The sequence below is a fragment of the Stigmatopora argus genome, chromosome 8 (genome assembly GCF_051989625.1).
Source record: "Stigmatopora argus isolate UIUO_Sarg chromosome 8, RoL_Sarg_1.0, whole genome shotgun sequence".
Taxonomy (NCBI): domain Eukaryota; kingdom Metazoa; phylum Chordata; class Actinopteri; order Syngnathiformes; family Syngnathidae; genus Stigmatopora; species Stigmatopora argus.
In genome coordinates this window covers 17656861-17779790 of record NC_135394.1, presented here as the reverse complement: position 1 = coordinate 17779790, position 122930 = coordinate 17656861, and the positions used below count along the sequence as shown (strand labels likewise).

The 122930-nt window shown below is 40.0% G+C and overlaps 2 protein-coding genes and 1 long non-coding RNA gene across 7 annotated transcripts; 2 read left to right on the top strand and 1 right to left on the bottom strand.

The window, feature by feature from the left end:
* Window positions 1–2453: 2453 nt before the first annotated feature.
* LOC144079033 (retinoschisin-like) lies at window positions 2454–6690 on the bottom strand. Its single transcript, XM_077607566.1, has 5 exons — window positions 6564–6690; window positions 5139–5164; window positions 4697–5067; window positions 3627–3822; window positions 2454–3559 (listed from the first exon to the last, which is right to left on the bottom strand). Exons 1-5 carry the CDS (start codon window positions 6604–6606, stop codon window positions 3407–3409), a joined length of 789 nt encoding a protein of 262 aa, XP_077463692.1. The 5' UTR covers window positions 6607–6690; the 3' UTR covers window positions 2454–3406.
* A 605-nt stretch (window positions 6691–7295) lies between these two features.
* LOC144079140 (AP-1 complex subunit sigma-2-like) lies at window positions 7296–20290 on the top strand. 5 transcript variants are annotated; one of them, XR_013301435.1, is made up of 10 exons: window positions 7296–7418; window positions 8044–8222; window positions 9974–10082; window positions 10171–10308; window positions 15210–15327; window positions 15787–15826; window positions 16347–16386; window positions 17815–17997; window positions 18116–18230; window positions 20231–20290. XR_013301435.1 is itself a non-coding variant. In XM_077607706.1 (7 exons), exons 2-6 carry the CDS (start codon window positions 8044–8046, stop codon window positions 12342–12344), a joined length of 519 nt encoding a protein of 172 aa, XP_077463832.1. In that variant the 5' UTR covers window positions 7296–7418; the 3' UTR covers window position 12345; window positions 13068–14101. The 5 variants fall into 5 exon arrangements, 4 of the variants coding, with proteins under 4 accessions (XP_077463832.1, XP_077463833.1, XP_077463834.1 ...); XM_077607706.1 differs by lacking the exons at window positions 15210–15327; window positions 15787–15826; window positions 16347–16386; ... (1 more) ...; window positions 18116–18230; window positions 20231–20290 and adding exons at window positions 11125–11155; window positions 12283–12345; window positions 13068–14101; XM_077607707.1 differs by lacking the exons at window positions 15210–15327; window positions 15787–15826; window positions 16347–16386; ... (1 more) ...; window positions 18116–18230; window positions 20231–20290 and adding exons at window positions 12283–12345; window positions 13068–14101.
* Window positions 20291–21128: 838 nt separating this feature from the next.
* LOC144079142 (uncharacterized) lies at window positions 21129–111600 on the top strand. Its single transcript, XR_013301436.1, has 8 exons — window positions 21129–21185; window positions 28596–28679; window positions 33263–33324; window positions 35224–35306; window positions 53975–54074; window positions 54321–54403; window positions 94362–94495; window positions 111497–111600. It is a non-coding gene; the product is annotated as an uncharacterized LOC144079142 (long non-coding RNA).
* Window positions 111601–122930: the final 11330 nt, after the last annotated feature.

Here is a 122930-nt window from a genome sequence, read left to right as displayed (position 1 = left end):
GACCCTACTTTGCGATTTTTCGATTATCGCGGCCATGTCTGGTCGACATTAACCGCAATATTTGAGGGATGACTACCATGTTTTATGAAAAATATACATGGGAATATTATATCTATTTTACGATTGTGCCGCGTTCCGGAATGGATTAGGACCCAGGCGCGGGAAGCAGGAGGGGAATCGAGGCAGTTAGCTTCAAACAACATCTTTAATAAATCAACTGGGATCTACAAATCAACAATGGCTTGGAAACTGTTAGGTTCATCCAATTGTATGTTTATCCTTAGGTATTTCCAATTCAGCTTTCAATAAAAAAGGCATCTGTAGTCACATCACCATTTAATTCTTGCAAGAAGAGAATACATCCTCCCGCTCTTCCGGTCAAGATTATTCTACCAACTCGAAGTCCGTTTCGCTAATTTATTCATAAGGTTTTAACGCCATGCCCCACAGAAGTCTAAACATTCGTAGAGTCTCACAACAATTTTGCACAGTTATCAAAACAATTGTAGGTCCTGTCGAATCTTCCCGAAACAGTCGTTGGTTCCCAAGAGCGCTTGTTGTGAGACCATCTTCCGAAGCCGTAAACAGTCCTCAGTTCCCCAAGAGCACCTGTCGTGAGTCCTCCGAAGCCGAAAACAGTTCGCAGTTCCCAAGAGCAATTGTTGTGAGACCTCTCCATGCCCATGGCCATTCCCTGTCCTCTTGATGTGAACCAGTCCTTACTTTAGCAAGGCATGCATTAAAATGGCTTTTATTAATGCCAATAACTCTAACATAAAAGCACAGCGTTCAACACATATATATATATATATGGTTTAATATTGTTACACATTCAGGATGAGCATTACTATTCCTAATAAGCAAATATAATATTCCTTTGAATAATCTTGCATGTTTTTTTCAACAATTTGTTAAATGGCATGATTTTCTCTCGATTCCTGCCAAACTTGCGGACGATTGGACGAGAACCAAACAATCAGCAGATTGACCGCAGCTGCTCTCTGACGGCACATCAGGAGGGACAAACAGGCCGCTCCTGACAATATAGCTATATATAGATGAGATGATATATATATATATACAGTGGTACCTCTACATACGAGCTTAATTGGTTCCGGGACTGAGCTCGTATTTCGATCTTCTCGTAACTCGAGCGAACGTTTCCCATTGAAATGAACTAAAAACTAATTAATTCATTCCAACCCTCTGAAAAAACACCTAAGACAAGATATTGGATTGGAAAAAATGTTGTATTTCTTCTAATTCGCCATCTATTTACAAAGTAACACATAACTAGTGGTTTAATAGTAATAAAATGTGTTTAATAGAACTAAAATTAGACAGATTTCGCGGAGGGACATAGGGGGGGGGGGTTTCCACGGCAACGCACTCGTAACAGAACAAACAAATTTAAATGAACTTGGATTAATATATACAGACACTCAAACATACGTTTAATGTAACTTCACACAAAAATGAATTCTAATTTTGTTATTTTTTTATCGTGATAACAATTTTAGTATTGGTCCATATATAAAGCGCACTGGATTATAAGGCGCCCTGTCTATTTTGGAGAAAATTGAAGACTTAAGTGCGCCTTATAGTCGTGAAAATACGGTAATCAAATTGTGGCAGCCCTAAAAACCGTGTACACACACTCCTACAATACCCACACGTCATATACTGTAATTGTACTCCTTTAAGACCCCTCCACTGTACACCGGGGGTCTCAAAGCCGTGGCCTGGGGTCCAATTTCACAAAACACACCATAGCAAACAGCATAAAGGGTTAAAAATGAGCATTAAAGGGTTAATCGGGCAAAAAAACACCGCTTACAAAATGGAGGTCAAAAGTCAATGTTTTTTTTCCCAATGCTTGATAGATTTTGTATAATGACTTTTATTTGTATCATAAAAGATATATATATATATATATATATATAATGCAAATGGTTCTATAAATGGTAGATGCAATGTATTTTTAGTTGGAATGGAGTAGAATTAGTGGTCATTGGTTACCGCGGTAACGCCACGTCACGTCGTCATAACACACTTTAGCGAGTTGATAATCTTACCAAATGATTGAGCCTCGTTAATTATCTTAATGTATGATTTTGGCCTCGTTAATTGTACAGTTACTGCGCCCTTGATTACTATTGGTCAAAAACATGGGCTTCAAGTGGTCGTGAATTCTGCCCGGCGACAAGAATGTGTGTATTATATTAATACTACTAACGGGGGGGAGCCTTTGTCGCTTGCTATTTTCACACTTGTGCGCTTTATTTATTTTAATTTTTTTAAGGAAACGAGGCAAATAAAGGTGTTACATTTTTTTTATTGTTTTACTTTCACACTGGTAGCGTAGTTTATCTGAATTTTTCCCGCAAAAAACACATTTAATGTTTACATGTGGAACACTCGAGCTCAAATAAAGAGGAAACTTATGAAAAAAATGTGCTGATGTCATATTTTTTTATTTTAGGAATGTCAAATAATAATGATTTTTATCATCAATCCCGTTGTAGGAATTTCAAATTAAATTGAGGTTATCAGGTCAAAGGTCACGGAGGTCAGAAAACAAATTTTTTGATAACTCATTAGGTTCAAAGGTCAAAAATATGGCCGAGCTTTGAATTTGACTGCTTAGGTAAGTTTATTAATGTTTTTATTGACATTTTATCCACTTGTTATATTTTATTTAGGCCTAAAATATTAAAAAGGAATAATAAAAAGCAAGTAGAATTAATGTACTAATTGATTTTAATTGACTGGGTTAATTTAAACTAAAAAGAAAAGATTAAAACTTTGGGCGAGTGGTTAGCATGTCGGCCTCGCAGTTCTGGGATCGAAGGTTCGATCCCAGGTCGGTCCACCTGTTGGTATGTTCTCCCCGAGATTGCGTGGGTTTTCTCCCAGGTACTTCCTCCCACATTTCAAAAACATGCATGCTAGGCTAATTTAATGCTAACCATCTTCCTAGCTATGAGTGATTTCTTGTTTATCTTCTCGTGCGCTGTGATTGGCTGTCCCCCAATTCAGGTCCCCGCCTCTGGCCCCGAGTCAACTGGCCGGGACCCGCTCGAGCACCCCCAGTGGTCCTTTTGAAATTAAGCAGTTCAAAAATATGAATAAACATTTTCTTGTACTTTTTTTTTTAAACATAAAACAGTATTGAAGCACCATGACCTCATATTTCTATGTAAATAAAACTCATTTCCAATGACACTAAACCAATTTTAAACGCTAATCCACTTTTAAAATGACCCCAAAAAACACAAATAGACATTTCTTATTGCGTGCTGCCCGTTTTCTCCAAAATACAGTCGGAAAAACTAAAATAATACACAATTTTGATTGCGTTTTTCTGGCTACAAAAGTGCGTCATTATTTTCCGTCGATGATGCGTTCAGGCGCACTTGTTCATGCACATCAGCAACTCCATGCGCACGGCAATGCGGGTGTGCCAGCCTAGGGGCAGAAGTCGAACGTAGCGCGCCACGATGGGCGGTCGGAGGAGGTTCTGCACCGTGGATGAGCGGTCCGAATTCCCGTAGAACACCTGAAGGGGCGGGGACAAAGTTACGACAACGCCCACTTTGACCCTTGACCTCAGTCCGTCGACGTACTCTGTTATTTCCCGTTTGGTCTTTGTAGTAGACCCAGTTGAGCGTTTCCACGCTTCGGTACTGGACGCTGTACTTGGTGATCCACTCGTCCGAGTCGCAGCGCCCTTGCGTCAGGATGCCCGAGACCACGCCCACTTCCCGCAGGTCGATCTGGAGCCACTGGCGGAGATCGTTGTACTTGGACAGCCATGCGCACCTGGTCGGGAGAAGGGATTGTTGCATTTTAAATGGGGGACACGGGGCCAAAAAGGTGCTCATGCGCCCCCCCAAAATGGGTTGTGTCCTAGGCAATCGCCCATATTGCCCAAAGCAAAAACTGTGGAGACATGGTGTTGCTTACAAGGTAGTCATTGCTTTCTTTAATTATTGTTTTGAAAATTATAACAATTTTGGCGCCCCGGTGGATGAGCGTTTAGCGCGTTAGCTTCACCGTTCTGGGGTCTTGGGTTGGATCCCAGGTTGTGGGAGTTCTGGATGTTCTCTCCGGGCTTGGGTGGGTTTTCTCCGAGTACTCCAGTTTCCTCCCACATCCCCAAAATATGTGTGCTAGGCTAACTGTATGCCACATGTGTCAAAGTGGCGGCCCGGGGGCCAAATCTGGCCCGCCGCATTATTTTGTGTGGCCCGGGAAGTCAATCATGAGTTCTGACTCTCTATTTTAGGATCAAATTCAAATGAAGAGTATAGATGAATATTAAATGTCCTGAATTTCCCCCTTTTAAATCAATCATTGTCATTTTTTTAATCATTTTTTTCAGTTTTTTGTTCAGAAATCATTTTGTAAAATCTAAAAATATATTTAAAAAAAGCTAAAATAAACATTGCTTTAGATCTATAAAAAACAGAATATTCAGGGCCTTTAATCCAGTTAATTTAATCCATTTATTCAAAAAATCTAAATATTCTATCTAAAATGGTCCCGCCCACATGAAATCAATTTGACGTTAAAGCGGCCCGCGAACCAACCCGAGTCTGACACCTTTGGGATAAGCAGTTCACAAAATGAACAGATCCATAAATTATGTGACAATAGTTGACGGTCATTAAATGCAGGATTCGAGGCGACTCACCCAAATCCCTGGTTATTAAGCCGGGCCTTATGCGGGACCCAAGACGTGTACCAGCTACTGTACTGGTCCTGGTGGGAGCAAGTGATCTGCTCCGACGTCACCGAGCCGGACTCGAACCCCAGGGCTCGGTGGTACGGGCACTCCGGCATGCAGGGGGCCGGGCGGTACCGAGGCGGCTCCGGCCTGGGCGGGACCGTGGCGGGGGCATCGGTGTAGCGGGTGGGCGCCGGGGCGTCGGTAAAGCGGGTGGGCGTCACGCCGGTCTCGCAGTCACACGTGCAGGCCTGCACGCTAGCGGGAGTCCAGGAGTCCAGGATCTGTTGATCCTCTTCCTGTAGCTCCTCCTCCTCCACCTGCAGTAACTCCTCCTCCTAAAGGGAGACCAAGGGGATGTTTGACACCCGCGGGTACGCGCCACGTCGGCGTCCGGGGGGGGTTTTACCTCCTGTGACCGGACCGCGGTCAAGGCTGCGCGGAGTCCAAGCGTGCATGCAATGGAAAAAGACGTCTCTAAAGGGGTTTTGGAATGCGGTTAAACGCGGCGGATTGCTAAAGGTAGCGAGCCATGGGGGGGCATCCCATTGGGAAAGGGGCGGAGTCAAAAGGGATTGGATCTTATTGTTGTTTTTGGTATTGTTGGCTTTGAAATCCTGCCACATGACCTTCTAATTTCTAGTGAAATTTCCCAAATGTGGGATGAATAAAGTTATCTTATTTTATCTAATCTAATCTCATTTAATGTCTGTCTTTTAAATAGGAAGTAGACACATTTGACACTTATTTATGTTGACCAATACTCCTTATTTATGATGTTGACTATTACTCCTCTATTATCTTGACTACTTATTTATTCATGACTTATTAATTGATTATGTATTTTTTAATATTATTTATTGTTTATTAATCTGTTTGTTTGTTTATTGTTTTTTTGTGTGCACTTCCCTACTTATTTGTGTTGTTGACTACTTATGTTGTATTATGTTGACTACTTATTTATTCATGATGTATTCATTATGTATTTTTTATTATTATTTAGTTTATTTATCTGTTCGTTTGTTTATTGTTTTTATTTGTGCACTTCCCTACTTATTTATGTTGTTGACTACTTTTGTTGTATTATGTTGACTACTTATTTATTCATGACTTATTCATTATGTATTTTTTATTATTATTTAGTTTATTTGTGTTTGTTTGTTTATTGTTTTTATTTGTGCACTTCCCTACATATTTCTGTTATTGACTACTTTTGTTGCATTATGCTGACTACTTATTTATTCATGATTTATTCATTGATTATGTATTATTTATTTATCTGTTTGTTTGTTGATTTTATTTGTTGATGTTATTTTATTCCCTACTTATTTATGTTGTTGCCTACTTATGCTGTATTATATTGACTACCTATTCCTTCATCACATATTTGTGGATTATTTGTTTTTATTTTTTATTTTTATTATTATTTATTGATAATTCATCTGTCATTAGTTTGTTTGTTGCTGTTTCCTTACCTATTTATGTCATTGACTACTTATGTTTTATTATGTTGACTACTTATTTAAGTTACTTATGGGTTATTTGTTTTATTATTTTTTAATGATTATTTATTGATTATCTGTTCATTTGTTTCTTTGTTATTATTTGCACTTCCCTAGTCATTATTATTATTTTTTGATTATTTATTTGTTGTTGTTTATGCATTTTAAACCTCATTATACTTGTATAATGACAATAAAAGCATTCAATTTAATTCAATATACACTTGTTTCTGTCCCATAAAAAAACAAGAAGAACTTTAGTTGTTACTTTTCACGAGTTTGCTCATTTTTAACACATTTTCTGGCATTCAAAATGAAGCTTATCGACTTACCGTGAGTGAAAACGAGAAGGAAGAGTACGACGCTGGCCTCCATGTCGCTGCTTGGCCGGACTAGGAATGGAATGCGAGTGGAATGTCGGATTGGGATTGAGATTACGCTAATCCGCTAGCGTGAGGGCTTCGTGTAATTCGCTTTATTGGCTCTCTGACTGGCTAAATAAGCAACACATCCTGCTTTCTTTGTGTACAGGCAGCACAGAAGCCAAATTTCAAGATCAAATGGCCTTTTTTGGGTGTAATGATGGATTATATGGTCAATTATGTCATGGGATTTTATGTCAGGGTTGTTTTTTAAATGCCATTTCTGTAAAATGAATGCAATTGTGTTTGGAAGAAAGAACATCATTTTAGAACCATAAATGAAATTGCAATTTGATAAAAGTAGTACTTTTTTTCATTGGGAAGTGACAATACTAGATAATAAAATGTTTTTAAAACCAATGCTATTTTATTTGTGCACTACGTGGTGAAAATATGACAAAAATGAATAATGACTATAAAAGAATTTAATTAACGTATATACTGGCATTTTTTGTTATTTTGTTAAATGGACTCTTTCGATAATAAATGAAAATGTTTACTTTTTTTCTAGTACCGTACTGCGCGATCCAATCAGCTTCTCAGGAGTTTGATCGACATTAATATTAACCATACAACGTTGGTTAGCAACCCATATCACATGATATAAACGGAAGAATGTATAAACCAATGAGAATCGAGCACCGAGTCTCTCAGCCAATCACAAGCTTCCTAGCCACCGGTTGTTGATGAGTAAGGGTCTCCCAAGCTGCGGATGCCCGTCTGATTTCTTCGTCCCCTTCGAAGAAAACTGCGTCCTAATTCGAGGTAACAAACAAACAAAATGTGTTTCGGAGGCCTTTAAAGTTAACGTTTTATTTCTTTAGGTATGTTTGTGTTGTTTCTGCCGAGCGTGGTCGTCGAATAACGGCGTTTACGAGGCACTACTCGAGCCACAACACTTCCCCGTTAGCTTGTCTCGTCCCAAAGCTACTTTTAAATTTGTTTAAAAATAGTCGTCGTAGCCTATTAACGTGTTAATGTTCCGACTCCATACCGTTGTATACTAACTTTAATTCAAATATCATATTTTGGAAAGAAAAAAGGCTTAAACAGTGTTAATACTCCGAGTCCATACCGTCATTGCATGGACATTTTAATTAAAATGTCACATTTTTGATACAAAAAGGCTTTAAACAGAGTCACCTGTTAACGTGTTAACGATACGAGTCGATACCATTGTATGAAACTTTCATTAAAATATAATATTTCGGAAACAAAAAGGCTTAAACCGAGTCACATGTTAACGTGCTAATGATTTCAGACCGTACCATTGTGTGTCAACTTGAATTAAAATATCCCATTTAAAAAAAAATAAAAAGACATAAACGGAATTCTGTTCATTTATCATCTTTATTTTGATGATAATAAACATTTTTGGTTTTTATTTCAGATGCGGTTCATGCTTCTTTTCAGCAGGCAGGGCAAACTACGCCTGCAAAAGTGGTACGTTCCAATTTCGGACAAGGAGAAGAAGAAGATCACGCGGGAACTGGTTCAAACCATATTGGCCCGGAAGGCCAAAATGTGCAGTTTCTTGGAGTGGAGAGACATCAAAATAGTCTACAAAAGGTCAGCGGGTGCCACCAAAGCGCTATATCGTGAAAAATATTCTAGAAATGATTGAGCGGTGACCAGTCGTGGGTGTAACGTACGTCATTTCCAGGTTTTAATGGCAGACTTTATTAGCGTTGTCTATTTCTTTTGTGAGGCACGGTGTAATATCCGTTAAGGCTTCCTGTTTTTATTAGCTACTCGTCACATGCTTTGCGAGCGCGTGAGGGATTATCCCGGATTACGGAGTCCCCTGCCGGGTGGCATGAGGAGAGAGGCTTAACCTGAGAGCGCACTGGCCAAATCGTCACCTGCTCACAAGGCAAAGGAAAATATTTATATAAAACAAACAAAACGCTGTGTCAGAACTACGAGTCGCACCCGTTGTGTTGACTTTTTTAAGTGTAAAGATATCCAATACATTTGGATCAGGGATGTCCCAATATTTTTGCATTTGACCAATTTGGAGAATCTGATGATGTATTAAGTAGGGAAAAATAAGTATAAATGTATTTTGTCCATGCAACATTTTAATCATATATAAGGGTGATTTTAATCAGGCAGAAAAAAAATCCCTTTTTCAAAAAAAGTTTGCAAACAAATTTTATTTTGTGTAAATAAAGATACAGTGAATAAACTTGGTGCGATAAATTTAGCTTCTTTCTTTTTTAGCTTTTATTTGTTATATGTTTACTTTTTTTAAAAGGGTGATTTTAACCAGGCAGAAAAATATATAAATCCCTTTTTTTCAAAATAAATTTGCAAACAAATTGTATTTTATGTAGATAAACCGATACAGTGAATAAATGCGATACACAATGCGATAATTTTAGCTATGTTTTAGCTGTTATATGTTGTACGTTTACTTTTTTTAAATGGATGATTTTAACCAGGCAGAAAAAAAAATCTAAATCCCTTTTTTTTTCAAAATAAATTTGCAAACAAATTTTATTTTGGGTAAATAAACCGATGGTGAATAAATTTCATCACCCAATGTGATAAATTTAGCGTTTCTTTTTTTGCTGTTATTTGTTGTACTTTTTTGTTGTGATTTTAACCAGGCAGAAAAAAATATATATAAATCCCTTTTTTTTCAAAATAATTTTGCTAACAAATTTTATTTTGGGTACATAAACCGATACAGTGAATAAATTTGGTCACCCAATGCGATAAATGTAGCTTTTTTTTAGCTGTTATTTGTTGTAGGTTTACTTTTTTTCAATAGTGTCAATATAGTATAGAAGTATTATAAAATATGTTGTCTCTAATTTTGGATCATTTTGTTACTTGTTATCTTAGCTAACTTTTTTTTATAAACACTGCAAAATATGTGCTGGTAATATGCCACCTAGTTTTTGAAAATAATTTAATTTATTAATGATGTAGTTACTATTACATATGATTTCAACCTGGCAACATTTTTTTTGTAAGTGCCTCACTACTAAAATGTTTTTAAACCCTTCAAAATCTTCAAAACTATTAACAAAGTGTTTTATTTTCATTTTATTTGTTAAACCCCACAAAATTTTGAATAACTGCTAAAAAAATCGTTTTTCTCCGATTGTTTTTCATGGAAACAACCGAATTACAAAATTCAGTTAGCTGTATTTTTTGGGCAATATAATAGTGAACTTTTCAAACACGGTGACGCTAATTAAAAAAAAAGAAAAAATACCCAAATTGATTGACAGATAGCGTTAGACGTCCAAATGCCATTCCAACAATTTTTTCCCCCCAAAAAGTAACAATTCTCTTTTCATAACCCGCAGATACGCCAGCTTGTACTTCTGCTGCGCCATCGAGGAGCAAGACAATGAACTGATCACGCTGGAGATCATCCACAGATACGTGGAGCTGCTGGACAAATACTTTGGAAGCGTGAGTGCGGCGCCCCCAAGAGGGAAATATCTGTGGTCCCCTTGACCCTCCGCTGATCTTGACCCTCGGCTCTCGTTGTCCCCCAAAGGTGTGCGAGCTGGACATCATCTTCAATTTTGAGAAAGCCTACTTCATCTTGGACGAGTTCCTGTTGGGCGGCGAAGCCCAGGAGACGTCCAAAAAGAACGTCCTCAAGGCCATCGAGCAGGCTGACCTGCTCCAGGAGGTGGGTGATCTTTAGTGGCCATTTTACGTTGCCACACTTAAGCGTCCAAGAAAAAATTTGATTTAAAAACAGTGCTATTCCACTCCGGCACTGTAGAGGGAGCCCTTTCGCTCATACTAGTGAATCATACTCTAGCTTCTTCCTGTTACTTTTATCTATTTCTATATTAACCACAGACAGTGGAACCTTGACTTAAAAATATCACCTTTTTGCCGTCAATTTCCTTTAAATTTGAGTTTAATTTAAAATGTAGTTTAATTGAAACACAGATTTTATACGACAAAAAAAGAGGACATTTGTGGATTTCTGCATTTTTTTTCCTCAATTTCTTTTATTACACATTGAACCAAGAAATACAAAACAAAACAAAAAACTAATTAATATGAAAAAAATAAACATGCCATGGGGTACAAATTCACTAAAATATATTTTAAAAAGATTCAAAGCTAATTTCTGATGAGTTTATACTCACTTGCTATTCTAATGGATTTTTTTGGTAGTAACTCATTGGTTCCTTTTTAAGTCAAAGTATCGATTCGTGCATGTCAATAACTGAAATTATGGGATATATCACCAAATTGAAATATTCCTCCACAAATTGTCTCAATGATTTAATTAAAATATCTACGCATATTTCCAAAACATTCACATTTTACAAATTGAATTGGATGCTTCTTCGCCAAATTAAAACTCAAGTCAAGGTATTACTGTATTAGAATCTCTTTTTATCTGCATCTCCTTCTTTCCTTTTGCAATTGCCAGCAACATTTTAATAATGTTTCCTTTTATATTCTTTTGACCTTTTTTAATGTGCAGAACATAGACTCTCAGACGCGCTTGTTTGCAGGTACACTTTGCTTAGTCCTAGTACTTACTAGTTAGCGTTAGATAACTAGCCAGTAACAAGTAGTAGTCATGTGACAGTATATGTGCAAATGTGGTAAATTCCTAGAAAATATTTTCATATTACCGGGTTTCACTTCCAAAAAATAACACGCTTAGTGGCCCGCCGGGCTTATAAAATACTATTAGTATTTAATACAGTGGATATAGACAGTATTACATTGGTGTATATATATATATATATATTTTAATGAAAATAAACAAGGTAATATTTCCTAATAAATAACCTGATTAGTCAAATGGATAAGTTATCAAAATAAAAAATCCAAATAATTAAGAGTTAATAATGAAAATATTTCAATGGGCTATTTATGTAAATGTGTGTGTATATGAGAGTGAAGTAACACAACCTTTTGGGAAAAAAATACATCTGCAGTCAAAAGTTTTGAGACACTTTTTCATGATACTGAATGGGAAAGTGTCTCAAAACTTTTGCAACAGAAAAAAATAAAAATATTGCAGAAAATGGGTGAAATATAAAACAAACAAAATCAAACATTATTTGTTCTGCTATGACATGTTAGAAACTAATAGGTTTGCATTAATCCATTTAATTAACACACCATTGTTAAGAATGTACTTTCTATAGCCACTGTCCAATGTATATTAATATATAATATAATAAAATGCAAAAATATTTGATGGGGACAGCTCCAAGCCAAAATTTAGTCGTTTTAAAATAAGCCGCTATCAAGTTGAAGAGTGATCAAAGATGGCCGCCTGGAAAACACGAGTTTCAACCAGTGCCCCGTTCGCTTTACGCCAGCTCTTTGATTGGCCGGCCTGTCTAATCCGTAGAGCCAGAGCCAAGACTGGGGCGGCTCGCCTGACGACGAGCTCCTGTAACGCGGGTAAATAGACGCACGGCATGCCGGACGCTAGCTAACCATGCCGCTCGCATCTTTTGCCGTTTTTGACTTAACGCCTCGAAAGGGAAAAACGCTCGCCGGTCGTTAACTCGCCGCATTTTAGTCTGGAAAAACGCTTTCTCGCGTCGAGCTAGCGGGGTAAAACTCGGAGGCTACCTCACCCCCCCGCCCAGTTTCGCTTCTGAAACTTTTTGACTCCCAGGTATGGCCGTGGCCAACGTCGCCTCGGAGACTTCCGGATTGTTCCAGAACTTGACGCGTTGAGGTGAACGCCGACTGCGAGTGCTAGTTTTAGCCGCAAGTCCTGTAGTGCGTCTCGTCCATCCCCCTTGTACCCGAAAACCGTGACTAGGTTTCTATGTGTGTGTGTGTGTAGTCAGTTTTCAGTCAAGTCCAAAGTACCCCATTAGATAACAGCTATTCTTGAAGTCAAGGCTAATACCAGACTCAGACCCCATAAAGATCACCACTTTCGACAGTCAAGTCTACATAAGACCGAGACTGGACTATTGGGAGTCGGGACTAAAATCGAGAGTAAACTAAGAAACCAGTCCAATGCCGTCCAGACCAAAACAGAGACCGATTCCTTTTGGAATTCCGTCTCCTAGCAGAGCAAGACTTGGAACCAAGACCGGTTTCCAGTGTACAACACTAACTCCTAGTCTGGTTCACATTTAGTTCTTAGTTCCTTGCTTCTCCTATGCTTCCCGTCTGGTTTCCTATCTAGTTCTACCTTCTCCTTGGTTCTTCTTTGCTGATCCAGCTATCTGATTTTTCAGATCCAGCGCCCCGTTTCTTAGCGCTATCGCCCCTATGCTCCTCATCTAGTTTCTGGACCAGTTTTTCCCCATTCTTGCAGACTTCTGCATCCTTTAGTATCCGATCTTTCCACCCGGATTCGAACCATTTTTGCTCACAGAAGTAGTATCCCCCCAAAAACATGTTCTCGTTTAAAATGGACAAAAACTGTCTTTCTGTCTCCCTCAGCCCCGAAACGAGTACTTTAACGTACCCGTGTACTGACCGGCTGGTTTGCCGTTGGCGCCGCTGCCCGCGCCACGCATGCTGCATGTCGCCCGAAAACCCGAATGCCCGCCCGCCACCTTCCCCCTCCGCACCCTACCCCCGCTCTTGGCACTTGTTTGTGGGCGTAGCGCCTCCCGCTGGCCACCACAGGCATGACATGTCCATTTATACAGCTCGTTAGTACTCGCGAGTTGAAAGTCAACATCGTCTACTTTATTTTTGGGGGCTAGTTATTTGTTTTGAGTGATTTATTTTTTTTACACCCCTAGCGACTGTTTGTAGTTTTTATTTTGGGATGTATAGTCGTATCTCTACTTACAAAATGAATTGCTCCCAGAACTTTTTTCGTAACTTGAATTTTTGGTAAGTAGAACAGTACTTTATATGTAAAGTCCGTGATTCATTCCATTAACATTTCGGCGGGAAATTTGCGTCAGCGCTAAAAACCGTGTGTTGAGATAAAAATATAATCTAAACCAATAACTATAAATAACGATATCTATTTAATATTTATCACAAATATAATCCATCATCTGCAGTTTGTTTACTTTAATGACAAATGACTGGAATGGTAATAGTTTCCTCTTTTAAATTTAAATTTTGTTTTAATTTTTTGATTTTCTTGGCCAAAAAAATGTCATCACCCCAAAAAAAATGATAACGCAATAATTATTTCCGTCCAGTGTTACATTTATTTTCTTCTTTTCAAATAAGATTATGACCTTTTGTTCTATTTTTTGTGGCTTTATTTTGGCAAGTTCTCCTATCATATGCGCTTATATTTCTATATTATATTGCAAATCTTACAAAAATATCGGCGCGATATATCGATTGACCTTGAATCAAATTAGTCAATTAATTGTGGCATAATATGAATCCACACGCAATCACGACATTTTAATCGAGTTTCGTCCCCTTAATATTTTTCATTCCATTTTGTTTATGAAATGATTTTGCGATTTTTTCACCGATGAATATGAAAAGATGTGATTCAAATTTTCGTCTGACGTAGAGTAGAATTGATGGCATATTAAAGCCAAAGCTTTTTAATAAGCACTTGATTAGATACGGGGGCTGCTATAGTATATTTAATGAATTGTAGTTTTATGAAAAATAAATGTTTTTTGGTACTTATTGTGGTTTTTTTTTCTTGAATGTGCTAGCAACGTCGCTATGCTAATCAAATGTTGTTTTCTTGACTTTTTTCTGTTCATGCTGCGGTTAGGATGCCAAAGTAAGTGCCGGAGTTCTCTTAAAATGGCTGCCATCAATGACAATTATTATTATTATTATTGTTATTATTATTATTATTATTATTTTTAATAATTTTTTAAATTATTATTATTAGCTTCAAACATGCGTTACAACCAAAAAGGCATGAAGTTAATTAAAATGAGTGTTTATTTATTTAGATTTTATTTCCCCAAAATTATTATTATTGTTATCATTATTTTATTTTATTTCTTTTATAATTTTTTAATTATTATTATTAGCTTGAAATATGAATTACATCCAAAAAAGCATGAAGTTAATTAAAATGAGTGTTTATTTATTTAGATTTTAATTCCAAAAATACATTTCAATAATTTTAGATACATCTACTTAAATTTATCATGGCTTTTTTTTTTTTTACCTCTGTTTATATGCTTTCTGTATTGTGTAAAAAAAACCTCTGTTCATTTTATTTATATATAATATTTTTTTTTATTGAACTTTAGTTTTTAATATTTTTTATTCTGTCTTTTAATGCTACATTTAACAATAAGTGAATCTGTAATGCGAACTATGTTAACATAAAGAAATGAAATTATTTTATATATCTATGAACCTATTCCCCAAAAAATTCAATGAAAAAAAAACTATATTAACATGCCCGAAAATTATTGCGAAATATATTTAATATATATTTTTAATTTTAAAAAAAAATGACAGTGTTCACATTTTCTTATAAGTGCATGATTTCTGAATTCATCTTTGCCGTGTTTAAAAACTGTCAAAATTCCGTGTTGCATGTGCCTGCAAAAACTGCACCGTACGTCTGTCCCGCAATGATGACATCATCAAACCCCAATCGCCGCTTTTCTTTATTTTTTCTTGTGTCAGGACGGCGAGCCGCCACGCAGCGTCTTGGAGGAAATTGGACTCACATAAAAGAAAAAGATCTCAAGGCACAAGCCCCGCCCCCTCCCACCTAACTTGACACGCCCCCTCCAAATATTAGGTATCTTTTGTTTTTGTTTTTTTCCTTTCCAAAACGTTGTAGCACTTTTTTATATGCAATTACGCGTCGTCTCGAGCAGGGAATTGTCACGCAAAACCAAAGCTGGCTACTGTATTATTATTATTATTAATAATATTAATAAGATGTGGAAAGGGAAATCAAAGGTGTTACAAGAACATAGCCAAAGAATTCATTTCTTATGTTTTCATATCGACTTTTGTTTACACTGGAAAGCACTGCTGTACAATGTCGCCACACTGTGGCCATTAAAATATGACATTGGACATGTTCATTAAAAAAAGGTGACATTTTGTATTTTTTATTTTATTTCTCTAATGTTGCTTCACCATTTGTGTTAGTGGCAGAGTAAGGTTAGGGCATTTCCGGGTCATTTCCTGTTGAGTATGTCATTCCAAGGTTCCTTCCTGTACATTTTTCATCATATTCTGATAATTTTAGGGCAATTCCGGGTCACTTCCTGCTCCTCAATGACTTCCTGGTGAGTTTAAGGCATTTCTGGTTTACTTCCTGGTGAATGTGGGTTGTTCTGGTGTCACTGGCTATACATTTCTATCATTTCCTGGTGGTTTTATGATTTTTCTTTGTTACTTCCTGTTCCGGGATCACTTCCTGTACATTTTTTGACTGTTTCCTGGTGATTTTAGGGCATTTCCGGGTCACTTCCTGATGAATGTGGGGCAATCCAAGGTTCCTTACTGTACATTTTTATCATATTTTGATAATTTTAGGGGAATTCCGGGTCACTTCCTGTTCCTCAATGACTTCCTGGTGAGTTTACGGCATTTCTGGGTCACTTCCTGGTGAATGCGGGTTGTTCTGGTGCCTCTTGCTATACATTTTTATCGTTTCCTGGTGGATTTATAATTTTTCTTGGTCACTTCCTGTACAATTTTTACTCTTCTGGTGATTTTAGGTCATTTCCGGGTCACTTTCTGATGAATGTGTGGCAATCTAAGGTTCCTTATTCTACATTTTTGATCATATTTGGATAATTTTAGGTCAATTCCGGGTCACCTCCTGTTCCTCGATGACTTCCTGGTGAGTTTTTGGCATTATTTGTATATTTTCTCAAACTTAAAGGCATTTCCTGGTCACTTTCTTTCACTTTATGGTATTCTTGGGTCGCCTTATCATTTTTGGGTATCTTCCTCCTGACTTTGGGGCTATTTGGGTCACTTCCTGTTGAATTTGGGCTACTCTGACATCACTTCCTTTTGCTTTTGTTCAATTCCTGGCATTATTGAGTCGTTTCCTTTTGAGTTTGAGGCATTTTTGGCTCACTCCCGGTTTATTTTGAGGTAGTTAAACAAGTTTTTTGCTCGGAAAAAGAATTAGGAAAAATAAAACGAAAATAATAATGTCGAAAAACCGTTTCTGGAGTTTCAAATGTCGTCGTAGTGAGAAGATAAAATAAAATAAGAGTGCCGTGGAGCAGCCCTTAGGCCACGACGTGTGTGTTTCCACGCGTCGGAACTCTCCGTGACACAATTAAGATAATTTGCCGGCGACGGCTGCTGGCGAGAAAAGCAATTTGCTGCTCCGTAATTTGGAACGTGACACGCGCCTGTCAGATGAAGATAAAAGCCGCCATTCTCGCCATTTTGTGTCGCCGATGTCGCTCCATTGTCTCGGCTCGCCTCGGCTGAGCATTAAGAGAAAATCTGGGGGGTCCTCGGGCTTCCTTTTTCTTTTTTTTTAGCCCCCCTTAAAGAACAAGCTGCACTTGACTTTTGAGTCCACGTAAACTTTTTTAAAATATACTTTTAATTGGGATTTAGACGAGGAAAATTGGGACAAAAATGCAAGAATTGAAAAATTGGGATAACGAATTTAATTTTAATAGACAGAAAATAAACAAATGTGAAAAAAACAAAATATTATGACAATAATAATTGTGATACCCGAAAAATAGAAAGTAATTGGTTGAAAAAATGTAATGTTTGCATGTTTTCCTTCAAAGAATACACACAAAAACTTGACAAAACTATACTCGATACCACAATAGAAATGTATTGGACAAATATAATATCCCAGCATTATTTATTTAAAAAAACTATCAAAACAATACGCAGAAATTTAGTTTATCAAAAATTATACAAAATACTGACAAATACAAATCAAAGGGCAGACACTTTTTTTCCCTTTTTAATTTTAGGACAAAAATAAATATTCATCACTTAAAACTTTTCAAAAATATAAAATTATGTTATATGTAAAGACAATATTTTCCCAATAAAAAGCGCATATATAAAATGTTACATTTCTTAAAAAACGTTTGTGTATAATTTTACACTAAATATAACTGCATATATTTCATTTAAATAACATATTAATGAAGATTTCACCAAATAATTTTAAAAGGCATTACAAAATATACACACAAAGAAACATACCTAAAACATCTAAAAATAATTTATTCAAAAAGTGAATAGTATAACAAAGGTCAATTTCCCTTTTTTCCACCAGATGGCAGTGACACACCAAGAATCCCAGTCTCCTCCCACGAACCCCCGAATTTCAAGCCTTTTTAAATCCGAGTCAATAATCATCTTGACCTCATCTTCTCTCATTCCGGGAGCCTCAAATAGTTCGCCATGGACGCCCCTAGACGTCCAAATCCCTTTTGACCTTCAGGCTGGAATGTCAAAGGTCAGTCAAAAGGTGCTGGATATCAATTGTATACATATATATATGTATGTATCGTAGAGCGGCATTATGTTGGATTTGCCCACTTGTCGACACGTCGCCCTCTGCTGTTGCCCAGCAGGAAATCCGGCGTCTCGGCGGTTCTTTGGCCATGCCGGACTGAGGCCAAATCTCCGGCTTGGACGGCGATAACCAGTCTTATCTGCTGTCGGGGAAAGGACGACAATGTCACTCAGGTGAGAGTTAGTGTAACGTTTTATGTGTTGCTCTTTGGCACCCTCTCGTGGTCGACGGTGTAATATCACTGTTAGCCCTTTCAAAATTGCGCAATTCATGAAGTGGCCGAACGTGTAGATTCATTTTTAATTTAAAAAAATAATGATGCTGATGCCAGGTGAAAAAATGCAGCATTTAAAGTCGATATTGTAAGACATTATTATGAAATTTAATTGAAAGGCTCACTGTCTAAAGATATGTTCGAAATTAGATATATAAGTGAATTGAATTTATTTGAATGCTTTTGTAGTCATTATACAAGTATAACGAGTTTTAAAACTTCACAACAAAATGCACAAATAAAAAAAACGGACAAATAAATAACAATGAATTAATAAGTAATCAATAAATAAGTAGTTAACAACATAATTAACAAAGGAAGTGCACAAATAACAAAAAAAAAATGAACAGATAAATAATCAATAAATAATTATAATAATTAATCAATAAATTATTATAATAAGTCAATAAATACTTTTAAATAAACTATCAATAAATTATTATAATAAATAATCACTAAATAATTATAATAAATCAATAAAAATATAATAAATGATCAAAAATAAATTTAATAAATAATCATAAAAATAAAATAAATATATTAAATATAATAAATATAATTATATTAAGCATTATATTAATATATTATAATAAATAATCAATACATAATTATAATAAGTAATCAATAAATAATTATAATAAATAATCGATAAATTATTATAATAAATAATCGACAAATACTTATAATAAATCATCGATAAATACCCATAATAAATAACCAATAAATACTTATAATAAATAATCAATAAATAATTATAATAATCAACAAATAAAAATCAATAATCAATACATAATTATAATAAACAATCAATAAATGATTATAATAAATAATCAATACATAATTATAATAAATAATCAATAAATAATTATAATAAATAATCAATAAATAAGTAATACATCAATAAATGAGTCCGTCCTGGGATCGAACCCTCGACCCCAAACCGCCATGCCGGCGTGCAAACCACTCACGTACCGGATGACGTAAACATGTAAAATAAATAAATAAATAAAAATAAACGGCCAACGCCCCGCTCGCGACGGCCATCTTTGAAATTGTCGCCCTTGACGGCGTCCTCCCCGCGAGTCACGCGTCAAACTTTGGGAAGGAACTTTTTTCACCAGCGCGCGGGAGGGGAGAGGGGGGGGGGGGGGACATTGTCGCGGACAAAAGACTGCGGCAACCAATACGAGGAGGCGCTTTGACGCACTTTGTCGCCAAGGTCCCTCAAGTCGGCGTGAATGGGGGGGATTGTTCCGCGTCCATTGTGGCGTTATTCCCCGGCCAGGTGGCCTCGACAACGCCGCTTTTCTTCCCGCCGTTCCTCATCCGCAACGCTGGCAAACGTTCCTCAATTCCCGCCGCGGACGTCCATTCGTTCACGCCGCGCTCGCTCACTCGGCTATTTGATTTATTTCATTGTTTTGTTTTCTTTTTAGGAGACGAATTGCGCTCACAAAGGGGAGTCAATAGAAAAAGTTCAGTCGGGATTCACGTTTTTGATTGGTCGCCGTTATTTGTCGGCGTTTAAACTCGCCGGATGTTTACGTTGGGGCGGAGAATTTGGGTCAGGGAAGCGCAAGGCATTATTCGGAAGTTGCCGTCTTACGTTTCAGCAATTGTGAAAAGATGGCGCCGCCCGGTGGTAAAGTGGTTATTGTGCCTGGCAACCTGGGTTCGATTCCCGCGCGGCGGCGAGCGGGAGCGCTTGTACGTTTCATTGGTAACCAATTTCGGGGTGTCTGTGGTTGGCTGGGGGAGGCTCCGGCACCCCCGGCGACCCTCGTGAGGATAAGCGCTGCGGGAAAACAGTGAAATAAAAAATGCAAAAGAAAAATAGGACAGTGACAATGTCCCTTTTTGTTGGGATTTAGTTTGTAAACAATTGTTGTTTTTCCCAAGCTGGCCGCCGATGAAAAAACACCACGGAAGAAGAAAACTGAAGATAATTAAGAACACATAAAGGTAAAAAAACATCTGAAAGTTGTTTCATATTCTTATGTAAGTTTATTGAGCTTGCTAACTTTTGGTTTCCCTTCCCAAGATGGCCGCCGAAGAAAAAAAAAAATACCACCGAAGAAGAAAACAAAGACAAAAGTGAAAAGGACACCAACAATGAGCGCATTACAGGTAAAAAAACCTATATTTTTTTAATAGTTAAAAGTCATGTCTTTTGTGAGATGGCTGTTTTCCTTCCCAAGATGGCCGCCAATTAAAAAGTAAGAAGTAAATGAAAAGTTCATAAAAGTAGAAAAAAATAGCTGAAAATTGTTTAATATGTAAAATGGTAACTTAATTAAGCTTGCAAATTGTGGTTGTCCTTGCCAAGATGGCCGCCGATAAAAAACAAACAAAAAACCACAGAAGAAAATGAAAAGCTCAAAGGGAGAAAAATAGCTGAAAATTGTTTAATATTTTTATATAAGATGGTAAATTAATTAAGCTTGCAAATTTTTGTTGTCCTTTCCAAGATGGCTGCCGATAAAAACAAAACAAAAACACCACAGAAGAAAATGAAAATCTCATAAAGGGAGAAAAATAGCTGAAAATGGTTTAATATTCTTATGTAAGACGGTAAGTTATTTAAACTTGCAAATTTTTGTTGTCCTTTCCAAGATGGCCGCCGATAAAAAACAAAACAAAAACAAACCACAGAAGAAGAAAATGAAAAGCTCATAAATGTAGAAAAAATTGCTGAAAATTATTTAATATTCTTATATAAGATGGTAAATTAACTAAGCTTGCAAATTTTTTGTCCTTTCCAAGATGGCCGCCGATACAAAACAAAACCAAAACAAAGCACAGAAGAAGAAAACAGACGAAACTGAAGAGGAAACCAAAGAAGTACCCATTACAGGTAAATTCTTATTTTTTAACTAACAGAAAAACAACAAAAATATTAATCATTTGCAAACAGTCAATCAAAAAAACTATTTCAGTGCATTTTATGTCACTAAATTCAACAACGCTAAATCGTCAACAATAATATTTATAAGCAAACGAGCGATAACCTTCCCATTGAATCCAAACCGGACGATCGCTGCCGACCCCCCCATTCCGAACGGATTGGACAGTGAGTTTAATTAACCTTATCCACCCATTTTATTTTTTTATTTGTTTGTTTGGACGTCGGACGGGATTAAGAAGTGTCCTTTCTTGCTTTTGTGCGCCTTTTTCTCCCCAGTTATCGCCCGTCGGAAATATAATTTTTATCGCTTGACAGTTTGGCGAAAGTGGCGGCGGCGCGGCGGCGGCGGCGGGGATATTCATTACTTTTTTTTTAGCCGACCCGCCGTCAAGTCATCTCCCGTCATATCTCATCTCTCTCTCAGAAAAAGCATTTTTCTTTCTTTTTTTTTTCTTCTTTTGCTTTATTTATTTCTTTTCCCCGGCAATCCGCCGCCCGTTTTTACTTTGCTATGACCTTCCGGCGCAAATTGCTCGACCGGCGTTATTCGCCGTTCAAGATTTAGCGGGCCCGGGAATATTGCGGCCGAGGATTTCCCGCCCTCTTAGCCGCCCAATCGCTTGTGACGGGAATTCCACCGGACGCTTGTTTGTATTTCCGAGGCTTAGGACGGTGCGGGGAATAAAAAAAAGGCTTTTTGTGGCGTACGCGCTGCTTTTTGGGTGGAAATGTGGTCGGATAAATAGCTTTAGCGTTAGCGGTGCTAAGAAAAATGATTGCGCTAATGGGGTTGGACGTGTAGGAAAGGAATTTGGCGATGAAATCTATATGTTTTTGGCTGTTTAATTCCACCTGAAAGAAGATCGGGGAATATTTGGTCATTTTTAAATCTGGTTGTGGTGTCAGAACTAGAATTTTCTAGTTAGCTAGCTAGCCCGCTAGATAACGAGCTAGGGCAGGGGTGTCAAACTCGGGTTGGTTTGCGAGCCATATTAATGTCAATGCCATTTCATGTGGGTTGGACCATTTTAGATATAATATTTAGATTTTTTTTAAATTGGATTAAAAGAACTGTATTAAAAGCCCTGAATATTCCGTTTTTTATAGATCTAAAACAATGTTTATTTTAGCTTTTTTAAAATAAATTTTTAGATTTTACAAAATGATTTTTGAGCTAAAAACACAGAAAAATGGATTAAAAAATGACAATTATTTATTTAAAAGGGGGAAAATCAGGAAATTGAATATACATTGGACCATTTTAGATATAATATTTAATTGTTTTTAAATAAATGGATTAAAAGAATTAGATTAAAAGCCCTGAATATTCCATTTTTTATAGATCTAAAACAATGTTTATTTTAGCTTTTTTAAATATATTTTTAGATTTTACTAAATGATTTTTGAACTAAAAACACAGAAAAAAATGGATTAAAAATGACAATGATTGATTTAAAAGGGGGAAAATCCAGAAATTTAATATACATCTATACTCTTCATTTTAATTTGATTTTAAAACAGAAAGTCGGCACTCATGATTGACTTTCCCGGGCCGCACAAAATGATGTGGCGGGCCAGATTTGGCCCCCGGGCCGCCACTTTGACACCTGTGAGCTAGGGCATGTTGACCGAATGGCAAAATAGATTAGTGCGCCTAGCAGAAATAATGATGTGACATCTAGGAGATATTGTCTTTCATAGCGTCTTTCGAAATGAATATGTAAAGTTCAACTTTGTCATGTATAATAATAATAGTAGTAGTCATACATTGGTTGACCTTGAGATTTGTCCCCATTTGACTGGTGCTGACTTTGACAGCCACATTGAGTCTTGCTCACTCACTCACTCACTCAGGTGGTTCACTCTCTCACATCCACTACTACGACGACAACGCATTCACTCACTCTTGCGCTTTTTTTCTTCTAACACTTGACTTGTGAACGTTCACTCTCCGTCCCATTGATTCTTAGCGTCCGTCTGTCACTCACGACTGCCTGCTTGTACACTCACAAAGGCAAACAAACAACCACCCACACATCCACCCACACATCATTCATCCATCCAGTGGCTCTTGAACCGCATTTTCACCCCAACACTTCCAATCTCTCACGCTCACGTCACCTTCGCTATTGCTCACTTTAGCTTTATCCTCTCACATTCACTCTCTCTTGCACTTTGACCTACTTGCATTCAAGATGACGCGTCAATTCACTCTTGAACTCTTGCCACACCTGCACCCTCTCACCCATTCCCCGTCTCTCACCCCATTTGCAAACTCTTACATACACGCTCTCTCACCTGTAACAAACTTGCTGACACTCTTGACACACATTTCTCACATTGACTTTCATGCCATTCCTCTCTCACACACTCCCTCACACTCCCTCACACTCCCACACTCTCACACACACTCTCACCCACACTCTCACCCACACTCTCACCCACACTCTCACCCACACTCTCACCCACACTCTCACCCACACTCTCACCCACACTCTCACACACACTCTCACACACACTCTCACACACACTCTCACACACACTCTCACACACACTCTCACACACACTCTCACACACTCTTTCTCACACACACTCTCACACACACTCTCACACACTCTTTCTCACACACACTCTCACACACTCTTTCTCTCACACACTCTCACACACTCTCACACACACTCTCACACACACTCTCACACACACTCTCACACACTCTCACACACTCTCACACATACACACTCTCACACATACACACTCTCACACATACACACTCTCACACACACACTCTCACACACACACTCTCACACACACACTCTCTCTCACACACACTCTCTCTCACACACACTCTCTCTCACACACACTCTCTCTCACACACACTCTCTCTCACACACACTCTCTCTCACACACACTCTCTCACACACACACTCTCTCACATACACACCCTCACACACACACTCACACATACACACTCACACATACACTCTCACACATACACACTCACACACACGCTCTCTCTCACACACACACACGCTCTCTCTCTCACACACACTCTTTCTCACACACACTCTTTCTCACACACACACACACACACACACTCTCACACTCACTCTCTCACACAAACTCTCACACACTCTCTCACACACTCACACTCTCGCACACTCACTCTCTCACACTCACACAAACTCTCTCACACACTCTCACACACTCATTCTCACAGCCGGCTAGCTGGCTTGCGGAGGTCTATCGCGTCTCCCCGCGGATGCATAAAGGTCGCGACCCCCCGCTTTCCCACCCGCCGAGACGTGACGCAAAGGCTAAAAGCCTCTTTTGCCGCCACTTAAAATGGCCTTGTCTCGTCAAATGGCGTGCGAGAGGCTCTCACCCCCGCGCGCACCTGCCTTAATGGCGCTAATAATAATTGGCGGCGAGGTGCCGCTTGTCCATTTGCGCTGCCCAGCTTTCATCATTCTTCATTACTTCCCAATTGGGGCTTAATGCGCTCATAATGCCTGGCGGTGGCGGTGGCGAGTCTTTGACTCCCTCGCCACCGCCGCTTTTATCTCGGCGGCACCCAGACGATCGGCTCGATCTATGCAGAGGTCGGACGAGAGTCCCCCCTTTTGCGTGTCATCCCCACCGAAGCTCGTCCCCGACGCCACCGCGTAAACCACATGTGTCAAAGTGGCGGCCTGGGGGCCAAATCTGGCCCGCCGCATCATTTTGTGTGGCCCGGGAAAGTAAATGATGAGTGCCGACTTTCTGTTCTAGGATAAAATTCAAGTGAAGAGAATAGATATATATTACATTTCCTGATTTTCCCCCTTTTAAATCAATCATTGTCATTTTTCAATCCATTTTTTCTGTGTTTTTAATTCAAAAATAATTTTGTAAAATCTAAAAATATATCTAAAAAAAAGCTCAAATAAACATTGTTTTAGATCTATAAAAAACGGAATATTCAGGGCTTTTAATACAGTTCTTTTAATCTACTTATTAAAAAAAATCTAAATATTATATCTAAAATGGTCTGGGCCACGTGAAATCAAGTTGACGTTAAAGCAGCCCGCGAACCAACCCGAGTCTGACACCCTTAGCGTAAACCAACCCGTAGTCTTTCCCTCTTCCGATCTCGACGCTAATGAAAAGCCGCGGCGGCGGTGTTGACGACGACAAGGCGGAACCCTTGCGTATTAACCACCGCCGAAAGAAAGGAAAAGGAACGCCGAGACACCTTCCCCGGGTTCCTAATCTTTCCCCGGCGACGGCGCCTTAAGCCGGGCGTCTCGGCGTGACAGGTCCCCCACCTGGACAAGCTCGGACATTGTCTGGGGGCCGCGCGTGTCTTCGGGCGGGCTTAATCGGGCGGGCCGAGCAAAAGGCGCCCGCCGGCCCTATCTGGCGGGGAAAATCCGCCCAAAGAAGCTCCGGCTCGCTTTCATGCTTGTCTTTCATTCACGGCCGCTCGGCGCTTATCGAAGACGAGGCGCGACGGGGGCGCCATCTTTCCCCTCCTACTAGCGTTTTTCCCCCCCTTTTTTTTTTTTTTTCTTTTTTTTTTTTTTTTGCGGGTGCTCGACATAAGTACAGCCCATCCCGCTAAATGGGAATCTCTCTCCTGGCTGTCACCGCTGCCACACCGTGCCCCTGAGGGAACATTCTCTTCATAATATCATAAGCTGCTTAGCGGTGTGCTTCTATTTAAGGCATACATATTAATAGCTATAAGCAAATCATATTGGAAGTCTTCTCTCGCCGCCGTAAGAAGGTGCTAATAACCGCCGGGCCCCTCGCACGCCGGACCATCTAATCCTGATAAGCGTTTGGGGGGGGGGGGGGGGGGCTTGTTGCATCACCAGACCCCCCCCCCAAAAAAAGAAATAAAGAAAGAAAGAAAGAGAGCCAGATCAGACTCCTCCCCCTTTTAACGGGCTTTTGGAGAATTGATGTAATCCCCGGCGGCAGGATTGAGCGCCAACTACTACTCCTCGCCGAGTTTGCGGGAAATCCGTAACGTCGGGAACGCGTGCCTTTCGCTTTTTTGGTTATTGTTCTCGATCGTCTCGATTGGTTGTTTGGCGCGATTGTTTATGATTTGATTTGTTTACTGTATATTAAGTGAATATGTACATGGCAATGTGTAAGGCAAGGGTGGCAGACTCGGGTTGGTTCGCAGGACGCGTTAATGTTAACTCGATTTCATGTGGGCCGGACTATTTTAGATATTATATTTAGATTTTTTTTTAAATAAATGTATTAAAAGAAGTGGATTAAAGGGCCTGAATATTCCATTTTTTATCTAAAACAATGTTTATTTTAGCTTTTTTAAAATATGTTTTTAGATTTTTCAACTCGATTTCATGTGGGCCGGACCATTTTAGATATCATTAGATTTTTTTTTTAATAAATGGATTAAAAGCGCTGAATATTCAATTTTTTTTTTCGATCTAAAACAATGTTTATTTTAGCTTTTAAAAAAATATATATTTAGATTTTTCAACTCGATTTCATGTGGGCCAGACCATTTTAGATATCATATTTAGATTTCTTTTAATAAATGGATTAAAAGCCCTGAATATTCCGTTTTTATAGATATAAAACAATGTTTATTTGAGCTTTTTATCTTAATATATTTTAAGATTTTACAAAATGATTTTTGAACTAAAAACACAGAAAAAATGGATTAAAAAATGACAATTATTGATTTAAAAGGGGGAAAATCAGGAAATGTAATATACATCTCTATTCTTCATTTGAATTTGATCCTAAAACAGAAAGTCGGCACTCATCATTGACTTTCCCGGGCCACACAAAATGAGGCGGTGGCCCAGATTTAGCCCCCGGGCCGCCACTTTGACACATGTGGTGTACGATTCGCGCTATAGGCTAATTGATGTTAAAAACAAAACAATGGAATCAATAGTTAGAAAGAAAAAAAAGAAAAAATAAATAGTTCAGACATATAGCTCGCGAGCCATATGTGGCTCTTTTGATGGGTAAATATGGCTCAGGAGCCGCATGTGGTTCTTTTGATGGCTGCATATGGCTCTCCGCTAACCTGCGAGCTAATATATGGTAATATATGAGAACGGAGTAGCGTTACGTTAGCTTTAGCACCTTTTTAACCATAATTTTGTCAATTACATTTTTCTGTATGCATACATTGATTGTCAAAAGAATTCAGAGGCTTTTTGGTGGTAAAATGACAAAAAAGGCACATATTTTCATGTATTTTGACTTTGAAATTCCAAACGTGGCCCTTAAGGAATAACAATTGAAAATATGTATTGTTTACGGCACCCTCCGTCAATAAGGTTCCCTACCCCTGTCACCCCTTATGAAAAAAAAAAATGCAAAATACATTTATCTACTCTGAGCGTGGATCGTTTCAGAGGGCATTCTGGGAAAAGTCCGAGTGCGGCAGAAGCGATCCCGGCGACGCCAGGCAGGGGGTGCTGCTGCCTCGCCGGCCCCCCTCCGGAGCGTCGGCGCCGTGAGTGCTTCAATTGCGGGGATATTTCGCCCCTCTAAGCCTGGCGCTTGACAGCAACACAGTGCACTTATTTAAAGCAATTTCAAACATGTCTTGTCTGACAAGTTTTAAATCCCGCTTAACAGCCCGTAACAGCCAGCAGTTTACTGTCACAATTAAACAAGAGCCGGCGTGCTCAAAAGACAAGGATGGTGGTTTGAGGGGGGGATGGGGGGCGGGGCTTGGTGGGGGGGACGCGGGGATCACTCGCACTCCTTCTTAAACACGCCACGCGTTTCATTGTTCCATTTATTTCTTTTGTTTTGGTGTACGACTCATTTTGGAGGATCGGGTTTGGTCGAGGGTGCTGCCGACTAGAGGATGGGAGGGGAAGTGCGGACACCTATTTTTTATTTTACATGGCATGCATTTAATTGTTCTAATTGTTTCCCTTGTTTTGGTGTATGACTCATTTTGGAGGATCAGGTTTGGTCGCGGGTGCTGCCGACTAGTGGATGGGAGGGAAAATACGGGCACCTATTTTTATTTTATTTTACATGGCACACATTTAATTGTTATAATTATTTTCCTTGTTTTGGTGGAAGACTCATTTTGGAAGATCGGGTTGAGTGGCAGGTGCTGCCGACTAGTGGACGGGAGGGGAAGTCCGGGCACCTATTTTTATTTTACACGGCATGCGTTTAATTGTTCTAATTATTTCCCTTGTTTTGGGGTACGACTCATTTTGGAGGATCGGGTTTGGTGGTGGGTACTGCAGACTAGTGGATGGTAGGGGAAGTGCGGGCACCTATTTTTTATTTTACAGTTGAAGATTGAAAAGGAATGCGTTTATTGACAAACAGAATGATTTATATTTACTTTTTTTACAGGTCAAAAATTGGATCGGAATCGGAAAAACGTATCGGATTGGATCGGATGTCGGAAATCGGAATCGGGACATCCCATTCTGAATCGTGAGTCATTTTCATTGTTATTGTCCCAATGATTGTGCTAAAAAAGCGGCCATTTGGCTCATCAAAACAATTATCGTCATCGTGTTTGTTATATCCATATCCATATTTTATATTACCGGCATGAAAAAGGGTTAAAAAAAATAGTCCGTTTTTTGTTTCCAAAATATAAGTGAAGCCCCTCCCCTCCCAAATACGTCACGCTTGAGCGCCTCGTTTATTTTTCTTTCTTTTATTTCCTGTTTTTCTTGTCTTTTTTGTCGTGGCAAAAGCATATCAGATGTTTCCCGTGTTTGTTTTTCTTTTTAAAACGCGGGTTGGGCTCGGCCCGTCCCGGCTTCTGGCCGACCCGCACCGACTCTTGGCTCCGCCCCCCCAGCCGCCTTATCGCGGCCCCCGAAGAAGAAGAAAACAAGAAACTGGCAAATGTAACAACCTGAGCCGCGTCCTCCCCGGGCGGCGATAAGCGCCGCGCTACGTGTCGTCTACGGCGCGAAAGACGCCCTTTATCGCCCCGCGCTCGGTCCGGGCCGATGCGGCGGCCATCTTGATAGGGAGGCGGGTTCCCGTCTCGGCTTTCTGCGGGGACAAACGTGTCAACGGGGAGCGCCGTCAAAAAAAGACGGCACGATGCATTCCAATGCTGGGCCAAAAAGTGGGCGTGGCCTTTTTGTCCTCAGCAGAAACCAAGAATAAAATTAGCGTATTTTCTGGACTATAAGTCACACTTTTTTTCATGGTTTGACATTTTTGACGTGTTTTTAGGCTATAGTTATCTGAAAAACTATTTTTAATCGATACTTTAACATATATTGTACTTATACTTTACTATATATTCTTAGTTTCTGATAAAAAAAAGGGAATGGAAGAAGAGAGAGAAAAAGTCCAAATAAATATTTGCCGAAACTTTAAAAACATTTTTTTTCAAATAAATATATTTTTTAATCTAAATTGTAGAAAAATAAATAAAATATAGTCAACGAATAAGAATAGATTGAAGCCTCCTTACTCTTTTTTTTCAATGTAGATATATAAAAAATGTTTCCTTTTTAATTAAAAAAGGAAATTTAAAGCAAAATGTCAACCCCTTTTATATAAAAAAAAATGAACATAAAAAATTAAAATTATGAAGAGAATATTTGCTGAAAAGTGGACAAACTAGAATGCTTATAAATGCTGTCACTTCATTAGCGACATAGCTCGCCTGAAAAATAGCATCCCCAAGTCCCTTCCCCTTTCTGGAGTTGACACGGGCGACCAATCATTGTTCAGCCCACGTGAAAAGTGGCCGCTCCTTTTCTAAACGGGCGAAGCCATCTTCCAAACAAACTTGTCTTTTGTGCTGCTTCTGTTGCCGTGCCGGAATGCCACGTGTCGCTCCTCCAGATAAAGGAAGAAGAAGAAGAACCCCCCCACCGTGGCCCCCCGCCGCCCCCGGCCGATTTCCCCCCGCGATAGGGCCCCCATGTGGGGCCTCGTGCCCGATAAACAGCCTTTTTGTTTCTCTCTCCGGCCCGATACGCATCGGCCGGCCGTCATTACGCCGCGTGAAGCGTCCCTCATTTAGCCGCTAGCCCACGATAGCATCTCCTCGACTTTATCCCGCGCGGGAATACCCGCAGGGGCGGCCAGACCTCACCCCGGGAAAAAAATGTGGCAAAAGTTTTGTCTCGTTTGTGTCATTTGATGATTGACTGACTCAAAGACACAAACACAAAAGAGAAACAAAAGGTAAAGAAAAGGTAAACAGTAACGTAAAAAACAATAACGTAAAAAACAATAACGTAAAAAACAATGACGTAAAAAACAATGACGTAAAAAACAATAACGTAAAAAACAATAACGTAAAAAACAATAACGTAAAAAACAATAACGTAAAAATAACGTAAAAATAACGTAAACTATAACGTAAACTATAACGTAAACTATAACGTAAACTGTAACGTAAAAAACAATGACGTAAAAAACAATGACGTAAAAAACAATAACGTAAAAAACAATAACGTAAAAAACAATAACGTAAAAAACAATAACGTAAAAATAACGTAAAAATAACGTAAAAATAACGTAAAAATAACGTAAACTATAACGTAAACTGTAACGTAAAAAACAATAACGTAAAAAACAATAACGTAAACAATAACGTAAAAAACAATAACGTAAAAAACATTAACGTTAACCATAACGTTAACCATAACGTTAACCATAACGTTAACCATAACGTTAACCATAACGTTAACCATAACGTTAGCAATAACGTTAGCAATAACGTTAGCAATAACGTAAGCAATAACGTAAAAAACAATAATGTAAACGATAATGTAAACGATAACGTAAACAATAACGTAAACAATAACGTAAACAATAACGTAAACAATAACAAACAATAATGTAAACAACATGTAAACAATAATGTAAACAAAACGTCAAAACAACGTCAAAACAACGTTAAAGACAACGTTAAAGACAACGTTAAAAACAACGTAAAAACCGTAAAACAATGTAAACTAAACGTAAACAAAACTACTGTAGCAGTGTGATTTTGCCCGCACCTAGCCGCATGCTAACACGCGTGTACTCAAGTCAAACAAGTTTTATATTCATTTTCAAAAACTGCTTCTCACAAGGGTCGCGGGGATGCTGGAGCTTATCCCAGCCGACTACAGGCACCAATCTAGGGAGAATTTAGCGCCCAATTAGCACAAGGAGACAAACAACCAATTATTCATAGCGAGGGACAATTTAGAGTGATCAATTATCCTAGCATTCATGTTTTGAGGATGGGGAGGAAACTGAAATACCAGGAGAAAACCCACGCAAGCCTCAGCAGAACCTTGAATTGCTTGCCAGCAGCCAATCGCAGCACACAACCAATCCCTCATGGCTAGGGACAATTTATCACGCTATTAGCTTAACTTGCATGTTTCTGGGATGTGGGAGGAAAGTGGAGTACCTGCAGAAAACCCACGCAAGCCCGTGGAGAACATGCAAAGTCCACACAGGAAGGTCCAAACTTGTTATTGAACCCTCGATCCCAAAACTGCGAGGCCGCTGCTCAAACCACTCGTCCACTGAATCATTAAATCAATACAAAAAACAATTATAAAGATGAAAAGAAAGAGCATTTAATTTTTTTTGTTTAAATTAAAAACCTCAAATGTGAAATTTAATTGTTTATCCTTCTCTTGAAATCATGTTTTCTTTTTCTTGTTGTTTTAATTCAATACAGAAAGTAGAATAAATAAATAAACTTGTTTACAATTTTTCCCAATTTTACTCTGAAAACAAAAATGAAATGAATGGAATTTTTGGCGTCCACTTTTGTTTGCGTGTTTTATCCCGCCGTTGGTGACAAAGCTTTTTGATGAAATCCCACGCAGACAAAACAAGAATTTGCATCGGGGGTGTTTTTAGTGGAGCGGGCAGGTCGGCAGGGCGGCATTCGCGGCATTTGCGGCGGTTGCGGCAGCTGCGCTCTTAAAAAGGCGCGGCCACAAAAGAAGCGGATGATTGGACGTAGCCACAATACAGATGCCATCTGGGCCTCTTCATCTCCCCTCCTCATCTTCGCCCCAGCCACGGTAGCCCAAAGAGGCGGAGCCTACGACCGGCCGTCCTTCTCCCCGCCTCGACAAATTGGACTCGTATCAGCGTCAATGACGAGTCGAGCACTGTGCAAATTAAAAGACAACTTTAGAGGTTGATTGGAGCAAATCACAAAAGCGGATTTTGACTTAATTTTGGCAATTGTGTTTTTTTTCTCGTCAATATATTATAAGTACAAAGATAAATATTGAAATAAAGGCTAAAATGTGTAAAACTTCTTGAAAAATTGCTTTATTGTCCTATGCAATACTTCCTATTCATATTGGGTCACTTCCTGTTCAACTTACGTCACTTTTCATTTTGGGTCACTTCCTGTTCATTTTGGTCACTTACTGTTAGTTTTGGGTCACTTCCTGTTCAACTTGCGTCAGTTCCTGTTCAACTTGCGTCAGTTCCTGTTCAATTTGGGTCGCTTCCTGTTCATTTTGGTCACTTTCTGTTCATTTTGGTCACTTCCTGTTACAATTTGGTCGCTTCCTTTTAGTTTTGGGTCACCTCCTGTTCAATTTGGTTTGCTTCCTGTTCATTTTGGGTCGCTTCCTGTTCAATTTGGTTTGCTTCCTGTTAATTTTGGGTCACTTCCTATTAGTTTTGGGTCACTTCCTGTTCAATTTGGTTTGCTTCCTGTTCATTTTGGGTCACTTCCTGTTCGTTTTGGGTCTCTTGCTGTTCATTTTGGTCACTTCCTGTACATTTTGGTCACTTCCTTTTAGTTTTGGGTCACTTCCTGTTCAATTTGGTTTGCTTCCTGTTCATTTTGGGTCTCTTGTTGTTCAATTTTGGTCACTTACTGTTAGTCTTAGGTCACTTCCTGTTAATTTTAGGTCACTACCCATTCATTTTAGGTCACTTCCTTCAAACAAATCCTAAAATATTTCATTTAATGTTGGATCACTTCCTGTCAATTTGGGTCACTTCCTGATATTGAAACGAATCCTAAACTAAGACATTTAATGAGGTTTCTCCTTGATTTTATTCAGGCAAATGACGACCGGCCAATCGGGAAGTCTCCCGGTGAACATCAACGGACGTCTGTGGCTAAGTAGGTAAAAGTTTTTCTTCCTCTTTTCGGAATGATTTTCAAAGCAGCGGCTAATCCCCCCCGCCACAATGACGATAATAATGGTTATTACCGCCGACGACGGAGACTTTGACGCATAATCCGCCGGGCTAGAAAGGTTAAAGACGGATCGCAATATTATGATCTCTCTCTCTCTCGGAAAAGCGATAGCGCCGCACTTCCCACTTTGGCGACAGCGTGGGTTTTCAATGGGTTTTTTCGGGTAAAATATTGAATATTTCTTTGCCATTCTAAAGGAAAAACAGTCCATTTTGCATTTTATATTTATATTTTGCATTTTCAGTTTTATTTAGTCTCATTTTTTTAATTCTCATTTAATTAATGTTGGGGTTATTCTGGGATATTATTATATATGTGCGCATTAATCATTATATGTATGTGTGAAAATATTTTTCCACCCATTTTATTTTTGAAAAATGCTTACTATTCGTATTTTTTTAATATATATATATTTTTAATTTCAATTTTATACCAAAAAAGGAAACCTAATATATAAATGTGCACATAAGTGACCATTCGGTATTAATCTTCAATTTTTTACATATGCAAAATAAAAAAAACAAAACGATAATAATCAGTTTTTAATATTTAAATGTGTAATTTTCAGCTTCTTCTATAATAGGGAAACCTTCCCTTATTATATCTTAATTATAATATTTTTTTCATTGAAAATTAAATTTAAAAAAATTAAGACCTATATCTTATCCCGGTAAATATTTAATTGTATTTATTTATATTTAAAAACCTCCATGAAATTAAAATAATAATAAAAAAAACATTCAAATATTTATCCCCCCCTCCCATACTTTAATCCACAGGATTTAAATCTAATATAAAAACCTAGGACAAGGTCCCCTTTGAATTTTTAAAACAAAACCCACGTTTTAACCACAAACACCCTCAAATCACAGCAAAATTTTCGGAAAAAAATGCCACCTGCCCCCATAAAAAAGAGCCAACGGGCAAATGGCCGCTTCCCGTCGCACTTTTTTAAAAGAAATTTCCCGCACACGACCCGGCGTTAACGGCAATCTAAATATTGCGGCATTAGCAGCGGATGATAATGTAAACGCAAGTTAATATTGGTAGAATGCGCGGGTGACAGCTCGCCGTAATGCGCTCGGGCCGGATTAGTCCTTCATTAAACACGTTTGCCATGCAAAGCCACTGTCAGATTTTTGTCAGGCGCCAAAACAAGAAGAGCTCTCTTCATCTTCCTCTTCCTCTTCTTCTTCTTTTTCTTCTTCTTACAATTAAAATGTGCCGGGCTGATTACGTCTGGCAAAGGCGCTTTGGTCCCGAGACGAGAAGGCGGGACACAAAAGGCGCCGTCAAAATGGGATCCGCCTCTTAACTGGCCGCAAAGTAGGACACGCTACGTACGCTACATCCAATCGTACCTCTACTTACGAATTTCTCTCTGTGGGAACGTTTCAGGTTACAAAATCTCGACATATTGAATTGAATTGAATGATTTATGGTCATTATACAAAAGGAGGTTTAAAGCGTCGCCGCAAAGTAGACAAATAACAACAACAAACAAATAGACATAAAATAATCAATAAATAACAATAAACAATCAATAAGTAATGAATAATAATTAAGTACAGTCATCCCTCAATGATCGCGTCTTTTTTACGCTATTAATAATTAACTTTTTTTTTTTTAAGTTCATAAAAATGTAGTCCAAAACAAAAGGAGGGAAGTCCACAAATAACAAAAACAAACCAATAGCTGCCAGCTAGTGGATGGGAGGGAAAGTGCGGGCACCTATTTTTGATTTTACAGTTGAAGATCAAAAAGGAATGCGTTTATTGACTTTAAGACAAACAGAGGGATTTATATTTGCTTTTTTTACAGGTCAAAATTGGATCGGAATCGGAAAAACGTATCGGATTGGATTGGATGTCGGAAATCGGAATCAGGACATCCCTGACTGGATCGTGAGTCATTTTCATTGTTATTGTCCTTATGATCGTGCTAAAAATGCGGCCATTTTGGCTCATCAAAACAAATGTCGTTATCGTGTTTGTTATATCCATATCCATATTTTATATTACCGGCATGATGGTTGAAAAAGGGTTCAAAGAAATAGTCCGTTTTTTGTTTCCAAAATGGAAGTGAAGCCCCTCCCCTCCAAAAATGTCCAAATTTGTCACGCTTGAGCACCCCTTTATTTTTTTTTCTTTTATTTCCTGTTTTTCTTTGTCTCTTTTTCGTCGTGGCAAAAGCTTAACAGATGTTTAATAAATAATAAATATATAAATAAATAATACATATATAAATAATAAATTAATGAATAAATAACAAATAAATAATAAATAGATAATAAATAACAAATAAATAAATAACAAATAAATAAATAATAAATAGATAAATAATACATATTAAAAAAAAAAACATAAAAAAAAAAAATAATAAATAGATAAATAATAAATAAAGAAATAAATGTATAGATAGTAAATATGTAACTCTCAAATATATAAATAAATAATAAAAGTAGGGAAGTGCACAAATAACAACAAAAAATAAACAAAACAAACATATCCCAACATACAAAAACAAAAAATTCTCCACTTTAACTATTCCCTTTCGTGACATGCTAACGCTTACGTTTCCCAAGGAAAACCCGGCAAGTATAGCTGTTTAAAAAAAAAATCGATTCCTCAATATATTGCGATATTAAATTGGACGATTCTCCCTTTTTGCCAGCAATAAACAACAGGCGGCTGCACTTCCCCTCCCGCACACTAGTCAGCAGCAGTCAATCGCCGCACCCCGACATCTACTCATCGTAAAAGTCCCGTTTGTATTCGTTCCTTTTCCCAACTGCTTCGCACGCCGTTCGCCGACAAACAGCCGGCTCTAAAAAACACGAAAAAAAGCGAGAAAAGCCAAAGCAGCAAGTTTGTCATATTCCTGAGGCAGCAAGTGTCAAAATGCAAAGCGCACGACGACGGGGGGAAAAACGCCAATGAATGCTTTCTTAGCCCCGGAAATCCTTTCACCCTCTCGCACGGAGCAGATCAGATTAAGAGGGCGCTTTAAGAAGATTCCCGCACGCACGCGCAAGGAAAAAAAAAAGGAAAAAAACTCTTGGGAGGCGAAAAACTAGCGGGTCGTGCCAGGCGAAGGCGTCGGAGTTCACTTTGTCATTCGTCAGCCAGCCCGTCTTTTTTTATTTTTTAAAAGACCCCCTTTTTGCCCCGTCTGCGATTTAGGATGCCGCCGCGGAAAATATTCGGGTGCGGGAAGTTGCGCGGACAAAAGAAAGCGGATAATTTTTTTTTTTTTTTTTCAAAAAATGCTCAAAATATGACGTTCCTCACTAGTTTGATTATTAGTGTATTAATTAGCCCGTATTTTTGATGAGCAAAAAATAACAACGATAAATTCAAATGATTGGTTAAGAACGGGCGTCTCACAATTATGAGGTCGAGGGTTCGATCCCCGGTGGGTTCCGACTATCCATCCCCAAAACATGCATGCTAGGCTAATGCTAGGCTAGTGTCTCTAGCTATGAGCGATTGGTTGTCTGTCTCCATGTGCCCTGCGATTTGCTGGGGACCATTTCAGGGTGTCCCCAGTCGTTGGCTGGGATATGCTCCGGCACCCCCGCAACCCTTGTGAGGATAAGCGCTAAAGAAAATGAATGAATTCATGAAGGTTCCATTTTGGCGAAGTTTAATCTGTTATTTAAATAGTATTCAGTCATTTTCTGAACTGATCATCCTCACAAGGGTTGCGGGGGGTGCTGGAGCCCATCTCCGTTAACTACGGGCACCAGACGGGGGAGGGACACCCTTAATCGGTGGCCAGCCAATCACAGGGCACAAGGAGATAAACAACAGATAAACAAAAAAAGCATAACTGAACTGACCTGGCATCGAACCCATGACCCCAGGACTGCGAGTCCCACGCACTCAAACCACTACACCACTGGCTTTGTTATTCATACATTCATTTTCTGAACAGTTTAAGGGTCGCGGGAGGTGCTGGAGCCTATCCCAGCTAACTATGGGCACCAGGCAGGGGCCACCCTGGCCAGCCAATCACAGGTCACAAGGAGACAAACAACCAATCGCTCATAGCTAGGAACAAGTTAGCATCCAATTAGCCTAGCATGCATGTTTATCCGGCAATGTGGGAGGAAACCAAAGTACCCGGAGAAAACCCACACAAGCCCGGGGAGAACATGCAAACTCCACACAGTCAGGAGCCACCTGGCATCGAACCCACGACCCCAAAACAGCGAGGCCGACACGCGCAAACCACTTATCCACCGAACTGCCCCCCGCACTTGACTTACGGGCATTTGTAAATAAATGTGTATTCACAAGTGTCAATTTGCTCCTAATAACGACAAGAAAAGGGCAAAGTTTGTTTAACGACGGCGCACCTCGTAAAAGGCTCACGACGCCCCGGGGAAAAGAAGCGATTGGTCTCCGGAGAGGCGTCGTAAAGACGAGGCCGTGCCCCCACGGCCTTTAATCTGCGGCCTTGTCACTCGCCACGCGAACGGACGCCGCCGGTTGTTAAAATGAAAGGAAAAAAAAAACGGAAGAGCAAATTGTTGTTATTATTTTGGCGCAAAAAAGGGGGAGGTGACCTTTGTCACTGATGCATGATGGGAAGGTTGAGTCATGGTTGTTTTTTTCAATTCGTATTTTTGCTGAAACTTTGCAATTATGATAGACAATTTAGTATAGCATATTGATGAAATTATTGCTTTTTGGAGTTTTACTACAGTCAAAATAAAGTTTAATAAAATGCTTATAAAATGTAAATAAACAAAAAAAGTATACTGAATAATTAATAATGTATGGTCAAACAATTTGAAGATATAAATAATAAACTAAATTAGAGTCTATATATATATATATACACATACATATATATATATATGTATATGTATATATATATATATATATATATGTATGTATATATATATATACATATATATATATATATACATATATATATACATATACATATATACATATATATATATATGACTTCAAAAATGTATTTTTTAATGAATTGTAAATTTTTAATAAATAAAAAATGAATGAATAATAAATAGTATTTGCTAAAATGATTTAATATATGCAATAAATAATAAACTAAATTAGAGTCAATATACATATATATATATTTAACTTCAAAAATATATTTTAAAATGTATTGTAAATTTTTAATGAATTCGAGTGAATAATAAATAGTATTTGCTAAAATGATTTAAATATATGCAATAAATAATAAACTAAATTTGTCAATATATATATTTTAAAATGTATTGTAAAATTTTAATAAAAAAGAAAATGAGTGAATAATAAATAGTATTTGCTAAAATAATTTAAATATATGCAATAAATAATAAACCAAATTGAAAAATAAAGATGGGCCAATAATTAAAACTTATTAAAAGTTAATTAGAAACAAAATGTCAGTCATTTTTTATATAACTTCAAAAATGCATTTTATAAGAATAATAGGATATCTTAAAAATTATTTGAAAATATGCAATAAATAATAAACCAAATAGAAAAATAAAGATGGCCAAATAATTAAAACATGATAAAAGAATTATATACAGTCAATATATATAACTTAACAAATACATTTTAAAATGTATTGTGAAATTTAAATAAAAAGAGTGATTAATAAATAGTATATGCTAAAATGAATGCAATAAATAATAAACTAAATTGAAAAAAATAAAGATAGCCAAATAATAAGATGGAAATTTTATTTTGAAAAGGCGCTTATTTGATTGTGATCAACATTGCTAGGCTAACGTCAATCCCGTCCACCCCGACAAAAGCCACCAAAAAAGAGCAACGGTGTCAACCTGGAGTTCCTTTGCCTTTGACCGCCGCTTTTTGTTATTCACGACGACGCAGCGTTTGGGTATCAATCAGCGGGGTCGCGAGCCACACTGTCAACCGCCAAATAGCTTTAATATGGACTGCCCCTGCGGGACCCCCGCGCTCATTAACTCCACGGCCGGCGCCCCTTCATCGATCGGCCAAAAGGACGGCGGGAATCCGGAGACGGCGCCCGAGGACACGGGCCCGTCGGCGGCGAGGGGGCGGGGCCGCAAATGTGACATGTTTAAACAGCGCCATCGATTTGGCATTTTCGCCGTGGCTAAATGCGGCTATTATAGCATCGGCGCGTCGATATTTTTCGGAGCCTCCCGATCGATGGACCGGCGTCTCTATGAAGGGATATTAAGGAAAAAATGAAGGCGCAAAAGATGGCGGGCAAACCTCGGCCAATCGGAAGGCGGACGCCATCAACTTGTACTTTTTCACCAAAGGGGTCGAATAAGGGTCGTTGTGGGGGGGGGCGTTCGGTGGAAAACTGTCCCTAGAAAACTTCATTCATTCATTTTGGGAACGGCTTATCAACACAAGGGTCGCGGGGGGTGCTGGAGCCTATCCAAGTTAACTATGGGCACCAGGCAGGGGAAATTGGTGGTCAGCCAATTGCAGGGCACGAAGAGAGAAAAAAAACCAATCACTCATAGCGAAGGATAATTTAGCATACAATTAGCCTAGCTTGCATGTTGTGGGGATGTGGAGGAAATTGGAGTACCCGGAAAAAACCCACACAAGCCAAGGGAATGAAAATCATTCAAATAATTTATTGGTAAAAAACAAAGAAAAAAATAATTCACAAAATAACCCCAGGAAATAAATTAATTTGAAAAATGGAGTTTCCAAAATAAGTCAACAAACTACCCAATAATTTAAAAAAAAATAGAGAGAAAAAAAATAATTCAAAAAAGAACCCGAGGAAAAAAAATTACAAATAAAGGAAAACATTTAAAACAGAATCCCAGAAAATAAATTGATTTGAAAACTAGTTTTTTAAAATACATACTTTATAAAAACAACTCCAAAATTAAATTAATTTGAAAAACTAAGAAAAAAAATCCAAAAACAACCCGAGGAAAAAAAATTACAAATAAAGGAAAAAAGGTTTAAAAAAATAATGAATTCAAAAAACAACCCCAAAGATAAATGAATTTGTAAAACGAACCCTAAAAAATTATTCAAAAAACAACCCGAGAAAAAAAATTCTAAACAAAGAAAAAAAACGCCTAGAAAATAAATTCATTTGAAAAACAAGTTTTCATAAATAATTAATTAAAAAAACAACCCCAAAAATAAATGAAGTTGTAAAATGAACCCCAAAAATTAATTCAAAAAACAACTCGAGGAAAGAAAAATTAAAAACTAAGAAAAAAATCATAAAACAACCCCAACCCCAGTAAAGAAACTAATTTAAAAAACAGTTTAAAAAAATAACGAATTAAAAAAACAACCCAAAAAAAAAATGAATTTGTAAAACGAACCAAAAAAAAAACTACAAAAAACAACAACAAAAATCATAAAACAACCCCATAAAACAAATTAATCCGAAAAACAGTTTCCAAAAATCAATAAATCCGCAAAACAACCCCAACAACAAACAAACAAAAAACATGGCCATTCTTTTTTTAAAAAAAAGACCTTCAAGTCGAATGCAAAGCGCATCCATACGTAAATAAACCAGACATTGCGTCCAAGAGGCGAATGAATATGATTGGCGGGCGTTCGGGCGGGCGGCCTCAGCTGTTGTCTATTAATTAGATGTCCTTGAGAGATTGGTCGCCTCCGGCAGCAACAATAGGCCTTTTCAGGGTTTTTCTCCTGCCGCTCCATTCAGACGCTGCGCTGCGCTGCGTTCAAGGCGAGCCACTGCCGCCGACTCTCCTACTTCTTCTTCTTCTTTTTTTTTTTGCTATCGTTTAGAGTCAATGTTATCTGGGCTATGGATATTTCAATTACATGCCTTCTTTGGCACAATGCGCTCCATTCAATCAGCGCTTTGGATCACTAATGGCCCCCCCAAACCCGTCCCCCGTCCCCCCCGCGTGCGTGCGCTCTTTACAATATTATGGGCTGTGTGGGCGCACGCTTCAAAAAAAAAGTGTGATAGAAATATTCAAAAAATGTCCACAAACGATTGAATTGAATGGAAGCCTTTTCAAGGCGAAAAATGGAACAAAAAGGGATTTTTTTTTTTAAAAGAAAAAGGCGAAGAAACGGAAAAGCAAAGAATATAGATTTAAGGTGGCTACAATGGGTTCGCATATGAATATATATTCATTTTCTTAAACGCTAATTTGTCGTAGGGGGGTGCTGGAGCCTGTCCCAGCTCAACCAATCACAGGGCACAAGGAGACAAATGACTAATAGCTCATAGCTAAAGATAATTTAGCATCCAATTAGGTTAGCATGCATGTTTTGGGGATGTGGGAGGAAAGTAGAGTACCCAGAGAAAACCCACGCGAGCCTTTGTTGGTGTATTTCAATTTTCCCTCATTCAAAAAAAGGCAAAATATTTCTTTAAAATCATTTGAACTGTCGGAAAAACCCTTAAAATTTTCTAAATGCGCCTGAATTATATTTTTTCATCAATATCGATCATTCAAAAAATTATTCATTCATTTTCTTAACTGTGGGCAGCCAATCACAGGGCACAAGGAGACAAACAATCCACCTAGGAACTATTTAGCATCCAATTAGCCTAGCATTCATGTTTTTTTTGGGGACGTGGGAGGAAACCGGAGTACCCGGAGAAATCCCACGCTAGCCCGGGGAGAACACGCAAACTCCACACAGTGAGAACCCAGTTGAAATCAAACCCGCGAGCCCAGAACTGCGAGGCCGACGAGCTAACCACTTCCCCATGTAAATATATATACAGTAATCCCTCGAATATTACGGCTTCACAACATGGCAGATTTTTTTTCTGCGGTAATTTCAAAAAATAAATAAATTAATATACATAAATTAATTTAATAAATAACAATAAACAATCAATAAATAAGTAATAAATAACTAAGTACAGTAATCCCTCGAATATCGCGGCTTCACTACATGGCGTTTTTTTCTGGGGTAATTAAAAAATAATTTATATAAATTAATTTAATAAATAACAATAAACAATCAACAATATTAAATAACTAAGTACAGTAATCCCTCAAATATCGGGGCTTCACTACATGGCAGATTTTTTTCTGGGGTAATTAAAAAAAATAATTAATTAATTTCATAATAAATAAGTATTAAATAACTAAGTACAGCAATCCCTTGAATATCGCAGATTATTAAATTCTCTCTTTTAGTTCAGAAATCGTTTTGTAAAATCTAAAAATATATTTAAAAAAAGCACAAATAAACATTGTTTTCGATCTATAAAAAACGGAATATTCAGAGCTTTTAATCCAGTTCTTTTAATCCATTTATTAAAAAAAAAATCTAAATATTATATCTAAAATGGTCCGGCCCGCATGAAATCAAGTTGACGTTAAAGCGGCCCGCGAAACAACCCGAGTCTGACACCCTTGTCTTAACATGAACCACGATAATGGAGGGATGACTGCATCCATATTCCTTTCTTTATTGTTTCTATCACCGCTTCATGTCTCTTTTGACATGAAGTGGTTGACACGACGCAATAGAGAAAAATATTGGTTTGGGGGCGGGCCCTCACGGCCCTCACGGCCCTCCTTCACGTCCCCCACGGCTGCCCCCCAACGTGCCTGTTGAGAAAAGGCGGCAAGTTGAAGCCGTTTGTAATCAGGCAAAAAGCACGCGCGCTAAGACAGCTGGGCCCGCCGCTGATAAATGCCTATCGCTCATTTGCATACGCTGCAAGCTCGCCTTTAATCACCGCCTCTAATCCCTGACGGTATTAATGATTCCCCCCCTTCTTCTCCTCCTCCTCCTCTTTTTCTTTTTCTTCTTCTTCTTCTTCTTACTTGGTATCATGTTTGCTAATTCCAAAGTGATCAGCTTTCTTGTGTGCGCGCGCCGTTTCTCGCTCCTTTTTTTGTGCGGCGGAATAATGGCCGAGTGGAGAACTTGTGTTATCCGACTCCGCCACATAATTAAGACCACAAAAGGACGACAAATGGCGCTGAATGGGACTCACAAAGAAGAGATTCCTTCTTCTTCTACGCTTTTTTTTTGGCGGAGGCCCGGAAAAATACATCCAAAATGCCATTTGTGGACAAAGATTGGGGTCCATGCGTATCCATTTTGGGTCAAACTTCTCCGCAATGTGATTGGTTCAATCCATTTTGACTGGGAGGGACCAATGAAAGTTTGTTTGTTTTCGAAAAAAGGAACAAGATAATGTGACTAAGACTAGCAATGAGCTAATTGTGGATTTTTAGGTCACTTCCTGTGTGTTTTTGGGAAACTGCTGAGTCACTTGCGTGTTGATTTTGAGTCGCTTTTAGACAGAGAATTTTGGGTAATCATTTTAGGGGGGATATGGGCAACTTAATGTTGATTTTGGGTTAACTAGGGTAGATTTTTTTTTGACTTTGTGGAGTGACTTTTTGTAATACTTGTTTGAGAGCATTTCTGGGTGATTTCTTGTGCGTTTTGAGGCAAATTTGGGTCACTTCCTGTTTATTTTAGGTGACTTTTTGTTTGTTTTGGAGACTCTTACGAGTTAATATCTGATTTTCTATCTTGTCTGGTACGTTTCTGAACATTCTGACTTTTTGTACATTATGGATCATTTTCTACTGGTTTTAGAGCATTTTTGGGTCACTTCCTGTTCATTTTGAGGCAAATCTGGGTCATTTCCTGTTTATTTCAGGTGACTGTTTGTTTGTTTGTTTGTTTTGGAGACTCTTACGGAGACCTTAAGTTACGGTTCACTTTTCGCAACATCCTGCACGGGCTATACTTGCCTAGGCTCCTCCCCCTAAAGTAAGGAGACCCTTAGCGTCATCTCCGCAACTTTAGCTCCGCCCCCATTGCATTGTAGACCTTAAGTTACGATGCCCTTTTCGGAACACCCTGTACAGGCAATACTTGTCCAGGCTCCTCCCCCTAAAGTAAGGAGACCCTTTTTCACATCTTCATATCCGCAACTTTAGCTCCGCCCTCCTGCATTGTAAACCTTAAGTTACAGTGCCCTTTTTGGAACACCCTGCACGGGCAATACTTGTCCGGGCTCCTCCCCCTAAAGTAAGGAGACCCTTAGCATCTTCATCGCCGCAACTTTAGCTCCGCCCCCCTGCATTCTTAAAGTACGGTGCCTCTCCAACGAATCTGCACGGGTGATATTTGTCCAGGCTCCTCCCCTAAAGTAAAGAGACCCTTCGCATCTTCATATCCGCATCTTTAGCTCCGCCTCCTTGCACTCTTAAGTTACGGTGCCCTTTTCAGAACACCTCGCCAACCGAAATGCATGGGCAATACTTGTCCAGGCTCCTCCCCCTAAAGTAAGGACACCCTTAGCATCTTCACGACTTTAGCTCCGCCCCCTATCTTTTCTTTTTCCCTGAGCAAATCCACCAAACGGCCACAGTCGAGGCTAATTGATGAGCCTCTTAAAAAGCCATCATAAACGGCGTCCGGTTAAATGGGGGGGGGCATTCGTTGGGGACGGTTACGCCGCCGCTTCCTTACGAGGCGGGGGGCTCAATTTTTTTTCTTCCAAAGCTAAGACCCCACCCGTTTGGGCGTCATTAGCGGCGGCCGGCGTGGTCGTCGTGAATCACCCGTAGAAAGCGCGCCGCCCTGGCGGGGGTGGGCGGAGCCGGCCCGGGCGTCCCCGTCCGTGATGGATGGGCTCATTTGGCGAGCGTCGGCGGCGAGTCCGGGCGGCGGCGGTGGCGGCGGCGGCGTGTCATTTGTAATGTCAGCCAAGAAAATGTAATCAAAGGTTCCAGCGCTTTAATCACGGCGGTCTGCGGCGCCCGTGATTGTCGTGTCAATATAGCGGCGTTTCATGATCTGTTTGTGTTTTATATTGACACTGTCAGATAAACAGTGTGGAAAATTAAGATTAAAAATATGGTAATTTCATTTCAATCAAGGCGCCCCGGCCCCATTATGCCTTTTGATGACTTTGGAATGAAATTTGGGTGTGAATGTAAAGTTTAATCTTCTTTCTTCGCCGCCATTCAGCTCCCCAAAGGCCTCTTAGCCACTAAGTACCCATTGCATTTGATCTTTAATGAAAAGTAATGGCCCAAATGAATTGGATAAATCAGCTGTCACCGTCGCACCTCCTTGACATTCTGCTCAAAGACCCCCCCCCCCAATCCCCCCTTCTCTTTGCGGCAGACCCCCGCCTCTCGTTTTTATTTTATTTAAATCCCACGCTTACACGAGCGCTATCAAGACCCCTGAACGTGGCTATTTGTTTAGATTTTTTTTTTTTTTAAGGTGGCATGGTGGATGAGTGGTTAGCACGTCGGCCTCGCAGCTCTGGGGTCCTGCGTTCAAATCCAGGTCGGTCCACCTCTGTGGAGTTTGAAGTTGGAAGTTTGCATGTTCTCCCCGAGATAGTGTGGGTTTTTTTCTGGGTAGTCCGGTTTCTTCCCTTGCATCTTCTCCCCTGAGATTGCGTGGTTTTTCTCCGGGTAATCCGGTTTCCTCCCTTGCACGTTCTCCTCAAGATTGTGTGGGTTTTCCCCAGATACTCCGGTTTTCTTTGGGTACTCTGGTTTCCTCCCTCGCACAATCTCCCTGAGATTGTGTGGGTTTTCTCCGGGTACTCCGGTTCCCTCCTTTGCATCTTCTCCCTGAGATTGCGTGTTTTTTCTCTGGGTACTCCGGTTTTCTTTGGGTAGTCCGGTTTCCTCCCTCGCACAATCTCCCTGAGATTGTGAGGGTTTTCTCCGGGTACTCCGGTTCCCTCCCTTGCATCTTTTCCCCGAGATTGTGTTTTTTCTCTGGGTACTCCGGTTTTCTTTGGGTAGTCCGGTTTGCTCCCTCGCACGATCTCAGAGATTGTGAAGGTTTTCTCCCGGTACTCCAGTTTCCTCCCTTGCACCTTCTCCCTGAGATTAGGTGGGTTTTCTCCAGGTACTCCGGTTTCCTCCCTTGCATCGTCTCCCCAAGATTGTGGTTTTTCTCCGGGTACTCCGGTTTTCTCCGGGTACTCCAGTTCCCTCCCTTGCACCTTCTCCCTGAGATTGTGTGGTTTTTCTCCGGGTACTCCGTTTTCCTCCCACATCCCCAAAAGATGCACGCTGGGCTAATTGTATGCTAACTTGTTCCTAGCTATGAGCTTTTGGTCGTTTGTGTCTTTGTGCCCTGCAATTGGCTGACAACCGATTCAGGGTGTGTCCTACCTGCTGCTTGTAGTTGGCTTGGATAGAATCCAGAACCCCCGTGACCCTTGTGAGGATAAGTGGTTCAGAAAATGAATGATTTTAAACCCTCAAAAAACGTTTTACAATTATGGATTATTTTGTTCACTATTATTATGTATACCATCTTGTTACTTGATTTTGACTAATATTATTATTATTATGTATACTATCCTGTTCTTAACTTTAATAATACTTTTTCTCACTGGTGTAAATATAAATATTATTTACAGTATTGTATACGTACTAATTCAAAAAAATATTAATTAAAAAAAACACTCAATGTAGAACATTAAATTAAAAAATAAATCCTGGAACAATAACATAAATAAACAGAAAACATGATATGAAAATGTATATAATAGAAATGAATTGTAATGGAATTCCTGGAGTAGCGAATAACCTTGCTTTGCGAAGCCGCTTCACCAAAACCAAGATAAAAAATGTTATCGAATCATAACCTGCCTGCAATCCATAGTTTAACCCGCAAATTCCCACTCGCCACTTTCAGTGCCAACATCCTTTTATTATTATTCTTTTTTTTTTTTTTTTATCTGGTCAATATAGCGGAAAAATACAAAAAAGCATCAAAGGCGACGCCTTTCAAACAATTCCAACAAACGGCAGCGTGGAAAGAAAAGATTGGCGGTGGCGTTTGTTGCCTCACAAACTTATCGGCGCCCCCCGAAGGTCACGCCGATAACACCCCGGGATTTCCGCTTCGGAATTGCGTGGTGCGCCGACCTTGAGACCCCCCGAAGTCGATCAAAGCCGCCGTTGCCGCACGTGCGGACGGACGGGGGGGATCGACGGGGATCGGACCGTCGGCCCGCTTTGCGCTCCTTCGGCGATGGACTTCCGATTTGTCTGGGAAAAATTTCAAGTCATTTTAAAGCAAGGGTGTCGGACCATTTTAGATATAATATTCAGATTTTTTTTAAATAAATGGATTAAAAGAACTGGATTAAAAGCCCTGAATATTCCGTTTTCTATAGATCTAAAACAATGTTTATTTTAGCTTTTTTTTATATATTTTTAGATTTTACAAAATGATTTTTGAACTAAAAACACAAAAAATGGATTAAAAAATGACAATGATTGATTTAAAAGGGGTAAAATCCGGAAATGCAATATACATCTATACTCTTCATTATAATTTGATCCTAAAACAGAAAGTGGGCACTCATCATTGACTTTCTCGGGCCGCACACAATGATGCGGCGGGCCAGATTTGGCCCCTGGCCCGCCACTTTGACACCAGTGGGTTATGGCGTCAGCCTCACAGTTTTGGGGTCGAGGGTTCTATCTTGGCTTGGTCCTCACTGTGTGGAGTTTGCATGTTCTCCCCGGGCTTGCGTGGGTTTTCTCCGGGTACTCCGGTTTCCTAACACACCCCAAAACATGTAGGCTAGGCTAATTGGATGCTAAAGGGATTGGTTGTTTGTCTCCTTGAGCCCTGCGATCAGAATTCATTTTTTCCAATTAATTTTTTGAACTTTGCATGTTCTCCCCGGGCTTGTGTGGGTTTTCTCCAGGTACCCTGGTTTCCTCCCACATCCCCAAAACATGCAAGCTAGGCTAATTCTATGCCAAATTGTCCCTAACTATGAGTGACTGATTGTTTGTTTCCTTGATCCCTCCGATTGGCCGGCCACTCATGTGCCCCGCCTGGTGCCTGTAGTTGGCTGGGAAAGCCTCCAGCACCCCCTGCGACTCTTTTTCAGAAAATGAATGAATTCCTTTACATTCGGAACCCTTTCTCGTTGATTTTAGTGCATTTCTTTCCTTCTTTTTCCCCCCTAACAAAACAAAACGAACGTTCATCCCGCGCCACCCCGTCAAAACCGATTGGACGCCCAGAGACGTCAACGGCGTCCGATTAATTCAACGAGCGCCCCGTTAAAATGTGGGTCTTTACATATGCAAATATGATTTCCCAAACGTGAAAACAACAGTTTTCGCTTCCCCGTTTTTTTTTACCAAAATCCACCAAAGTAAGCAATGGCAATCAGAGGAGTACATCTGGCCCTGGCGGAGGTAACAAAGCCCCGCCCCCTCAAAATGGGGGCGAGCTAGCAAGCGAGCTAGCGCAGGTCACAGCCAAACAGTTTTGTCATTTCCTAAATGAAGTTGGGGCGCATTCAGAACCGCTTGGCACGATGCGGGAGCAATATGGCGTGGCGAGGGCACAGAGGTGGGCGGCGGCGGCGGCGGCGACGGGGGCGACGGGGGCGCCGGGTCGAGGATGAACAAACAAACCTTGACGAGGGGGGCCCCCCCTTCCCCTTGTCGGAAAGAGGCGGCGGCGGCGTGCCAAGCGGCGACCCTGAACTGCGTCGCCGCCGCCGCCCGGCCGCATCGAGGGGGGGGGGGGGCGGCCGTCCCGTTAAACGCGCCCCCCCTCCCTCGTCCTCCCTCCCGGGCCCCCGGCGCCCTCGCCTTTATGAAGAGCCTCCCTGACGCCTCCGATAGCGCAATCAGGGCCGGCGCAGAACCCGGGCAATTTCTCCTCGGCTGGCCGATAAAGCGGCGCGGCGCGGCGGAAGCCAACGGCGGCGACGGCTCAATCGGAAGGGCGCCGGCGCCTTTTTTTTCTTTTTTTCAAGAGGCGGGAGAAAGGTTACGCCTCCAGGCGGGAGACCACTCGTCGCCGTTCAAAGGGCTCTTTGTCGGCCGACAGGTGGCACCGCTCCAAAAGCCCACGTCTTTTTTACGCCGGGATAAAACGCCACCACGGAGTGTATTTCGCGGACTACCAGTCGCACTTTTTGGGAGAAAGGGCGGGAAAATTTGGGGCTTGGTTTTGAGTGATGGGAATCAGATCTGTCCCAAAACAGTTACCTGCAAATGTCCCAAAACCAACAGGAAATGACCTGGAAATGGCCCAAAAACAACAGGAAGTCACCTGCAAATGCCTCAAAAACAACAGGAAGTCACCTGCAAATGCCCCCAAATCAACAGGAAGTCACCTGCAAATTTCCCAAAATCAACAGGAAGTCACCTGCAAATGTCCCAAAATCAACAGGAAGTCGCCTACAAATGTCCCAAAACCAACACGAAGTCACCTGGAAATTTCTAAAAACCAGCAAAAAAACAAACAACGGACAAAAACCAACAAGAAGTCACATGTAAATGTCCCAAAATCAACAGGAAGTCGCCTACAAATGTCCCAAAACCAACAGGAAGTCACCTGGAAATTTCTAAAAACCAGCAAAAAAAACAAACAACGGACAAAAACCAACAAGAAGTCACATGTAAATGTCCCAAAATCAACAGGAAGTCACCTGCAAGTGTCCCAAAATCAACAGGAAGTCACCTGCAAGTGTCCCAAAACCAACAGGAAGTCACCTGGAAATGCCTAAAAACCAGCAAAAAAACAAAAAAACGGACAAAAAGCATCCCGGAAAGTCCCTTGAAATCAACCGGAAGTGACCCAAATTTTACAGAAAGTGACCCAAATTTCACAACAAGTGACCCAAATTTCACCAGAAGTGACCCAAATTTTACCGGAAGTGACCCAAATTTCATCAAAAGTGACCCAAATTTCACCGGAAGTGACCCAAATTTCACCAGAAGTGACATGGAAGTCCCCCAAAACACCCAAAAAGTGACCCAAAATATCTCTGTGCCATTGACGGCGCTGGACTTCCTATCATTTTGACTGGCCTAACAAAACATCAATACTAAAAATATTATCAGTCATTTCATACGTTTTAATTATTCTCACCGGATTAAAAAAAATCTGTAATTTTTAAAACCAAAAACCCGCTTCTGTCATCTTTAAAACCTGCAATCCGCATGGTGACATCCCTGACTCGAACCCATAAGAGCATCTTTTTCGTCGACGAGACAAAACAAACGCCATTGACGGACGCCACCATCAATGGCGTTTTTCGCCCCTGCGCTCCATTTTAATCAAGTTGAAACGACTGGTTTGATTTTTTTGGGCAGCGCTCATCATCATGCGCCGCCGCGTAAATAGTTGTTGTAAGCACATATTTAGATGTTAATATAAGCCGCCATCTGGGAGGGGAACGGGGGGGCCGGGGGGGGGGGGGGGGGGGGGGCTGGGGGGGTCCGCCATTATGTGACACCCGCTCGTAAATCTGAACTCTTCATCTCCAATTGCAAGCTCAAGTTTATTACCCTCAATAAAAGCCTTGATTTGTTGCGCTCTCAAGTGTTTGCTTGATAAGGTCGGAACGCCGCCGTCGCTAAAGACCTCCCCCGACGCCCCCCCCTCCCCACCCCCGTGCGGCGAAGCGGCACGTCAAATGAAATTAAAGCTGTCAGCGGTGCCGAACGGGCCCCGGCGCCCCCCCTTTTTTTCGCGGCCGTTTAGCGTGGCCCATCTGTCGAGGGTACCCGTTCCTGATTGGGGCTGATTTGGGTCAATTCCCCCGGGCTTCCGGCAAATACGGGCCACTTCCTGTTCAATTTGGGCTTTCGGGGACTTGAGACGCCGCGGTTACGTCCACCTGAATTCCGAGAATCTTGTTTTGGTTTTTAAAAAGGGAGTTTAAGCTAACAGTTGTGGGAATTTTACCGGATGGGTTTATTGGGAGAGTTTTATAAGCCTGGTGGGGTGCCAGATAAAGTGGTGCTAAAATGTTTAAAATGAGCTAAAGTAGTACTACAACGTTTACAAAAATAGCTAACGTGGTGCTGCAATGTTTAAAACTAGCTCAATTGATGCTACAATGTTTAAAATGAGCTAAAGTAGTACTATAATGTTTACAAAAATAGCTAAAGTGGTGCTTTAATGTTTACAACTAGCTAAAGTAGTACTATAACGTTTAAAAACTAGCTAGACTTAAGCAAATTTGAAACATTGTAGAAGCTACAATGTTTAAAATGACCTAAAGTGGTGCTACAATATGTAAAGTTAGCTCAATTGATGCTACAATGTTTAAAACGAGCTAAGGTAGTACTATAATGTTTACAAAAATAGCATAAATGGTGCTACAATGATTAAAACTAGCTCATTAGATGCTACAATGTTTAAAACTAGCTAAAGTAGAACTGTAATGTTTAAAACAATAGCTAAAGTGGTTCTACAATGTTTAAAACTAGCTCAGTTGATGCTAAAATGTTTAAAATGAGCTAAAGTAGTACTATAATGTTTACAAAAATAGCTAGACTTTAGCAAATTTTAAACATTGTAGAACATACAATGTTTAAAATTAGCTAAAGTGGTGCTACAATGTTTAAAATTAGCTTAACTGATGCTACAATGTTTAAAATGAGCTAAACTAATGATATACCATTTACAAATAGTAGCTAAAGTGGTTCTACAATGTTTAAAACTAGCTCAATTGATGCTACAATGTTTAAACCAAGCTAAAGTAGTACTATAACGTTTACAAAATAGCCAATAACATTGGTACTACAATGTTTTCAATTAGCTAAAGTAGTAATATGTTTCAAAAAATAGCTAATGTGGTGCTACAATGTTTAATATTGGCGAAAGTCTTGCTACAATATTTAAAATGAGCTAAACTGGTGTTACAGTGTTTGAAACTTAGCTTAAGTGTGCTAAAATATTTAATGTTGGCTTAAAGTGGTGCTACAATGTTTCATATTAGCTCAAAAGCTACACTGTTTAAAATGAACTAACAGGGTGCTACAATGTTTAACATTAGCTAAAGTATTGCTTAAATTATTTTTAAAAAAGATATATAAACCTCTACAAAAGGCAAATGTTCATTTTTCCCCCCGTGAATAAATTGGACATCTTTCTCCATCCATAACAGACAACAATCCATTTTTGCTCCAAATAAAACATGACAACCAATCCGACGAGAGCGTTGACATCCCGACTCCCCCCCCTGCTCACCGACTGACGCGTGGGGGGCCTCTCTTTTTTTTGGGGGGGGGGTCTCCGCTTTGTCCCCGGGGCCCCCACGGAGGTTAATGATCTCTCCGCCTCTGCTTGAATAAATAAATCATTTCCACGCATAAATCTCTCTTTAGCATCAAGCACCAGTTGCTAATGGGGGTTTTGTTAACACCCCCCACCCCCAAAACACACAGAGGGAGGGGGGGTGTATTGACTGAGTGTGTGTGAGTGTGTGTGTATGTTATAGATGAGTTTACACACTCAGGCAAACACTGACTGTGTTTTGTCAGGGGACATTAAAGGGGGCGGGGCTGTTGGTAGTCATTGTCCGCCATTGATGCTCTTAGACGTCGAATTTGTTCCGATTGGATGTGAAGCAATTTTTTAAGGTTAAACTATGAGGCAAAAATGGAAGCCTAAGGGTAGTTGTGTGTTTTTTTAAGAGATGTAATATTTTGGGAAAATACGCATTGGGAGGTTATGTTTTGGAATGAAATTGGTAGAATAAGGGGGAAATTAAACGGAATTATGCTCCAAATGTACGATTTTAATAGATTTTTTTGACTTGTTCATTCATTTGTCACTTTTAATTTTTTTTACCATATTCAGTTTTATCTTTCTCCCATAATCACTTCACTTCTAATTATTTTTCGATATTCACTTTTTCTCATATTCACTTTAAATTTTTTCCCATATTCACTTCTATTTTTTTCCCATATTCATTTTTAATTTTTTTCCCCATATTCCCTTCAATTTTTTTTCTCATATTCACTTTTAATTTATTTCCCATATTCACATCATTTTTTTTCCCATATTCACTTAATTTTTTCCCATATTCACTTAAAATTTATTTCCCATATTCACTTTTTTTTTTTTTCCATATTCACTTCTATTTTTTCCCCATATTCACTTCTAATTTGTTTTCCCATATTCACTTTAAATTTTTTTCCCATATTCACTTAAATTCTTTTCCCATATTCACTTTTAATTTTTTCCCCATATTCACTTAAATTTTTTTCCCATATTCACTTGAAATTTCTTTCCCATATTCACTTTTAATTTTTTTCCCATATTCACTTATATTTTTTCCCATATTCACTTTAATTTTTTTTCCCATATTCACTTAAAATTTCTTTCCCATATTCACTTTTATTTTTTTCCCATATTCACTTCTAATTTTTTCCCATATTCACTTTACATTTTTTCCCATATTCACTTCTAACTGTTTTCCCACATTCACTTTTATTTTTTCCCACATTCATTTCTATTTATTTTCATATTCACTTTGACGTTAGACTTTCAAGATTTAAAAGCGAACAAAAAGATACGTCGTTATCAATGGCTGCCAAAGAGTTTGTTTTGGGTCACTCGTTGAATTTGGCATGATTATGGCTGACATTTTGAAACAATACTGGGTGGAATTGAGTAAAAAGTGACTTTTTATATTTAGGATCTTCCCATTTTTAGTTGCATTTTCTGCATTCTTCTTAATATTATTATGCACTCATTTTAGCCACTGTTATAAACCAATCAATAACATTCATGCAGATGAATTTGAATCCTCATTTCTAATCATAATTCCATTTTTTTTCCAGCTCCGTATCATTGCTGACATCTTTCCCAAGGCCACTTGGAGGAAACCAAACAAGTCAATGGACCAATCAATGGCGCCAATTAGCCTCCATTAGTCAAATGGTAACGATGCTAACTAACCAAGTTCAAAATATTCCAGATTTTTACTCACACGCGTATTTTTTTTAAACAGGATTTTTTTCAAATAACACAAAACAGCTGAATTCAAATCTTAAATCTTCAAATATAAAAATGCCATTTTGTTTTTGACATTTTATTTATAGCAACAATGCACATTTCTAGACGTCATTACAAAATTATAATCCACAAAAATAATGTCATTTCTTTGCTTTTTTTACCCACTTTTAGTTTGTAAGGTTTCATGAAAGCCTCCGTTTTTTTGGCCTACTTCCTGTTTCCTGCTCTTCTGGTTCCCAAATTGCATCGGATGGGTGAGTACCTTTTATTATTTTATCTAAAATATATTTTTTAAAATTATTTAGTATGTAAAATACATTTTTTTTTAAATATTTTGCTTCTGCACAACTCAAAAAGGGAATTTAGGAGTTTTTTAAAAAATATTTCTGTTCGTTAAAATCACCCTTTTATATGACAAGCGTATTATCCGGAGTATAGACCGCAATTTTTTCCCCATAATTTGAGTCATACTCAACTACGACTTGTGTTTTTTTCCCTTTCTAACCACTACTAGCTCATTATGTCCTTTTTTAAACATAATGTTCTTCAAAACTTCGAAGCTAACAAACCCCATTGTTTCCCATTTCATTATCCCCACTTGAACGCACGTTAACGCCCCCTCAAAAATCCCACTTCTCAATGATTTTCCCTTTTTCCCACTCAGCCAAAAATCCGGCATATCATGTCGCGATACTTCTATGGCATGGACAAAAGACATTTAATACTTTTTTTTGTCAGGCGACTCGGGAGTCACGCAATAAATAAATAAAGTCATTACCAGCGCTTATAGAACACCGCCGCCGATTTACTCTTTTATCCCGCCGCCGCGGCAACAACAACAACAAAAAAATAAAAAGAGGAAGACAGTGGAGGAGGAGGAAGAATAAAAATAAAGCAGGGAAAAAAAGAAAGAATATTGCAGCAAAGCAAGCATAAGCCCCCCCCCCCCTTTTCTTTTTCTTTTTTTTTTTCTTTTTCAAGATGGCGCATTAGGTCTTTTTTCCTCGCAGTCACTTTTCATAGTTCAAAGCTGGCAGTTCAATAAATAGCTGCAACCGGCACATCTCTGTTCTCGCGCAAAGAAATCAATGTTAATCCTATTACCGGCAGTTATCACCTCGCCCAGAAACGTGAGGGGGGGAGAAGGAAAGGGGGGAGGAGGGGGGAGACGAGGTGTCAAAGCGGGCGAGAGAGAGAGAGAGACGGAGAGGGAGAAAAGGGGGGGGAGGAGGAGTCACCCTTCATTCACTTTCAAACACACTTTTGATAATTTACTTGTGTGGCAGAAGAAGCCTAGCGTGTGGCACGTGTGTGGCGTGTGTGAAGCGCGTGTGAAGCGTGTGTGTGAGGCGTGTGTGAGGCGACTGATGTGTTTGGCCCGTAATGCCCGGATCAGACCTTGCTGCTGTAAGCAAGATGTTTGAGCTACCAAAAGCGGCCAGGAAGGGAAATTCTATTCACACATTAAGAGATGTTGTGCGCGTGTGGCAGTCAGTGGTGGTCGCTGGTGTGTTAGCTTGTTTCGCGCGCTGGTTGCGGATAAATGTTGGGGGGAGGGGGGTGTATATGGTGGAATTTTGGTGATTTGCGATTTATTGTGTTGTTGATGTGGGGACACGGTGGTGGAGTGGTTGGTGGGGAGGCTTGACGGGTAGGGGTCGGGGGTTTGATCCCGGGTTAGGGTGTTTACTGTATGGGGTTGGCATGTACTGGGTGGGTTCGATATTGAAAATAGTCTGGTGGGGGAGAGTGGAATTTTGGTGATTTGCGATCTATTGTGTTTGTTGATGTGGGGACGCGGTGGTTGAGTGGGTTGTGGGGAGGCTTGACGGGTAGGGCTCCAGGGTTCGATCCCGGGTTAGGGTGTTGCTGTGTGGAGATGGCATGTTCTGGGTGTTTTTTTTTTGAGGGAGGGTTCGATATTGAAAATAGTCCGGGGGTGGGGTGGGGTGGTTGGCGGGGAGGCTTGACGGTTCAGGGTCGGGGGTTCAATCCCGGGTTAGGGTGTTACTGTATGGGGTTGGCATGTACTGGGTGGGTTCGATATTGAAAATAGTCCGGTGGAGGAGAGTGTAATTTTGGTGATTTGCGATCTATTGTGTTTGTTGATGTGAGGACGCGGTGATGGCGTGGTTGGCGAGGAGGCTTGACGGGTAGGGGTCGGGGGTTCAATATCGGGTTTGGGTGTTGCTCTGTGGGGTTGGCATGTACTGGGTGAGTTCGATATTGAAAATAGTCCGGTGGAGGAGAGCGGAATTTAGATTTGCAATCTATTATGTTGTTGGTGAGGGGACGCGGTGGAGGAGTGGTTGGCGGAGTGGTTGGCGGGAAGGCTTGACGGTTTGAGGTCGAGGGTTCAATCCCGGGTTACGGTGTTACTCTGTGGAGTTGGCATGTTCTGGGTGGGTTCGATATTGAAAATAGTCCGGTAGAGGAGTGGTTGGCGTGTCGGCTTCACGGTTCGGGGTCGAGGGTTCAATCCCGGGTTATGGCATTACTGTTTAGAGTTTGCATATTCTGGATAGTTTTTTTTTTTTTCTCGAGGGTTCGATATTGAAAGTAGTCCGGTGTCGCAGTGGTTGGCGGGGAGGCTTGACGGCTCGGGGTCGAGGGTTCAATCCCGGGTTATGGTTTTACTTTGTGGAGGTTGCATATTCGGGGTGGGTTCAATTTTGAAAATAGTTCGGTGGAGAAGTGGTTGCCGTTGCTTAAATTGGGCCATTCCAACGTGCTATTTTTTCCCCTTTTCGGTACATTTTTTTTCTGGGCAACTCGGACCTCGAAGCCCCCCCAAAATGGCCATTGGAACATTCCGTCGCCAAAGTTTCCCGCCCAAAAGCAGCCGACCCTCCGGCGTCGACGACAACCGTCGGATTTCCCGCGTAAAAAGCGTGCGTCGGCGCACAAAGCGTCAGCTTAGACGTCAACGTGGCTGTCGCCCGAAAGCCGTGGGATTAAGTCTCCTCCCGTTGTTGTCGTCGTCCGCATTGTTCACCCGCACAAATAATTACGCGGGAACGTTGTGGCAGCCAATTTTTTTTCCGCCTTTTTGTTTTGTCTCCTTTTTGTTTTCTCTTGTGATTTTTCTTTTTTACCTCCGCCGAGCGCGCGCGCGAGCGAGCGTGTTTTGTTTGGACGCTTCTTTGTCACGGCTCGGGATTACACGACAACGACACGGGAAATACACGGGAAACAAATTGGGGGGAAAGATGGAGATGTTTCTTTTTTATTTTTTAATCCTTTGGAGTGGCTTTTCTTTCAAACGCTTTTGATTGGTCGGACGAGCGAGACGTTCCATTCGTTCTTTTCTCCATTTTTGTGTGCTTTTAATTATTAAGTAAATTTTAAAAAAATCATAAAAATATGAAAATCCACTCTTAATTAAGTCTAAATTAACCGCAATATTCGAGGGATTACTGTAAATATAATTTATACATCTAAAAATGTACTTTAATTATCAAATATCAATGATCAATCCAAAAAAGTGGTTTTAGTCCAAGTCCTTTGATTACCATATTATTTTTTTGTTGCTTTTTTAAAAGCGTGAATATTTTTATATACGTTTGTTCATTGGCCCCTCCCATTGAAAATGCTTTGGACGTCAATGGCACGGAATGAGCGTCCACAGCCAGTTGCAGTGAAATGGACATCTATTGTTGTCACTGGCAGGCAGTGACTCCATTTTGTGTCAGTCCCTTGTCATTTCAAGGTACTTGTAGGTCATTTCCTGTTGATTTTCTGGCATTTCTAGGTCACTTCCTGTTGGTTTTCTGGCATTTCAAGGTTCCTTTTGAACTCATTGGCTGTCGAACCAATGGAAATTGAGCAAAGCGCAGTAGTGCGGGTTTTAAGGCGCCCCGGTGTCCAAAAATAATCAATTTTAGGGTACTTCCGGGTCACTTCCTGTGAATTTTGGATCATTTCCAATTGGGTTTGAGGGACTTATACTGAGTGGGCATTTTTAGGTCACTTCCTGTTGTTTTTTGGGCATCTCCAGGTTCCCTTTGAACTCATTGGCTGTTGTTTTGATGGCAATGAACCAATTGAAATTGAGCAAAGCGCAGTAGTGCGAGCACTCGGCCAGAAAATTTGAGTTTTACGGCACTCCGGTGTCAAAAAATAATCAATTTTAGGGTACTTCCGGGTCACTTCCTGTGAATTTTGGGATCATTTCCAATTGGGTTTGAGGGACTTATGCTGAGTGGGCATTTTTAGGTCACTTCCTGTTGTTTTTTGGGCATCTCCAGGAGATTTCCTGTTGGTTTTATGGTATTTTAAGCTTCCCTATTATCTGATTGGGTGCCATTTTGACGTAGGGGGTGAATGCACCAATCTGAATGCGGATAGGAAATTGATCAAAATGCAGTTGATCAGAAAAATGTGTTTTTGTCCCAAAAAATTAAGGTATTTAATGGTGTTAGCATGAGTTCTGGGCCGGATCGGAGCTCCCAGGGGGCCCACTTCCGGCCCGCGGGCCACACCTTTGAAACCCCCGCTCCGTCAACGTTGGCGCCGCCGCGTTCAGCCGGCGAGAAATTGTCTTTTTTTTTTTTTTTTTACGACTCCCACCGGCACCCGTTTGTTTTGATTAAACTGGATCATTTGAGCCGTAATGGCGGCCGCTGCCTCCTCTTTGGGATTCTTTCTCTTTTCTTAGAGGGTCGGGGGGGGTGACGGATGGCGGCGATAAAGACGCGAGCGACTCGGGACGCTAACGCAATGACTTTGTCGAGTGCGGCGGCGGCGGGCGACGGCGGGCAACCTTGAAGGCCCGCCGGCGAAGCCGCCGCCGACTTTACGGTCGTCGGGCAGATTTAGCAGGCGAGTTTGTTTGTGGGGAAAATTGCTTGTAAAGCTGCTTTACAACCACCCGCCATGTTGTTTTTGTTCGGGGGGGGGGTGCCGAGGGGCGAGCGTCCTTCAGGCGACTGACGGGGCGCTTTACGAGCCATCATCTTTTTGCGCGCTGATTGATGAGCGGCGTCTGGGTTTTTTATTTTATTTTTTTTTATTTTGACCCCTCCCCCTCCTTCCTTTCTTGAACAACTACTTCCTCTTTGAGGAGCAACACAAAAGGTGCTTTGGGATTTGTTAGCATAAGGAATTTTACCCTCGTTTTTTCCGGTTTTGACTCGTTTGACCTCTCAATTAAGGGTGACGCTGTTTAAATATCTTGAGAAATGTTACGTTTTATTGTGAAAGGGTTGACTCTTGTTAAAAAGTGGTGACAAATGATCTCAATTGTCGTATTTTACGGACTATGAATCGACTTTTTTTTTTTCATAGTTTGACCAATAGTCCTATTTTTTTAAGGCTAAAATTATTTTAATAGATGCCCATTTTAATATTATCACTAACGTATTATGTTTTTTCTAATATAAAAAAACTGCCCCCCAAAAAGGTAAGTTTTATTGCAGTATTTTTTTCTCCATTTAGTTTCAATTTAAAATACAAATTCTGTAAATATTCTCATTTTAAATGTACATGTTTTTTAATTAATCTATTTAGAAACCAAATAAGCCTTGAATTGACATTCTTATTTAACAAAAGGGAAAGACATTGAACATTTTTAAGAATTTAAATTTTATTATTCATTTAAACATGTATAAAAATATTGATTTATGATTTTTTTAATTCAATTTTTTTTTTTAATTTAACATTTTTTATTCATTTAAATGTCTATAAAAATATTGATTTATGATTTTTTTTAATTAATCTATTTAGATACCAAATAAGACTTGACATTCTTATTTGACAAAAGGGAAAGACATTGAACATATTTAAGAATATAAATGTTATTATTCATTTAAACGTGTATAAAAAAAGATTGATGTATGATTTTTTTTAAATTCTATTTTTTTTTAAATTTAACATTTTTTATTCATTTAAATGTCTATAAAAAATATTGATTTATGATTTTTTTTAAATTCTATTTTTTAAAATCTTTTTTTAATATAAAACACAGAGCAAACATCCTTTTAAATTCATTTTTCAATGATAAAAAAATTAAAATACCCTAAACATTATATTTAATTTTTAATCTTTTGTATGTTTTAAAAGGAACAAATATGAAAGAAAAAATATGTTTTTTAAATATTGAAAAAAAAAAAAATACTTATAATCATTTCACTAATTAACCTTTTAAAACAGGTGTAATTTATTCGTTCATTCATTGGTAAAAGCTGGTTAATTAAAGAAAGGAGGCGGGGTTAAAAGTCCAATGGCAGTGTCCATTGACTTGTTAATAGCAGTTTGTTTATAGTATGTATTTATGAATTGATATGAAATTCAGATGTGAAATGAAAATATTTTTTTTATTCAAAATTTTTGACCTTTATTGAAATATGTCATTTGTCGCTTTTACGCTTTAAACAGGTTAAAAATCTGCGGCGAATGCCAGCTTTTGAGTCCGTCGACAAGGTCGTTCAACTCGCTAAAGTTGATTTAATTTGGCGTCCATTTTCATATTTCAAAATGGCGAGGTCGCGACTCAAACTGGTCCAATCCCGCGCTTTGGCCCGGACGCGCGTTTTCGACGTGACGACTGTATTTTTAGGTCGCGCCCGTCGTCCAATGGCGCTCTTAAAGAGCCGGCGCGGGGCCCTTCGCCCATTAGCACGCGGCGTCCCACGCCATTCAGCGTCCGGCGAACAATCGGCGGCGGGGAGAAAAGGACGGAACCTTCGGAAGACGCCCGTCTCACCTCGCTTTCGGCGAGCCGGCGGCGAATTAAATAAGCGCCCGTGTTTTTTTTTTTCTTTCTTCTCAAAGGACGAATGAAGCCGCTAATGTGAGAGTGCATGGGGTGGGGGAGGGGGAGGCGGTTTGGGCAGGGGTGGGTTTAAAGATAAACGAGAATGCGAGAATGGGAAAGATCTAATATAATTGCGCGTCACGCCGAGACCTTGGCTATTTTGTTTCTGAATGGCGGCCCCAAAAGAATGGTCGCTATTCAGCGCCATGCTTTTTATCTGCGAAAAGGATTTAATTGATTTTTTTTTTTTTTTTGCGAGGCGGATGTCGGCCACGGCGCGCCCTCCCTCCCTCGCTTTATTCCGAATTGTCCGGTGAAAGGAGGCGAGTTGGCGGACGCCGCGTCGACTTCGCCGAGAACGGCGGCGGTATGAAGTCAGGGTGGTTGGAATGAGGGGAGGGGGCGGGGCTTTTTGGTCGGAATTGTTTGGGGGGGGAAAGAGGCGAGTTGGCGTTTTGGTGGGTTGTCGGTGTTTGGGGATAGGGGGCGGGGCTTTTGCGGGGGGGGGGGGGGTGGTTGGTAAAGGGAGGCCGCTTTGGAAAGAGGGGCGGGGCTTTTTTGTCGGAATTGTTTGGGGAAAATAGGCGAGTTCGTGTTTCTAATGGTCGTCGTGTTCAAAAATGGTGTTGATGAAATGAGGGGTGGGGCTTATTTTCCCAGAATTTTTCGGTAAAAAGAGGCTAGTTGGCGTTACTAATAGTTGTCAGTGTTCGAAATATGGGTTGATGAAATGAGGGGCGGGGCTTTTGGGGGGAATTGTTCGGTGAAAGGAGGCCACTTTTTGGTTGGTGTTCAGAAATCGGGTTGAGGAAATGAGGGCCGGGGCTTTTTTTCAGAATTGTTTGGGGAAAAGTGGCGCGTTCCAAATGGTTGTCAGTGTTTGAAAATTGGGTTGATGAAATGGGGGCGGGGCTCTTTGGGGGGATTGTTTGGTGAAGGGAGGCCACTTCGGAAATCGGGTTGCTGAAATGAGGGGCGGGGCTTTTTTCGGAATTGTTTGGGGAAAAGAGGCGAGTTTGCGTTCCTAATGGTTGTCAGTGTTCGAAAATTGGGTTGATGAAATGAGGGGCGGGGCTTTTTTTCCGGAATTGTTCGGTCAAAGAAGGCCACTTCGGGTTGTCGATTGGCGTTGGTGTTCGAAAATATGGTTGCTGAAATGAGAGGCAGGGCTTTTTTTTCTGAGTTGGCTTTTTTGATTGTTGTCAAAGTTTGGGAATGGGGTTGATGGAATGGGGGGCGGGGCTTATTTTCCCAGAATTGTTTGGTAAAAAGAGGTGAGTTCGCGTTCCCCATTGTTGTCGGTGTTTGAAAATCAGGTGCCGGGTGGGTTTTTTGGGGGAAAGCGTTCCCGATCGTCATCGGTGTTCAAAAGTAGGGTTGCTAAAAATCAGTGGCCGGCCACTTTGTTTCAAAAAATTTCCATGAAGCGAAGCAAGTTTGGCTTACCGATCGTCGTCAGTTTCAAAATGCGGGTTGCTGAAATAATGGACGTGTGCAGGGTGGTCGTTTGGGGTCCAGTGCCTGGGTCACATCATTTTTGGAGGATCGGATCTCGGGTAAACAAGATCGAATGTATCAAATGTCTTAATTTATTACCTGGTGGTAAACGTCCAATCCATTTTGACTGGGAGGTTTGGCAGTAATCATTCATATATATGGTCCAAAGGACATTTTTAAATTTGATATAAAACCACGAACAAATGTTCAAGTCTCAATAGGAAAGTTTAAAATAACATAACAGTCAAATGATTTAAAAACTTCACGATTTATAGTCCGGACAATACGCTAATAAATGACCTTTAACTGCCTTTTTTCCCCAAATTAAATTCAAAAAGCCAAACATAAACATTCAAACCTTAACACCCTCATCCTAACCTTATTTAAGAGTACTCCAACATAGCATAACCAATAAATAAAAATGTAAAATTAGCCCGATAGTCGACAAATGGCCCCCCAAAAAATCAAATATCCCTGCATTTCTTTGCCGTTTTTGTCATTTAACGTTCACTAACCGCCACTGAAAAAAACCTGTTTGATAGGCCGTCCAAACATTTGATTCCCGAATAAAGTGCGATGGCGTGCGAACATGTTTAATTTGTCTGTGTCGACAAGCAGACCCGTAAAACCTCTGACTAATCGACGGGATTACACGGGCGAAATGACATTTTTGGCGCTTAAACTCTCGACTACCTGGACCAGCAGATATTAGCTTAGCGGCCTATCTGCGCGCTAAGTGCTTATTAGCGTCCCCGCGCTGTAAGTCTGTCCAAGGCGCCGCTGATAGGAGGCCCGGGCGACACCGACGACGGATTAGCGCCGCCGGACTTAAACGCCGTTATTTAGTCTTAATGCCACTCGGCGGCCATTGTGTGCCGACACCGCCGTAAATAGCCGTCCGTCAAATTAGCCCTTTTAGCCTGGGGATGTCTACATCATTTATTTATTTATTTTTATTTTTTGGTGGCCTGATTTGAAGAATTATGTGATTTAATGAAATATGATTTTTTTTTCCACCTAATTTTAATAGAAATCTGGCATATATATTTACATTACAGTTCGGTTAAAACGTTATACGGTGATGCCTCTACTTACAAAATGAATTGTTTCATAAGTAGAGGTATATTATCCATTTAATTGACATCATTTTTTTCCACAATCTTGAATTCTAGCCACTAAACTCATTAGAAATAATAATAATCGGACATAGGCCCTGTCGTCATAATCAACAACAAAGCCTACTCTTCATCACACCCAGAAACTGCGTATGAATCCCCATTTTTGGATGAAATATATATGTATGTATGCAAAAATATGTATTTAGCCAATTATTATGGCGCCACAATATCGAACCAACCGGACATAATTGCTTGTTAAGTCTTTCCTTTGACGTTGAACATCTTTATTTCGGTGGCCTTGGTCAGTAAGGAGAAACCTCTCGGCTGCCCCCCTGCGAACCGAGTGTTGAGCATTTTGTAACCTGAAACATTTGTAAGTTGAAGCATTCGTAAGTAGAGGTACCTCTCTATTAAAAATAAATTTGACCGCCATGCCCTCTTATTTGATTTCCCGTACCAGCGCCGTCCATTCAAGTGCCCTTAATAACCAACGATCTTAACCTGAAAAATTTGTAAATTGAAACATTCCTGATCTGAAACATTCGTAAGTAGAGGTACCTCTCTATTAAAAATACATTTGACCGCCATGCCCTCTTATTTAATTTCCCATGCTAGCGCCACTCGAGCCCATTCAAGTGCCCTTAATAACTAATGATCTTAACCTGAAACATTTGTAAGTTGAAAGATTCGTAAGTAGAGGTACCTTTGTATTTAAGCTACATTTGACCGCGAGTCCCTCTTATTTCATTTCCCGTACCAGCGCCGCCCATTCAAGTGCCCTTAATAACCAACGATCTTAACCTGAAACATTTGTAAATTGAAACATTCGTAAGTAGAGGTACCTCTCGGTTTAAAAGAAATTTTACGGCCATTCCCTCTTATTTAATTTCCCGTACCAGAGCCACCCATTCAAGTGCCCTTAAAAACTCACGATCTTAACCTGAAAAATTTGTAAATTGAAACATTCCTGATCTGAAACATTCGTAAGTAGAGGTACCTCTCTATTTAAAAGAAATTTGACCGCGACACCCTCTTATTTGATTTCCCGTACCTGTTCAGGTGCCCTTAATAACCGATGATCTAAACCTCAAACATTTGTAAGTTGAAACATTCGTAAACTGAAACATTCATAAGTAGAGGTACCGTAATTACTCGAATATAACACGCAGGTTTTTGCAAAATAATTAATTCCAATAGTTGGGGGTGCGTGTTATAATCAAAAACTATTTTTATTTTTTTTATTTTTTTTTTTTTTAATTTTTTTATTTTTTATTTTTTTTTGTGTCTTGTTACATGGCCCTTAGCCTGGTGCTTTTTCTTGCCAAATAAATTGAATTGAAATTGAATTGAATAAAATAAATTACAAATTTTCGATCGAAAAAAGCATTGTCAAACTCACTTTGACGCACGGATTTTACGTCATCTCGTGAAGCCGAGACCACCACTGCCCCCCTCTAGCCTCGTACCCGTCTCAGTTCACCCTCTCTCAGTTCAGTGTTATAATCAATAACTAAAATAAATTACAAATTTTCGATCGAAAAAAGCATTGTCAAACTCACTTTGACGCACGGATTTTACGTCATCTCGTAAAGCCAATCGGATGATGTGTTGTGGGAGGAAGAGGAAGTGGATGAAGGAAGCGTGGACGTTGATAGGATTCTCAACGAAGAGATGTATGAGAGGACAGACAAAGAGAGAGAGGAACTTTTCATTTGAAGGATTCTAATGAATAAATTTGTTTGAACAAAACAATCGTGAAACGAAGAAAAAAAGGTAAGATTTCTGATTTTCGTCAGCGGGAAATTTTAGGTGCGCACTATATTCGAGTACTGCGTTTTTCCAGATTTTTTTGGCCCAAAGTTATACCTGCGTGTTATTTTCGAGTGCGCGTTATATTCGAGTAATTACGGTACCTCTCTATTTTTTAAAAATGACCGCAATACCCTCTTATTTGATTTCCCATACCAGTCCCACCCATTCAAGTGCCCTTAATAACCATCATTCTTAACCTGAAAAATTCTTAAGTTGAAACGTTCGAAAATTGAAACATTCGTAAGTAGAGGTACCTCTCTATTTAAAAGAAATTTAACCGTTAAACCCCCTTATTTGATTTCCTGTACCCGTTCAAGTGCCCTTAATAACCAACAACCTTAACCTGAAACATTTTTAAGTTGAAACACTCACAAACTGAACCATTCATAAGTAGAGGTACCTCTCTATTTAAAAGAAACCTGACCGCCATACCCTCTCATTTGATTCCCCGTACCAGCGCCACTCGTCTCGCACCCGATAGCGCCGCCCATTCAACCTCCGCCGTCGACAACCTTCGAGCTCGCGTCGGAAGAAGTTCCGGCGACCGAGATAAACCCGGAACCCACCGGCAGTTTTTTTTCCCCAGCGTTCCCTTTCTCTCATTTTTTTGATCCTTCCGAGAGCCTCACAATGGCCGCGACTCCGTTCCTCCTCCCTCTTCCTGTGTTTATCGGGTCTGGAGGTGCGCGAGGTGCGGGAGGGGGTGCCGTATTTTGATGTCAATAAGCAATTTTTCCTGGCCGCTCTCCCGCCTGACCCCTTTAATCCATCAATATATTATTAGAGATAAAGTTTGGCGGACGCCTGCTGCAGTCACAAGATAAATGACATCTCTGAAGTCGCGCATTAAAGAGCAGATTAAGGCCCCGGCGAGCCGGCGACCGCTCATCCGGGCGCCGCCGTGCGACCCATCACGCTAAGTGACAAGAAAGAAAAATAATGAAGTGAGGCAGAAGAAGCATAGAGATATTTCTTTCACACGCGAGGCCGCCGTCCGTTTGCCGCCGCGGATTAGGGCGCATTAGACGACCGGCGAAAGGAGAGTCGGCGCCGGGGAATGCCGGACGTTTGTCTTCGCTCAAAGAGACGCTGATAATTTGCGTTTTCTTTTTTTGACGCCGTGACAATGAGGCTTTGGTTGGGGTTTTTTGGGGATTGTTTTTATGGGAGCTTTTTTTTCAAAGGGGGATGGGCTTGTGGGAGGAAGGGGGAGGGGACTAAAGTGGGGATTAAGATTTGGGAAAGGCAAGTTTTTCGTTCGGACAAAGCGGAGAGACGGTTTCGATCGACTCACAACCCCCCAAAAATGGTTTGTGGAGACACAAAAGGGTTTTGAGAGGCATATTTCATAAATTGGGATAGAAAGGAATTTTTATTGGTGTTAAATCGTCTTGTGATTTTGCAATTATGTTTGAAAAATGTTTGAGATTTTTCAGGTTATCCATAGTTTGCTTTTTGGGAGCCAAATTTTTATATATTTATTTCAGGATGTCCAAAGTTTGCCAATTTGGGGCCATTTTTTTTGTATTAAAATAGCAGTATCGTCTTGTAATGTGCAATTATGTTAGGAAAACGTTTGGCATTTTTCAGGTTATCCATAGTTTGCTTATTAGGAGCCAAATGTTTTTAAAGTTTTTTTAATTTAAAACTGCACCATCGTCTTCTAATTTACGATAAAAAATTTAAAAAATTCTGCAAGATTTCAGGTTATCCAAAGTTTGCTTATTGGGGGCCAAATTATTATTATTTTAAATTAAAACTGCACTGCCGTCTTCTAATTTATGATTACATCTGAACAATCTCCAATCTGATTTTGATTCAAATCAACCGCTCAATAACCATGCCTGGCTGCGTCTTTAAAACCGATGCGTCCTGTGTGTGTCAAATACAGAAATAGCACTCCTTACTGACACTGCGCCTTTAAATGTGATGCGCCATATAGTCGTGAAAATACGGTACACATTTTTCAGGTTAAAAAAGGCAAATTATCGTTCCAAAATGACCATCATTTTTTCCAGGAAGCTTCTTTAACTTCTACCTCTACTTACAAAGTATTGAAGCATTTGTAAGTAGAGGTACATTTGAAATTTGCTTCAACTTACCATATTTTCACAACTATAAGGCGCACTTAAGTCTGAAATTTTCTCCAAAATAGACAGGGCGCCTTATAATCCAGTGCGCCTTATATATGGACCAATACTAAAATTGTTATCATGATAAAATAAAAATAAATCAGTCGATAGGTTACACCATCACAGAAATAGCGCTCGTTACTGACACTTCGCCTTTAAATGCCATGCACCATATAGTCGTGAAAATACGGTACACATTTTTCAGGTTACAAAAAGCAAATTATTGTTCCAAAAATGACCATCATTTTTTTCAGGAAGCTTCTTTAACTTCTACCTCTACTTACAAAGTATTGAAGCATTTGTAAATAGAGGTAAAAGTTAAAGAAGCGTCCCGAATCCGTCAATAGCAACCAAAATCACGTCAACCACATTGAAGCCATTCACCCGGCAAAAAATCGAGGATCAAAGCCCCCACGTAAAAACCACCAAAGCCCCAATTTCCGCATTTATCGACGCCCCCGAAAAAAAGCAACATCTCCCCGCGGGAGACGCCGACAAAGAAACTTTGGCTGGAGTTTGTCGCCGCCGCCGCCAACTCGGCGAAGGTATGAAATCACGTTAAGCGTGGCGCTTTTCAACTTTTATTTTTTATTTTCCTTCTCCGGGTTGGACTATTGTGCGGCGAAAAACAGCCGACACCTTGACCGTGCTCCCAATTCTCGCCGGAAAAGTCCCTAATTACCGCCGCGGCGCTTCTTACGATGGGCGGCGATAAAACGGGGGGCTTTGGCGTCTTTCCTCCCTCCTATTTTTTAAACCCCGCTTCATCTTTTGCGTGGAAAAAAAACCCGCGTTGGGAGCGGGCCGCCATCCCAAATGGAGTCGATTCGCTAGCGCCGCCGCCGCCGCCGCCGACATGAATGCACTTTTACTATTACAAGATAAAGCTAGAGGGACGAATTACGGGCCGGCGAGATACGGCGCCCCCGTAATAGCACGGCGTCAGCGTTCAATAAAAGACATTTGCAAGCCGGCATTTCTCCACGCCGACGCCGACGACGACACTCGTGGCCGAGATTTAAACGCCGCTAAATTAGGAGCCCGCCAAAGGTGCCGGCTAAGCAGCGCCGCGCTTACTTCGCCGAGTTGTTTACGACGACGCGCGGGTGGGGGAGGGGCCGGTTTTCTTTGCCGCCGCTAAGTCGACGGCGCCCGGCGACAATCGGCGAGCGTAACTCACCCGCCGACGGCGGTTCGATGAATCAGGTGCAGGCGGCGCTTTTTTGCTGACGCCGGAGTTGGCGTTGCGGGAGTGGGCGTCGGCATGGCATGGCGTTGGGAAGTTGATTGGGTTTCCGGGCTAGCTTAAATTGTTCAGATCGTGAAATTGTTTTTTTCTTGTGGGATTTCATTGTTGTGGTGGGACAATTTGTAATCGGGATGGGGGAAGTGGTTAGGGAGTGGGACTCGCAGTCTTGGGGTCGTGGGTTCGATGCCAGGTTGGTTCTCACTGGGTGGAGTTTGCATGTTCTCCCCAAACTTGTGTTTTTTCCCCCCACATACTCCGATTTCCTCCCACATTCCAAAAACATGTAAGCTAGGCTAATTGGACAAAGTTAGTGGTGGTACGGTGGAGGAGTGGTTGAGTGTGTGGGACTTGCAGTCCTGGGGTAGTGGGTTCGATCACAGGGTGGTTCTCACTGTGTGGAGTTTGCGTGTTCTCCCCAAACTTGTGTTTTTCATACTCCGGTTTCCTCCCACATTCCAAAAACATGCAAACTAGGCTAATTGGATGCTAACTTGTTCCTAGCTATGAGTGTTTGGTTGTTTGTCCCCTTGTGCCCTGTGATTGGCTGGCCAGGGTGTAGGATAGGCTCCAGCACCTTCCGCGAGCTTTAAGCTCAGTTCAGAAAATAAATGTATGAATAAAAAGGTATGTGGTGGTACGGTGGAGGGGGGGGGGGGGTTGAGCGTGTGCGACTCGCAGTCCAGGGTTCGTGGGTTCGATCCCAGTTCGGTTCTCACTGGGTGGAGTTTGCATGTTCTCACCAGGCTTGCGTAGGTTTTCTCCAGGTACTCCGGTTTCCTCCCACATTCCAAAGACATGCATGCTAGGCTAATTGGATGCTAACTTGTTCCTAGCTATCAGCGATTGGTTGTTTGTCTCCATGTGCCCTGCAATTGGCTGGCCACCTATTCAGGGTGTCCCCCTGCCTGGTGCCTGAGATTAACTGGGATAGTCTCCAGCACCCCCCACAACCTTTGTGAGGATAAGTGGTTCAGAAAATGAATGAATAATAGGGATGGCCCCATCGCATATTTTTGGATGTGGGTCAACTTTGACTCATTAGATTTTGATTTTGAGCTGCCACGGTTTATGAAAATAGCCAGTCAACATTTTTATTTTTATTTATTTTTCATGTAAATTGCGGGGCAAAAAAGTCGTTTGTAGTTTTGTTACAAAATGCAGTGCTTTTATTGCCTATTTGTGTTTGAGTTGCAGTTATTTGAACCTGTGTTGTGGAAATCAAGCTTTGTGTTGTGTCTATTTGCATCCATTTTGTGGCAATTGAGTTTCATGTTGCTGCCTTTTGCATTTTTTGTGGGTATTTCAATCTGTGTCGTGGCAATTGAGCTTTGTGTTGCTGCTGTTTGCATCCATGTTGTGCGTATTTCAACTTGTTTTCGGCAAGTCAGCTTTGTGTTGTGGCGATTTGCATCCATGTTGTGCCAATTGATTTTTATGTTGCAGCTATTTGCATCCGTCTTTATAGTAAGGCTTTTTTTCGTAAAAAACGACATAGTATAGTAAGGCTTTTTTCTTTAAAAAAACGACATAGTATAGTAAGGCTGTTTTTCTTAAAAACAACATAGTATAGTAAGGCTTTTTTTTAAAACGACATAGTACAATAGTAAGGCTTTTTTTTCTCCATAAAAAACGACATAGTATCGTAAGACTTTTTTTCTTAAAAAGGACCTAGTATAGTAAGGCTTTTTTCTTAAAAAAAACGACATAGAATAGTAAGGCTTTAAAAAAACGACATAGTAAGGCTTTTTTTTCGTAAAAAACAACCTTAGTATAGTAAGGCTTTTTTTCTTAAAAAAACAACAACAATATAGTATAGAAAAGCTTTTTTTCTTTAAAAAAACGACATAGTATAGTAAGGCTTTTTTTAAAAACGACATAGTATAGTAAGGCTTGTTTTCCTAAAAAACAAAATAGTATAGTAAGGCTTTTTTTTCGTAAAAAATGACATAGTATAGTAAGGCTTTTAAAAAAAAAACGACATAGTATTATAGTAAGGCTTTTTTTCTTAAAAAACGACATAGTATAGTAAGGCTTTTTTTTTTTTAAACGACATATTATAGTAAGGCTTTTAAAAAAAAAAAAACGACATAGTATTATAGTAAAGCTTTTTTTTCTTAAAAAACGACATAGTATAGTAAGGCTTTTTTTAAAAACGACATAGTATAGTAAGGCTTGTTTTCCTAAAAAACTAAATAGTATAGTAAGGCTTTTTTTTCGTAAAAAATGACATAGTATAGTAAGGCTTTTAAAAAAAAACGACATAGTATTATAGTAAGGCTTTTTTTCTTAAAAAACGACATAGTATAGTAAGGCTTTTTTTTTTTAAAACGACATATTATAGTAAGGCTTTTAAAAAAAAACGACATAGTATTATAGTAAGGCTTTTTTTTCTTAAAAAACGACATAGTATAGTAAGGCTTTTTTTAAAAACGACATAGTATAGTAAGGCTTTTTTTCTTAAAAAACGACATAGTATAGTAAGGCTTTTTTTTCGTAAAAAATGACATAGTATAGTAAGGCTTTTAAAAAAAAACGACATAGTATTATAGTAAGGCTTTTTTTCTTAAAAAACGACATAGTATAGTAAGGCTTTTTTTTTTTAAACGACATATTATAGTAAGGCTTTTAAAAAAAAAAAACGACATAGTATTATAGTAAGGCTTTTTTTTTCTTAAAAAACGACATAGTATAGTAAGGCTTTTTCCCCCATCTGCTATGGCAATTGAGCTTTTTTATGGCTATTTGTATTCATACTTGGACCAAATGACATTGCTGTTCTCTTTTTTTTGCCAAAGCCCTGTGAGCCCCCGTTTTCGCCCTCACAAAAACTCAGCATCAACAATCCGCCCCCCAAAAAAAACAAAAGCCAAGCGATAATCCACATCTTAAAGAAAAAAAAAAGCAGTCGTGTGAAGGACTCGCAATCCTTTTTTTTTCTTTTTTTCATCACTTTATGGTAGAAGAAGAAGAAGAAGAAGCCCCCAATCACCCCCTCGGCCCCCCTATTTTTTTTTTAAAGTTATTTCCTATCCCGGCTTTGAGAAATCTGTTTGTTTGAGGGCAGCATTAGATGTGACCAGCGTTTTATTGTGACATAAAACCCGCATTTCTTCCAGCGGCAGATTAAAAAAAAAAAAAAAAATCGCTTAATAAGAAAAGCTGTCAGCGGTGCAAAATGGCTGACATAATCCGTTTATCCTCCCTGCAATAAAGATATTTGGTCCTTGGGAAGTCTATCTCTCCTCTCGTGTTATTTGGCCCAAAAAACATTATCGGCGCCGCATTCACACGGATTAAGAAGTCATACGGGAGATAGAAAAGGAAATGACAGTAACGCCGCATAAAAAAAAAAGAAAGAAAGAAAGAAAGGAAAAACGCCAACGTGACACGACCGCCACGGCTAATGAGCGGAGGAGGGATTGGTCGCAGAGGGTGGACACCAGACGGGATCGGGTCGTGGTGTCAAATTATTGTTTTTTTTGCTGGATTTGGGGTTGTTTTCGCCATTTAGAATAGAGTTTTTTGGCTATTGAGAGCGGTAGTGGCGATATGTGTCCAATCTGGTTGAAGTGGGAGAGTCGGCAGCCAAAAATACGATTGTTTAATGCGGTTGTTAGCTTCTAATTAGAAAACTAAGTCATTTTAATTTGGTCAATTTTGGACAACTTTTTAAAAACGTGTTGGTTACAATATATGGCAATATGTGTCCAATCTGGTTGAAGCGGGAGGGTCGGCAGCCAAAGAAAAAGATTGTTTAATGCGGTTTCAAATGTGGTTGTTAGCTTCTAATAGGAAAACTAAGTCATTTTAATTTGGTCAATTTTGGACAATAGTTTTTAAAAACTTGTTGGTTACAATATGTGGCGATATGTGTCCAATTTGGTTGAAGCGGGAGGGTCGGCAGCCAAAGAAAAAGATTGTTTAATGCGGCTTCAAATGTGGTTGTTAGCTTCTAATAAGAACATTAAGTCATTTTAATTTGGTCAATTCTGGAGAAGACTTTTTAAAAAATGTGTTGGCTACAATTAAGGGCAATATGTGTCCAATCCGTTTGAACCGGGAGGGTTGATAGTGTTTATTCTTAGCTCAAATGTATCGGATACTTCTTAGCGGAAAACAAACTCATTTTATTTTGGTCAATTTTGGAGAATACTTTTTTAAAACTCATTGGTTACAATTGACGCCAATACATGTCCAATCTTTTTGAACTGGGAGGTCTGGCAGCCCACAAACTGATTGTTTATTCCCAGCTAAAATCTATCAGATAACTCTTAATGGAAGACTAACTCATTTTAATTCAGTCAATTCTGGAGATATTTATTTTTTAACTCATTGGCTACAATTAATGGCAATACATGTCCAATCCATTTGAACTGGGAGGGATGGCAGCCAATAAACCGATTGTTTATTCCCGTCTTCGATCTATCGGAGAACTTCTAACTCAAAACTAACTAATTTAAATTCTGTCAATTCTGGAGAACACGTTTTTTAAACTTATTGGCTAAAATTGATGCAATACATGTCCAATCCATTTAAAATGGGAGGGTCGGCAGCCAACAAATCGATTGTTTATACCTGTCTTCAATCTATCAGATATCTTCTAACTCAAAACTAAATAATTTAAATTCTGTCAATTCTGGAGAACACGTTTTTTGAACTTATTGGCTACAACTGATGCCATACACGTCCAATCCATTTTAACTCGGAGGGTCGGCAGCCAACGAACTGATTGTTTACTCCCGTCTTCAATCTATCGGATATCTTCTAACTCAAAACTAAATAATTTAAATTATGTCAATTCTGGAGAACACGTTTTTTGAACTTATTGGCTAAAACTGATGCCATACACGTCTAATCCATTTAAAGTGGGAGGGCTGGCAGCCCACGAACTGATTGTTTATTCCCATCTCAACAGTATCTGAAACCTCCTGACGGAAAATAAACAAAATGAAATCCAGTCAATTCTAGAAAACACTATTTTAAAACACATTCTTTACAATTGACATGTCCAATCTATTTGAACCGGGAGGGTTGGCAGCGAGCGTTTATCCCCAGCTCAAATGGATCGGACGCCCAATAACAATCACCTCATTTCAATTTCATCCGTTCTGGCAAACTCAATTATCAAATTCATTAGCTGTCATCGACACCAATTGCTGCCCAATCATTTGGAACTGGGAAGGTCGGCCGGTTGGAGTGTCGCGCCGCCGTGAACTGGCACGCCGCCGTTTCATCATGGCGCCGCTTTCGGCCGCTAATGAAATGTGATTACGTCGGTTCAGGTGGCCGGGGTGCCATATTAATATCTTCCCAGATTATGCATGAAAACCACACACACACACACACGCGCACACGCTAACATATACACACTTCTCGGCACGCTAACACTTTCTAGTTCATCATTAGCGCGCTACGCTAGCACCTCGGCGACGACGATGATGATGATGATGAATGCGTGGCTTGATTCATTAGTTTATGACGGAGGTGCGTCGGAGTCATCGGCGAAGATCCATCAAGCGCCCCAGATTAACGCCGCCGCCGCCGCCGCCGCATTCGCCGTAGCGGCGTGTGCTGAGTCGTCATTCGTGAAACTAGCAAACAAATAGATTAAAAAAAAGAAGAAAAAACTTTATTGCTCTCAGTGCTATTGACAATCATGTCAATCATGGGTTTATTTTCATCTTTGTTGGTTTGTGGTTAGTAGATGTCCAATTCATTTGGAGTGGGAATAAATACGTGTTGATTGGTTCACTGCCGGACCTCCGGGTTCAAATAAATTGGACACCAGTTTCTGTCAATTGTAGTTTTAATCAAGTCTTCTCCAGAATCGACTGAATTTAAATGAGTTAATTTCCATTAAGACATTTAAACTGCAAATACGCCATCGTTTTCTTTGTCTGCCGACCCTCCTATTTCAAAAGGATTGGACGCTTTTAATGACAGAGTTCTGCTGACGGCGTTTGATGTCCAGTCCAATTTGACTTTTGTCCTTGATCGATTGTTAGTCAATAATAATTATTATTATTATAATCCGAACCCTTTAATTAAGCTCCGCCCCTCCGCAATGCACTCCGCTCGTTCCCGCGCACCGATTGGTCATTGGAAATCACCTGACGCGAAGGCCCGAGTATGTCCGAGTGAGGGTAGGAAGGAGCGGGGGTCCACGGGGGGCCTGGTGGGCCGCTCGGGGGTCTCTAGCCAGGCGGCCGCGGTTAACCCAAAGGGGCTTTGGAGAGCCTCATTTCACGCTCTTAATCTGAAGGCCGAATGAAGTCAGCCGGCCACGTTAGGCCGCCGCCCCCCTCCTTAAACGCCAACGCACGAACCACTCGTTCACTGGGCCGCCCCATTTGATGATTTATTTGATATATTATTTTTTTTTAAACATATTTTTTTATTAGAATTCCTCATTTTAAACCCCAACTGGAATTAAAATCCTGGATTTCAAGAGCTAAACTCTATCTTAAACCCTAAATTTAGTGCTAACCCTTAGATTAAAGACTTTTTATAATACATATATATATTTTAATAATAATAATAATTATTATCATCATCATCAGCATCGTCATCTTCATCATCACCATCTTCATCATCATCATCTACATCATCTACATCATCATCTTCATCATCATCATCTACATCATCATCATCTACATCATCATCATCATCTTCATCTACATCATCTTCATCATCATCTTCATCATCATCATCTTCATCACCATCATCATCATCATCATCATCGTCAACATCATCTTCATCATCATCATCACCATCATTAATATCATCATCATCATTATCATCATTATTAAGTAATAACGATAATAATAGTAATAATAATGATGATGTTAATGATGGTGATGGTGGTGATGATGATGAAGATGATGATGATGTAGATGGAGATGATGATGTAGATGAGATGAAGATGATGATGATGTAGATGAAGATGATGATGATGATGATGATGACGATGAAGATAATGATGACGATGGTGTAGATGATGAAGATGGTGATGATGAAGATGATGACGATGATGATGACGGTGATCGTGATGTGATGGTGATGAGGGGGAGGATGATGATGATGGGGATGATGATAATAATGGGGATAATAATGATAATAATAATGATAATAATGATCATGATAATAATCATGATAATAATAATGATAATAATAATGATGATAATACTAACGATAATAATAATGATAACAATAATGATAATAATAATGATAATAATAATGATAATAATAATAATGATAATAATGATCATAATAATGATAATAATAATGGTAATAATGATCATGATAATAATAATAATAATAATGATAATAATGATCATGATAATAATAATGATCATGATAATAGTAATGATAATAATGATAATATTTAGGCACGTGTCCTCGGTTTTGGTATTCTTCTGAGTTTATTTAAGGGTTCTACAAGTGTAGGGAAAGGTCAGCAGGTCAAAGGCGTTCGGGGTGTGTATTCATAACGCATTAGCATTTAGCATTTAGCATTCATCCAAAGCAAAAGTCATTTCCCGGAGAAAAGACACTTTTTGGGGGCAACTTCCACGTTTTCTCATCATGACCATTCAAATCTTCCTTTTCATGTCAACTCATTATTCCCCACTTTTAATATTGAATTCGCCCAACTTCCTTTGTCGGCGCCGTCCGTCAAGTCAACCGATTTTAGGAGCTAATACATTCTCTCCGGCCGAATCTTTTTCACTTAACCCATATGACCAAAAAAAAAAAAAAGTGAACGAAAAAAAAATGCAGTTTAAAAAAAAAAAAAAAAAGATACAATATACTTTTAGATTATATTTTTTCTTGCGGGATTGTAAATGGATTTTGGCTGACTGTAGCGGCTGATGTTTATTCAGGGCGGGATGATTGAGCATGATACCGCGTCCACTGTAGCAATATGTCTGTTTGTGTGTGCGTGTGTGTGTGTGTGCGTGTATGTTTGTGTGTTTGTGTGAGAGTAATAGTGACATCAGTGCAGATATGGAGGCACGGTGTCGCATGTCATTAAAGCAAGCAAATACAAGAGAAATAAATAGAAAATAAACAGACGGGGCGTCCCGCCGACACTGTGGCGGCCGAGTAAATAACCTTGTAGAATAAATTGCGCTATTATACGATAGCTTCTGGTGCATGGCCACCAAGCCTTACGACTACAATATATATCCTTGCGTGTCTTAAGGTAAGCGGCGCTGGCTTATTCTGCAGTGTAAGCTTAAGGAGCGCTTGGTCGTTGGGTGCTTTTATGTAGTTGTTTGGATTTAATGTAGCTTGTGGGTTTTATTGTTATGTTTTTTGGGGGAAATGGACATTTGGTGGGAGTGTAGAATGGTGGGAGGGATGGACTTTGAGGAGAGGGGGAGGGATGAAATGACTTGGTGGTTGGTTTTGATTGGGTTGAAAGGGTTTTGGGGAGGTTTGTTTATGTTGGTGTTCTTGGGGTAGGTGTGGCTAACTGATTTTGTCTTGCTAAGGTAAACTAGTGTAGCAAATTTGGGGGAAAGAATGTTTTTTTTGGCTGGAAGAATCACTGAAAATGGCTAAAAGTGCTCATTAAATAGTAGGTTTTGGAGTATTTTGGAGTTTTTGTTTTCAGTTTTTGGAGTTTTTTTAAGAGTTTTTGTGGGTTTTTTGGAGTTGTTTCTTTTTATTTTTAGTTTTTGCGTTTTTTTTTAGTTCTTTAGAGTTTTTTTTGTTTGTATGATTTTTTTTAGTTTTTATGATTTTTTTTGTTCTTATGATTTTTTTTTAGTTTATTTGGAGTTTTTTTGTAGTGTTTTTGGAGATTTATTTATTTATTATTTACTTTTTAGAGTTTTATGAGTATTGGGGTGTTTTTTGAGTTTTTTGCTGTTTTTTTGGGAGGTTTTGGAGGTTTTTTTACATGGGGGTTGTTTTTGGAGTTTTTTAGGTTCATTTTTAGGATTTATTTTGAGGCTTTTTGAGAGTTTTTTGTTTTTATGTTTTAGAGAGTTTTTTGTAGTTTTTTTGGGAGGTTGTTTTTAGTGTTTTGGAAGTTTTATTTTATTTTTTATTTTTAGGAGTTTTATGAGTATTTAGGGCGTGTTTTGGAGGGTTTTTTAGGTTTATTTTTAGGATTTATTTGGATTTATTTTTTTAAGTTTTTGGGAGTTTTTTGAGGGTTTTTTTAGGTTTTTGGGAGTTTTTTTAGGTTGTTTTTAGGTTCTTGGGAGTTTTTGGGAGTTGTCCTAGTCGTGACGTAGTTGTTCACTGGCTTTAGGGGCTGACTTATAAAAATTGGCCAAAATACAGGTTTGTTTGGAGGCGGAGTTTTAAAAATAGCCTAAAATGACCTTTTAACGTGGCAAATTCGAGCCGACTTTCAGTGTCTTTTTCAGCATCATTTTTATACAAAATGTATATTTAGTAAGTTGATAAAACTATGAAAATTCATTGTATTTAACAATTTCGAACTTTTGCAATTCCCTTCAACGACTTCCCATTTCTTGCCCGAAACGTCCAACCAAATCTTTTCACCAACTCTTCCCGCTCTTCTAAAAAAGAATACTTTATTTGTTTGCCATCATGCACTATAGCCCCGCCCCCTCCCCGCCATCCATCTTGTTTATTTACGTCGGGGTTTTTGAAAGCGATTAAAGCGGGCGATCCGTCTTATCTCTGAAAAGGAAACATGGAGAATTAGCGCCAGTCGCTATCATTAATAACAATCCGCCTCGTTTTCTCCTCGCGCTTATTTTTTTTCCCGTGCATAGCATCGGCGCGTCTTCTAATTGGCGAACTTTGATTAAACGCGGCCCCTGGTGGTTACGTGGCCGCCATATGTCGATTTCCATAATCACGGGGGCGTCGGCGGGAGGGCATACGTGCCCCCCCCCCGCGTGCCCCTCGTGCCTTGATTGCATCTCGCCGCAAACTTTGCGTCTTTTTTTTTTTTTTTTTTCCCGGCGACCTTTTAATCTAGCGCTCGCGGAACGTCGCCATCTATCACGCTTGTCACTTTGAAGCGCCTAATCTCGCCCGAAAAGTCTTTACGAGCACGGGCGGATTACTCGCGCGATAATTAATCACGTTCGCGTGAAAATAAATTTTTGTTTACGTGTTGTTGTTGTTTTTTTTTGGTGGTTGGGGGGGCGGAGCCTCCTGGCGCCCTGTCGGCAACCCCCCCTTTAAATAAGCGAACTGTCGGCATAATGTTTGTATTAATAATCGAGCGGGAACCGTTTCATTTTTCACCGGGGCGATGTTTTTATTTCGGTTATTTCGTGTGGTTTGTACGTGGGAAAAGTTGTGGTGCGTTGGAATGTTTTTTGCGGCTACGTGCTAGCGCTAACGTTGACTTTTTGGGTTAAAAAGTACGTTAATATGAGTCAATATTGTTCGTTATTGACAATATGGACATGTTTTCTTTATAGGTTTTGTTTTGAACACGGGTGATGAAGTGGTTATGTCGTCGGCCTGGCGGTTTTGGGGTCCCGGGTTCGAGCCCAAGTGAGTCCTCCTGTGTGGAGCCGGCATGGTCTCCCTGGGTTTTCTCTGGGTACTCCAGTTTCATCCCACATCCCCAAAAACATGGAAGGCACATGGAGACAAACAACCAGTGACTTATAGCTAGGAACCAGTTAGCATACAATTAGCCTAGCTTGCATGTTTTCAACCAGTCACTCATAGCTCAGAACAAGTTAGCATACAATTAGCCTAACTACCATACAATTAGCCTAGCTAGAATACAATTAGCCTAGCTAGCATACAATTAGCCTAGCTAGCATAGAATTAGCCTAGCTAGCATAGAATTAGCCTAGCTAGCATACAATTAGCCTAGCTACCATATAATTAGCCTAGCTACCATACAATTAGCCTAGCTAGCATTTAATTAGCCTCGCTACCTTACAATTAGCCTAGCTAGCATGTTTTCAACCAGTCACTCATAGCTCAGAACAAGTTAGCATACAATTAGCCTAGCTAGCATACAATTAGCTTAGCTAGCATACAATTAGCCTAGCTAGCATACAATTAGCCTAGCTACCATGTGTTCAACCAGTCACTCATAGCTCGGAACAAGTTAGCATACAATTAGCCTAACGAGCATACAATTAGCCTAGCTAGTATACAATCAGCCTAGCTTTCATACATTTAGCATAGCTACCATACAATTAGCCTAGCTAGCATACAATTAGCCTAGCTACCATACAATTAGCCCAGCTACCATACAATTAGCCTAGCTAGCATGTTTTCAACCAGTCACTCATAGCTCGGAACAAGTTAGCATACAATTAGCCTAACTAACTATACAAATAGCCTAACTAACATACAATTAGCCTAGCTTCTAGGTTTTTGGGGTGTGGGAGGAAACCGGAGTACCCGGAGCAAACCCACCCAGGCCCGGCGGGAACATGCCGACCTGGGATCGAACCCTCGACCCCAGAACTGCGAGGCGTTATAACATCCATTCATTTTCCATATTGCTTATAAAATACATCTTCTTTTAAAAACAACGAGATATATATCGATATCGACCACCAAAACAAAGTGACCTCAATTATCGAACAATACGATTGATTAATATTCACGTCATAATTACGTCCAAAAAAAGCGCTCCTATTTTGCCCCCCATCATCCCAATATTGGAACGAAAATATGGAATCTGATGAAGAAAAAAAAAAAAATCCAGTGGCCTTCGCCCCCGCTCTGCACGTCCCGCCGAAAAGCATTCAGCGACCATTCACGTGGGGAAGAAAGGCAGCTCCTCCGAGCTTTATTAGATATGAAGATGGACAATCCAAATCAATTTCTGGCCCCTTTCATGCACTTTAAATGACAAAGCGGGCGGCGTCCATTCAGCCTTTTGTGAGCGGCAAAGTGATTCGCCGACGGCGGGCGGGCGAGCCACGCCGGGCGACCCGGCGGGGACGATTGGAACGGGATGGCGAGCGGCGGCGGTGGCGGTGGCGGCGCGGTGGCATAATGGACGGCCACTTAATGGCGAGTGCGCGTTGGGGGAAGCTGAAAAAACAAGATATCTCATCTCTTGTGGCGGAGAGATGATGGGTCGCCGGTTCAAACTCTTGGCGGAATACTAAACGGATCCAATTATCGGCGCTCGTTGGGAAGGAATGGTCGCAATTATTTCCACCATTAGCCCTTTGATGCCTCAATTTATATTTAACATGCACTAAAGTACAAAAAAGGTATATTCATTCATATTGAGAAATACAACTAAAAATGGGGGATTTTTTTGTAATCATAAAATAATTTTAAATAAAGTATTTTAAATAAAAAAGTGGAATTTAAATTTTTATTTATATTTAATATATATTTTTACATTAAAATCCATAAAAATAGTCATTTTGACAAAAAAATGTGTATTAATATATAGCTATTATTGAGAAATATCACCAAAATGGAAAAATTTTTAATTAAAAAAATTAAATAGATTTTTTTTGACAAATACAAATTTTTAATAAAAAGGTGGACTTAGTTTTTTAAATTTACATTTAAAATATATATTTTTAAAATATACATTTAAACTTATAGGAGTACATAAGTACAATAAAATAGTCAATATGAAAAAAATGTGTTTTAACATATAGCTATTATTGAAAAATATCACAAAAATGGCAAAATCCTTCATTAAAAAAATATAATACATTTTAAAAAAATTAAAATGAGCCGTTTTAAATTAAAAGGTGGACTTTGGTTTTCAAATTTATATTTAAAATGTATATTTATACACATTTATAGATTTAAACTGTTATAGGAATACATAAGTACATTAAAATAGTCAATATGAAAAAAATGTTTCTTAATTTATAGCTATTATTTAGAAATATAACAAAAATGGCAAAATTTAATTAAAATAATATTTTTAAAAATGAAAAAAATGTTTTTAATAAAAATTAGCCATTTTAAATAAAAAGGTGGACTTCATTTTTTAAATTAACATTTTAAATATTATATAAAATTATGTAATTAATTTTTTTGAAATTATAAATTAAAACTATTAGATGAACACATAAGAACATAAAAATAGTCAGTGCGAAAAAAAAGTATATTAATATCTACCTAGATATTCAGAAGTACAACAAAAATGGGCAAATCCTACATTTAAAAAAATCACATCATTTAAAATAAAAATGAATAATTTTAAATAAAACGCTGGACTTATTTTTTTTAAATTTACTCTTTTTATCTTTTTAATTATTTTAATTTTTTTTTTTTAAATACATTTTGTAATTTATAATGATAATATTTTATGGTATTTTTTCACATATAGAAATAAAACCCAATCCTTAACAAATAATATCAACATATTAGCCGCAACTGACGGCTACAGACGTCCAAACCATTTGAACAGGGAGGGCTGGCAGTTCGCTTCAAACGAATTGGAACTTATTAAATATAGTCATTTTTTTTCCGCAAGATGTATTTTTTCCATTCAAATATTTCCATTTTTGTTTGGCCTCCCAACTCAGCAAAAAATGCCAAAATGCTAACTCAATCCGCGTGAATTAGCTTGCGTAGCAAATTGTCCTCCCCGAATAATCCTTTTAACGTTGTTTTTCCTTTTTTATTGGCACAGAAAACCTTCCATAAATAAAAAAAAAAAAAAAAACGTCAAGCGTCGCCTGCCGTCGTCGAGGGAGACGCAGTGCAAACGCGCGATAGCGGCTAAGCTAGCTTATAACATCTTTGTTTCTTCTGCGTAGCCGCCCGAGGCTTTCTTCTATTCTTTTCTCTTCTTTTTCTTCTTTTCTTCTTTTCTTTTAATCGCGAGAGGTCGCCACCTGGAGGCGCCGTTCGCTATCGAGCCATCGGCGGCTTTGTAGAACAAAAAAAAAAGGAGACGGCGGAGGTCACGCTAGGCGTTCCCCGCGGACGCCGCGGTCAAAAACAATAACGGATGTTTGTCGTTTCACGCCGATTAGTTGCGCATTTGAGGCCTTGAATGCCACGCGACCGCTCGCGACCGCGACCGCTCCGTCAATTCATCCCCGGCGGAATTTATGGACGGCGCTTTTGACACAAATAAAACACTTTGGGGCCTTGAAGGTTTTCATGGCAAATCCCACTGGACTTCTAGACACGCTGATAAACAGTGGACTGGTCCCTAGACACTCCCCCCTGGCACAAAGAGACAAACAATGGAGTGGTCGCTACGAATTGAAAAAAAAAAAGCTTTAGAAAATGGCTGTTGTAGCCATTTGTAGAGCGCTTATTTAAATATTAGGAGAATAAACAGGTTTAGAGTGGTATTAAGGCCGTATAAACAGATTTTTCTATGCGTTGAAATGTCCAAAAATCAACAGGAAGTAGCCCGAAACAATAAAATAAAATGATAAACTTCAGAAAATGGCTGTTGTAGGCATTTGTTGCACGCTATTTGAATATTAGGAGAATAAAACTGGAAAAAAAACAGGTTTAGAGGTGTATTAAGGCCGTATAAACAGATTTTCTTGTGTTGAAATGTTCAAAAATCAACAGGAAGTAGCCCAAAACAATAAAATAAAATAATAAACTTCAGAAAATGGCTGTTGTAGGCATTTGTAACACGCTTGTTTAAATATTAGGAGAATAAAACTAAAAAAACAGGTTTAGAGTGGTATTAGGGCCGTATAAACAGATTTTTCTATGCGTTGAAATGTCAAAAAATCAACAGGAAGTAGCCTAAAACATTAAAATAAAATAATAAACTTCAGAAAACGGCTGTTGTAGGCATTTGTAGCACGCTTATTTAAATATTAGGAGAATAAAACTGAAAAAAAACAGGTATTAAGGCCTTATAAACAGATTTTACAATGCATGGAAATGTCCAAAAATTAACAGGAAGTAGCCCGAAACAAGAAAATAAAATGATAAACTTCAGAAAATGGCCGTTTCTAGCCAATTTTTGGGCGCTTATTTAAATATTATGAAAATAAAAACTGAAAAAAATAGCTTAAGAGTGTATTAAAACTAAACAACAAGATTTTCCTATGCGTTGAACAGGAAATAGACCAAAACAAATAAACAATACAAAATAAACGTCAGAAAATGGCAGTTTCTAGCCAATTGTAGCACTCATTTAAATATCATGAAAATAAAAACTGAAAAAATAGCTTTAGAGTGGTATTAAAACTAAACAAAATGTCCAAAAATCAACTCTTGATTGGTCTCCAGTCATTCCCATTGTAATTGTAGGAAACTTTGGACTGTCCAATAACGACTGGTCGCCAGTCAATCCTATTTTACATGTAAATTCAACCCTTGATTGGTCTCCAGTCATTCCCGTTGTAATTGTAGAAAACTTTGGACTGGTCAATAATGACTGGTCACCAGTTAATCCTATTTTACATGTTAAAACAACTCTGTTTGTTTGATTTCCGACTTTAGCTGGATTGGTCATCCTTTGCGCACAAGCGTTTATTGAGTGGTCGCCGCCAATTGGCGTCCTGTATTTGGTCCGCCATTTTGGACTCAGACAAACGACTCCTAAGTGAAAGAATCGGTCGCCGGGGAGGGAACAGAAGATATTTATCTAGTGCGATTCATCCATCGTGTCAATGAACAAACCAGTCCTTTTCATCAGCGTCCCATCGTTTGTCTTGTTTTGGTGGCGTCACATGTCAGCGGTCGAAGCGGACGCTCCATCTTCCAAAGTTACCACGTCGACGCCCACTCAAACACAACGGGCCCGTGATGACGACCAATCAAAAGCGAGATGTTCTGCTTAACAAAACTTCTTTGTGTGTAGGGATTGACTAGAGACCAATCCTATCTCCATCTAAATTGACTGTAAACCAAACTGTTGTTTGCCTAAACTCTAAAAGTAACCGGCGACCAGTCATTTTTTGTCCTATTGACCTTGATCATGACTTGTCTGTGTGTAGCAATAGACTGGAGACCAATCCTATCTCCGTCTAAATTTACTGTTATTGACCTCAGACTATAGTGTCGTTTGCCTTAACCCTGCAATTAACCGGCGACCAGTCAACTGTTTGTCATATTAACCGTGACCATGACTTGTCTGTGTATAGCGATTGACTGGAGACCAATCCTATCTCTGTCTAAATTTACTGTTTTTGACTGCAGACCATACTGTTGTTTGCCCAAACCCTGCATGTAACCGACGACCAGTCAATTGTTTGTCCTATTACCCTTGGATGCTCAAATTATGACTTGTGTGTGTTGGGATTGACTGGAGACCAATCCTATTTTGGTCTAGATTTACTGTTATTGGCCACAGACCAAACTTTTGTTTGCCTCATCCCAGCAATTAACCGGCGACCAGTCAATTGTTTGTCATATTAACCTTGGCCATGACTTGTCCGTGTAGCGATTGACTGGAGACCAATCCTATCTCCGCCTAAATTTGCTGTTATTGACCGCAGATCAAACTGTCGTTTGCCTAAACCTTTGACTGGAGACCAATCCTATTTTGGTTTAATTTTAATGTCCAATCTACTTTAACTGTGACCCACAATTAATGAAATAAAAAAAATAAAAATTAAGGAAATGCAAAGTAAAACATGTATAAAATGTTGAAAAATGAGCAAATGCTAATTTAATAAGTTAAAAATTATATAATTAAAAAAATAAGAAATCCAAATTTAATAAGTAAAATATTTACGTAATTCCAAGGGAAATAGATAAAAAAACAATTATAAATCATAATAATAATAACTTACAAAATGCAAATTTAATAAGTAAAACATTTATAAAATTTTGAAAAATGACCAAATGCTAATTTAATAAGTAAAAATTATATAATAAAAAAAATAAAAAAATGCAAATTTAATAAGTAAAATATTTACGTAATTCCAAGGGAAATAGATTAAAAAAAATTATAAATCATAATAATAATAACTGTAAGAAATGCAAATTTAATAACTAAAACATTTATGAAATTTTGAAAAATGAGCAAATGCTAATTTAATAAGTAAAAATCATATAATTAAAAAAATAAAGAAATGCAAATTTAATAAGTAAAATATTTACATAATTCCAAGAGAAATAAATAAAAAACAATTACAAATCAAAACAATTTAATAAAAATCAATAAAAGATATATAAAAATTAAATAAAAAAATAATTAATTTAATCTTTTTTTTAAACACATCAATTCAATTACTACTAATTATGTATGTTGCTGTGATTATTTCATAATAATTTTTAATATCAATTTCCCTTTAGCCTGACTAACTACCTACGTGCTAAGCTAATGCTAACCTGTAAATAGACCTCCGTACTCACCACTGAAAAGGCTAAGGTCAAAAATTAGGCTACAAAATTGGACGCCCATCGTCGTCAACGACAGCCAAAAAGTCCGACGACCCGCGGGGCGAGCGAGGGAGAAAAAGAGGGAGAAAAAAAGAGAGAGAGAGAGAGAATCAAAGAGGGTATTAGTCAAAGGGGGTTATTCCCCGCACGTAGCCGCTAGCTGCGACTTATCCGCGCGCCTTTCTCCAGAAAGGAGGTTAGTTAAGCATTTGAATGGCCCCGGCCCTGTGATAATTAGGCCTGCCCCCGGGGGGAGCTCCACTTGAGCCACTCGGGCCTTGAAATGCAACCCGCTACGCCACGCCACGCCACGCCACGCCACGCACACCCGCACAATCATCCTCGACTAATTCCCCTCAGTAAATATTTGCTCGCCATCCCTCTGTGGCCTCTTTCTCCTCAAACGTGTCTTTTTTTCTGACTCCTCCTCCTATTTTATTTGGGGCAAAATGACCCAAAATGGAGGGATTAGCGCTGGAACTATCGTTTATTGAAGGCGACCATTCATTCTTTTGATCGAGCCAGTCCTCGGATGACAAATATTTAATGCACGCCGGAATTTTTGGGGGTGTTTGTGTTTGTTGTCGCATTTATTTACAGACCGTTGATTAGCTCTTATGTCAAGTTACTCGTATCTCAAATCAAAACAACTAAAACAAATTAATTGGACACTCTAAATTGCCCCTTTGAGTGATTGGTTGTTTGTCTCATCGTGCCCTGCGATTGGCTGACCACCAATTCAGGGTGTCGTCTGGTAAAGCTGGGCTCCGGCACCCCCCCGGGGACCCTAGTGAGGATAAAACGGTTCTGAAGATGGAAAGGTTTATGCATTTAATAAGGGAGACGTAGCACAGTTTTAGACAATGTTGTGATGGCGATTTTGTTGGTTGTAATAGCCAGGCTTTAAGATGATTGGCCGAGAGGTTTAGAGGCGGGAGTTGAGTTTTAGCACGGCAATGCGCTCGTAACATAACATCAACTAATTTAAATGAACGTGGATTACGATGCAGAAACACTCAAAAATAAGTTGAATCTAACCTTACACTGAACTTAATTCTAATTTAGTTTGAAATTTTGATAGGGCTGTATTGGCCCCGCCTCCACCCTGACTTTCAGATGCAAGCTATCGAGGGTTGTTTGCTTTTGTCTTCCCTTCGAAATATTCCCAAAATGATGCACACAAATGTCCTCACAATAGGATAACGCACCACCACTTGCCAACCAAAAGTAGTATATACTCCTCTTGTATTAGCGAACAAGTACTACTACTACTACTAATACAGATTTTGTGAAATTATATAACACAATCCCTAGTACTACTGCTGCTGCTACTACTACAACAACAACTACTACTACTACTACAACTACTACAACAACTACTACCTACTACTACTTCTACTACTACCTACTATTACTACTACAAGAACTACTACTACTACTACTTCTACTACTACCTACTACTACTTCTACTACTACCTACTACTACTTCTACTACTACCTACTATTACTACTACAAGAACTACTACTACTACTACTTCTACTACTACCTACTACTACTATTACAACTACTACAACAACTACTACTACTACTACTACTACTACTTCTACTATTACCCACTACTACTACTACTATTACTACTACTACTACTTCTACTACTATTACTACTACTATTACTACTACTACTACTACGACTACTACGACTACTACGACTACTACGACTACTACTACTTCTACTACTACTTCTACTACTACCTACTACTACTATTACTACTATTACTACTACTATTACTACTACTACTACTTCTACTACAACTACTACTACTACTACTTCTACTACCTACTACTACTACTATTATTACTATTACTACTACTACAAGTACCACCACTATTACTACTACGACAACTACTACTTCTACTACTACTACCACTGCTACTACTGCAATTAACGCGTCTTAAAGTCTGGTTCACCTTATACATGAAACAATTTTTGAGATTCACTTCATTAAAAGTGCGCCTCATAGTGCGGAAAATCCGGTATTTTTCAGTGGCACATCCGCCTCACAGTTCTGAGATCCAGGGTTCAATCCCCGGTGGGTTCCGACCTTCCCGCGTGTTTTTTTGCATGTTCTCCCCGAACTGTGTGGGTTTTCTCCAGGTACTTCTGTATCCCTATACTCCTCTCGCATTGGCAAACAAGCTCCGCCCTTCGCACTGACTAACAGAAAAAAAAACACTGAAAAAATTCAACGCCCCGCTCACTGTTGCGGTATTCCTGTATCAGGCTAATTCCTGGATGGACATCTTGATCCACCTCCTCCACCAAATAGTTGACTTTTCTTTTGAAAAGCCACATTTCCATTTCCTATTTTTCCCCCCTCCTCCAGATAAAAGCGACCTTAACATTTCCCCAAACAATCGTCCGACACCGTCCCCTCTGTTGTGTCTTGTTTGACTGGCGTGACCTCTGACCTCCCCGAAACCCGCGTAGGGACCCGGCTGACTGACGGCGGCGGCGGTTCCCCTTCCCAGAGGGCACGCCGGTCGGTGGAAGTGTGGGAAATAACGTCGGGCGTGGCGGCAACTCCCCGAGCTGCGGCCGCCATTGTTCGCCGGCACAAAAGAGGGACGCCGCGTCTACTTGAACTCGTTCGATTGGTCTTTGTGGACGCCAAGACCACCACCAATGGAATATTCATGAGTTGACGTGTCGTGGTGGTTTCGAAAGACTTCTATTGTTAAAAAGACGACTTGGATAGCTTCTATTCTATCACTGAAAGGAACCAAAGACACCAAGACTGACCTGAGTGGAGGCGGAGTCAAAGGCGGAGCCAAAGAATCCTTCCCTGGATGCTAGATGTTGGTTGAAAACATGATTACAGGATCGACCAATGTTTTTGGCGATCTTTGGAGTCGTGATCGACCAGTCCTAGACCCGACTAGCACGTTGCAGTACTCAAGACCGGACCGGATCGGCGAAAAACCGACAGAGATCAAGTCAAGCCCGAGACTTTGGAGAGTTTATCTCAAGACTGATGAAGACCAAGACACAAGTCCAAGATCAAGACTTGACCTTCTGCCTAAAACCTGAAAGAATTGAGACCATGATCAAAACCATCAAGAGCCCAGACCAGAACTGAGACCAAGACAACTATTGTAAGAAGACAAAAACTTCCAATCCAAACGAGAACCCAGTCAAAATTAAAATCAAGACTTGATGAAGACCTGAACAAGACCAAGGTTCCTTTTGAAAGACGAAAAACCAGAAATCAGTAAAAACCAGCACAGACCTCGAGACAAATAGGGAAACAAGCCCAGCCCAAATCAGATTTAAAACCGGAAATAATTTAGGACTAAGATCAAATCCTTCAAAAGTCCAGATCAAAACTTGCGACCAAGTACACAAGGAATATCCTAGACCTCATCAAAAGCAGAAACCAGTAAAGACCAAGTCAGGATCAAAGCTTTTGCGACTCCAAACTGAGACTGAGACAAATTCCAAGACCAAGACTCTTTCCAAACCAGAAATCTGTTAGAACCAAGACCTGAACAAGCCCAAGTCTCGTTCTGAAATAAGACCTAGACTTGCTGAAAACCCCCAAATCTGATTTAAAACCGGAAATAATTTAGGACTAAGATCAAATCCTTCAAAAGTCCAGATCAAAACCTGAGACCAAGTACACAAGGAATATCCTAGACCTCATCAAAAGCAGAAACCAGTAAAGACCAAGTCAGGATCAAAGCTTTTGCGACTCCAAACTGAGACTGAGACAAATTCCAAGACCAAGACTCTTTCCAAACCAGAAATCTGTTAGAACCAAGACCTGAACGAGCCCAAGTTTCCTTCTGAAATAAGACCAAGACCACCACAAACCCCCCAAATCTGCCCAACCCTCTTAAAAATCCAAATTTTGAAAAGTCCCGACCACAAACAAGAAAAGACCAAGCCTTGCTCAAAAACCTAAAACCTAAAATCCCTGAAGACCAAGTCCATAAAACCCCAGACCAATTCCCCAATCAAAATAATCCACCAAAACCAGAACATACCGAAGACCAAGTTAACACCAAGACTTTCAAAACTCCAAACCAAGACCGAGTCCTTTACGAATCAATCCCAACCCCAGACCACATCCTCCAAAACCTGGTCTTGAACCAACCCTATTCCCAACAAAAACCAACACCTCCCACATAAAACCTGAACTGGAGGAGGCTTCCGAGGCTGTTGACTGGGCTTCCTTCATGGAGATCACTTCAGTCGGCGAGCTGTGGGCATTGTTCAAACAATCCATACTCCGGGTGACTGAGCGCTCAGTACCATTGTCGATGCCACGGCACCAGAAGCACAAACCCTGGGCGACGCAAAAGGTGAAGCGGGAACGGACTCTCAGAGACGTTGCTTGGCGCGAATTCCAGGAACGAGGCACGGCAGCTGCATATGAGGTCTATAAGCAGCAACGAAATAGGGCAGTGTTCACTGAAAGGCAAGAGCGGAGCAAGTATGAGCTGAGGTTGGCGCAGTCATCTCGTGCAAACCCCAAGCGCTTCTTCGCCCATGTTCAAGCCAACAAACGTCTGCACAATCAAGTGGTTAAACTCAGGGATGCTGATGGAGTCGGTGTCACGGATGCAGAGGGGCAAAGCTCTCTTTTTGCTAGGGTGTTCGCAGGCATTTACAAAGCCGATGATGGGCGACCAGCACCCCCATTTGCTCGGGATGTTCCCCCAATGCCTGCAGTTGCCATTACACCTCCTGAAGTCTACCGAGCCTTGATGTGTCTGGACGCCACTAAAAGCCATGGTCCGGATGGTATTCACCCGAGGGTCCTCCAGGCACTCGCTCCGACCATAGCACTTCCCCTCGCATATCTCTTCACACTGTCCTTGCAATCAGGTGAAGTCCCCGAAGACTGGAGACGGGCCGTCATCTGCCCTATCTACAAGAAAGGAGACCGAGAGGACCCGTTGAATTACCGACCGGTCTCCCTCACTTCAGTAATCTGCAAAATGTTAGAATCAATTATCAAAACGTCCATGATGGCCCATCTCCAGATCACAGCGGCGATCTCCGATAGTCAGCATGGATTCGTGTCCAACAGATCCTGCCTCACCAACTTGCTGATGATGGAGGAATGGGTCACTCAATTAATGGACGATCGACAAATTGCCGACCTGGTCTTCCTGGACTTCGCCAAGGCGTTTGACTCGGTCAACCATCGCTTGCTACTCCGCAAGTTGGAAGCGTATGCGATTCACCCAGCGGTCGTGAGGTGGATTGATGCGTTTTTGGCTGGCCGCACCTTTCAAGTACAAGTCAATGGCATACTTTCAGAGACTCACAACGCCCCCAGCGGTGTCCCCCAAGGCTCCGTTCTTGGACCACTGCTGTTCGTGGTGTTTGTAAACGACCTGCCAGAGCACATCTCCCAGCGGGTTCTCCTCTTCGCCGATGATGTGAAGCTCGTTGCTCCCCGAAGCGACTACGAGGACCTGCGTAGGTGCCTTCATCATGTGTGGAGTTGGTCGAACCTGTGGGACCTGCGGCTCAATATCACGAAATGCAGTCATCTGGCTATTGGGGCTCCTCCTGATTCACCTCTTGACTTTGAACCGGGACGCCTGGAACTGGAACGAACTCAACGGTGCAAAGATCTGGGCATCATTGTCGACGACACGTTCAAACCAACGGCCCAATGCATCCAAGCAGCCAACAAAGCTCGCGGAGTTCTGTTCCTAATGTTCCGGTCCTTTGCCGTCATCACAGCAGACATCTTCCTTCCGTTGTATGTTTCCCTGGTGAGGCCCATTCTCGAGTATGGGATCCAAGCCGCATCACCGTACCTCGCCAAGGACATCCAGCATCTGGAGCGGGTCCAGAGGCTTGCAACGAGGATGGTCCGCGGCCTCAGGCTATTGTCCTACGAGGAAAGATGCCAGCGACTCAACCTGCCGACCCTTGAGGCTAGGCGTCTGCGAGGGGACCTAATACTGGCCTACAACATCCTCCACGGCATCTACAGCGTGCCCCGCGACCTCTTCTTCACGCCCGCACCTGATCGTGGTCTGAGGGGTCATCCGTGGAAGCTGTACCCTCGCGGGTTCCGGTTGAATCGGCGGAAGGCGGCTTTTTCAGTGCGCATCGCCGGTCCTTGGAACCGGCTTCCGCAGGGTGTGGTCGAGAAGCCGACGGTCGCCCAGTTCAAGCGGGCTCTGGATGACTTTTTGGCCGTGAACCAGTGACTACACCGCGTTTGTTGCACATTTCTTGTGTCTTGTTACATGGCCCTTAGCCTAGTGCTTTTTTTTTGCCAAATAAATTGAATTGAATTGAATTGAATTGAATATTACCCAAACAATTCCCTATTCCCCCACTACCCAAGTTAAACAATTGCCTAGCCCCTCCGCTACGCTACGCTAACCATCCACACCACTTGAAATCCCTCCCCGAAAAATCCGTCCACTTCCGAGAGGTGCAACGAACGTCCCATCAATCACCCCCGCGGCCCGCAAATGTTTTGCTATTAACGTCTAATTACTCCACCGTGATAAAGGAGCAAATAAATCAAGTTCTCCCTCTTGATGAACTGCAAAGTGTTGATAAGTCACATATTTAAATGCGGGTTTTATGTTAACATCCCGCCACCCGCATTGGCGCCATCCATCAACGGGGGGCGCTCACCTGTCCGCCATGTTGGGGAAAACATCCTTCTTCCAGCCTCGTCCTTGGGACACACACACACACACACTTACACACATGTACACACTAACATACCCGCACACACACCCACACACTCCAGACAGCTTGGGTGTCAGAGATAAATGACGGCTGACACCGTGGCCTGGAGAGACGGCGTGCAGATACCAACCACCGCCAAAGGTTCCCGGAGCCAAACGAGTGGCGGCGGCGGCGGCGGCGGCGTGCGGGACGAGGCGGGACGGGATGACTGACTGCAAAAAATGTTGTCGGACAAAAAAAGCGTGAAGACTTGACAAGTTGAGTCCACGTAGATTCTTTTACGCTGTCGGCTGGACGGCGTTTTTCAAAGCGTCCAGGAATGGCCATTGCGCTTTGTCTGTTTAACGTTGTTTTGAGGTAATCCGACGACTAGTAGTGGTACTATCGTTTCTGGAGCTAATATTTCGGATTATTGCCGTGTTCTCCACAGTAAAAGGGGCAATATTTTCTCATTGTGTCTTATATATGGATGTTGGATTAATTATTGTATGATATTTCCTTCCCATCTAGTGGATCTATAACACAACCCACTACTACTACTACTACTACTAATACAGATTATTTTATTGAATGTATAACACAATCCCCTATTAATACTGCTGCTCCTGCTACTACTACAACTACTACTACAACAACAACTACTACTACTACAACAACAACTACTACTACTACTGCTACTACTTCTACAACAACAACAACAACAACAACTACTACTACTACTTGTACTACTACTACTACTTGTACTACTACTACTACTTGTACTACTACAACAACTACTACTACTACTGCTACTACAACTACTACTTCTACTACTACTACTTGTACTACTACAACAACTACTACTACTGCTACTACTACTTCTACTACTACTACTACTTGTACTACTACAAACACTACTACTTCTACTACTGCTACTACAACTACTACTTGTAGTAGTAGTAGTAGAAGTAGGAGTAGTAGTAGGAGTAGTAGTAGTAGTTGTTGTTGTAGTAGTAGAAGTAGTAGTTGTTGTAGTAGTAGAAGTAGTAGTTGTTGTAGTAGCAGTTCCATCTAGTGGATGGACAACACAACTCTTAACCACTACTACCACTGCTACTACTACCACTACCACCACAACCACTACTGCTACTACTGCTACTATTACTGCTACTACTGCTACTACTACTACTGCTACTACTACTGCTGCTACTACTATTACTACAACTACCACTACAACAACTACTACTACTACTACTACTACTACTACAACTACCTCTACAACTACCACTACAGCAACTACTACTACTACTACTACTTCTACTACTACTACAACAACAACTACTACTACGACTACTACTACTACGACTACTACTACGACTACTTCTACTACTACTACTGCTACCACCACCACTGCGTCTTAAAGTCCGGTGCACCTTATATATGAAACAATTTTTGAGATTCACTCCATTAAAAGTGCGCCTTATAGTGCGGAAAATTCGGTGTTTTTCGTTGGCACGTCCGCCTCACAGTTCTGAGATCTAGGGTTCAATCCCCGGTGGGTTCCGACCTTCCCGTGTGTTTTTTTTTGCATGTTCTCCCCGAACTGTGTGGGTTTTCTCTGGGTACTTCCACATTGCAATAACATGCATGCTGGTCTAATTGCACGCTAATTTCTCCCCAGGTTTGAGTGCAAGCGTGACTGGTTGTTCATCTCATGGTGCCCTGCGATTGGCTGCCGACCCAATCAGGTGTCCCCCACCTGCTCCTCATCGTGGACTGTGATAGGCTCCAGCACCCCATGTGACCTTTGCGAAGGTAAGAAAATGAATGAATACTATTTGTTCTATATATTTCTTTCGTTTGCTGTATGTATATCTATATCTTATGTTTGGTCGTTTTGGAGAGGGTGGGGCTAAAGAAGCCAAGACAGGAAGACTGTTTAGCGTTTAATTTGATTATTAATCTTTTTTTTAAATGGATTTACATCTGAAATATGGCTCACTTCAGGGGTGAAGTTCGACTTTCTGCTTTAGGATCAAATTCAAATGAAGAGTATATAGTATAGATTAATATAGTATTACATTTTTTTTTTTGCTATTTACAAAGTCATTCAAGATATTTTGAATTTATTTCAGTTTTTGATCAATTATTCATTTATCAATTTTAAGATATTTTTTAATTAAAATGTGAGTATAATAGGAATTTCATGGTTTTTTATATTATTAGATAATCTTGCTGTACATTAATATAGTATTACATTTTTTTTACTATTTACAAACTCAAAATATTTTAAATTTATTTCCGTTTTGGTGAAATTATTCCTTTTCACATAATCCATTTTAAGTTGTTGTTTTTCTTAAATTAAAATGTGAATTTAATAGGAATTTAATGTTTTTTTATGTTATGTTATTGGATAATCTTGCTGTAGATTAATATAGTATTACTTTTTTTTTACTATTTACAAACTCATTCAAGATATTTTAAATTTATTTCAGTTTTTGATCAATTATTCATTTATCAATTTTAAGATTTTTTTTAATTAAAATGTGAGTATAATAGGAATTTCATGTTTTTTTATGTTATGTTATTGGATAATCTTGCTGTACATTAATATAGTATTACATTTTTTTTACTATTTACAAACTCAAGATATTTTAAATGTATTTCAGTTTTGGGGAAATTATTCCTTTTCACATAATCCATTTTAAGTTGTTTTTTTTCTTAAATTAAAATGTGAATTTAATAGGAATTTCATGTTTTTTTATGTTATGTTATTGGATAATCTTGCTGTACATTAATATAGTGTTACATTTTTTTTACTATTTACAAACTCAAGATATTTTAAATTTATTTCAGTTTTGGGGAAACTATTCCTTTTCAGGTAATCCATTTAAAGTTTTTTTTTTTCTTAAATTAAAATGTGAATTTAATAGGAATTTCATGTTTTTGGTCTGACACCCTTGAAATAGACACAATTGCTATCTTTTTATTCCCGCCTAGCAAAAAAAAACGATACGCCGCCACGCACAACTTCCACAACCGGCGGGCTGCCCCGCGACCACTCCCCATTGTAATCCCATTCCCGTGTTTATCAAAAAAAAAAAAAAAGATGGCAGCGGGCGAGCGAGAGAAAGAGCGAGAGAGGGAAGGAAGGCATTGAGCTGACAGCTTGATTGTGATGCTCCTGTCTGATAACTCCGCTAACCTTATCCATCTATTTCACCTCAACCTTGCAGACATGCACCCAAGCTCCGCCCCCCCAACACACACACGAGATATACACACACACACTGGCGGTCTCACACACAAATAATCAGCGCCGACCTCTGACCCCTTTATCGAGTGTCGGTGTTAATCCTCGCACCGAGCGCAATCACACACATTGGCGGCGCCCGCAGTTAGCGTAGCGCTTAAGTAGCCCACGGTGAGCGAGTCGGCGCGATAAAGGTGCCACGGAGGGTCAGGCGCCTGCCGGGGGCCGGAGGGGGCGGGGCTTAGTCCCAGGGCGGGTCGCTCGGCCTTGAGACGGGGTGAAAAAAAAGAGGGGAGGGCGACACGGGCGAGGATAAAGTGGGGGGGGGGAGAGTTAACGGTCGGACAAAGGGGGGATGACTTGTTGGGTTTGGGTGGGTTTTGTTTGTGTGTGTCATTTATACGGGTGCGATGTTTGTTGGTTAAACAGGTGTTTGGTTGTATTTTTTTCTGCGCTGGGAAAGGGGGAGGGGCTTGTTTTGATGTAGGGAAAGGGTGGTTCGCAGGCCGCTTTAACATCAACTTGATTTCACGTGGGCCGGATCATTTTAGATATAATATTTAGATTTTTTATTTTTATTAATGGATTAAATGAACTGGATTAAAAGATCTGAATATTCCGTTTTTTTATAGATCGAAAACAATGTTTATTTGAGCTTTTTTATATATATTTTAAGATTTTTCAACTCGATTTTATGTGGGCCGGACCATTTTAGATATAATATGTAGATATTTTTTTTATAAATTGATTAAAAGAACTGAATTAAAAGCCCTGAATATTCAGGTTTTTTTATAGATCTAAAACAATGTTTATTTTAGCTTTTTTTAAATATATTTTTAGATTTTACAAAATGATTTTTGAACTAAAAACACAGAAAAAATGGATTAAAAAATGACAATCATTCGTTCATTTTCTGAACCACTTTAGCATCACTAGGGTCGCGGTGGGGGTGCTGGAGCCTATCCCAGCTGAGGCGAAGGAACACCCCGAATTGGTTTGCCAGCCAATGGCAAGGCACAAAGAGACAAACAACCAATCTCTCTTAGCTAGGGGCATTTTAGGGTGCTAAATTAGCCTAGCATGCATGTTTTTTGGAATGTGGGAGGAAACCAGACTACCCGGAGAAAACCCACGCAGGCCCGGGGAGATCACGCAAACTCCACACAGGTGGACCAACCTGGGATTTGAACCCAGGACCCCAGAGCTGCGAGGCCAACGTGCTAACCACTCAGCTAGGAGCAATTTAGGGTGCTAAATTAGCCTAGCATGCATGTTTTTTGGAATGTGGGAGGAAACCGGAGTACCCGAAGAAACTCCACGCAGGCCCGGGGGAGAACATGCAAACTCCACACAGGTGGAGCAACCTGGGATTTGAACCCAGGACCCCAGAGCTAGCTGCGAGGCCCACGTGTTAACCACTCAAACGACAGGGGAAGTCAACGTCCAATTGGAAGGTCAGGTCAGGTCGGGTCAAGGACCCCAACAAAACCTGACCAAACCAGGGTGGTGGTCTCCACCTGGTGGTCTTGATCTTCATTTGATCTGATCGTCAATCCATCCCAGAGCTGGAAAATCACTTCCCGTCGTCTTTTTGATATCGACTTTGGTCCTTTGCGTCATCTTCCGAGTCTCGACGTGGTTTGGCGGTCCCCGCCATCCGTCCCCGGCGTCCGTCCGTCCCCGGCGTCCGTCCCGTCTCCATCCCGAGAAGGTTCTCCAAGGTCTCTTTGAAGCTCAGTTTAGAAGGTGACGGCGGGTCGGATGACGAATGATCCATTACCATCTATTTCCTGGCCGTAAATCCGAGCGGGAACGCCGACATCAAAGCCCGGCCGCTCCCTGGGAGGAATTCCCCTCGTACTTGGACATGCAAATGAGCTCGGTCTCCTACCCGACTCAAGCGCCCCCCCAACCCCCCGCGAACCCACCCGATTGAGGCGTCCGCGGTCGTTGCCAGCGCGGGAATTACACGAGCGAGGGACGCCGTCCAATTGGACCGGCGTCGCCACGAGCAATTTGCTTCTGGAATCCGGCGGGATTCCTGGCCGGCTCGCAGGGGGGGGGGGATTTGGGTCGGAGAACGGGAATGCGCGGCCAAATGAGCGTGTTGGCGTTTTGCACTTGTTACTTCCTCTTCCTGATCCTATGGCGGCGAGACAATGACTTTGCGCCTCCCCGATGCTAATTCCTTTTTAGCCAAATCTACCCGTAGTGTCATAAATGCGGGTGTGCTGATTAAAAATATTTTTTAAATCACTAACATCACTTTTTACAGTGCAATATCTATTTTAAAACTATCACTTTTTACAGTGTAATATCTATTTTAAAAACATCACTTTTTACAGTGCAATATCTATTTTAAAAACATCACTTTTTACAGTGCAATATCTATTTTAAAAACATCACTTTTTACAGTGCAATATCTATTTTAAAACTATCACTTTTTACAGTGCAATATCTTTTTTAAAAACATCACTTTTTACAGTGCAATATCTATTTTAAAAACTAATATTTAGGGTAGTTTGTATATATTGTTTTTTTTATATACTAAAAAAAAATATGTCCGGTGGTAAAGTGGTTAGCGCATAGGCCTCACAGTTTTGGGGTCGAGGGTTCGATCCCAGATGGTGGGTTTCCATGGGTACTACAGTTCTGATTTTCCCTCTTTTAAATCAATCATTATCATTTTTTAAATCCATTTTTTCTGTGTTTTTAGTTCAAAAATCATTTTGTAAAATCTAAAAATATATTTAAAAATAGCTAAAATAAACATTGTTTTAAATCTATAAAAAACTAAATATTCAGGGCTTTTAATCCACTTCTTTTAATCCATTTACAAAAAAAAAAATCTAAATATTATATCTAAAATGGTCGGCCCACATGAAATCAAGTTGACGTTAAAACGACCCTCGAACCAACCCGGGTTTGACACCGTTGGTCTACATCACAGGTGTCAAAGTGGCGGCCCGGGGGCCAAATCTGGCCCGCCGCATCATTTTGTGCGGCCCGAGAAAGTCAACAATCATGAGTGCCGACTTTTTGTTTTAGGATTGTATTGACGTATATTAAATTTCCTGATTTTCCCCCTTTCAAATCAATCATCGTATTTTTTAATACATTTTTTTCTGTGTTTTTAGTTCAAAAATCATTTTGTAAAATCTAAAAATATATTTAAAAAAGCTCAAATAAACATTGTTTTAGATCTATAAAAAACGGAATATCCACGGCTTTTAATCCAGTTCATTTAATCCAATTATTAAAAAAGAATCTAAATATGATATCTAAAATGGTCCGGCCCACTTGAAATCAAGTTGACGTTAAACGTACTCCCCGGAGAGCAAACGACCGCTTTATTGACACCAGAAGCTTCCTCAAGAGTTCCAGGTGAGTGTCAGAAGAAGTAGAAAAAGAAGAAAAAGAAGAAGAAGAAGAAGAAGTCGCCAGAAGGCGTCCAATGAAAAAACAGATAAAGCCTTTGACCTTGTGTTTCTGTCAATTTGCAGGCTCCTTTAGCCCCCCCCCCCCCCCCTCTTAGCCCTCAGCCCTGTGTCCGACCAATCCTTTTTCCCGGGATAAATAGCGGCGGTGCGCTTTGATAGCCTCAATCCCAAACAGCCGCTCGCCATAAATAAAAGGAACTTTCTCCCTTATTTTTCCCCCCACATATATATATATATTTTTATTTTTTTTATCTCCACCAGCGCCAGAGAGCCAGTGAGAAGTTCCTATTAGGGTCCCGGTAGCCCCCGGGCGTCTTTCCTCCCGCTTTGTAGATTGCCCGCTCGCTTTAAGGTGGCTATTGAACGTTAGCTAGGACAATTACATGGCGGGCCCCCCCCCCCTTTTTGGCCCCGCCCCCCCAAAAAAATCAACCCCGAAGGGAACATGCCCATCCCGTGCCGTCATGGCGGGAGATGTCGGGCCACGATACGAGCCCGTGTTGTAATTGCGCTGGTACGAGAGAGACCACCATTGCCCCCCCCCCCCCCGACGACCCCCCCCTCCTCCCACCCAAGTGGACCAGGGGGGTCCGCGGTGATAATAGCTCTCTGAATGGAGAGTATCATTCCTTAGCGCCTGGAGTCAGACACTGATGCTAATGCAAATGGGTTTTAGGACCCCCGCGTGCCCCCCCTCGGCCCCCCAAACCCCCGCCACGACCGCTATAATGACAGTCCTCCAAACCGGTACGTACGAAGAAACAGAGCGGAGAAAGCGTATAAATAAAAATACGCCGTCCAAAATGACTTTTTACTTGCCTGGGGGTGGGAGGGCTCAAGTCGTCACCTTCTTTTGCAGCGTACCGTGTTTTCACGACTATAAGGCGCACTTAAGAGTCTTAAATTTACTCCAAAATAGACAGGGCGCCTTATAATCCAGTGCGCTTTATATATGGACCAATACTAACATTGCTATCACGATGAAATGAAATAAATCTGTTGATAGGGTACACCACATGTGTCAAAGTGGCGGCCCGGGGGCCAAATCTGGCCCGCCGTATCATTTTGTGTGGCCCGGGAAAGTCAATGATGAGTGCCGACTTTCTGTTTTAGGATGAAATTAAAATGAAGAGTATAGATGTATATTACATTTCCTGATTTTCCCCCTTTTAAATCAATAATTGTCATTTTTTAATCCATTTTTTCTGTGTTTTTAGTTCAAAAATCATTTTGTAAAATCTAAAAATATATTTAAAAAAGCTCAAATAAACATTGTTTTAGATCTATAAAAAAAAACCTTCTTTTAAAAGACCCCCCTAGGATCCGCCTCTTAATTTCCAATCTTGATAAATATATATTTTTTCATCATTTGATAATGTGTAAAATAGATTTTTTACCTTCGCCCCCTGGTGCATTTTTGGTCGTTAATTAGGGCTGTTTTTATTTTCGCAAAAATGTGTCAAAAGTGGAAATACGTGGTAATATACCAGATTTCCTCTTAAAATTGACGTTGCAAAATAGCCTGTGATTGGCCAAATGTGGAAAATCCAAAAAGACTTAGTGACATCACAAAGGACCGGATTTTTCAATCGCGAGCCGAGTGCGAGCTCGCTAAAAAATGACCTTGAATTCTCCCAAGGCGGAGGTCGACCGTGTTGGTAAATAGCGTGAAGGCGAGGCGTCCATCCCGGATCAGCCTTTGGGCCCGCCTCCCGATGCGGCCTAAGATTTATGACCCCCTTTCGTCAAAGATGACATGTTTGCCCAAAGACAAACATGAGTTTTTTTTGGACTGCTTATTTTGGAGCTAACCGCTAAAAAGAGATAAACCGAAGGACGAATGAACAAACTATTTAGTGTACGTCACAATTACCGTAAAGTCACAAATAAATGGCACTAAAATGAGGTCACTTGGATTTTCCATAGCAAAAGCTAGCTTCTTATTGTCCAATGGTTTTTAAGCTAATGTTGATGTTTACGTATATTTTTGCTGTGATGATGTTTACGTTTATTTTTTGTATCATTTGCATCACAGTTCTGGGGTCGAGGGTTCGATCCCAGCTGGGTCGTTACTGTGTGGAGTTTGCATGTTCTCCCCGGGCTTGCGTGGGTTTTCTCCGGGTACTCTGGTTTCCTCACACATCCCCAAAACATGCGTGCTAGGCTAACTGTATGCTAACACTCCCCTAGCTATGAGTGGTTAGGTATTTGTCTCCTGCCTACCAATTCAGGGTTGACTGGGATAGGCTCCAGCACCCCCGCAACCCTTGTGAGGATAAAACACTGTAAAAAATGAATGACTGAATAAACAAAGGACATTTTATAGAGTAAGAAAATGCGCAAACACAAACTTGGAAAAAAATAAAAATAGGGATGGGTGTCCCCCCTTCGACTGAGATAGGCTCCAGCACCCCCGCGACCCTTGTGAGGATAAAGCGCTGCTGAATAAACAAAGGACATTTTTTATAGTAAGAAACCGCGCAAAATCAAACTAGTAAAAAAAAAATGGATTTGTTTCCCCGCCCTGTCAACTGGGATAGGCTCCAGCACCCCTGCGGCCCTTGTAAGGATAAAACACTGCAGAAAATGATTGACTGAATAAACAAAGGACATTTTTAGAGTAAGAAAACGCGCAAACACAAACTTGTAAAAAAAAAATATGGATGGGTGTCCCCCCTGTTTACTGGGATAGGCTCCAGCACCCCCGCGACCCTCGTAAGGATAAAACACTGCAGAAAATGAATGACTGAATGAACAAAATACATTTTATAGAGTAAGAAAATGCGCAATTACAAACTTGTAAAAACAATATGGATTGTTCAACCCCCCTGTCGACTGGGATAGGCTCCAGCACCCCCGTGACCCTCATAAGGATAAAACACTGCAGAAAATGAATGAGTGAATAAACAAAGGCCATTTTATAGAGTTAGAAAATATGCAATCACAAACTATGTAAAACAAATATGGATAGCCACCCCCCTGTTTCCAGCCACGCCCCCATTTCGCAATCATCCCGTTGACCTTTCACCCCCAGAAAAGGCCTTAAAGCGCCTTTTTTCCCCACCGTCGGTCCGTGGCTGGCCCGTTTCCAACACGGAGGCTTTAAAAAGTCCACTTTCTTCTTTTTTTCAGGTGAAAAAAAGGTCTCCGCCGTCTCCCGCCGACATTAAAGGACGAGTATAAAGGCCCCCGCGTTTCCCACAATGCCTTTTGTCCCGTAGACGGCGCGCTAATACGTGGCCAAAGTTTCACGCCGCCCATTTGAGCTAAGTGCTCTCCTCCGTCGGGTTGCGGAGATAGCGGCTCTCGCCGGCCCTCCCCGTCCATCCGTCCCTCTCCCCGGACGGGAGACGGGGAATAAAAGAAGGAGAAAAAGGGGGATAAAAAAAAAAGAGGAGAAAAGGCGAAGGGGGAGGGGCTTAGGGAGGAGTGGGAATTGACAGCTAGCTTGGAGAAGCGCCAACGCCGGCGCCGGCGCCGGGCCTCCGATGTACGAGCGGGGATTTATTTAACCGGCGAGAAGAGAGGACGGCTTCACAAGCGACAGATTAATTCCCGCTTTTTATTCTCAAAATAAAAGCCACTTTGAATTATTAAGAGATAGCGGGATTAGAGGGCCTCTTTCTTTTTCTTTTTTCTTTTTTTTTCTGGGCCCGATCGACGCCTCCTTTTAATTTCCGCTTTATTGGAATTCTTTTTGATGTGAGCATGTGTGTGTGTGTGTGTGTGTGTGTGGACAAAAGAGAAGAAGAAGAGAGAAAGAAAGGGTGGAAAGAATACGAAATAGCGGGAGGCGGCGACAGGAAGTGATCGGCGTTGGCGTTATGGGGCGTTTTGTGGCGTTATTGTTGGTAAAAAATTGGGGAAAGGTGGGAAATGGAAGAGTAATAATGGAAAAGTGTTTGGTTTTGTGTATCGTTGTGGTTGGTGCTGCCACCTAGTGGATTGGAGGTTGCGTTATGGGGCGTTATGGGGCGTTTTGTGGCGTTATTGTTGGTTAAAAAATGGAAAAGGTGGGAAATAGGAGAGTAATAATGGAAAAATGTTTGGTTTTGTGTATCGTTGGCGTTGTTGCTGCCACCTAGTGGATTGGAGGTTGCGTTATGGGGCGTTTTGTGGCGTTATTGTTGGTGAAAAATGGGGTAAAGGTGGGGAATAGAAGAGTAATAATGGAAAAGTGTTTGGGTTTGTGTATTGTTGTGGTTGGTGCTGCCACCTAGTGGATTGGAGGTTGCGTTATGGGGCGTTTTGTGGCGTTATTGTTGGTAAAAAAATGGGGGAAAGGTGGGAAATAGAAGAGTAAAAATGGAAAAGTGTTTGGTTTTGTGTATTGTTGTGGTTGTTGCTGCTACCTAGTGGATTGGAGGTTGCGTTTAGGGGGCGTTTTGTGGTGTTATTGTTGGTTAAAAAATGGGGGAAAGGTGGGGAATAGAAGAGTAATAATGGAAAAGTGTTTGGTTTTGTGTATCGTTGTGGTTGTTGCTGCCACCTAGTGGATTGGAGGTTGCGTTATGGGGCGTTTTGTGGTGTTATTGGTGGTTAAAAAAAATGGGAAAGGTGGGAAATAGAAGAGTAAAAATGGAAAGGTGTTTGCTTTTGTGTATTGTTGTGGTTGTTGCTGCCACCTAGTGGATTGGAGGTTGCATTATGGGGCGTTCTGTGGCGTTATTGTTGGTTAAAAAAATGGGGAAAGGTGGGGAATAGAAGAGTAAAAATGGAAAAGTGTTTGTAAAATACAGAAATAGCACTCGTTACTGACACTGCGCCTTTAAATGCGATGCGCCATATAGTCGTGAAAATACGGTGCTTCTTTTTGCTCTTGTTTTTTTCCAACTCTTTCTCGCCGCTTCATTCTTGAGTGAAGAAAGTGCGCGGGGAACGATCGCCCCCTGCAGGCTCGGAGTCTAACTACACCTGACCTAACACTGCCCCACGATGTGTTTTAGCGCCACCTGTTGCATTTTTTTGCTAACATTTCCATATTTACTGCTTCTCTTGACCTCAGTGCATGTTTAAAAAAATGTTTTTAAATAATACCGACGTAGCTATACGTGTCGCGCGCTTCGCGGCGCATTTGCTAGCCCGGCTCGGTTCCGCCGAGCGAGCCGGTTGGTCGGTCCCTCTTCAAATCTGGGCAGCCGTAGGAATTCGATTGTGCCGGAGGATTCACCCGCCGTCAGGCGAGCGCGGCGTAATCTCCGGCGAGTCTTTGTGCGGCAGGATTACCCGGCAAAGCGTTAGCACATATTTACAAGTACGCGGCTAACTCTCCACGGGCTCCCCGCATCCGACGGGCCCGGACGGCGCCGAGCTAACGCTAAGCCTCGCTTAGCGTCGTAAATCAAGCTGAGATTCGGGACATCTCCAGCCAAATCTTCGGGAAAAAAGCGCGGGCGGGCGCACTTTCTTTTCTTTCCCTTTTTTTTTTGGCGAGGATTACCTGGAAAAAACCCGCGCGCACGCAAACACTCGACGTGGCGTCCCCTCGGTAAACACTCGACGAGTCATCGGCGGCGGCGTTCGCGTCCGTGCAGACGGATAAAGAAACGTTTTGCTATTTTTGGGGTGTGCGTGGGGAGAGTCGGACATTTAATTGCGGGGTGTGCGTGGGTTTTGCGCGCGCGGGCCGTGAAAATGATATGCATTAATTCTAATTAATCACAGAGGGGAATTCTGTAGGACGGATTTGCGCTCATTCTTTCTCTTAATCTTTGGCGGCCTATTTTTATCGGCTCGCATTCATACTTTTATTCCTATTCTTCTTTTTTAAATCGAGCTCTTCTTTTGGAACTTTTATTCTGGTTTTGTGACGCTTATCGTTTTTGTCTTATTGTTATTCTTTGTCTTTTTTTTCCCTTTTCTGCTTATTCTTCATCTTACACTCTATTCTATGACTCTTTATACTTTTCAAATCTTTGTGTTTGTCCTCTTTTTTTGTCTAAAAGTTTTTCACAAGTAACTTTTATTCTTTTGTACACGTTTTGTAGTGTTATTTTAACATTTATTCTCTTTTGTATTCCTCTTTTTTTCTCATTTTTCCTCTTTTACAGTTACTTAGCTCGAAGTAAATTAGCATATCATTAGCCTAGCATGCTAGGTTAATACATTCAGTCATTTTTTTCTCAACTGCTTATCCTCGCATGGATCACGGGGGGTGCTGGAGCCTATCTCAGCAAACTAGGCGGTGGGCAGCCAATCGCAGGACAAAAAAAGACAAAAGATAATCAATCACTCCTAGCTAGGAACAAGGAAGCATACAATTAGCCTAGCATGCATGTTTTTAGGGTGAAACCGGAGTACCCGTTGAAAACCCTGAATTGTTGGTCAGCCAATCGCAGGGTACAAGGTCACGGACAACAAATCATAGCTAGGGTCAAACATTTATAGTGTTCAACCAGCTAGCCTAGTTTAGCATGCATGTTTTTGGAATGTGGGTTGAAACTGGAGTACCCGGAAAAAACCCGCACATACCCGGGGAGAACATGCAACTTGTCCACCCCTGGGTTAAACCTAGCACCCCAACTGTCCAATTTTTCAAAGCCATTCACAACCATCACCCCCATAATCTCTGATCTTGTACATACCAAGATCCAAGATGGCGGCGCACGGGGATCAGTGGCTCTTTGCTTTCCAGTTTGATGCTTTAGAATGATCTTACGTCGACCTAACGTGACTTTTTGAATGACTTATTTACATTTTTGGTGGGAAACACGCACTTTTTGGAGTAGAACCACTCATTTTGTTATACGCAGCTATTGTATAATGACGATAAAGGCTTTTGTTTTGATTTGATTGTTGATCCAAGATGGCGGCGCACAGGTGCAGTGGCTCTTTGCTCTCCAGTTTGGTGCATTAGAATATCCGGACGTGACTTTTTAAATGACTTATTTACGTTTTTAGTGGGAAACACGCACTTTTTGGAGAAGCACCACTAATTTTGTTATACACAGCTGTTGTATAATGACGATAAAGGCTTTTGTTTTGATTTAATTGTTGATCCAAGATGGCGGCGCACGGGTGCAGTGGCTCTTTGCTCTCCAGTTTGGTGCATTAGAATATCAGGACGTGACTTTTTAAATGACTTATTTACGTTTTTAGTGGGAAACACGCACTTTTTGGAGTAGCACCACTCATTTCGTTATACGCAGCTGTTGTATAACGACGATAAAGGCTTTTGTTTTGATTTAATTGTTGATCCAAGATGGCGGCGCGCACAGCTGCAGTGGCTCTTTGCTCTCCAGTTTGGTTATTTTAGTTTTCTCTGTCTTATCGTTATTTACGAACATTTGTCATGACTTTTTACGTTTTTGTATTACTTATTTATGTTTTTTTACTGGGAAAACGCACTTTGTGGAGTAGCACCACTCATTTCGTTATACATAGCTGTTGTATAACGACGATAAAGGCTTTTGATTTGATTGTTGATCCAAGATGGCGGACGCACGGGTGCAGTGGGTCTTTTTTCTCCAGTTTGGTGCAGTAGAATTACCGGACATGACTTTTTAAATGACTTATTTATGTTATTTTTACTTGGAAAACACACTGTGGAGTAGCACCACTCATTTCGTTATACACAGCTGTTATATAATGACAATAAAGGCTTTTGATTTGATTGTTGATCCAAGATGGCGGACGCACGGGTGCAGTGGCTCTTCGCTCTCCAGTTTGGTGCATTAGAATTACCGGACATGACTTTTTAAATGACTTATTTATGCTTTTACTGGGAAACACGCACTTTGTGGAGTAGCACCCCCAAGTGACATTTCCCGAAAAGTTGCGCTCCCACCGACCGGTTTGGCGACCGCTCGTAACCGTCCCCCCCAGGCATCTGCGGGTCTTATCGCCCAATCAGAGGCCAAGTGTTTCATTCAACAAGACGGCCGATACGCCGCGTGTCGGCCTCTTGTTATTGAAATCAAGCAAAAAAGCCCGGCCCGCTTCGACACCCCCCGCGCCCCCTCCCACTCCCCTCCAGCCCGCTTCGAACAAATGTATCTGCCAAAACACGCTGGCTTGTTATGCTAATGACCCCGCTAACCCCCACCCCACGCCACGCCGGGTTTTTGGCCCTTTTGTCACGGGACGTTTTCAACACATTTTTAACCGCAACTTTGTCCGCGTTTGGGGGTACGCGGGAAAAAATAAATAAAAATACACCCGCACACAAAGCAAACGATGATGTCAGACGGACGGCCGACGTATTTAAGATCTTATTTTGGTGGGAACGCGGGAGCAGGGGGGGAAAATGGCGGCCCGCGAGCTGACAAGCGGAACCGGCGCCGCGCTAAAATGGAAATCAGCCGCTATCTGATGCCAACAACAGTCGGGCGGTGAAGGGAAAGTGACGGGAGAAATCCCGGGGTAATAATCTTGGCTGGATGGATAGCGCGCACACACACGCACACACACGCGTGCAAAAAAAACCACACACACACGCATAGACACGATAATTAAAGTGACCTGCCGGGGTGCCGTAATGGGGATTTTTACTCTTATTTTCTTTTTATTTGTGGTTTTTGTACGGTCATTTTTTTATGTTTATGGTCGCCGTTTTCCTTTTTTTCTTATTTTGGATGATAGTGGAATTTCGGGATTTGAACTATCGACCTTTTGGTCGCAGGCCGACAAGTGAGCCGCTCACTTTTCTTTGTTATTGTTAATTTTATGTTTGTTGTTATTTTATGTTTTTTTACGTTCATTTTTTACATTTTTCCTTTTTTTCTTATTTTGGACGAGAGTCGAATTTCGGGATTTGAACTATCGACCTTTTGGTTGCAGGGCGAAAATTGAGCCGCTCATTTGCTATTGTTGATTTTATGTTTTTGTACGTTCATTTTTTTACGTTTATGGCCGCAGTTTTTCCCTTTTTTCTTATTTTGGACGGCAAGATGAATTTCGGGATTTGAACTTTCGACCTTTTGGTCGCAGGCCGACAAATGATCCGCTCACTTTTTTTAAAGTCCAGTTTATGTCATTTGTTATTGTTAATTTTATGTTTTTGTACATTCATTTTTATATGTTTTTGCCGTTTTAACTTTTTTCTTATTTTGGACAGAGAGTGGAATTTCGGGATTTGAACTATCGACCTTTTGGTCGCAGGCCGACAAATGAGCCGCTCACTTTTTTAAAGTCCAGTTTACATCATTTATTGTTGATATTTTATGTTTTTGTACGTTCATTTTTTTACGTTTATAGTCGCCGTTTTCCTTTTTTTCTTATTTTGGACGCAGAGTCAAATTTCAGGATTTGAACTATCGACCTTTTGGTCGCAGGCCGAAAAATTAGCTGCTCATTTGTTATTGTTAATTTTATGTTTGTTGTTATTTTATGTTTTTCTACGTTCATTTTTTTACGTTCATGGTCGCCGCTTTCCTATTTTTCTTATTTTTGTCGGAGAGTCGAATTTCGGGATTTGAACTATCGACCTTTTGGTCGCAGGCCGAAAAATGAGCCGCTCACTTTTTTTTTAAAGTTCAGTTTATGTCATTTGTTATTGTTAATTTTATGTTTGTTGTTATTTTATGTTTTTGTACGTTCATTTTTATACGTTTTTGCCATTTTTCTTTTTTTTCTTATTTTGGATGGAGAGTCAAATTTCGGGATTTGAACTTTCGACCTTTTGGTCGCAGGCCGACAAATAAGCCGCTCACTTTTTTTATTCGTTCATGTCTGGTTTAGATCAGGGTATTCATTTAAAAAACAACGATTTCATTTTTCTATAAAATTGTTTTCAATTCTGCCATTCGTTTTTTTATTCATTTATTTTTATTTTTTTCATTTTTTATATGAATTATTCCTATCAACGAACGCACCTTTAGTTATGCGCTCATTATTATTTTCATGCTTTTTAGATATTTTGATATTATTATATTCTTTCAGATTTGTCCTATATTTTCATCCAATAAGTTTCAATAATTTTTAAATAATTTTTGTATTCCATTTTTTTAGTGTATTGTTCTGTACATTTTTTGAAATCATATTTTTGGCTCGTCTAAAACATGTCATAACAATAATTTTTTGTCTCCATATTGTTAATAAAATAAAATCGATTTTTAACTTGATTGGCTGCCATTGACATCACCCAACGTCCAATCAAATGTAATCAAACTCATTGACATGATTGGACGTCCATCCCCGTCAATGGCACTTTGTGACCAACACCGTAAATCCTCCTCACATTTGTCCTTCTTACATATTTTTATCGATATTCCTCTTTCAACAAAACGTCCTTTTCCTTCTCTTTTCTTAAAAAAAAAAAAGAAAAACAGAGCTGAGCTATGGAATGTTATTTTATATGAATTCATATCTCCACACACACACATTGGTAAAATTGGACAGTTGCCACAGTGGAATCGCTGATCAATATTAATCATAGACAAATTATTCACTAGGGCTTAGCTAGCTATTGATTTTTAAGGCAGTTGTTTGCATTACTCTCATATCTCATCTTATTAATCTTTAATGTTTTTTTTTTACTGCGGGGGAGTAAAAGTGTCTAAAAAATGTCTAATGTCATTTCAAGGTTTTTTACTTTGAAGTGATTTTTATTTGGGGAAAATTATGATTGACGGCTTTTGTTAGCATTGCAAAGCCTTACCCAAGATGGCCGCCAGTGCCAGTGGAGCACTTTGCAATTTAATGATAGACGCCTGAACGTGTGGCGTCCAATCCTCCTTTACGGAGTTGGCTGCCAGCCTTTCTTTTTTGTATGAATTGGACGTGTAGGGCTGTCAATGGCAGCCAGTAAAGTATTAGAAAAATGTCATTTGTTCTTAGGCGCACATTCCCTTCAATTTGTTTATCACTTGTCGATGTCCAATCCATTTAAAGTGGGAAGGCTGGCAAACACTCATTTGCTGCCATCCCTCCCACTTCAAATGGATTGGACGTCTATAACCGTCAATGGCAGTCAATGAGTTAAAATCGACAAAAACAATCAACTTGATTTCACGTGGGCTGGACCATTTTAGATATAATATTTACTTTTTTTTAATAAATTGATTAAAAGTACTGGATTAAAAGCCCTGAATATTCTGTTTTTATAGATCTAAAACAATGTTTATTTGAGCTTTTTTTTAATTATATATTTTTAGATTTTACTAACAGATTTTTGATCTAAAAACGCAGAAAAATGGATAAAAAAATGACAATGATTGATTTAAAAGGGGGAAAATCAGGAAATTTAATATACATCTATACCAGGGCTGTCAGAATCGGGGTGTTTATTTTAGCTTTTTTAAATATATTTTTAGATTTTACAAAATGATTTTTGAACTAAAAACACAGAAAAAAATGGATTAAAAAATGACAATGATTGATTTAAAAGGGGCAAAATCAGGAAATTTAATATCCATCTATACTCTTCGTTTGAATTTGATCCTAAAAAAGAAAGTTGGCACTCATCATTTATTTTCCTGGGCCACACAAAATGATGCGGCGGGCCAGATTTGGCCCCCGGGCCGCCACTTTGTCACCTGTGGTGTAAACGATAAAAAGTTAGCCAGACTTTGGATCAGTTTTTTGTCGATTTTAACTCATTAGCTGCCATTGACGGTGACTGGCGTCCAATCCATTTGAAGTGGGAGGGATGGCAGCCTTCCCACTTTAAATGGATTGGACATCTACTAGTGATTAATTTGTTGAGGGGAATGTGCGTCTAAGAAGAAGAACAAATGACATTTTTTTATATTTTACTGCACATGTGTCTAAGTGGCGGTCCGGGGGCCAAATCTGGCCCGCTGCGTCATTTTGTGCGGCCCGAGAAAGTAAATGATGAGTGCCGACTTTCTGTTTTAGGATGAAATTCAAATGAAGAGTATAGATGTATATTAAATTTCCTGATTATCCCACATTTAAATCAATAATTGTCATTTTTAATCAATTTTTCTGTGTTTTTAGTTCAAAAATCATTTTGTAAAATCTAAAAATATATTTTTAAAAAGCCTAAATAAACATTGTTATAGATCTATAAAAAACAGAATATTCAGGGCTTTTAATCCACTTCTTTTAATACATTTATATATAAAAATCTTAATATTATATAGCCCACATGAAATCAAGTTGACGTTATTCAAACCAACCCAAGTCTGACACCCTTGCTTTAAACTGTCTCCTTTTTTTTAGTTTTTCATCAAATGACTGACCTCTCATTCCCTTTAAATGGATTGGACGTCTATAACCGTCAATGGCAGGCAGTGACTTAAACAACCCATTCACGTGAGTATGCAAATGGTATGTTTTTTCATAAAAATGTGGGTTATCGGGAGGCCCAAAAAAATGGTATTGACATTTTTTTTTATTTCATTGTATTGATGTTTTATAAAAACAAACAACAATAATGGCGTCAGACGGCGACCCATTTTTTTCCCCCGCCGCATTTATTTCTATGTAATTAGTCCCACAAACACTCGATTGGTTCTTAAGTATTCATGAAAGCCAGTGAGCTGACAAATGGAATTTTTTTTCCGCCGCCACGCCATCTTGCATCTCGCCCAACTTATTTTGCCAGATAATCCCGTCTAAATATCCTGTTCGCTCAAACGCGGCCGACGCGGGTGGCGGTCGGGAAGGAGGGCTGGCGTATTTCGCTTCGGCACGAAATCGAACCGTGGCTTTTCGTGTTTTGGGGGGAGAAAGACGACATTTTTTTGGAGCAGGAGCGTTGAATTAAAGTGACCAATTAATGCAATTTATTTTTTTTAGTCCAATGAGATTTTCAGTCGGTTGCCATGTGGGTCTAATCTGCCTAGCGCCTTCAAATTTGTACACAGGTGTCCAACTCAAAGCATTGGGGAGATGTTTTGAAATATTAATCATGAGAATCAAAGTCGATTTAAAGAGTCTATTTTTAAATAAAAAATGTTTTTGGAACTAAAAACTAAAATTCAAAAAAGATCAAGATTTTGGGGGGCATTAAAAATGGCAAATGAAATCATTTTTTTTTCGAAGGCAATTAAAAATGAAATAAAAAAGGGGAGTGGACATGTATTACAAATGGTAAATAATAATTTAGTGATTTTTTTTCATTTTTTATTTTTTTTTATAGATACATTTTTTGGGTGAATAAATGATAGAAAATATTTACTTTAATTATTATTAATTATTGCGGTATCATTCAAACAATGAAATATGTGGGTTTTACGTGTAAAGAAATTTACAAATAAAATAAATATTTAAAAAAATAATAAACCAAACAATGAATTTACATTGACTAATCTTGCTGTTTAACTTTTTTTGAATGAATGAATATTTTTTTAATTTTTAGAACAGTATTGGCTATTTTTTGTCCAATTAAAATTCAAATAAAATATTTAAAAAAAAATACATGAAAATACCGAAAAATTAAAAAAAACGAATAACTAAAATTTAAAAATATATATACTTAAAAAAATACTATGAAGGGACTCAAAATGAGACATAAACAAAAAACACCAGAATATTAATCAACTCCAAAAATAGCGGTCGACTCATTTAATAAATCATTTCCTGCAATTCCCTCTTCCTGCCACAATAGCGCTAGACATCCGCTGCATTTTGACCGTATTTTCACGTCTATTGGCGTCAATGGCAGCCAATTGAGTTCAAATAAAGCTAATGAAAGACGTCACATTAACACACACAAGCAGCCCACAGAAAAAATGAATTATTATTAATATTACTATCATTATTGTTATTATTAGCACTCAACCTTTAGCTTTTAGCCGAACTCTCCCATTGAAGCGCACTTACTCGAGCGTCTTTTCAGTTTTATCGCGGTTTAAAGCCAGCTAGCGCCCGTTCTCCCGTCGGCCATTTTGACGGCGGACGGGTGGTTGTCGCCGGGCCCCCAGGACGCCGATAGCAAGCGCCGGTGGCCGGACGGCGTGCGGGCGGGAGTTGATTTATGGGTAGCGGGCGCGGCGATAAGGCGCCCTCTCTTCATTTAACGCCTTATCGGCGGTGTTAAAGAGAGGCCGCAATTTGCAGCCTCCTTCGTGTGACTAATCTGCGCCGGGCGCCGCCGCCGCAATCTGTCTCGGCGAGCGCGATATATCATTCGCTGGTCCCGCCCTTTCGCGCGGGAGGAAAACAAACATGGAGGTCGTTTGTTATTTTAAACGGCCTCGTGCTGGTGCCGTTTTTTGGGGGGCTCCCGTTAGCGGTTAAGCTAACCGATGCTGTACCAGTAGTAGCATGTTTTTGAAAATACTGTTAAATAATACAAAATGGGTTGTAAAAAGGAACAATCACAACAACAACAAATGTTTTGAAGCTAACTTGTTGCTAATCAAGCGATAAGCGACTTTTTTATTCCCTTTTCTAAATAAATCCAGCTATCATCTGCCTTGAGATGAGGCTAAATGCTAACGTTATGGTACTAGCGCAAAGCCGAAATGTATAGTTGCTCTATTGTCGTGAAATTATTTATATATCAACAAAATCTTTATATTGTTAAGCTCTTTTATCACTTAAGTAGGGATTGAGGAGTTGTTTTAATTCCGTTTGCTAAATAAATCTGGCTAAATTCTGCCTTGAAATGAAGCTAAAGGCTAATGCTATGGTACTAGCGTGAAGCATTTGTCATGCTATTGTCGTTAAATGCCTCATAAATCAACATTTTTTAACGCTCTGTTATTGCTAAAGGACTGATTGAGTGGATTTTTATTCATTTTACAAAATGAATCTAGCTAGAGTTTCTTGAAATCAAGCTAAAGGCTAATGCTATGGTATTAGCATGAAGCATAAACACATTGTCATGCTATTGTCGTTAAATATCTCATATATCAACATTTTTAACGCTCTGTTATTGCTAAAGGGGTGATTGAGTGGATTTTTATTCCTTTTACAAAATGAATCTAGCTAGAGTCTTTTGAAATGAAGCTAAAGGCTAATGCTATCGTCATGCTATTGTCATTAAATGCCTCATATATCAACAAATTTTTTTAACGCTATGTTATTGCTAAAGGGGTGATTGACTGGATTTTTATTCCTTTTACAAAATGAATCTAGCTAGAGTTTCTTATTGCTAAATAAATCTGGCTAAATTCTGCCTTGACATGAAGCTAAAGGCTAATGCTATGTATTAGCGTGAAGCATAAACGCATCGTCACGCTATTGTCGTTAAATGCCTCATAAATCAACATTTTTAACGCTCTGTTATTGCTACAGGGGTGATTGAGTTGATTTTTATTCCTTTTACAAAATTAATCTAGCTAGCATCTCTCTTAAAACTAAGCTAAAGGCTAACATTATGGTACTAGCATAAAGGCGAAATGTTTGTTACGCTGTTGTAGTTGGAAAAAACTCAACATTTCTTATAACTGAATGCTTTCTACAACAACAATTACTCTATATACTTTATATTAAGTATATTAGTTTCATTTTTGGGTGGCCATTTTATTATTTTAACAGAAAACAAGAAAAAAATGGATTATTAGTAATCTGTTGACATAATCTTTCACATAACAATAGAGTCAAAAAATAACAGGCTGTCGAAAAATCAAAAACAATAAAAATACGTTAAAATTATGAAAAATATGCTGTTCTTATACTTTATTGTCATTTTTTATGCAGGTGACAATACCGTTTAATCCTTAAAAAAACACACCTCTAAATGTCATGTCGTCCAATTGTTTTGACCGCAAAAAAATATTATTCCCACGAGGGAGGAAATAAAACCCCCCTCCCCACCCCGTCATCCCGCGGGTGAGTGACAGGTGACGAAGGTCGACGTGGCGTTGGAAAATCCCCGTCGGCGTCCCGGCGTTCAAAGGCCGCGGCCCGCTCTGTTGTTCCGCGGCGTTGCGGCGTGCAGATTAAAAAGGACGGCGGCGAGTTTATCTCCCGTTTGTAAATGAGCGAGCGGTCGGGCGGCCGGTTCGAGCGGGCCAGGCCAGGTTAGGCCGCCGGAACAAGAGGCTTAAGATGCTATCGCCGCCCTGCAGGCGCCGGCTAGATTAGCAAAGACACGCTGTTGACAAACAAGCCGGGGGGAGCTTATTAAACAATAATTAGATGCTAAGCTAAGGCGCTATCTATCGGCAGGCAAAGCCGGAGAGACGGCGTCCCTTTTGTGGAGGTCGGAGGTCATCGCAGAGGGGAATTCATTTTGAAAATTGGACTTTTGCAAGAGTTTTATTACCATTTCAAATCCTTATAATATTAACGTATGACTCCATTCTCGTAATATTACGACGTAAGGTTAACATATTGTAAATTTAAGTGACAAAACGACTTTATTCTCGTAATGTTATGATGTCTAATCTAGTATTTTTACAAAGTATGACTCATTTCCGGTCATTTTACTATTTATGGCTTGTAAAATTATGACTCATAATATTAGGAGTTTTCTCTCAAAATGTACAAGTAACATAAAAATTAGCAACAATAAACGTATATATATTATAAATATTTCACATATTTTTCTGTCATAATATTAAAATTATTTATATTACAGTATTTCACACGTGACATTATGATTTTAGTCTAATTATTTTACATCTGTCTCAATATTTTAAACTTAAATCCCGTACTATTCAAACTAACATGAGGTAAAGTGTCTAGTTTTGACACAAAGGCATTCAAATAAAAACACTAAATACACTTAAATACATTTTATTAATATCAACGGAAGGAACTAACATTCATTTTCACCTCAATTGAATCCTCAGAAAAAATGACAGCTGGAATTCAATACTAAAATTGAAAGGTTCACAAAAATCCCCCCCTGAAAACTTGCACTTGGTTCGACCCTGGTTGACTTCCTGTATTTGAATCATCTACTTCCTGTTTGCTGCCATTTGCCTGATGACTCATCCAGGCAAACAAAAAAAGGTACAGTTGAAAATATGAACTTGAATATCTTCTTTGAGATAAAATATGATTGTTGCTAACTAAGCACAACTAAATAGCTGACTTTATGAAACAGGAGAAGTTTTACCAATGCCAAAGTGGACATAGGAAAAGAAAAAGAAAGATTTCCTCGTAATGGGGGCGGCCATTTTGTCAGGTAGGCCTCTATTTGTCTTAAATGCTAGCAGGTGATGAATTAAAACAAAATGGCAACATGTATTGTACTTTTCTTCTATTTTATTCTTTCCTGTAAATGTTTAGTAACCATTTGCAATACATTTATTGATATAAAATCACTAAAGCGTGTTTTTGAAATCATGAAATACTGAACAAAAAGGTAAGTTAAAAAGTAATTGCAGGAAGTTGCCACTGTTGTGAAGGTTGATATATTATCAATGTTGATACTGTTTTAGCCATTTTAATGCAAATGTCTTTTCTGTGTCAATGATGATGAGTGTACATTAGGCTGCCAACCTTCCACTTTAAATGGGTTGGACAATTAAAGGTAATAGTCAATGGGGGATGTATTTTTTAGCAGATTTTCATAAGACATTTTATTTTTTGCCTACGTGAGGTCACGAGCCATTTATCTAAAAAAATAAAAAAATATTTTTTAACTAATAAAAAGAAAAAAAAGAAGAAAAAAATGAAATAAATAAATACAAATAAAATAAATAAATAAAAATAAAATAAATAAAAATACAATACATGAATAAAAATAAAAGAAATAAATAAATACAAATAAAGAAATACAAATAAATAAATCAAAATAAAAGGAATAAATAAAAAAGAAATAAATACATAACAATAAAACAGATAAATAAAAATAAAATAAATTAATTTTAAACAAATAAAAAAATATATAGTTATAATGTATATGATAAGGTAGTTGCAAGCAATAAATTAGACCTTTCCAGCCCCTCCTGTCAAAATAGATTGGACGTCAATTTCCGTCAATGGCAGCCAATGCCTTATTCCATCAACATGCATCTAATCTAAAAAACATCTTTTTTTTTCCACCCAATTTTGACCCCCTCTTGCAACTTCTTTTTAAAACCCGCCTCGTCCGTCTATTTCCTCTAACGAGCAAGTTTCCACCTTTTTTTTCGCCCTCCAATCCTTCTCCGCCTTCGCTCCGATCCTCTCATTTGTCACGCGTGTGCGCAAAAGCGGGCTATATTGTCAACGCCGCGTCACCTTCGGCCGCCCGGAAACAAACCGGCGAGCCGTCCGTTTTATTGTCGGCCGCTATCTTTAATTGCGATGAAAGGGGATTATGTAGATTAGCGCTAAGCCGCTCTGACAGGACACATTTGGACGTGAAAGAGGGCCGCGCCGGAGGAGTGCGTGGCGGCGGCGTCGGCGGGGGCTTAACACGGGGCCGCGTCTTGGCAATAAAACGGGGAGGAAATAAGAGAGAGAGAGAGGGAAAATGGGTAATCCCGGCGTCGAGGGATCCCTCATTTAGCCTCTCAGCCGAAGATGATGGCTCCAATTATAGCCTTTTGCTCTCCTGCAAGACAAAGAGCAACGCCGTGTGACTAAATGTCACCAAGATGCCGCGGCGCCGTTAGCGCTCGCGCTCCGCCACTCCAAAAAGGAGACGGAGCCACGACGCGGAGGCGGCCACGGAGAGGAAACTCGCCGTGCCGCTTTTAGCGTAATGATCGTCGATAGGAAAATGATCCAGACGCGAGGCGGGTGGGCGGGACACGAGGCGACCTGATGCGATAGAGCAGGGGTCGGGGTGATGTGGCTCGGGAGCCAATAAAGGCCAAGACAAATAGACTCGAGGACAGCTTCTTCCCGAGAGACCTCAGCATACTCAAGTGGAGTTCTGCACCTAGGAGGACTACAGCTAGACTCATTTCTTATCTTGTACTTGCACTAAAACGCTATTGGCTGCTAAGCACTTGAGTCACTTTTTATACCTGACTACTTACTTATATTGTTGACTACTTATCATTGTCGACTACTTAACTATGTCGACTACTTAACTATGTCGACTACTTATTATTGTTGACTACTTATCTATGTTGACTACTTATCTAAGTTGACTACTTATCTATGTCGACTACTTAACTGTCGACTACTTAACTATGTCAAGTACTTAACTATGTCAACTACTTGTTATTGTCGACTACTTATTATTGTCGACTACTTATTATTGTCGACTACTTATTATTGTCAACTACTTATTATTGTCGACTACTTATCTATGTCGACTACTTATCTATGTCGACTACTTATCTATGTTGACTACTTATTATTGTCAACTACTTATTATTGTTGACATTTATCTATGTCGACTACTTATCTATGTCGACTACTTATCTATGTCGACTACTTATCTATGTCGACTACTTATCTATGTCGACTACTTATCTATGTCGACTACTTATCTATGTCGACTACTTATCTATGTCGACTACTTAACTATGTCGGCTACTTAACTATGTCGGCTACTTAACTATGTCGGCTACTTAACTATGTCGGCTACTTAACTATGTCGGCTACTTAACCATGTCGGCTGCTTAGCCATGTCGGCTGCTTAGCCATGTCGGCTGCTTAGCTATGCCGGCTACTTAGCTATGTCGACTACTTAGCTATGTCGACTACTTAGCTATGTCGACTACTTAGCTATGTTGACTACTTATCATTGTTGACTACTTGGCTATGTTGACTCCTTATCATTGTTGAGTACTTATCTATGTCGACTATCTATGCAGGGTACCTAAAGCGCCACTTTAATCATTCATTTTCTCAACCGCTTATCCTCACAAGGGGGGTGCTGGAGCATATCCCAGCGAACTATGAGCACCAGCTAGGGGATGCCCTGAATCGTTGGTCAGCCAATCGCAAGGCACAAAAAGACAAACAACGAATCACTACTAGTTAGGAACAAGTTACGCATATAATTAAAATCAGAGAACCAGGAGAAAATCCACGCGAGCCCGGGAAGAACGTAGAAACTCCACTCAGTGAGGACCGACCTGGGATTCTTGCCGCTTCCGTCAAACTTCAAAATAGGTCCAATTTGGCATGCGGCGTCTTTTACCACCAGACAAAAGTGTCTTTGTCGGCCATCTTGCGCTTCCGACAAATTAAACTCCAAGCGGCGCATTTCACGCTCAATTTCCCTCCTCCGTCCTAGTGAAAGAGGACATCATCAATTCTTCACGAGCGGCCGTGTCTCCTCTTCTTGCTGCCGTGAAATCCACTCGTGATGTCTTTTTCCCGAGCTTTGTTTTCACCTTTTCAACGATCAAAGAATGTTGGGAAATCTGAAAAAAAATGGCAGGCGTAAAAAAAACAATTTCCGCTTTGTTTAAAAGTTGCGCTGAAGCATAATTTCAATCAAAATTCACAACTTTTGGGATGTTTTCAGGAAAATAATCAATGGTAAGACAGTAAATATTGAAAATAAATTAAATTTAGGTGCATTCAGGAGAATTCAGCCTAAGCAGCCAAATTCAGAGTGTTGCCATATTTCTGAGCCTTGACCTTTGACCCTTTCTCTTTCTCAAATTACATTTATATTGGTAAAAATCCAAAATCAAGTTATTGCCAAAGTCTTTTTCTGACCTCTGACCTCTCCCGTTGGGTTAAATAGGAATAAATCTGTCATCAACTTCATCCGGAATTCCTTTTCTGACCTCTGACCTTTGTGACCCTAGCCGTTAGTGCCATTGAGTTAAATAAGAATAAAACTGTTGTCAACTTCATCCGAAATTCCTTTTCTGACCTCTGACCTCTTATCTCTCTCATCTTTTGTCTCATCTTTTGTCTCATCTATATATACCTAGATATAACATTTATATGTATATTTCACATAAAACATGGTAGTCATCCCTCAAATATGAGTGGCTTCCACTTACGAGTTTCAGTGTGGATTTTAAATTTTATGAACTTTAAAAAAATAAAATAATTCATAGCGGGGGGAAATGTTTAAAAAAAATCAATTACAAAAAATATTTTACATTTAAAAATATATTTTAAATTTGAAAAATTATTTTAAATTTGAAACATTATTTTAAATTTGAAACATTATTTTAAATATGAAACATTATTTTCAATTAGAAAAATATTTTAAATTTAAAAAAATATTTTAAATTTAAAAATTTTGATGTAGACCAGACATGACCGCGATAATCGAAAAATCGCAAAGTAGGCTATTATAACTTTTTTTCATTCAGTGCTGAGTAGCTTCCACTTACGAGTTTCAGTGTGAATTTTCATTTTTATGAACTTTAAAAAAATAAAATAAAATAATTAATAGCGGGGAGAAAATATCCCGAACACTAGTAATGAGTGATTTTTCCACGATAAAATAATAATACCGTATTTTCACGACTATAAGGCGCACTTAAAAGTCTTAAATTTTCTCCAAAATAGACAGGGCGCCTTATAATCCAGTGTGTAATAATAGTGTGCTTTATTTATGGAAAAAAGTGTCATTCATTGACAGTGCGCCTTATAATGCAGTGCGCCTTATAGTCGTGAAAATACAATACAAACACCAATTGATGGCGATTGGACGTCCAATCAATTCCTGACTGACTCAAATCCCCTTCCTGGACCCCCGCTTTTTTCCCCACACACACCCACGACCGATGTCGAGACTTTAGTCAACCCGTCGGCCATTTTGGAATCCCTCTATCTCCCCCCCCGTCCGAAATCTATCGCTTCAAAAGGGGTCCGAAAACGAAAGCCTCTCCGAACGCCGTCTTTCTTTCTTCTCTCGGCTATCAGAGAAAATTCTCATGAATGATTTATACGTGTCTCCTTATCTGCCGCCATTTCTATAGACCCCCCGCGCCACCCCCGACGCGCGGCGCGAGACATTTGTGGCGTAATTGTTAATTTTAGTGCCCATAATGGCTTCCGATGGCGGGGCCGATTAGACGTTTATTACACAATTAAAGGAAACATACTCGAGAATCACAAAAGGAACCCCCCCACCCCCCTGCCCACCGTAATTATTTCAGGCCATTAATAAAAGGGGGCATTAAATTATATTGGACACAAAAGGCAAGGCAAATAGATTTTCCATTAGAGCAATAGAAGCAGAGAGAGGAGTAATAGATCCTGCCTCAATTCTCTGGCAAATTAATTGTTGCCCGGACTATTTCCACCCACGCGCACGCGCTACAATGACTCGGCGGCGATGGCGGCCCCCCCGGCGTGCACGCGTCTCTCATTATGTATCAGGGGGGGATATAAAAAAATGCCATTGTTTGACGTCCCACAATGGAGACTTTCCATCTCGGTCCGCCCCTCCGCTTTTCGGACTCGGGCTTCATTTCCTTCTTTCAAGAGAGCGAATAAATAGCGGCGAAGGAATGATGCACTCGCGTCATAACGCGGCCGCCGGCGAACCGCTCGACTCCAAAAGAAGGACGCAACCACCCCTAAAATGGCCTTTATTGGGAGTGCAGGGAAATAAGAAGCAGAGGTTGCGTAATGGGGTTCTAACCCAAGGGTGTCAGACTCAGGTTGGTTCGCGGGCCGCTTCAACGTCAACTTGATTTCATGTGGGCCGGACCATTTTAGATCTAATATTTAGATTTTTTTTTTTATAAATGGATTAAAAGAAATGGATTAAAAGCCCTGAATATTCCGTTTTTTTACAGATCTAAAACAATGTTTATTTTAGCTTTTTTTAAAAATATTTTTAGATTTCCCTAAATGATTTTTGAACTAAAAACACAGAAAAAATGACAATTATTGATTTAAAAGGGGAAAATCCGGAAATGTAATATACATCTATACTCTTCCTTTGAATTTGATCCTAAAACAGAAAGTCGGCACTCATCATTGACTTTTCCGGGCCACACAAAATGATGCGGCGGGCCAGATTTGGCCCCCGGGCCGCCACTTTGACACCTGTGTTCTAACCGACTCTTGACCTACCCAAGATGGCTGCCAGCTTAGCACGCTAGCGTACGAATATTGCGTTTTCCGCACAGAAGTTGATCGTTTACTCAATTATTGTACACATTTATAATGGCCACCCATTCAGGGTGCAGGGAAGTCAGCTGGGATCGTCTCTAGCACCCTAGTGAGGATAAGCGGTACAGAAAATGAATGGAATGACTAATATATGCGAACGTTATATTGCACAGTATCAGTATTGATGACGAAAATGTGCATTGGAAAAGATGCAACTTTCGAAATGTCTAAAAAAAAATTGCTTATTAAAATAAATAAACATAAATATTACGCCAATGCCAATAAGGTAGAAAATCACATCATTGGTAGCGCGAAGAAATAAGAAGCTGAAGCTGAATAACTTGGTTCTAACTGCTTTTTGACCTACCCAACATGGCCGCCAGCTCAGCACGCTAGCATACGAAATGAGCAAAATATTTATAATAGCCTATTTTAGACGATTGTACTGCATTGTTAAAAATATTGTACAATAATAATATATATGTATATTCGGACAGTATCTGGGCAGAGAGGCGGAGGAGTGGTTTGCGCGTTGGCTCGACAGTTCTGGGGTCGAGGGTTCGATCCCGGGTGGGTCCTTTTCACTGTGTGGAGTTTGCATGTTCTTCATGGGCTTTCGTGGATTTTCTCCGGGTACTCTGCTTTCCTCCCACATTCCAAAAACATGCATGCTAGGCTAATTGTATGCTAAATTGTTCCTTGCAAATCTACAATGAACATTAGCTTGTTAGCATTGTTAGCATGGCAGCGTAACCGACTGAGCTATATAGAAGTA

Coding starts and splice junctions, on each gene's coding strand:
- LOC144079033 (XM_077607566.1), bottom strand. CDS start 6,606: ATGGAGGCCAGCGTCGTACTCTTCCTTCTCGTTTTCACTCACG. Junction 5,068..5,138: donor CCGCGGTCCGGTCACAGGAG/GTAAAACCCCCC, acceptor GTCTCCCTTTAG/GAGGAGGAGTTACTGCAGGT. Junction 3,823..4,696: donor CTTAATAACCAGGGATTTGG/GTGAGTCGCCTC, acceptor TCTCCCGACCAG/GTGCGCATGGCTGTCCAAGT.
- LOC144079140 (XM_077607706.1), top strand. CDS start 8,044: ATGCGGTTCATGCTTCTTTTCAGCAGGCAGGGCAAACTACGCCTGCAA. Junction 8,223..9,973: donor ATCAAAATAGTCTACAAAAG/GTCAGCGGGTGC, acceptor CATAACCCGCAG/ATACGCCAGCTTGTACTTCT. Junction 10,309..11,124: donor AGGCTGACCTGCTCCAGGAG/GTGGGTGATCTT, acceptor TTTAATGTGCAG/AACATAGACTCTCAGACGCG.